Source organism: Dermacentor andersoni, chromosome 3 (assembly GCF_023375885.2).
Source record: "Dermacentor andersoni chromosome 3, qqDerAnde1_hic_scaffold, whole genome shotgun sequence".
NCBI lineage: Eukaryota > Metazoa > Arthropoda > Arachnida > Ixodida > Ixodidae > Dermacentor > Dermacentor andersoni.
In genome coordinates, this window is record NC_092816.1 from 99,790,220 (window position 1) to 99,934,398 (window position 144,179).

The 144,179-nt window shown below is 45.9% G+C and overlaps 3 protein-coding genes and 2 long non-coding RNA genes across 5 annotated transcripts; 4 read left to right on the top strand and 1 right to left on the bottom strand.

Annotated features, from left to right (window-relative positions):
• Nucleotides 1-7,843: 7,843 nt before the first annotated feature.
• On the bottom strand, nucleotides 7,844-12,137 carry LOC126541021 (uncharacterized). Its single transcript, XR_011893419.1, has 2 exons — nucleotides 11,820-12,137; nucleotides 7,844-8,556 (listed from the first exon to the last, which is right to left on the bottom strand). It is a non-coding gene; the product is annotated as an uncharacterized lncRNA (long non-coding RNA).
• Nucleotides 12,138-12,792: 655 nt separating this feature from the next.
• On the top strand, nucleotides 12,793-32,915 carry LOC129387024 (uncharacterized). Its single transcript, XR_011893420.1, has 5 exons — nucleotides 12,793-12,960; nucleotides 24,892-28,224; nucleotides 30,335-30,443; nucleotides 30,553-30,613; nucleotides 32,797-32,915. It is a non-coding gene; the product is annotated as an uncharacterized lncRNA (long non-coding RNA).
• A 13,602-nt stretch (nucleotides 32,916-46,517) lies between these two features.
• Nucleotides 46,518-85,670, top strand: LOC126541005 (uncharacterized). The gene is made up of 7 exons (XM_072286867.1): nucleotides 46,518-46,603; nucleotides 47,810-48,522; nucleotides 56,248-56,323; nucleotides 57,664-58,531; nucleotides 80,177-80,356; nucleotides 80,952-81,270; nucleotides 84,701-85,670. Exons 1-7 carry the CDS (start codon nucleotides 46,565-46,567, stop codon nucleotides 85,668-85,670), a joined length of 3,165 nt encoding a protein of 1,054 aa, XP_072142968.1. The 5' UTR covers nucleotides 46,518-46,564.
• A 14,242-nt stretch (nucleotides 85,671-99,912) lies between these two features.
• LOC140216521 (uncharacterized) lies at nucleotides 99,913-100,968 on the top strand. Its single transcript, XM_072286868.1, has one exon. It carries the CDS (start codon nucleotides 99,913-99,915, stop codon nucleotides 100,966-100,968), a length of 1,056 nt encoding a protein of 351 aa, XP_072142969.1.
• Nucleotides 100,969-118,755: 17,787 nt separating this feature from the next.
• LOC129387011 (uncharacterized) lies at nucleotides 118,756-137,525 on the top strand. Its single transcript, XM_072286869.1, has 4 exons — nucleotides 118,756-119,358; nucleotides 119,428-119,818; nucleotides 124,752-124,942; nucleotides 136,227-137,525. The coding sequence occupies exons 1-4, from the start codon at nucleotides 118,756-118,758 to the stop codon at nucleotides 137,403-137,405; spliced, it is 2,364 nt and encodes a 787-aa protein (XP_072142970.1). The 3' UTR covers nucleotides 137,406-137,525.
• Nucleotides 137,526-144,179: the final 6,654 nt, after the last annotated feature.

Consider the following 144,179-nt stretch of genomic DNA (forward strand, 5'->3'; position numbering starts at 1 on the left):
TCTAGCACAACTGGAACTTCTTGCGTGTCCCGTAGTGAGCCTTTTGCCGAAAGCAGTTTTCAAATTGGCTCATTAATAGCCGACATATAAATACTTCAGTACCGCGAACCCATGATTTCAGCAGGCGAACTCCACTGCCAAGCGAGACACTTTCTCTACTCACCCCGTCTGGCCTTCGCAAGCGAAATTCTTTCCCTGCGTTCTCCCATACCGGACCTCGAGGATCACGCAACGCATACGTCACGAACCCCACCTTCATTTTTTTCTCCTCGCTTTTTTTTTTTCGCGCTGCACACTTTTGCGACGGTGTTGCGCGTGAGCTGCTGTGATTGTCTCGTTTCGCGCAGCGCAAGATTTTGCTTGCTGTGCACAAGGACACATGGCTAGCGGTATATTTCAGTGCTACACGTGCACTGAGGCAGAACAAGCGGATCGCACAGCATGATCACGCGCTGGAACACGGTAGAAAATGCCGTGGTTTTGGTACGTGCGCGCGTTTCTGCACAACCGTGAGAACGAGCAGACGAAGCGGAAGTACAGAAGTACATCTTTCTTGTTTCGGTGCGAAGTAAAACAAAACACACGCAGACATTCCGTTTGTGTGTTTTATTATTTCTCTGAATTTTGATTCGTCAATTCAAGCAACATATCACACAAATAGCAGATGTTGCTTTGAAAATTGGTCGTGTCACCACAAGCGACGTCACACTGCGGACACGAGTACCTAGGCACTGGGACAGACCGTCCGGCTTGGAGCGCGGTCACCGCGAGGGAAAGACGAAACTGCGTTCGGATTGAAATTTCAGATCTCTCCGCGGCGCGTAGCGCTGTAATTCTTTCTAAGCACGATGGTTAGTGCGCGTTGTATGCTCCGCGCTTGTCAGCTCAAAATGGCCAGACCTGGTGACGGGCCCATTAACGAAAGCAATAGATCAAAATCAAGAGCCGTCCACAATCGTACCTCTCCTAGCCCGTGTTCTACGTTCGGACGCTAGGTCTTGTGAACAAATAGAGACTGCGTTACCTTCATGGCAATAAAAAAAAATCGTGGCTGCTTTTCAGGAAGCCTATGAAATGCCCGTAAGCCATTGTCGCTGTGTTTCACTGTCGTGACTAAACTCACCTCAGCATGATGAGTCATTTCCAGTCGGCGTGCGGCTACTCTTTATCGAGAATAGTGATAATGCCGGTGGCACAAGCTTTGCGGCGAAGTTCAGCGCACAGGAATAGCTTCTAATTCTTTTATTTTTCTTCAGTTCCCGTCGTCACTACACCGCTGCGGGAAGTTTGAAAGGATTAAAATCCCTACGCCAAGTGGTGGCGCACACGGGAGCTAAAAACCATGATGTTCCAAAAAGCTCGACATGTGGACTTTCATGGCGTAGCGTGCACCGCCATCATGTTCATTACGAGCAGACCGCAGCTTCCAAACTGCCAGACCAAAGTTTCTACACATACATCAAATTCTCAAATATTGTCCCGTAGTGTATGCGTTCGTGGCGAAAGTACACCGTGAAATGTACATGCCCGGCAGAATACCAGACACTACAAGAATGGACTCGCGAGTGAATTGGTTTTATTGCGCAGATGCTTATCCAGTATTCACGGGGCTATAGATACAGATACAAAGAAAATCTTATATGAGCAGCTCTTACACAGTATGTCAACATGTCAAGAGAATAACCAAGCAGCTCCTAATACATTAGTGTAGATCACAGAAGCTAATCTCGGTCTCGCAAATGATGAATAACGTTTGTCTCATGCGTGCGTATTTTATATATATATTTTTTTGCTGATGTGTGACGCGCTGTTATTCCATTCGCATGGGTGGTGTAGTTCGTTTGCAGCATGTGTGCACTTTTCTTGCCTTTCTCTTGATGCCCCAATGTGTATACGCACAATAAAATTATTTTCGATACAGCGGTTCTGGTGAGTGTTCTTTTGTTGCCTGCGCATATTTTACACCGTAACCTGTACCATGAATGCTTGCCAGCTAGCCTATAGCTTTCCATCTTCGCTCAGTCTGCAGTTCCAAGATTCCAATCGGGGCGTTGTTTCCTCAGAGCTAAGTTTTGACAATGTGGTAGGAGACAGTGATAAAAAAAAAACAGATGAACGAATGCTAATCCTCTGAGGAAAATCAGCGCCTTGCCTAACCGGTGTATGCAAGAAGTAAGGTGGCTCAGCCGCGATAAGAAATATGAATTTGGCACGTGTTCGAGAAAAATAATAATGAGGCAATCGTAGCGAAGGCGTGGTGTCTTCCGCAAGTGCAGTTCGAGGAATATGATACGCAGGAGCCTTCGCCATATTTATTTGCAGCGGCTTCGATTATTACGCGTGACGAAATGAATTGCGCAGGCAGGGAGAAATTCAATGTCGAGAGCTCCACTGAGTCCAGGGGGAAACTTTGATACTGTACGCACGAGCAACTATGAGGACAGCGCATGACACTAATGCGCTCCAGTTACATTTATTGTTTGTTTCGTTAGTTTCATCGCACCATTGCAGCGTGGGGACATTGAGAGACGCCATATCAAAGGACTCCGCAGAGTATCCGTCCACATGCGGCTCGTTAAAATGGACAGAATGCTGGGTGCACGAGCATTATACAGTAATATTGTCAGTGTGAAACGCAGAGCTCAGAAATGTTTTATGCCTTTTTTCGGGATTTAAGAACAACCTAGAGCTCTGTTGAAGTTTAGAATTTCAATGAAACGTGGGAAACATTAAGGGATGGTGAGCAGGCAAATTTTGATGCGTGTGGGTTGATTATGAGGCTAAATGATAATCACTCAACCCTCATGTCAAGCTGTTTAGAGTGGTTATCAGAAACGTTTACTAACTTATTACGTTGCCCCGGTTGGGAAGGGACAAAGATCTAGCGCAATTTCGCATTGAGAGAAAATTATGGTCATGGCTACGGACGACGCGTGCCATCCTTTTGAAGTGTTGTAGACTAATCAATGCGATTTTGAAACTAATTACTGAATGTTCACTTTCTCCCATATTTTATGCGCTGCATGAAAAGTTCAGTTGGTTTTCCTAACCTCCCCAGTGAACTATGCAAGTTACAGTGCTCAGCGTTTGACACGCAGTACTCGCGCCGCATGGAGGCCGGCGCTTGTTAAGCCACTGGTGAGTGCTGGGTGTCTGCTGAAGTTCCAAATGTATTAACAATGCACCAGAAAGGATCACGCTCTCACGTGACCAAAACAAATGCACCGGTACAACGTCCTCAGCATCCTTCGGTTGGCTCAAAATTTATCGGCATCTACACGCTCTGAGTAGCGAGTTTCAGCCGCTGAGCACTGTGTTTTTATACAAAGTAGGAAGCATGTTGCGTGACGCACAGTAGTTATTTGTTCTGTATAGGTGGACTACGCAATTCGGGGCAAATTATTTATTTCATCTTGCCACACTGACACACTGCCGCCATTTGCAACTGTTTCACAAATTGCTAAAAGAACTTTATATAAGACCGAATTTTTATTAAGTGAAAAATAAGGTGCATATTGGGTGAAATGTGTAGAGAAATATTGCCGTGTCTGGCTCATTTAGAAATGCTGCAAATATTTAATAATAATAGCTTTATTCCCACCTACTTGCAATTTAAGAGGTTCCGAGATTGTCTTGCTGCGTTCTTTGAGCGATGCACTTTGCTTATATTGGGTCGTAAATAAGGGGCATGATATCGGTGACTTGTAGGCAACAGTCTACCCGCCGTGTTAGCTTAGCGGCTATATTGTTGCGCTGCTAAGCACGTGGTCACGGGATCAAATACCAGCCTTAGCGGCCGCATTTCTATGGGGGCGAAATACAAAAAAGAAAAAACGCCCGTGTCTCGTACATCGGAGGCACGGTAATGATACCCAAGCGGCCAAAATTAATCCGGAGTCCCCCACTACGCATGCCTCATAACCAAATCTTGGTTTTGTCAAGTAATACCTTAGAATTTACTCCGGTCAAAGTATGTGATGATTGTGACCTTCCCAAGAAATTACTTATGAAAGTACTGTGAAGCATTGTCCCTTTATTGAGAAATGTTGCCTACAGGCAAAATACCATAATTTTTTTTCTGGCTGAATTTCAGTACGACGTTTCTGTCTAAATTTCTGCAGTCAGCACAGAATGACAAGCAGAAAGCATCATTTGTTGCTTTAGAGTAGGAACACAATACTCGGTAGAAGTAGTTCGGCGCGTGACTTGGTTTCTTTTCAATACACATTGAGGGGAGAGAGACCGAGGCACGATCTCCGACTACAGTGGCCACACGCGTGATGCAGGTCCAATAAATGTACACGTATTGTTCACATATGCCGAGAGCTGTTAGCACAAGTTCCAGATGAACCCAAAGGTGGCGTTTGATGAAGCCTACTTAGTTTTCTGCCAAGGGCTTTACCACCTACTGCTTATAAGAATTCCCGCAAAAACTAAACTTTTAATTTTCGATGATTTTGTTTATTCTAGATGTAGTTTGCTAGCTTAGATAGAAAGTAAACATGCTTTTCTTGGCGTATTTGAATGTGCCGTTCTTATTTAGCGATTAGTATGTTTCACGAACGGCAGTGACTTTTTCCCCGTTGCCCTATGGGTCTGTAAGGGCCGCTGAGATCAGATCTAGGGATAATGTGGAATATATTATCGTGTTTTACCAGAGTGTTATGTGTGTGAATGTGATCAAAATATGCTTGCGAAGTGTCCGAAAGCGTCATATGCGGGCCAGGTTTCAAACGGTCGAGTAATAAGCTGGTTTCCTGTTTAATTACGGGCGATTGAAATAAATATTTCCACTACCCGCAAAAAGCGGCTTCTCCAGAGATTGCGTTGCGATTCTGCAATGTCACACAAGTTTGCAGCATTTGCTTTTCTGTTGTTTTTTGCATTCCTATGATATTGTAGTGGGGCAACCAAAGTCGGTACATTATCGAGCCTGCGACCTCATGATGAAAAAGTTGACGATGAAAAAAGGTGATGAACAGCTGAAAATTGCCCCACTCACTGAACCACCAAGTAAATGACATCAAAGACGTTTATATATACATGCCAGATAAAGGAAACAGAGGCGGCTATAAAAACAGTCCTAACAAAGTGGCAAAATTCTCTTCTTCATCCTCATACGCTGTTCCATCGCTTACCGCGCAGCGCGTCAACAGCACAAAAAATAGTTGGCTCACGAGACTCGCAATCACGGCATATAATGCAATAAAAAAATCGTGTGTGAAATTTTACAGGACCCTTTGCCAGAATCTCACCGGCCTGCCCCCAGGAAAGCCCGGCCCGGAAAGATATGTGCAGTGATGAGAAAGCACAAGCCCTTGTAAAAGGCCGGTCTTCGTGTTTGCCTATATTGGCATTTCAGTGTCATACCTATCCTAGCTGTCCACCCTTTTTCTGTGTCTACATATCATACCACTAATTCACCGGGGAATGAACCTGTTTCCTCCGTGTTGTTTAGCCTAAGCGAAGCACATCTCCAAATTCCAGGGCTTGAAGAAAGAAGTCAAGAAAGTTGACATCAGAATACATTTAAGTAGCCTTTCTTAACGTTTCTTGTATAAAAACTACAGCGACCACAGGCACAGGTATAACGATTGCTCGACAACACTCACTAGCTTTTGTGGCGGCATAGTTTTACTATGGAAGCTTCGACGCTGAAATTTAAAACTTTCTCATGTCATTAGGCCTAGGACTACAATAATTACGGCTCTGCTTGGGGCACTCCTGCGAGAATTCGCCATCTTCAGAACTTCAAAGCCACCTATGCCGTCCTTATAGTAACATACTGTTTATTACGAGTAAATGCGGGAAACAGTGCAACTTTGGCGCCATAGGTTATCAGAAAGACAAGACATTTCTCTGCAGTGGTAAACCAGACACTTTGAACCAAATATAAACATTTAAGCTAATAAGGCTGCTTGAACATCACCTGCACAATATTATTGCGTTCAGTTTCCACTTTCTAGAGCCTACGCTGAAAGGTAGGCTCAGCTGCTGGCAGGCGCACTGTTTTGGTTACAATACTGATGTGCTCCAAATGTAATACGCCAGAGTACAGTAAATAAACCTTTAGGAGCAATTTGCACCAACCAACTGAAGTTCACCGACAAGAGGCATCTTTTCTGCGTCAGTTCGGGTTAGGATTTGTCTTATCGAAGGCTCACTGAAGGGTAACTTGAACCCGCCTCAGTGGCGTAGCCGCTATGGTGTTACGCTGCTAAGCCCCAGGTCGCGGGATCAAATCCCTGCCGTGGCAGCCGCATTTCGATGAGGGCGAGATACAAGAACGGCTGTGCTCCGCGTATTAGGGTCAGGTTAAAGATCCTCTGGAGGCCAAAAATTATTCTGGCGTGCGTCATAATCAAACCGTGGTTTTCGCACGTGAAACCCCAGAATACAATTCACCGGTAATCTGGATGGCGGAAATTGCGGCATGCGACAGCGCCGGCTGCGAAGAAACGTCGACCACATATTGGGCCCCTTTTTCGAACTGCTGCGCAAATAGAATCACTCTGCAACGCATTGGAATGACTGAACGATTGCTTGCTCTCCGCCCACAGGCAAGTGCAAGGATACCATCCACACTTTCCGCTGATTCACAAGACAGTGAAAGCACATTTCTGCACCCCCATTCACCGCTTGCTGCGAAATTGTTCTTCAGATAAAATTTGAGCGAGCGCTGGTGCTGGACATCTAAGTAAAGGCGGCCAGCCGGTGACGAAGAGTACTTACGAATGAAAAGGTTTGTTAATTTGGCGCCTGACTTCTTTAGGACAAGTGCTCTGCCTGAATCGCGCAACCAAGTCTGCTCATCAGCATGCGTGCATCGAGTTTTCCCTTCCTTTTATTTCCTTCTTCTCCACCTTGCGTGTTAAGGTCCCCAACCAGATGCACTTTAACAGCCGTTGCTCGGCCTTTTCTTTCGCCTTTCTTGTCAATACACGTGAGAATCAATATGCAGTTTCTTGGCATATGAAATGATACCATGCAATAATCGAGAACAATATGTGACTACTGCATAAGATGCTGAAATGAAGGTTAGCTTAGAATTATATGGCACGAGTGTAGTTCTTCCAGAAATTTGTACGGCACCCGCACGCCAGACATAGCGAACGAACGGCCACATGTTCAGGAAGTCACTTGCTACTCGAAAGTCTGTGCGACGCTCAAAATTCCAAGACCAACTTTGATCCATCCAGCGAGCCAAGGAAGCCGCACGGGAGCAGCAGCTCCCAGTGGCCATCTAGGCGGCCCCAGGCCCGGGCCTCCCAATCGCGGGATTCCAAATAAAGTTATCACATCAACTATACTAAGCTCTACGGTGTGGTTATCTAACTATTTTCTGAAACATTACTTTGCGACAGTGTAATCTCTATAGAAGCCAATCTGACTTTTTATCCTGGATACACACACACACACACACACACGCACACACACACACACACACACACACACACACACACACATATATATATATATATATATATATATATATATATATATATATATATATATATATATAGAGAGAGAGAGAGAGAGAGAGTCGTTTGAGTTGCTTTCAGTGGTATCACACGATTATACGCCAGTACTGAATATCTACATCATCAGGCATACCGTGCGTATTTCCCAGGCAATATGTGCATAAATACTACATTTATTCACTTTATAATGTTTTACCAGACTTTGCTTTTCAGTAACATTTGCCTTCGACGAAAATTTCCGTGTAGCTGCATCGTCATATGCAATAGTTTTATGGAGCAGCAAACCCATAAAATATTCGTGCCATACTTTTTTTTTCAGCGATGAGACCAAAGCACGAGGGATATAAACAGCTCCACTGCAATTCATCAACCGCAGTGACTCACTGCGCTTTTATTTTCCGTAAATGAGGTAGCTGCTGAACGAGGAGGGCTTGCGCGTTATAGGTCGGACGGCTTGGACGACTTGGGGGACAGTGCCAACTGCTGGAACGAGGATGCTGACTGGCTTGGGCTTGACCTTCGTCAGGGTGTCCGCTTCGCGGAAGAAGGCGGTCGACGAGCCCTCAACGCGCTGCACGCTGGTGGCCGAGACGCCGCCGGGGGCCCGGAACACCGTGGTCGTCACGCTCGGTCCCGATGAGAGCCTCGACGTAAGGGTGAGGTTCTCGGGTCGAGTGACTGTGCTCAGAAATGGAGTTGGTGCTGCTACGACGGACGTCGCTGGTATCACGGCCGGCGGATTCGCCGCTATGAAGGACGTCGTTGGTGGATTCGCCGCTATGAAGGACGTCGTTGGTGGATTCGCCGCTATGAATGACGTCGTCGGCGGTATCAGTGGCAACGGCAATGGTCCTGTGACAACGGGCGGTGGAAATGCTGGTGTCACGGGACCGACAGAGATTACCGGCATGAGAAAGGAAGTTTCCGGTTCGAGGTCAGATTTCGGAGCTGGCTTAGTGGTTGGTCGATTGCCCCGTGGAGGGACGCCTTTCGCTTTCAGGTACCGGAACCTAACAGGGGGGAATGCCTGAGAGACGGTGGCCAGGGCAAGAAGCATGAAGAGGCTTGCGCGGATCTGCACAAGGAAACGGTTTTTGCGTTGGTTTCATTACTGAATGCCAGAACCTGAAAGACGGGAATTATGACTGACGACATTCTTTATTTCGTGGCAAACGAGATAATCGAAACGTGCGTTCCTAAGAGGCCTCTGGTGCCGATAAGGGCGGTTTTTTGTGTTCTCTGGAAGTTCTGAGAAGACCAACGTAGCATGGGGTTCCTTATTCTAAAAACACGGATCCAGACAAATAAGCATTTTTTTCTTAGGTTTGGTGGAAAGAGACGTGTACGGAACAGTTTGCTTAAGTTCTATGCAAAAAAAAAAAGAAAAGAAACATTTTGATGAGGGAGAAAATTTCTCATTATCCTTTCTTTATTGTTTTTGTCGCTCCTGCAAGCGTGATTTGGACCCTTTTCTTTTTATTGCGATAGCAAATGTATAAACACCCCAGGTGCCATTCTTCCGTCGACGTCACCATTACCGTGAGGTTCCGTATAATGTCCACGGGAGATTTAAATCGCCGTTGCGCGTCTTAGGCTGTATGTGCGAGGGAAAGCGTGCGAGGGTGAGCCAGCGATCGTGCCTGTCTCGGGCGCGCAACGGCGGAAAGCGAGCAGGAAGCGCGCCGCCTTCCGTCGCACGCAAGGCTTCGGAGGGAACAAAAGGTTTTGAGGGGGGGAGGGCGCCTTCTACTCCGGGTGGCCCAGGCGGCCTCGCGCACCTGGCCGGACCGCTGTATCTTTAAAGTAATCTGCGATGGGTACAGTGTCCGCACTACGGTATGTTTTCAAGACGTAGTTAGCGTTGATGCGAGCGCCTGGTCGAAGGTCAAGTCGCTCGCTGCTGCTGCCACGTTTCTTCACTTCTGCGTTTTGATTGCGAGTTTCCGCGGTCTCTCTCTATTGACTCCAGCTCTTGCGTGTGTCAACTCATCAGCTGCAAACTCATTCAACCGCCCTTTCCCGCAGCTGCTTTGCTCTGGGAGCAACTGGGTTTTTGCGTGACCGCGACAACGTCACTTTTGAGAAAATACAAGCTTCGCTTGAAACAGTTTTTTAGGCTAGACGTCAAATGCAGGAGAATAAAAAATTAGAGTCATTCGAAAACAAAAAAAAATCTAGCTGAGGTATGTAATTTTTTTGCACTCAACATAAAATTGCACTGGGAATCACTCATGTCACGCCATAAAATGAGCCGGAATGCCACTGTTTCATACGTGCGTATAAATGAATATCGATGAACGTAGATGTCACTTTCCTTTTTTGAAGATTTCCCTAATCACCCCCAACTGCTAGGCAGCTTGTAATGCTTAGTAATGGCTAACCTCCTACCTAACTTTATATTTTTTTTATTTCAGGAATACTGCTAGCCTGGGAAGGCTGTGAGCAGGAGTCCGGTACAATATGCAAATACATAATTCAGACAGTACATATTTTGCATAACGTCGCTTGCATATAGTGTGTATATATGTATATGTATATATATATATATATGTATATATATATATATATATATATACAGTAATATCATAAGAAGCCAACAAACACTGACACCAAGGACAACATAGGGGAAATTACTTTTGCTTAATAAATGAAACAACAAACGATATCTTAATGGAAATGAAAGTGGATGAAAAAACAACTTTTGCATTTCCGTCCTTTGCATTTGCATTTCCCGTCCGATGCTCTACCAATGGAGCTACCGCAGCGCCGTTTCCCCATCCACTTTCTTGGGTATTTATGTTTCCTAGTAGAACCCTGGGAGTGCTAGCCAGCGCCACCACTCACAAACCTTGGTGGCAGATGTGGAACATCCTTTCTACCGCAGGCGTCACGAGAACGGAAGGATGTTCCACATCCGTACTTGCACTCGACTGGTTCTTGAGCTTGCGATAACGACTTTTTAAATACTCTACATAAGTACTTCGAACACCATTGAGCGTAGTTAAGCAAAATGCTGAGTGTACCGTCAACTCCCGGGGTTTTCTTTGAGTCCAAATTTGGCAATAGTGACAGCACCTTTGCTCAGATACGGAAAGGTCACTAATAGGTCGAACATCAATCATAGGAATGAAGTGCCGTTGGCTGCTCATGTCCTGAGTAAAGTTTGAGCAGAAAAATTGATTAAAAGCCGATGCAAGCTGGGTTTTGTCAGCTTCATGTTCACCATTAATAGAAAGGCTGTACTGCGACTTTCGCGTAGAAGGAATATGCTGCCGGAACTTAACCGGAGCTGTATAGAGAAAGTTTTTGATAGTTACATTGAAGTAGTGGTCTTTTGCTGTTGAAGTACTGTCTTTAAGATCCAGGCGTACGTCAAAAAGTTTAGATACGTTGGCTTGGGAAAGGTGTTGCCGGCAAGTTTTTCTTATCCTTTTTGCCTTGCGTTCAAGGCGAAGAACCTCCTTATTAAGCCACGCTGTTGTTATTTTTAATTCTTTTTGTCCTGTGATTCACGAAATCTTTGACCCACTTAAGCGCGAGACTTTTTGAAGAATTGCAAGAGCTTATCGGCACTACAATCGCTCGCTTGATATAATGAAAGAAAATCAGAAAACGAGTCGTCCAGCGCATCCAGAACGCCTACGTCATTCGCACGGCTGAAATTTGAATAATTCGCACTTCCTTTTTTTTCTTTTTCGGTATATGGCCCAGATTAAGCGTTCAGTTATTAGCTTGTGGTCTGATATATCGTCCAGAGTGGAAACTACGGGATCTTTCCCTAGTATACCTCTCCCAACACGACAAAGATCAAGGATGGCTTTAGCGGTTTTGCGAAGACGAGTGGGTGCTCTAAATAGCTGTGAGAGTTCATGGAAAGTAACTAAATTCATTAACTATTCAGCAATAGCCCTCTGAGGATCTGTAACATACCTCGCTTTTTTTTTACCTCTATCTCAATCCAGTTTTCCAGAAGGTAACAGGCCCTTAGTTGGTTCACTTGCTGATTCACGCTTCAGCCCCAGTGATTATATTCTCCCCGTTGGTATAATCGCTAGACCGTCCTTGGATGTACCACGTTGACATCTTTCACAACAGTAGGCCTTCCGTTTACAAATGTGCGAAGCCATTTTCTTTACTGAACAGGTTTTTCACTAGTTTGCCAGCACGTTCACTGTCCTCAACGCAAAGCATATTTTGCATGGAACCTTAACTCACAGGTACTGATCACAGAGTAAGCTCCAGAAATCGCCACTTCTTAGAAGAAAGCGATCGTTTTATACGCGGCGACCACTCGCTGCGGAGCAATATGTTACTTCACTAGAGAAGAACAACTCTCACCATGGTCTTGCTTCAGTTCCTCCGGAGACTCTCAAGAACGGGACTGCTCTGCTAGTGCCTGACGTTATTAAGAACGACAATTTATAGGAACTCGTCTACGGACGATTCATAGAAAGGAGGCACCTGTACCTAAGGGATGACAGCAAAATAAGAGTAAAAGAGAATAGCGTTTTCCATACACCCCAGCATTGTCTTAACGCCGGGTCAATCTTTCACTGTCAATCTCAAGGGGAGGTTGAAATTCAAAGCAGCGCACTACGCAGAGCGACAGAGCGCTCGTTCTAAAGAAAGAAAAGAACAAAGCAGCAGTGTCGAAGCAGTACCAAGAATGTAGGTATATTTTGTTTTTGTTTGCTTGTTTGTTTTTGCTTGTGTGTGTGATTTTTATAATTTACACTTGGTAAAGATCATGTAGAAATCTCATTGACACATTTTCTTCCTATAGCTTTAGCAGTAGCGCTACAGCTCTATAGAGATGTGACTTAACTTTATTGCATATCAGATCTTTTCTTTGTTGCTGTTACGCTTATGCAGCGCCTGAACACCGCTATTTTCGCATCTCTCCTCGTAGACAATTTCGGACACTTATAATCACGCGTTGTGTGTGAGCGGTGGCTCCGCCTTAATGTTGGTGATTTTCAGCGGATGACTTTCTACCAAAAGTAAATAACGAGGGGAAACTGTTCCCTACACCTTTCTCCCTGGCGAACTCATCAATCACGACATAAGTATATGCAAGAGCTTTGAAGTAGTGACGTTTTCGAGAAGGTGTGAACTATACACATCTCCTAATAGCGGCTCATGATTAACTATCGTTGTTTTATTGTGTTTTGCAGGTGGTAGACATCATCTGACAAAAAAAAAAAACAAGCTGAAAGTGCATTTTCGCACAAAACTATTTCTAGACTTCTAGTGAATGTGTGACAGGAACTCTACCACACAGCAAACAAAACAGGCATTCATTCTTGATGGCAAGATTTTTTTTTTCATGACTCATGACAGAAGCTTTCGTTACCATCTGTGGACATACAGCTTTAGGATGACAACCAGCGAAACGTAGATACGAATATAGAACGTCGCAAAGCAGTTCCGAGATTCCTGCTTCTATCGGCGACCTTAATGTCATATGACTTGCTTAATGGTAAGTTTTCTTTAGTGCCATCTCTAGTTTTCGGGGGGTGTCGCCTACTGTTGCAATTACTCGAGCAAACACGATTCACGTTTCGCCACACTGGTCACAAATGCTGGAAAAAGCTCGCCTCACTGCTGCGATGATTTTCAGGTTTCAGTTAACACCCAGGTCTTAAGTGGTAAAACACACACGACCGTAACGTGTCATGGAATTCAAAATTCAGTAATTTCCCACTGAAGGCGTTCATTATCGCCCGTGGTTATATTAAATTGATGTTTTCCCTGCAGTCATGCTTGCACCTTCTATAAGCATAAATTTCACCACCATACTCTATATTGAGATAGTTTTAACTCTAAAAGACCAAGATAGGTGACGTTGTCACAGAAAGTGGACAGCTGTGCGAGAAAAAAAAAAAACGAGAGGAAAAGTAAAGGTGCTTGCACAGTCTCAAATCTCGAAAGTTTCAAGAATAACGATTGTCGCAAAAACTTTCTTTCAAAGTTTTCAAAGGCTGCGGAAATCACTCAATACACTTTAGGAGACTATAATGTGACAGCCATATGAAGCAAATAGATAACGAAGCCTAGTTATCTGATGGCTTCAAACGATTTTGAATAACACAAATCAGACTCTTCGGTTACCCCTATTCTCTTATAATGCGACAAAGATGTAGAAATACGGTATATGATAGCGAATGCTCAGCAGCTCTTCCCTAGTGTAGCACTTAAGTTGCACTAATTTACTGCATGCACTTTATAGGCTTTTTCTTTATTACTCATAATTAAAGAAAACAAAAAAACTCGAAACATTATAGAGAAAAGAAAGCAGAACCGGATCTTCATCTTTTTTTATATTTTTTGATAGCCTGCGCTGTTTCTCATCCAAATTCGCGTGCAACAACAAGTCCGAGAAAAGGCACTCTTGCACTGAATTCGAATACCCCCCAGCTTGCCTTTCCAATTTTCTCCTGGTACCCAATTAAGCAAGTATGCCAGTAAGTACTCCAGTTAGTACTCCAAAGGCGTGAAACCCTTTCACTCTTAGTACATACTCCGTAGACGAAAAAAGAACTTCGCAAGAACAACTAAGCAACGTAGTTCTGCATCTCGACTACATTCAATATTATTTAAAGTTCCATAACAATGTATCGGCAAAACTTTTTCCTTCGCGGGATCAACTACATTAGCTGTAAAATTCCTTTATATTTAAAATCTTGCACATAAACGAAGACTATGATTAGTGTGATAAAAAACTGCTAATAGATTTGAATCGATAACGAGCCCACCGTACTTCACGGAAGGTTTTTGTTTCTTGTGTGGATTCGGCGATTCAATAGTCCAATGTGAGAACTGGCAGCAGCCGAGTATAACTTACCTCACAAAGTGCTCCGTTATATTACTTTGTTATTTACAAATTCGCACTCAGTTTTCACTAGACTGACCGAGTTCAAGCTTACGCCTATGACGCTTAGAGATATTTCGGAATCGGAGCACTTGAAGCCGAAAAGCTCACATACGCGATACATCTAACTGGGCTACGAAAACATATTTCAGTTTACTGTTGCCAAAAAAGGTGAAACATTTGCGGTGACCTGAATATGTTAGTGCTCACCATGAACATACTCTTTAAACAAGCAACAATAACTTGAAATGCGAAATAATAGTACATGAAGCAGCAATGAAAATTTGTTATATGTAATAAAAAACATGTAAAACCATGTATTGGAGAAAAATATTGCTGAATACTAACTTACAGTAACTTATAACTTAGAACTATTTGGATCGGTTTGTCTTCCGATCCACTCAGGTCAAATTTAAGTAACCACCGGCGAAAGCATCTGGCGGTAACCCACAGCGTTGCTTGAAAAGCCTAATCAAACGCACTCATGGTTTATAGGAGGTCACATTATTTTTTTGCTTTCAAGGCGAGTATCATTGCCTACATTGAGCAGTTCTTTAAGTCTAATAGGCTGACAAGAGGCGAGGAGCACGCCCAAGTGGAGAGGGTTTCGACGGGGCAGAGCCATAGCAGTGAAAGTAAATAACTGGCTGGGGACAGTGGTGCCTGCCACTGCGATTGGTCCGTTTCCCCTCACTTAGCTTGCAGTGGCGGGTCGTAAATCGCGGTGGCATGCAACGGAAGTTTAAGAATGCCGCTAATACAGATCCCCAGCAAAGAACGGTTAGCAGAGTGATGTCCTATACGTGATGAAAGACCACGATAACGTTATATGTAATGTTTATGATACGCAAATAAATCCATGCTCTCTGGCAGGTGCGAATAGTCAGTGACTCAGCCATCGGCAGGCCGCTACCTTCTTTTCCATTAGGAATGGGGCGGCCTCCGGCTATGCCGAAAAAAAAAAATCAGCTTTGCTCGGCACATTAATCTATCTTTAATGTCTTACTTTTATGCGGTCAGTTCTCGCGATATTGTGACGTCGCGTGACATACATACGAAGCGGGCGCAGCCGAAATTTTTGACCAATATCAGAGGGCGAATGTAGTAAAGGCGCCAGGTCACAAATAATTATCTTTTTTTTATTCGGTGCATTCAAGCATAATCAGTTTGTACACGTAATATCAAAAGGGGAGCTATCGCCGTTTTCGTGACGTCGCATGACAGAGGCGAAATAGGGGCGACCTGAATATTTTTGTCCAATCGTGGAGGACTGATTGCAGAATCGGAATAGAAAAGTATAGAATTACTTTACGTTATAGTCTCCTACATCTCGATTCTTCCATTGCTCTGTTCCCGTTTACTAGTGTGTAGAATATATTGCATAACATTAATCACAAAGTACGCTTGTCTGGGCTGTATCTGATGCGTGGTCCCATACAATGTGTTTATTTTTACTTAGTTTATCTCTTAGAGTATGCACATTTGGCTGCCTTGCTTTGGCCAGGGAGTTGAGCCTTCTTCCATTCTAAAGTGAAAATAAAGATCCCATATAAAAAGTTACTTGCTCTCCAAGATGACCTGGCGTCCTCGGCGTGACAGTTCGAGTAAATGCTCCTGCTAGTGTCATCTCTAAAGAACTCTTCTCAGGCCAACGTAATAAAACGCTTTTGTGAAAGTTTTGAAACTACATCGAGTGAACAACAGTTATCCTTCGCTAGAGCACGAACAGATGGTTGCTTTTATTAATGTCGAAATCACCTTGAATTCTAATGTATCCACGTTAAAGAAGTGGAAGGACAGCTTAGATTAAGCAAGTACGGTAAATTTCAAAAGCCCGTATTGAGAGCCTTACAGAAGAAAACCTTCGTAAATTCAGAGTCCTACTGACCTGCTTCAGATTAAGAGCTCATTGCACCTGGCACTTTTTAATTCCAGGAAAAATCAATTCCAAATTGTTTGTGCACACTTATCATGGTTCACAAAAAATTCACTGTCAATGTTCCATTCATACTGAATGACGTGCCCATCTTATTATGTCCCTGTTAATATACCATGAAAAGTTTGACACTATTGCATTATGCTTAGAAAACACAACCTGTCGCATCAGTTCCCTTAAAACAAAACTCTAGTGATTGCTTAGTACAGATAGATAGTACCCTGTTTATTCTAATTAGGCCAGCCTAGATTCTAGGCCAAGCCCGAAAATTCGCAAGGTCAAAAAAAAAAAAAGAAAAGACATTCACACTTTCGATCAAATGCTATGCACTGAAAGCGATAGGGGTACCATTGTCATCAAACTCCCCCTATTGCATTTTAACAATAAGCGGAGCCAACATTGCGCCATGCATCATCTTTGACAACTGCCGTTCCGCGCTAGGAGAGGTGCCCGGACGGGTGCAGAGAGACAGAGAGTGAAACAACTTTATTGAGCCGAGCTCGACATCTTCTTAAACGCCGTCGACGGAAGTGGTTCCCTGTTCACGGGACCCATATGCTTCCCTAGCCGCCTGGCCCCTGGAGACCAGGACGAGCTGGTCTTCCAGGGCGGTGCTGGTTAGCAAGGTCTGACGACAACGCTTGCGCAGTGATGAGCGTTGGCATCAAAATCGTTCCACTCTCAAGCGTCTTGAACCTGGCGGAGGAAAGTTTGTGAAATTGCTGTTGTTTGGCAAAAGGACAATCCAGTTCACTTTCTAGTGCTTTCAGGATCGCCAGCCATCGAGTCAGAAGTGGATGAGCACAGACCGGCAGAAATGTCAGACTGCGCATAAAGCACATAATGAAGCGAAGCTCTAGGAAATTCGCATTGAATTTCAGCATCAGTTAAAATTTTGGCTAGAAGCAATGCAAAATGCTATCTGGGTTTGCATTCGATCTCATAATGGCAACTCACCCTCAGAATTACCGTACGTTTCTCAAACATTTCTGCAAGGAACGCCAACATGCCGTGCGGTTCAATGAGGAGAAAGGAGTTTACCAGTCAGAGACTTGCATCCGCCAAAATGACAGAACACCTGTTGCATTGGTCTAATAAGCCAGTGGATGTAGTTCCCACGTTAGTCATAAAGGGAAGCTGGCCTCGGCCAAAGCTTTCGTTGACTGGCAAGACACCAACGGCTAACGTCTACCAGGGAGTGAAAGTAAACAATCGAATTGTCGGAAAGACACTCCAACACGAGTAGAAATGCTGGTATTGAGCTTGAGTCATTCTTACTTCTAAGGCTGACTGTCGACGTTCCAGATAGATTCCGTGCATGTTCAGAGGGTTCAGCAATACTCCAGCACTAAGTGTGCAGACCTTATCAGTTTTCGAAAGCAGCTTTCTCGTTCGCCTGACTTAAATTCACAAACATTTCTTTGTTGGCTGTGCTTGAGCGCATGGCCTGCGGTTCGCCCCCGAAATTTCCAATAACCTGCAGCTCGCTCATCGGAAGGCGTGGGACGAAATCAAGGACCAGTATCTGCGTTCCATAGTGCATGCATTTTCGCAGCGTCTGAAGGCTTGTAGAAAGGCAAAAACAAGAATTTTCAAACTCTGTCCACATTTTTTTGAATTGACAGTGTTTAATGAAATCGGTGGCTAAGTTTAGTGTCCACATCTCAATATTTTATCTTTTGACGTCAAGAAAAGGTGGCACAGGAAAATTGCACTACCCCGGTACATAGGCGATACACAGTAATGACAACGATAACAGACCTATGCGGCCTTGCAGAATCACCGTCCAAATTTCAGGCCGGCTGTTTGTTTCGAGTAGTTGTAGTAAGGCTTAAAGTCTCCTGTAACTAAACCACACAGTTTAAAATGTTGCCCGCATATGACTTGCAACGTTCTTTAAGTAGGAAGTGGTATCAAGAGCTTTCGACACTGGTTCAGTGTTGAAGGAAATAATTTATTTATATCCGTTCAAACTCTCTCACATTTAAAATAATACCCTTCCGCAGCAATACAGCCCTTCCAGCGTTCCTGACACTGAGAATATGTCCGGACGTCTTTCCGGGAAGAGTCGAGCAGCATCTGTAGTTCAAGCATGTTTTATGCAGGCGCGTGTTGAAGTGGTGACCTTTCAGCATGATTTTCCATTTCGGGAAGAGACCGAATTAAGGTCAAGCTTACTCTAAGGAATTGGCGAAATATGGTACCTGTTTGGAGAAAAGCGCCCGATGTGGGCCGCTCGGGGGGCTCAATGTAGCAGACGCAAATGCATCCTTTCACAGATCACTCGGCACACGCAAGTTTCTGGCCTTAAATAATATCATTTCCATCCTACTCGTCAGATTTGACTTCTGCTTATTTCCCTCTATTCCCGAAAGTAAAAACGCAGCTAAAAAGTCGTCCATTTGACACGATTTCCTTAATGAAGCTCGAGTCGGCTGAAGGGTGCTCAACTCCTTAAAGAAAGATGGCCCGGACATGTTCTCAAAATGATAGCAATGCTTGGAGCTCTGTACTGCTGCGCAAAAGGATGATTTCGAAGATCAGAACCTGTGAATGCAGACGAAGAGTTACTTTCTTCGAAACAGAACCAGTCTTAAATTATTTTGATACAATCTCGTATAACGTGTGTGTGTGTGAACTTTACTAATATCCTGAAAATTGATGGCCTGGGTTTAGGCCGCGCCGGGCGCTGCAGAGAGACTCTCGTAGCTTCCCGGGCTTGTGAGGTCGCCCAAAAGTTCGTCCTGGCGATCTGAGATAGTCAGCGCGGCTCTTCACCACGCCCCTAGTTCATCCGTGGGGACTGCATTCTCTTTTGAACTATCCCGCAGTCCCAGATTATATGCTCTAGGGTGGCTCCTCTATCATCACATAATGTACATTTCGCATCAGGGCATAATTCCGGAAACATGCCGTTAAGATGTACGAGGTTCGTGTAAGTTCTTGTATAAAGGCGCCTCCAGTCAAGCGCCTGAGACCTGTCCAACGTTGGGACCGGAGGTGGATATATACACACCAACTTTCTGTAGAATTCGGTAATGTCATTTATCGAGAAAAGTCTATCCATATTTCGTTCCATCTCCCGCATGGCCAGAGCCCCCATAATCGCGTGCGGTTACTGAGTCCACGCGCAAGAGGATGAGCAGACTCGATAAGGTTGGGGGTGGCGGTGGATTCGCACTCTGTGTGGACTGGGAAGCAGATGATTTTCTTGTCGTAAGATTGCTCAGATGATATGTGTTTGGTTTTACTGTTCAGAATTCGTGCAACTTCAATTGATATGTGTGCTCTGGCATAGTTTCGTATAGCCAATTGGGATTCATTAATATTACATATATATTTTGGAGAAGCGATAGCCCGAGCGATGGCAACCTCCCCAGCAAACTCAGATACCCTGGTTTTGATTAAGCACGTGTGTACGCTTTCTTGCTTTGTATTAGTTGTTACTGCTGTAAACGCTTGCTGAGTTGAATATTCCGCGGCGTCCACGAATAGCGCTTCATCGTCATTTCCATAGTGTTTGAGTGCAGCTTTGGCTCTGCTCGTTCTCCTGCCCTGATTGAATTCCGGGTGCATCTTTTTGGGTAAATTGGGGATTTGAATGCTGCTCTTGATCTATCTGGCCAGCGCAACATTGGATCCTTGCTGGTTATTGTAACTTATTCGTAATTTATCCAGTATACTTCTGCCAGTCCGGGTGCTGTCTAGTCTTTGCAACTGAGCTGTCTGCTGAGCTTCAATCCATTCTTCTAAGGTGTTATGCATGCCCAGCTGCATTCATCTCACTTTGCTGGTGCTTTCGGGGCAGCCTATGGCCTGCTCGCTACCTTTCCTTATGATCGTACTGGTTTTGTCCTTTTCTGCCTTATACCGATTAAGGTACGCAGCTACGTAGATGATGTGGCTTACAGCAAACGAGTGAATGAGCGTAACAGTGCAAGCCTCCTTCATTTCATGATACTCGTTCGTGATTCTCCTGATCAGCTTAATGGCGTTAGTAACCTTGGTCACGTGCTTTCTAAGAGTTTCGCCGCCATCCTTCGTACGAACGTGTATCTACGCCTTCTCTCTCTCCTTGATGTATCCCTTGGGCGGCCTGCCCTTGAGGGTGGGACTGTAAAGGTAAAGCTCTGATTTCTCGGGGGAGCGTCATGTCAGCAAGGTACTCGGCCACATTCTCTACCGTTTCTTCTAATTTTCGTTGTATGTCTCCATCACTGCGTTGTGAGGTCTATATGGGAATATCATCCACGTGTCAGCCATAACGTTCCCACTATTTTAAACAAATACGATCTCGGTGCCTTACACCGGACAGCGGGCTAAGTTGCGTGCCGTAGTCAAGCCAAAGCTTTTGAACTTTGCCTAGGCATCCTTAATGTGGCCCCTATTAAATACATAAAAGATGATTCATTTATTTCAGTATGCACATTGCGAGCGTTTTGTATAAGCTCGTGAGCGTAAACAAAATCGAGGGTACAGTAAATATTAAGAATGGTCCTGCTTAACTGCGAAACCGTAAACATTATGTCACACTTAACACTTAACCTGCCCTAAGTGTGACATCGAATATGTTCAAGACAACGGAAAATATACAGGACAACGACAGTATACCACTTAAGAGCACATTAATATTACATTTGGAATGCTCATTGGCTGTATTTGTCTTCACATGTTTATGAAAACTTCATCTATAAGGCATTAAAGCAGTCTCTCCGCAGTGGCTAAATTCTGCGCCATACGGTAAAACACACATATACCGCTCCGACGCATTTCACTGCGTTATTAACTGCAAGAAATATAATAAGTCCCTAAAAGAGCTTCCACTACGCATTATACATAAACTTCTACTTATACTGCTCAATTATAAATAAGGTGCCTTCATTATCTAACTGGAGAAAGCGGATAAGCCTACTGCGTTCCGCTTATAACCCGCGATGTTAGGGAATGAACCAGCAATTATTTGCAAATCTTATAATTAGGGCTGGAGGCTAAAGGTTTCGCTACGATTTATACTTCACGTATGTGGCATGTTTCTCAAATGCAAACTCGGTGCGACGTAGAGTGCTCTCTGGACATTGGGCTACACACCTGGTAAGGGCCGTAGAGCGCTTTCAGACATATGCGGAAAAAAGTTTTGTCAAAACAATATTTTCCGGAAGCTCCTAATACCTTGCCCACACATTACGCAGGGAAGGCCACATTACGCAGGGAAGGCCATTTTTATGAAAATGTCCACTTCGTGTCAATTTAAGTTGTTTAGGGTCACTAGGAAAGCTTCATGTGTGGTTCGTAAAATACGCTTGTGAAACACTTTATTATTGCTTCCGCGAAAGCTCTACGCACTCCCAGCTTTTCTTAAACGCAACCTATGTCATGTTCCCCTCTCTCACCAAATTTGTTGTTGCTACCAAGTTTGGTTCATTAAAGGCAGGGAAACATCTTGCAATTTAACTTCTTACAACAGCTGTGAAGAGTTGAAATACGAGTGTGTGCTCACTTTGATTTAGCGACAAATTATACATGAACCAAGGTAGCCACGCAACGTATTACCACTGTCGAAGCGAGTCATGTGTGAGGTGTGTTCTACAGTTGGACGCCTCCTCCGCGTATCCGTAAGAACACTCAGCGACATCTAGCGTAGTCGCGATGAAGCCTGGGCGTGGCCACCGAGATGCGAAATTCGCCGGTGCGTGTGAACACCGAGGGACGCGTCGTGCGGCAACGGGCGTCCTCTGACGCGCTTCTTTCGGGACACACAGCGCCATCTAGTGGCACTGCCCAGAAGTTAGCGTGAGGCCTCCTTGACGAGAAGCGTGGCGTGGTCGTGTCTGCGAACGCGGAGAACCATTCGCTCGCTATCGCACACTCAGTGGCGCATACTCAGCGATACAAGTTGGGGACATATTCATCGAGGAGCTTAATTCATGACGCATAGGTGAGAGGGTCGTTCATTGCGCACCACGCAAAGGCGTTGGTGTAAAAGGCGTTCATTGAGAAACAGGACACAACAAGTGAATTTGTGGCAAAAGCTGGCTATTGCGTCGTCTTACTGTCGTTGGTGAACCCTTCTGACGTAGATTCGATTCCGCTCGGCATAGGAGACATCTAAGGGACTCATGTATTTAATGTGCAGCGGTGCGTTTCTCCAGTGGCACATACCTAGTTATCCGAGTTGGCGTCAGAGACGTCCACTGAAGCGCAAGACACACCTACTGGAATGTACCGAGTCACCAAAGCATCAAAGATGTCCACTGAAAACCACGACAGAATGAGTGACACGTACTCACTGCGCCAAATCCGTGTCAAAAAGCTCTATTGAACCGTGCCAGCTACCCAGGCTTGCATTTACAGTGTCTCACGTCGGTGCCAAAGTTGTTCGTTGAAGAGTGGCACATGTGTACACGTTACCACATGCTCAGTGACCCAAGCTGGTCCTTTGGTTGGTTTCGAACCCAGTTACTTCAGCACAGCATCCCGATGCGCTACCCATTCGACCCCACATTTCGAAATTGTTCTGCTTGCTACGCTTGACATTCTCAACTTTCACTCGAAATATATTGCTACGAGCCAACGCCTTGGACTAACGAGGAGGACGAGGATCGTCGGGACGTTGCGCGTATTCAGCTACCTTGGCCATCTCTGTTAATAGTCTGTTCACATACCGCGCTTCGCTTTTATTCTATGTGATGCTTCGTCCCACATATTTAGCGAACTATTCAGCACACCTCAGGCATCGTGAAAGCTCGCATTTAACGCTTTCGAGTGCTTTAGGCCAGGCACCCTGATTTCCTGTAAAATACCTGTAATGCGAGGCTTGAGACAAATACGCATACTGGATCCACGCAATCTTTTATTAAAAATTTCGTCGTCGGCAGCAATAGATGACCTTGATTCCAAGTTTCTGAATAAATACCGAAGTGTACTCTTCTATAACTTTGTGCGACATCTTTCCGCAGTCTATTCTGTCGTGCGCATCAGCAAAGGATTTCAAAGTCGGCAAGGTGGCTCCAATATTTAAGTCTGGCGACATGCATTCACCTTTAAATTACAGGCAGATTTCTCTAACAAGTGCGCCATGCAAAATTCTAGAGCATATAATGTACCCTAATTTCATTAGCTTCCTAGAAGCAAATTCATTCTTTTCATCTTGTCAGCAGGGGTTGCGTTAATCGTTTTCCTGTGACACTCAACTTATTTCATTTATACATGATGTCTTTGCCGCGTCGGATAATGGATTTCACATTGACACCATCTTCTTAGACTTTTGTAAAGCATTTGATGTCGTCTCTCACTAATTATTTTATCTAAAATTAAATACACTCAATATTTACTGTAAAATTATCACATGGATTGAAAACTTCTTAATAAACATAACGCAATTTCTCTCTGCTAACAATTTTGACTCTTCGCTTTGTCCTGTCAATTCTGGGGTTCCGCAAGGTTCTGTAATCGGACCCTTGTTTTTCTCATTTATAATAACGATTTTCCTAACTTTGTAGCATCCTCCATAAGGTTATTTGCAGACGATTATGTAATTTACAAAGTAATATCAGCAAATTCTGACACTCTAATGTTACAGTCTGATCTAGACAACGTATTTAACTAGTGCGACACTTGGCAAATGCGACTTAACAGCCAAAAGTGCAAACTAATGAGGACTTCCCGCAATACTGCTTCCTGTAACCTATCCAATTATCTCGTGATCAACTCTGTACTCGAAGAAGTAACTTCCTATAAATACTTAGGTGTCCACATAACATCAAATTTTTCCTGGCAAACACACATAAACCACATCACTAACAATGCTAACTCCACGCTTGGTTTCCTACGTCACAATTTATCTATGGCCCCCGCTAACTTAAAGCTACTTCTGTACAAAATACTAATAGGTCCTAAGCATGAATATGCCTCTTTGGTCCTAGCCAACGTAACTTAACAAATGCAACATAAACTATACAACATTGTAACTCACGTTTCATTCTTACTAACTGTTCTCCAACATCAAGCATAACATCTATGTACAGTGCTTTAAACTTCCCTCTCCTCTTATCCAGAAGCAAGTTAGCACGCTTATCAATGCTGCACAAAATTTATTACTACAATCCGAAATTAAAAAGTTTTCTTCGAGCCTGCATACATATAATCTCGTACTGAGCATCCTCATAAATTGAGCTCTCCACATTGTCACACGAACCTATATTTTATTCATTTATTCCCAAAACTACCAATGATTGGAATCATCTGCCGCGCCTCGATTGTTAGCATAACCGATACCATCTGCTTTTAGAACTACTATTGAAGAATACTTTTGTTAATCTTCATTTTTCAATTTTTTTATTGTTATAACCTGTCTGTACATATTCTGTATTTCATTCCACTCCCTTCTGTGACGCCTTCGAGCCTTGAAGGTACAATAAATAAATAAATAAATAAATAAATAAATAAATAAATAGGCAAATAAATAAATGAATAAATAAATAAATAAATAAATCATGGTAGACTACTAGCTGTGTAAAGTATTCAGCACTGTGAACCCAGCATTTCATCGCCTCCGTGATCCTTTTCAGTAGGAATACAGGCACTTCTCTTTTCTATCTTTGCAGGGGTCACTTAACCTCTTCCTGGCCCTAGTCGCTGCTGTGTTCCCAGACTACATTTTCGGCGCTGGCATTTATGCCTATGTGCCCACGACCATTAGCGTACCTCCTGAGGAAGGCGAGGCTTCGCATTTTACTCCCGCAGTGCCGTTATCAAACACTAGGTTTCCTTGGTACCAGGTACCGTACTCTGCGGTTCAGCTAAGCAATCCTCAGCCTACTGCAGACACCTTAAGCGACGCTGAAACAAGAACGATACAGATAACAAAAATTGTACAAAAGCCTTCAGTGGTGACCACGACAACTTCCCTCTTTTTTGAAGCTCCGGCGGCTAGCAACCTCTCGGCAGATTCCCCTCCACCTGTGGCTCCGAATCCGCGTGCTACGAACAGAACGGCTCGACTTCCTTCAGGCGGAAGAAGCAAGAAAGCGACTCTTAATCCAACTAAGGTTCCTAACGTTACGTATGCATCGGCCAACACGGTATTTCACATTCCAGGACCGCCACGGTATGCGCTAAAACCACCCCCGCATGCTCCTCCTCCCACCTCTAGGAATGGTGGAGTGAACCCTCCCCCAATCGCTTTGAATCGAAATACTACGAAAACCACCTCTCAACTATCTTTAGGCGAGGGAAGCCAGGCAGCGACTATAATTACAAGCAACATTCCGCACATCACGTATACACCGACTAAGACAGTATTTTACATTCCAGACCCGCCACGGTATGCGCTAAAACCACCCCCGCATGCTCCTCCTCCCACCTCTAGGAATGGTGGAGTGAACCCTCCCCCAATCGCTTTGAATCGAAATACTACGAAAACCACCTCTCAACTATCTTTAGGCGAGGGAAGCCAGGCAGCGACTATAATTACAAGCAACATTCCGCACATCACGTATACACCGACTAAGACAGTATTTTACATTCCAGACCCGCCACGGTATGCGCTAAAACCACCCCCGCATGCTCCTTCTCCCACCTCTAGGAATGGTGGAGTGAACCCTCCCCCAATCGCTTTGAATCGAAATACTACGAAAACCACCTCTCAACTATCTTTAGGCGAGGGAAGCCAGGCAGCGACTATAATTACAAGCAACATTCCGCACATCACGTATACACCGACTAAGACAGTATTTTACATTCCAGACCCGCCACGGTATGCGCTAAAACCACCCCCGCATGCTCCTCCTCCCACCTCTAGGAATGGTGGAGTGAACCCTCCCCCAATCGCTTTGAAACGAAATACTACGAAAACCACCTCTCAACTATCTTTAGGCGAGGGAAGCCAGGCAGCGACTATAATTACAAGCAACATTCCGCACATCACGTATACACCGACTAAGACAGTATTTTACATTCCAGACCCGCCACGGTATGCGCTAAAACCACCCCCGCATGCTCCTCCTCCCACCTCTAGGAATGGTGGAGTGAATCCTCCCCCAACCGCTTTGAATCAAAATACTACGAAAACCACCTCTCAACTATCTTTAGGCGAGGGAAGCCAGGCAGCGACTATAATTACAAGCAACATTCCGCACATCACGTATACACCGACTAAGACAGTATTTTACATTCCAGACCCGCCACGGTATGCGCTAAAACCACCCCCGCATGCTCCTCCTCCCACCTCTAGGAATGGTGGAGTGAACCCTCCCCCAATCGCTTTGAATCGAAATACTACGAAAACCACCTCTCAACTATCTTTAGGCGAGGGAAGCCAGGCAGCGACTATAATTACAAGCAACATTCCGCACATCACGTATACACCGACTAAGACAGTATTTTACATTCCAGACCCGCCACGGTATGCGCTAAAACCACCCCCGCATGCTCCTCCTCCCACCTCTAGGAATGGTGGAGTGAACCCTCCCCCAATCGCTTTGAAACGAAATACTACGAAAACCACCTCTCAACTATCTTTAGGCGAGGGAAGCCAGGCAGCGACTATAATTACAAGCAACATTCCGCACATCACGTATACACCGACTAAGACAGTATTTCACATTCCAGACCCGCCACGGTATGCGCTAAAACCACCCCCGCATGCTCCTCCTCCTGCCTTTAGAAATACCGTGGAGGGTACCAGAATAAGTGAGAAACATACTTACCACACACAAACAGTTCTACTCGCAACTAGTCCCAGCGTGTTTCATATTGGATCACCTTCGGATATCGCGGATATACCCACACTGTCGCCGCCTTCGACGAAGCTTTCATTCAAAAGTGTTAAGTATCCTGCGAAGAACATGCACAACGCACATTCGGTTATCATTTCGCATAGCCCCGCCTTACTTCAAATCGCTGCACCTTCACCAGTTTCATTTAGCCAAGCTCGTTCACCAGATACGACTATGACCGCGACAGCGAAAGCGACAAGCATACCACACAGCTCAGTTCAGCAACCCGCCACAGTGGTGTTAAATGCCCCCACAATACTAAATGTGGTCGTTCCGACCCCAACAATGACCACAACAGCTCCTTCAAAACCTTCTACGTTGCCTTCCAAACAAATTTTCCAACATTATATTCCTTCGCCGCGTATGGTCACCCCAACAGCGCCCACCGTACTCGTAAAGTCTCCCGCCGCACAACCATTCATGGCACTGGTAACCTCGCGACCGACTACGGCGCGTCCAGCGAAACAAGTTGCGAAGAAGCAAATATCTAAGAGACTGCCCTTAACGGCAATCACAATCACCAGGCCTCCAAGTGTCCATCAAGCAGCACTATTCACAGCAAAAGGCAATGGAAGTTCTAGTATAAAAAATTTTACCCGAACTACGGTTACCAATTCGACAATGATTGTCTCTTACAATGGAACGTCTCATGGACATAATCGATACTCCGTCCCGACTAAGCTTCTTTCCACTACTCGCACTCCAACTTCACACAAAACACCGACGCGAGCCTCTTTGGCCTCTGGCTCGAAGATTCATTACAGACAAATTGAGAAGAAGATTGTTCAGGGGGCTCTTAGAGTGACTCAACATGCACCCAGCGTAAAAACTTCGTTGTCTGCTGGGGCACCTGTGAAACTGGCGAAATCGGCTGTCTCGATGCAGCCACCTCCAGTAATCATGAAGTTTTCTCCAGGCAACAAGACAATTTCTCCAACCGTCACGGTCGCTAAATCTTCCACGGTTGTTGGAGCCGTTCCTACTGCGCTGACGCAAAACACAGAGGCTCTAGAGATCGTGAAAACGAAGTCTTCTGCCAAACCTACAGCTCCTCCTCGTACTCCAGGAAGTAAATGGCCCAGAGCCGCTCTCGGAGTCCACAAGCACCATGTCGTCGTGGGAAAGACAAGTACCAGCACTGTGACCGAGTTGAAGAAACCGGTGTGTACATCCTAGCGTCTTTTGTTACGTTGTGTCCTAGCGTCTTGTGCCAAATCAATTCTGTGGAAGTCCGCAAGATTGAGGAAGGTTAATGAAAGGAAAAATTGATATCCACCCATATGTAACACGAAGCTACAAAGGAAACCCAGCCCACACGGGCTTCTCAGAAACAAAGCCGCGTAGTTGAAGAAAAATTCCTCCTGCTTCCGGATTCGAACCCCGGACCAATGCTTTTTCGGAGGTGGCCGCTCTACTATCCCAGCTAACCAGGAGTCTATGCGATCGTAGAGCGAGTGCGAATTCTTCGACAACTAGAAGCAGAAGGAAAATGAATATGCCAAATCACTTCTGCAGTATGACGCAAAGGGAGGGGGGAGGGGGAAAGGGCAGGTAGCACGAAGCTGAAAAGGAAACCCACTCGGGTTTCTGAGAGAGAAAGCTTCGTGGTTCAAAGAAAAATCCTCCCTGTTCGGAAATTTGAACCCAAGAACAACGCCTTTAAGGGCCGTTGGATTCCTTTGTAGTTTCGTGCTACGTGCGGGTGAATGTCAGTTTTTTCTCTTCACGAATGAGGCTGCGCTGTTAACAAGTGCAAAATTCACCCGTCTGCAACAAAGTCCCCGATGGATAGATATACAGGTATCCATGCAGCGGGAACTAGAAACTCGCACTGTTTTTCGTTGTTGCCATTCGTATTGATTAATGTTTGTAGACGAAGGGGAAGGTGGAATGGAATAAAGAGAAACTAAAGCGATGTGTTGAGCGAAGTTAGATACGTAAAATGTTCGTCTAGAAGTATCTCAATCGTTCTCACGCGATAGCTTTAAGGGCCCCACGACGCAGAATATCAAGTGACGGCGTATGCGGCGTTGTTTCTTACAGAAAAATCCTCCCGAACTACGCATCCCGAAGCACGCAGGCCTACCGTATGGCGCCGAGTCGTTACTAAACTAACTGAATTTATCAACGTAACATGCGTGAGAAAATTCTTCAAGTATGAGTTACACACAACCTACAGAGATGATAGCGTCGGACTGTAATTATGTTATACGGGAAAGCACAATTGCGTTGCGCGCAAAATCAGGCACAAACCCATTTTCCAGCAGCCGTTTTCAGTCTGTCTTAGTGGCCGGGGACGCTAGGTGTGGATATTAGTGAGTGCGTTTTTGTCTTTAACTTGATTAAATGTCTTAGATGCATTTATTGATATGTACATGACTAATGGCAAATATCCTAATTAGGAATGAGGTGGTTAAGCGAAATGTATGGCAAACGGGAGCAGATAACGCTATCTCGTTTCATTCTTAAAGGTGACGCTCAAGCGTCCTCTAATTTTTCTCCGTGCCAGTATAAGATTTTCTTATGCAGAAAACTTTCAACAATATTCCGGCTGCTGGAGTTCACTTTAAACCACACGCGCCGAACATTCGAGTTGACATAATCTCCATGTTACTTCCCGTTCTTCCGTTGTCTGTGAATGAGGCAGTGTTGATGCCACATGAGAGATACCAGAGCCCAAGATATCAGGTCCTACCCTGAGTTTTCATTTTTGACATTTTCTCGCTTTCTAAGCCTCCGTTTCCACACTAATGACGATTTCGCTAGTAATGAAGCCTAATTTTAAAATCTAAGTTAACGAAATATTTCCTTTTAGTGTTTCTTTGAAGAAGTTATGCTACAGAATAAATGCGCCTGCTTCAGTGTTCTTGTATTAAAGTGTTTGTAACAGGTTAAAGCAATGGAATATGCGCATCGCCGTGAGCTCTATAGGGCTCCTATTACAATATACAAAGCATTATAAACTCATAGCAATGGCCAGTTACTCTGCGCTAGATAACTTTCCTCTCGTATTGAAAGATTCATTAGATGCGTATGCACATACCTACACATGTAAGCATTTTCCTTTATTGCACCTTACGTCACTGCGTCACATCATTCCTTCAGGGTGGGCAAGCAGTTGTATTAGAGTTTGAAGTCGTTGCAGTTTTCGGTAAGTATGCAATGAATTGAAAGTTCACGCTGTTACCTGCAGCGCATAGAGCTACTACCTTGCTTGCAGCTAGCACAGCCGCAGGCTTCTCAATAACTCAATTGTTTTTACTCAATGCAGGGTATCTTCAAGTTAGCAGCAGCGTTGACATCATCGGCCGCAGCAAAAGCGATGAAACAAGCCGGACCAATTATCGGAAAACCACAGGACCCATTGGTTGGCGGAAGCGGTACGGAGATCATTGCGCAGCCGATCGTGGTGTTAGAGAATTCCACAATGCAGCGTCCGCCACCTGTCATACTTTTCTAATGCCTCTCAAAACTTTCTCTTCGCGCCAGGTACCGTGATCGCACGCAACCTTACCACCCAGCTGAGCACATTTCAAAAGCCTTAAAAATTGTGAGTACATTTTCGTGCACAATAATTTAACATGTGCCTGTTGATTACTGTAGCGAAGCTTTATTCTTGAAAAATATTACGTCTAAACTATGCGCCTTCACTTCCCGAAGGTAATAGCCAGCCGCTGAATCCTAAACATTATGTTATAACGTTTGTGTAGGTGGTTTGTGTATGAATTTGCCTTAACCTCCTCTTTATGGCTTCCAAATGGCTTTCTGACTTCTGAAGTGCTTATCCTAAAGTACCTATTGTCTTATTTTCGCATGACTTTAGCAATGGTTTGCCGCTGTGCCTGTGTGAAAGAAAAATGAGGTGCGAAGGGCAGGGAGGTTATCCCCAAGATAGGCACCCAGTGTGCTACTCTGCAATTCGGGAGGAGTAAGGGTAGTCAGAAAGAAGAGGTTAAAAGGGAGACGCACAAAAAGAAAAAAAAAAATATGCACATTCGCACATGGAAAAAAAAGCGCGTTAGTGTTTGAGCCATTCAACTATGTTCCTTGAATAGAGGAATTTCAGCAGCGCCTGCATTGGTCTTCTGGCGTGATAATTGCATAAGCCAACATTCCAAGATCGTCTGCTGCTTCGATTTCTTGGAAAGTTAGGACGATGAAATGCAACATATCTCATAAGAACGTCTAAAGCAAAAATCACAAACATTGCACATGGCCAAGTACTGCTCCTCAGTCCCATGGTATCTCAACGAACGCACCCTCGCTGTTTCTCTAGTAAAATTAGCAGGAAACTGTGCCTATGACACTGATGGAGGTGCGCTTTGCAAAGTTCCTGCATTGGCCCACCTTCGTTCACATTCCGCTGCACTTACTCTCAGCGAAATTTAGGTGATACCTCAAAATTAGAGTAAAAGAAAAAAAAAGAACACATGACCGGCCAAGCACTCCGTGCAGATGGGGGTAACCAGCAAAGCTGAAACGCGCGGCCCCATTGTTTATGATTGGGTGACTCCCAACGGATCATTAAACGGCGGCTTTGTAGGCTGCCAGATCCTCGGAACGCAGTTGCTGCTTGTGCTTGAATGCATAGGCCTGTTCTTATACCCAGGCTGCAGCATTGGCACGCCATGGACAAGCTCGTTTCCGGTTCTGCTTGTGGCGTTGTTGATGGCAAGCTGCCTGTTGCCCAGGATGACGTATGATGCGTGGCCTAGCCATTTCGGAGTCGGAGAGAAACTGCAGCGCATGCGCTCAGCTGCGGCGGAAAGCGACGACGTCCGTACGAGCGCAGCCAATCGCACGCCTCTCTTCTCCTCTTTTTGTTTTCGCGCATGTGGATGGAGTGGCGCCGGAGGTGTATCTGGCGTACAGGCGACCAAGAGACGGACGGACAAATCGGCTAGCCATACACAGCTTCGTAGTAAAGAATGCCTATGAGATAAAGTTTACGTCCTGGAGGGCTTCTTGAACAGGCGTATGTTTCCCTAAACAAGAGTACCTACATAAGCCTGCTGCTGCATTCATCTAGCGTGGTCCTTCAGATTGCGTTAATGTGTCCTATATTGCTGCCCTAGATTATCACGTGCTACTGTATTCCAGCACTATAGGCGTTTTTTTTTCTCATTATAACATTGAATTCTTTACATAGATGGGCGAATCGATTGCTAATCAATCATTACTACTTGCCAAAAGAATTTTCCTCAGGAAATAAACCGGCAACTCAGTCAGCATCACAATCAAAAACATTTATTTATCTCTGCAGGATCTTTTGTTGTAGTCCGTCAGGGTCTTCTGGAACACTCTTGACTGGGTATAGCATAAGTGGGGCCATTTGTCCAGAGCTCCAACGGCCTCAGCTGACCTGCGTGCTCGCCGCACGAGACCAATTGGGTCTTCGCAGCGGTCGATGGCCAGCAGTGCCTCCCATTGCTCGGCACTTTGATTTGTGATTTTGTGGACGGCTGTTATAAGTTTGCATTCTCATGTGATTTGATACAAGGTGTGCTTTCGACCCATTTAGTTGCGTATCTGGTTACGTACGTTTTCCTCAGTAGGTTTAGGTTTGGGAAAGTTCCTGTCTGGAGCTGTTTCCAATAAGTGGCCTCCGCCCTCGTGAGTGATTTATGCGGGGGAGGACATCGTATCCTGCTTCCCCTGTAGTGTGCAAATAAAGCATAGTATTCATTTGGAATATAATGCAGTCGATTATATATTTTTCCGTTCTCTTTTCAGAAGCAGAACTGCCTGAAGATATGCGTGTTCTTCAGTGCCACCAACAAAATAAAGATGCAACAAAACAAGGAGAACCTTTGTCCTTCCATGATTATCCTAAATAAAATGTTTGCTTCAAGTTTCTTGTGTTTGGATTGATGCTTTCCTGATACTGTGAATAACATTGTTTGCGATTTCCCTACTTTAGTATTACACCTTGCAAAATTTATCAAAGCACTATATGCTAATCTGAACAAAACTGACCAGTTATCCTTTTCAAGGAGGCAGAGTAGGTCCAGTCAAGAACGATAATTTTTGTCGTGCAGATTCTAGTCGGCGTTAGTAGGTGTCTTCCAGCGGGTCCGAATTTGAGGGCTTCATTCAAAGGAGTGGCGATAGGTCCATTCATGACAGAGAAGTTGGCCCCTGTGTCTACTAAAGCGGTCACAGCATGGCCGTCGAGAAGCACGTCGAGATTGGTGATTCTTTGTTTTGCGTTGCAATTTGGTCTTGGCGTCGGATCACGGCTGTGTTGCGTCGACCTGCGGCTGGTACATCGCGTCATCAGGCCTTCTTTTGTCCACGTATTTTCTGCTTTACTCTTCGTCTGGATTGCGGCATGTTGTTACTACGTAGTCGTGCTAGATCTTGTAAGTTTTGTCATCGTCGGCCGAGGATTTTTAGTCGTCGGCGGATGGTTGCTGTACACAGCACCTGCATCGGTTGCTGTTTTTAGTTTTCAGAATGGCACCTTGCAGACTGGCCCCGGGCTGAGCCAGTGCGCGGTCGCCACTGCGGTGACAGGCAGCGGCCTGGTGACGGTGAACAGGACGGTCGTCGAGATCTCCATCGTGTGGCGGTGAGATAGCCGGCGATGTCAAGAGGTCGCTCCCCAAGCTATGGACGCGGCGCGTATGATTGCGGTATGGGCGTGGTATCAAATCGCGGTATGGGCATCGGCAGTGCACATGGCCGGCTTTTCCGCATTGGTAGCAGAGCACGCGGTGGTCGGGGGCTCGCCAAATGCCTGTCTTTCTCGGTGCGTTTCGCTGGCTGATGGGTGGGCGGGGTTACCGCGGCGGCTGTGGTGGCGTCTGGCGAGGGAATCGCAGCGTCATAAGGCCCTGTGGCGGGAGACGGAGGCGCATGTCATCGCTTGCGACTGGGACTGTGGCTATGATGATTGCACTCAAGTAACCCCCAAGTGATCGCTGACCCTCTTCTTTGACGATGTTGGCGATTGAAGCAACTTTAGGCTGCGACTTTGCAAAGAGTTTCTGCAGTTCTTCGCGAAATACCGCTCTGATGGTCTCTCGCAGGTCTTCGCTGCCGAGTGCTTGAACATGGTGTAGTTTTTGGTCAGCGTTCAGCGGCTATATTGCCGTGTCGGTATATCGAGCGTCTGCTCAATGGTTTTGGCCCCGGAAACAAATCCAGCATCCATCTTGGGCCGGTTGCGTATGAATCCCGCGAATAACTCTTGCTTGACACCCCTCATCAAGAAGAGAACTTTCTTCGCCTCTGGCATATCGGGGTTTACGTGTCTGAGCAGGCGAGTCACGTCCTGCGTGAAAATAGTGATGCTCTCATTGGGCAATTGTACTCGGGCTTCTAGCATAGTTTCGGCGCTTTCGTTGCACACGACGCCCGTAAAAGTCCGCAGGAAGCCGTTACGGAACAGGTCGCATGTTCTCAAGGTCGACTCCCGGTTCTCAAACCATGTTCTGGGCGGTGAAGTATACACGAAGTTTGAGGCAAAGTATACACGCCGCAGCTTGTCATCGAAGTTCCTCTTCTTGAACGCCGCGATTCGTTCAATGGTCTGCAGTCAGGTTTCTGAGTCTCCAGCCGATTATCCACGGTAGGTTGGTGGCTCCCGACGTTGTTGCAGCAGGGTGGGAGACGCTGGAGAAGCCATTGGGGTTCTTGACTTGGCCTTGATTCTTGTGGTATTCTGGGAAAGAGGCCTGTACTACGGTGACGGTATTTTATTTGCAGTATACGGCTAGCTCGCTAGTCCTTCGTGGCATTCTTGTGGTCCCGGGTTTCGGACATGGATCGCCGCTTTGCGAGGGCGTACAGTACATGAACGCATTAGCACCTACAGCAGAAGTCACCTAGTAGTAACGCTGAGGAAAGCGGCAAAATTAGACCGTTTTGGAATAGCGTTTATGACCTAACGCACGTTAAGCGTAATCAGCTTTTCGGGACGTTACGGTGCGCTTCCTTTCAAGACTTATCTTACCTTACGGGAACGCAAACTCAAGGAATAGGTTATAAAAAAGGGCGCCATCTGGTGCCCCGTGCCAAACATATCGGAGCCAAGACAATCCATTAGCAATCATCCTGTTGTTGCTATTGCCGACGCGTCTCGTTAGGCCTATGAGCGCCGGAATTGCCGAACGACCAAAGAAATTGGACGCCCTATGCACTCACAACCAACGTTTCAGGTGAGTTTAGAGAAAGCGAAATCTCATTTCAATGGTTACTGGTGACCAACGCGAGTCAGAGCGCAGCCATCACGAAAATTCACACTGCAGTGGGAGCCATGGGTGCGGCCATGTTCGACAACGCTATTCTTTAGCGTACGTAAACATTTGAACGTTGAACTCACAAAATAACTGACGTCATCACCACGCACGTAAACCGCAGAAATCCAATAACGTTCACAGCATGCGCAGTGATGACAACGCTATTTCTTTACGTACGCAATGCGTTTACGTTTGCTTGAAAAGGCTAAACTAAATCTGTCTATTGGGAATAACGAAACTCTAGTTTTATTGGACGAACCGGTGTCCTGAAAACAGGCTACACTCAAGAACAACGACAGCGGCTAACATAGTCGGCGATCGTCGAAATCTGTGGGTCAAGTGCGTCGGCTTTGATACATGAGTCATAGAAAGTTCCAGAGTAATCAGTGGTGTGCGCGTGTCTTCCAGAAAGTACTACACAATTTCACGGTCAATCAGCAGACCGTAGTCGCCCTCGATGACGCCTTCAACGTCTGCGGGCGTTGCGGTGCCGACGGAAATGACAATGCTGCAGCGAGGAGGGATGCTGGCTTGATCTTGGAGCACAGTCAAGGCATGGTGACTACGACCATTCTCCGGTGGTATCGCTTGGTCTTCGTAGTGTAGCTGACTTCGAATTCAGGTTGATGATTGCGACTTGTTGGTTCAAGAAATCCATGCCGAGAATGACGTTTTGTGAACACTGTTGCAGGATAACGAAAGCGGCAGGGTAAGTCCGGTCACGAACGGTAACTCTTGCCGTGATGATCCAAATCGGCGTTATTAGGTGCCCTCCAGTGGCCTGAACTTGCACGCTTTATTCAACTGGGCGGCGATGGTTCCACTCACGACGGAGTAGACGGCTCCTGCGTCTACTAAAGCGGTGACTGCGTGGCCGTCGAGAAGCACCCGCAGAAGTAGAAGGCGTCATCGAGGGTGACCAACGTCTGCTACTGGACAGTTAAATTTACGTATCAAGCGAGATCGCTTTGCACGGAGTGAAAGCGAAAGTGGTGCTGACAAAGTTCAGCCAGGAGCACAAGCAGATCAATAAAGCCACAAGGATGCGTAATGTAGAAAATTCTGGAAACGAACAATGCGTTTGTACTCTCGCATTCGGATGCGCCTACCTCGACGACCACAGCTCCCGAACCAGAATTATACATAAATCTATGTCTTCCCGTTAGTAAGCGCCAACAGATCAAGTGTCTTCTCCGATGATACAAAGAATGCTTTTCGACGTCATCAAGGATTCTGCAAACACCTGTTGCAAAGCATGGCATAATAACCGAGGAGTGCACTCGACCACTCCGCTAGAGCCATTAGCGAGTTTTGACGTGAGAACGTGAAGCGATAAGGCAACAAGTCGATGGAATGCTGCGGCATGACATCATCCAGCCATCGGAAAGCCTGTGGCCATCTCTTACAATCTTGGTGAGGAAAAAGGACGGAACCGTACGTTTCTGCGTCTATGATCGTCGCCTATACAAGCTGAAGAAGAAGGTCGTATACTCCCTCCCACGGATAGACGACGCATGGGATAGGCTCTCCAAAGGCAAATAGTTTTCATCAATGTATCTCAAGACTTGGTACTGGCAAATAGAAATGGACAGAGAGGGATCGCGAAAAGGCTGCTTTCATTACACCAGACGGCCTCTATGAGTTCAAGGTCATGCCATTCGCACTGTGCTCGACGCCTGCAACCTCCCAGTGCGGGACAGACAGGGTGCTAACAGGATTGAGGTGGCAGACGTGTCTCGTCTACTTAGATGACGGCGTCGCCTTCGTCTAATATTTCGGTTATCACCCTTGGGCAATTTCGGACAATAATAAAGGCTATAAACTCATCAGGGTTCATTTTAAAGTTGGAAAAATGTCGCTCCGCTAACAACGAGCTTCTGTTCTTGGGCCGCGCCTTCAGCAAACACGGAGTACTCCCTGATCCGCAGAAGGCATCTGCCATCGCTAACTTCCTACGGCCCACAGACAAGAAGGGAGTGCGCAGATTCTGTGTCTTGGCGTGCCTATTACAGGCTCTTCGTCAAGAACTTTTCGCGCATCGTCATGCCATTAACCTTTGTCACAAAATCAGACGTCAATTACATGTGGCAAGCGTCCCAAGTATTTCAAGAGCAGCGCCTGCAGTCTACACCAGTACTCGCCCACTTCGAAGAAGTCACCGTAAACCAAAATCCACACTGACGCAAGTAACCTAGGCCTCGGCGCCGTCCTAGTCCAAAGGAAAGACGTATTTGAAAGGGTTATTGCTTACGCTAGCCGGTCGCTGTCGAAAGCGGAAGTTAATTGTTCGGCGACGGAAAAAGAATTCCTTGCCATCATTTGGTCTACCCCAAAACTCCACCCATACAAATACGACATGCCTTTCAAAGTCGCAAGCGACAAGCATGCCTTGCGTTCACTGGAAAATTTAAAGGCCCCTTCGGGACGCCTCGCGCGCTGGAGTCTCAGACTTCAGGTATTAGACATCACCTTCGTCTACAACTCGGGGCCGAAGCACTGTGACGCCAACTGCCTATCACGTGCCCTAATTCAGACCCCGGCGCAAGACGACGAGAACGACGACTCCTTCATTTGAATAATAACCGCAGAACACTTCGCTGAACAGCAACGAGCCGACCTGGAGCTAAAAAGACTCGTCGAGTATTTGGAAGGCAACACCGACGTTTTCCCTTGGGCATTTAGGCGACAATCGCCTTCGTTCGCGCTGCAAACCAACCTACTCGTAAAGAACTTATTACCAGTCCGTGCCAACTACCCTCTTGTTCCATCAGCACTACGTCCAATGGTACTGGACGCCCCACATGACGATCTAACCCCTGGGTTCCTCTTATTCTGCCGGACGTTATCGAGAATACAGGAAAGGTATTACTGCCTTTCCTGTATACCGCCGACGAGTCCCGTTACGTCAAGACATGCCGAGACTGTCAGCAACGCAAGACACCACCCACCAGGCCAGCGGGATTACTAAAGCCGATCAAGCCTCCTTGCCCATCATTTCGACAGATCGGGATGGATATGTTATGACCCTTTCCGACGTTAACATCCGGAAATAAGTGGATCGTCGTGGTGACGGACTACCTCACCAGCTTCGCTGAAGGGAAAGCTCTGCCAAAAGTAAGTGCAGCCGAAGTGGCGAAATTCTTCGTCGACAACATCGTGCTGACGTCCACATCACCGGCATAGGAACAGCCGTTACAGTAGAGCTCACCCAAGGCATTGTGCTATACAGCCAGACAGGCCAGGGGCGGACAACTGCCTACCATACGCAGACGAAAGGCCTTACGGAGCGGCTGAACAAGACCCTCGCCGAGATGCTAGCAATGTACGTAGACGTCGAGCGCAAGATGCCGTCCTACCGTACGTAACTTTCGCTTATAACACGGGAGTACAGGAAAGAACTTCAATGACGCCGTTGAGGTTCGTTCCCGGAAGGAACCAGACAGCGATTTTCGGCGCCACGGTGCCGCACGTCACCGACGAAGAGAATCTCCACGTCGCCGCCTAACTGCAGTGCCCCGAAAAAGCCCGACAGCTCGCCCGCCTTCGCATCAAGAATCAGCAGAGGGCCGCCAGCCGGCACTACAATGTTCGACGACGATACATGGAATACGAGCCTGGCCACCGTGCTTGAGGGTTTGGACCCCAGTAGGCCGACGAGGCCTTATTGAGGAGCTTTTACGCCACTATTTCGGACCCTGCAAGATGATCCAACGCATTGGCTCACTCGACTATGAGCTCGTGGCAGACGCCATTTCGCAATCAGAGGGGCGCCGTGCATGGCTCCGCTCAAGCCATTTTAGCAGTGATAACAAACTTTGGGACTTTGTATAGCTGAACTTCGGACTTTGTTTCCTTTGACTTTGTTTGATTGTCGTTTTGTTGCTTTTTATTTATTAAGAGCGCTTTTGCTTTTCGCTATCCTGTTGTATCTGTACCATCGGGCAATGCTTTATATGAGGGGGGCATTGTCAGGGGTACTTGTCTACATGTCTCGGGGACTGCATTTCACCCACTAACAACTTAAGGTTACCACTCAGATCAAGAAGATACTGCACGATGGGAACTTAATGGAATGCTATTGGCGGTTCTATGCGCTCTCTGTTGTAACTGGAGTTTGTCTAATCTAATTGCGTATGCGACGCCAATTGTGTAGTACATTCTGGAAGACACGCGGGCACCAGCGATTACTCTGGAACATTTGACGACTCATGTATAAAAGTCGACGCACTGGACCCGCAAATCAGATTGCGGTGATCGCCGTCTGTGTTCGCCGCTATCATTGTCCTCGAATTCAGCCTGTTATTGAGAAAACAGGCTGGCCCAATAAAACGCTAGTATCCGCATGCACAGTTTTTCTGAATATATATATATATATAAAGTGAGAGTCTATCATGACCCGGTAGTTCAACAGGTACTTCATAGTTGAGGACGCACGGACGAAACACAGCGACTCTTTATTCCTACATTTCGGCCGAGTTCCGGCCTTTGACGGGGCCGGACGCGTTATATATACATGCATATTTATATAGTTCAAAGAAAAGAAACACATAGGAAAAAATAACGCGACTTTCCTGACTTCCCGGCCGTGGACCTCCGACGAAGGCCGTTCTTGCGGCCGAAACGTCTCTAAATTCGCGTTCTTCTACGGTCTCCCATCACCCCTCTACCTCTTTCACGTGACTGGCTTCCCACACTTCAAACACATACATGTTTGCACTGTATAGGTGTAGCTGATCATGTTTATTGCTCACTGGTCATTGTTCGTCAGATATTCATATTCCTGTGACTGGAGGCTGACACCCTCGGTCATCGTCCATGTTTGCACCGGTCATGTACGGAAGTAATATTTTTACACCATGAAGTCAATCTTGGTTAATGACTTGGAGAACACGGCGGCTGCATTTCGATGGGGACCCGCAGTGGTTGCTTAGTGGCTATAGTGCTCGTCTGCTAAGCACGAGTTCGCGGGATCGAATCCCGCCCACGGCAGCCGCCTTCCGATGGGCCAAATGCGAAAACCCCCGTGTACTAGATTTAGGTTCACGTTAAAGAACCCCAGGTGGTAGAAATTTCCGCAGTCATGCACTACGGCGTGCGTCATAATAAGAAAGTGGTTTTGGCAAGTTAAACCCCATGATTTAATGTTTTTAGTGATTTGGAGACAGATTTTTTTTACACTTATGTGAACCATGAATCCAAGGCCTACCACTTTATGAAGGGCAGCGCATAAGACCAAGTATATATTGCCTTGCCTGAAGATGTCATTGCGCGGTTTACTTATGTCGGTGTTTTCTATACTCATCTGGACAGGTTTAGGCCCCCTCGTTAAGCGAAGTAGCACGTTAGCGGCCATACGCATCACGATAAAAATGTCAGCTTTGAATAAGGACCCTCCTTCCGCCTTTCTCAGTTTGAAATGCGTACAAAGGACTCTGATCAGGCTGTCAGGCAGTCCGCGCTAACAGAAGAACGATATATCCATACAGCACTATCGCGTCGGCCTTAAAGCGAGAGGTGTCAGGAGCCGCTTTCTCTAAAAGCGTATGATCTATTATTGGCGTCATTGTTTTAGCGAGAGGCCCCGCAGCTGCCGTCTCATGAATGCTAGCAGCAGACTTGCAGAAACACTCCGTGCACGCTCTCGGGCATAGGAGCATTTTCGTGTCTGACCACTTCTTTGAATTCGAATTTGTTCTTTCAAGCTACGATGACATGCGGCTCAGTGTACTTCGGTCAAAAAAAGCAAACGATAAAAAAAAGACACCTGAGGGAAAAACCGATACATTCAGTAAGACAGCTTTCCTTCTTTTTGCTTGAGCTTGCCTCGACTTGCAGTTGGCCCCGTTCGCTTGTTTTTTAACCAAAATAGGCACGCAAGATGATGACAGTAATGGCGGCATGAAGACAATGTTGACTACAATAACGTAGCGACGCCAGGGCGGCGCACGCATTGCGTAACCGGGATTGAATCCTGGATGAGCATTCATCTGAAGAGGTCCGTGACACCATGATCCTTTCTAACTTGGCGACATGATCGGGTCGGTTGCGTTAACAACTACGGATTAATTTGAGCCACGAAAGGCGCTGTAACAATTTCTGTGGTGGAAAAGTAAGGGTGGCACGCTACGCAACGCTGGCGTTGCGCCAAATTTAGCACCAACCAAGATTTCGTTACGCTACTCGATAGCACTGGACAGCACGCCATAAAGTACAGAGGCCCGCATCGTCTGCAAATACAGGAAAACGGAAATCCAACAATGACCGTACGCATTGCACCACTATATATGGCAGCGTATATATGTTAAACGTGACCAACATCGACGATTGATAAATACGCCTTCTGCACTTGCTGTACGTGTTCTTTGCCGTGCTAGTCGTTAAAGGGCGGCTCTTCCGTCTCGGTGCCGCTGGTGAGAGAACTCATTGTTGTCGCATGGCTCGATATATCCGCGTTACAAATAAATGAAGTCTCTCAAGTAATTCATATTTTATACCGATATTCTATTGCGTTTAAACTTCCTCTGAAGAATAATTATGGAGCGAATCGGCGCACAATGAAATCCTTAACAGATAGAAAGATTTACGGAAGGTGATTTTTTATGGTCGCTGATGCCTTGCAATGATGAGTACGTTTAATTCGATGTTGCATGATGAAACAAGGGGAGGAGCTTTGCTGTGCGGCACTGTAGATATTGAAAGCGACAGTTCAGAAAGACGAAGATTATTTGCGCTCCATTACAAGATCGCGCGGTTACAAACAGAAAAGTCACTGACGATGATGTTCGGCAAGAAAAAAAATAAAGAGGTTCTAGCCAGTCATGTCGGCAAGCCGGAGAAGGAGCAATAACGAGAGACGAATGCCGACGCCGCTTTGCACTTTCTGCAGCAGCTTGCCTCGACGTCGTACAGTTAGACCGGCTCCGCTTCACTCTAGTTAACAGGTTAATAAAAACTGGGTTTCATTTTAATATAACCTGTGGCTGAAATGAGGAAGTCATATTGTAGAGCCCCAACGCCCTATATATATATATATAAAAAAAAAAATTTGAAATCAGGACGTCACCTGACGTACGCTGGGGTTCGCAGAATGTAACCTTGACTATCGTTTCCATATGATTAACTAATATATCTCTGCAGCGTTAAACAAATTTGAGTTCCGGAAGTACAGTTCATCAGTATAAACTGATTAATTATTTGTCGATAGCGTCGCCGTAAAGATCCACGATCACATCAACGGTGATAAATAATCTGAAAATGCGAAGGCCGTCGCCAAGCAAAAGGAACGGTTACTTCCACCTTGACAACGTCTCGGCCTTCTTTAGAAATAGCAATGGCCTCCAAGCGAAGTTTCTGAGTCGACAAAAAGTACGTGGTTAAATCAGGATCTGTTAATGTTGTGATAAAGAGGCCCACACAGTCCCAGCTCAACAGACAGAGCGTTCACTAATAGCTTTGGCTCTTACATTGCTCACTGAGTTGCAATAATATTGCAATGTGTGGTAGATATGTTGCCTCAGCTGATGATGATGACGACGGCGACTTAGAAATCACGCCAACGTGATTGTTGGTATTTTCAAGATGGTATACTAGCGTATCTCCTAAATGTGCAAAATAAAGTTAAAACTTTCAGTTTCAGCGCATGAACAACTGGGAAAAACGAGGCACGCGAGTTTGCGATAAGCTAAAATTTTGGTTGAAAACTGTGAAAGTGGATAAGTGTGTGTCCTTTATGTGATGTAGGTTTCTATGTCCAGTCGCACGGATCCTTACCTTGTGCTTGGCCATGAGCGATGCCAAGCCTACGAATAAATTACTGTTTTTGTGTTCTAGAGCCTCCTAAGCCCGTCTGAGTCACGAAGCCGCGTAAAACTACACTAAACGTTGCAACATTAAAGCAAACCAGCTATAGACTAAAGTAGTTTGTTGTTGGGCTCGTTGGATGAAACTTGATGAAGACATTGCAGCGCAAATAAAACAAGACACAAAGTACACAAGACCACACACCACGCGTGCTTGCCGAACCGGTTTTGTCTGGTCTTATGTTTTTTGTGTCTTAACTTATTTACGTTCCCATTGCTTCATGAGTTGTGCCTTGAGAACACAGATAAAGATGAGTTCCAGAGTGCAATTTTCACAAAGAGAAGAAGCGTTCTTTTAATTTGACATCGAAGCGTGGCAAGAGAAACTACGTTCGAGCAGGCTACCGCGAAATTCAAAATTTGTGTACCCAAGAAACAAAGCCAAAGAAAAATAAAGAAGAAAACATATAAAATTTCCATGCGCACACAAACAGAAGAGTCGAATTATGGGCTCTACGTGCACAACCACCCAAGCACATTCCAATATATATAGGGCGGTCACCCATTACACAGGAGTGAAAAAGTCGTCACAAGTCTATACATACACACGTACAAAACGATCGCTAGTTGAACTTGTTAAAAAAGAAGCATAATGTTGTAAAGATGAAACACTAACGTTACTTATAAGCAGTCCGTAAGATTATTCTTCACTACAACGTCTCGAAGAGCCCAACCGCCGGTCCCTGCATTAAGGACATCACCACGGTTCTATCAGTTTGCTCACTGTGATAGGACGTCTGTACATATTGTTCTAATGGTCACGCATGTACACCAGCTGTTGGTCATATTGGGCACATTTTACGGTAATATCAACCAGTGGAGCGTCGGTATTATCGAAGTGACTACACAATCTGGGAACGTTCTTCTTTTGTTGCCAGACAAGAAGGGATGCGACACAAGCTGCGTCTAAGCGCAGACGATAGAGAACCATGTCGAACATGTGAAATTGAGCACTTCGAAGCAGAATGTGATATCTTCCATATGCACTACGCCAATAAAGTAAAAGCGTCACTGTAGTAGGAGCCATCCCTGTGATAGAAGCACCGAGAGGTCAGTTCAATTGCAGACAGTGCGTCAAACACGCCCCAGAAGTTGAGCTAAATGTAAAATAGTCTACGAATACGACCAGCACATTGTGAAGCACAGTTGACAGACCATTATAATCATAAGAACGGCGAAGACGGTAGCGGCGGTGATTGCGATGGGTGTGGTCATGATCTGAAAGGTGTCGCGCTGACGAAGTAAGCGCCGTTGGGCGAAAATCCAGCAGCGCGGGCAAAATGCCTAAATGAAGAGGCGGGCTTGGCAGCTCAATAAAGGGACGCAAGAAAGCAGGAAATGAAGTCGGTGTTGGAGCAGTAAGGCAGCAATTAAGTATTTTGTCGGTTTCATTTAGAACAAAGAACTTGCCAAAATGGGAGAGAATGAAACAACTGTATGAACACTAATTGAATTGGCAGTTGTCAATAATGACTATCTCTCTCTCTCTCTATTTTGTTACGCTACGGGACATCTGCGCGAATGGTTTCGCTAGCTCATCTTATTTTGATATGATTTACAGGCAGTTTTTAAATAAAACGATTTCCGCATACGATTATTTATAGACAGGCACTTTAGAGGCGCATATGGTACGCACACTTATTCTTTAGAAAGTAGCTGATAAATTTTACAGTTATAAACAACGCAGCCCGACCAAAACTTATCAAATAGAAGAAAACAGGTGATGCTATTTATTGGATATTTCATGCTAACCATTATTATTGGTTATTTTTTTTATGTTGGCCGCTATGATCTTAATATTGTTTCTTATATTTTGCTCGTACTCGCGAAATGTTTTTAATCTGAGAAAGGTTTATGGCATGCTATCAGTATATGCTGATAAAATTTTGCTGTAGAGCCTCACAAATCCAAATGAAATTATGCTGTTACCACCTAAATAGTCATGCACCGTAAAAAATATAAAAATTACTCGCGAGAACACAAAACACTAAACACTCCGGTTCGTTCATGTGTAGTCACGGCAATCGGTACATCATCATCGATATTTTTTTTTCGAATTATTAGTGTCTTTCCCATCATCTACTAAATTTTCAACCTTGCATTCGTTGGCTGGCTGGCTAAGGTAATAATGAGCTGTGAACACGTCGAGCAACATCATAGAAAATAATTTCAACTAGAATTTCAGTTCTCCATCCTTTTGCTTGTTTTTAGTCTCAGCGCTCATGCAGAGACCTTTTCAAGTGATATTATGTTACTCATTTCATCAAAGTGAAAAAGGTGCTTTAGTACTGAATTTGTTTCGCAAACACTATACAGCTTCCTAGCCTTGAATGCCCCAGTGTGCACACTGTCGATGTCAGGGGACGTTGGTGGAAGCGTTCCCGATAAGCGAAAAAAAAAAGTGGTTTTCAAGATCCTGCGCATAAAATTTCAATTATTTAGCTCATCAAAAAACTTACTTCAATCTTTTACTGTCTGAATATGAGAAAATTTTCTCCTGCACTACCAGGTGCATTTTAGTAGGTCCCCATGTAATGTCTTCTTCATTATTTCAATAAAATAGACAGCCAGCACTCAAGGTCACTCTGGCGACTCAAATAAAAAGTCTTGGTATATCTGCATGGGTCTCCGCTATTCTTTTTAAACAGCGCCATAAGTGAGCCTTGGCGACCGGTGTAACAGGAGTGCCCTGCAAGCGAATTACTGAAAAAGTCCCAGCAAGAAAAGAACTATAAGAAACCCGACTTTCCGCGGGCACCTTCACCTGGCTCGAGCCCAATCTGCGAATATGCAAAAGAAGTAAACTAAGTAGCCTTGTTATTTTCACTGCCTGGTTACTAGCTTTCTTGTACTCTCTGAAGCTTTCCCTTCAACGCATCAATAGCACAGATATTTCGATCTATCCTCATCACTATGTAAACAAGAGTATATTGATTTAAAGTTTGATGGTAAAGATGCAAGTGGTGTCGATTGGAACGCCAAAGAAGGCGTTCACGGGCTCATCCTAATTACCGGGCGCACTGTATCGCGATAGAAACTTACACTGCATCGGTAATTGACCACTGGCCGCGTCTTGGCTGTTGCTCCCTCCTCTTTAGCACAACATGTATGCAAACACGGGCACAGAAAAAAACAGAAGTACTAAAAAAATGCCCGCTGACCGCCGCCCTTCACGCCGTGCAACAGGGGGTGAGGACCGCCAAGAAAGCGCTTGCTGTTAGCAATCTAACTGGTTGCGAAAAAAGGCATGCTTCAATTTCTTTTGGCCCACGAGCAAAGATGAATATTAAGGGTGGGCGTTCCCTTTCTCCTCAACTTCCGGTGGGGAATGATTTGCTGCCGTTTCTTGCAGGCCCTGAGCGAGCTATAAAAGCTTAGCCTCGAGACAAGACCAAACAGATGCTTCTATTCCTCCATCGGATTAAGACCGACAGCATGGTGAGTACAGAGACCCAGGTCATTACGTGACGGCTGATGACTAAATTGAGAGGTTTCCGGAGATAGCCATTAAACTTACTTTAGTAGCTTTTGAAACTGTGTGACTTACCACTTGTAGGGCAAAAATGTTTTTACTGAAAAGCTTTCATTCAAAGCAGAACTGAGTAATTGATTTCTTTGCAGCTCCGGGAAAGAATGAACTATCTCGCATGGGCGTCAAAATATCAAATCAACAAATAAAGGTCGTGTTTATGTGAAACTTTGAGCGTGGTAATTTTAATTGCACCACAGTTAATGGAACAAACGAAACAATCTGAATAATTCTTCATAAACGATTTTCAATTTCAGCCTAACGGCTTTCTGACAAAACATAAAAAAAACAATATAGTGCACTGTGGCTCTCGAAGTATGCTACATAAGAATATTAATGTTAATAAGGAGGCGGTTTATGAAAACTGGATAATTAATAAATTACGAAAGTTACTCCTCGTATGTTTAAGTCCAAATTAGCTACGGTAATAGCACACATCTGCCATCCTAGCCCAAAGCAGAGGCAATAGTGGCCTGTATAAGTCGCAGAATAAGCCAGAGATCGTCTGCAGCCTTAGATAACTGAAATCTTAACGTGCAGTTTTATTTCTGTGTAGCTATGGTTTTAACGCTCCAATAAAAATTTTCATTTTTTTCTGTCTTGTTTGCATGTCTTCCTGGCAGAAAGAAACATATGTTATAGTTGATAGAAGTATAATTAACTGTCTTCGTACCCCAAAATACAATATAGCATAAATCGGTACCCACACAACTTAACTCTCAAATTTTGGGCAGTGCAAAGATAAATGGAAGCGTAATCATGACTTCGTCTTTAATTATTACCTCTTTGAGAGCATGCATGTTTAGTTCAAGCACTAATGCCTTGTGTTGCAGAAGTACGTGGAATAATATTGAGGCAACGTTTCGGCAGCTTTGCAAACCACGGAAATACATATTACCACGAAACGTTAACGTAAGAAACGCGCATTTCATGGTTACGAGGGTGTGGCAGAAAAATTCGTCTCTAAACGACAGCCCAGTTTGCCCCTTATATTCAATATAATTATTAATATAAATGCGGGATTTACGAAGTAATGCCATCTACCTTATTTACAGTCGACGGTTGGCAATCAACTGTTTGCAATGGCATTGTCTCTATAATAGTTTTCGTTTCAGCTTTGCGTCAGCCTCCTCCTCGCCTTGGCCACCAGTGCCTTCGCTGGACACGTTTCCGGTGGCTATCGCCTCGGCTACGGTCTCGGCTACACCGGCCTCGGCCTCTCCCACTATGGTCTCCAGCATGGAGTCGGCTACTCTGGCCTGACAGGATATGGCCTTGGCTACGCTTACGGTCCAGCTGCCAGCTACGCCGTCGCTGCTCCAGCTGTGGCCGCGTACGCTGTGCCAACCGTCGCCAGGGTTGCCACCACCTACGCTGCCCCAGCCGTCACCAGGGTAGCCACGACTTATGCCGCCCCAGCTGTGACCAGAGTCGAGCACGCCGCTCCAGTCATTGCCGCTGCACCAGCCGTCGCCTATGCCGCTGCTCCAGCTGTCGCTAAGGTTGCCACATACAGTGCTCCTGCTGTGACCAGTGTTTTCCGCACTGCTCCTGTGGTTGCTGCTGCCCCAGCCGTTGCAACTTACGCGGCGCCAGCTGTCGCTGCTGTCCACCACGCTCCAGCTCTTGCCGCCGTCACTCACTCTGCTCCACTTGTCGGTGCCCACCACGCCGTCGCCCCAGTATACGGCTATGGCGTCAGCGGCATCGGCTACGGCCTCGGTCACTACGGTTTCGGTCACGGTCTCCTAGGCTATGGTCTCAACTACGGCTATGGCCTCGGCTCCCCCTTCGAGTACGCCACTCTCCTGCGCAAGAAGAAGTGTAAGTGCTCTTTTGATCGCTGTTTATTTCTGCCTGTTTGCCTTTTGCAAGGGCACGTGACGTTATTTCTTCCTGAATTTTCTAATTTCAGAAACGTCTCCTTCTCGCAACGTGGAAATGGACAAAATGCACACAGAAAAGACAGAACAGTCTTCGACGGTTCGGTCATTTGTAATGACTGTAGCGGAACAATAAACTATTTGCACGTAAACTTCTGGTCTTGTCATTTAATTTACTATATCACTTAGTTGCATCACATTTATTCGAGTAGGATATACAGCAAGGTAATGTGTACGGAAAGTAGCACCTCTAGGTGACAATTGTAAGCTATTTTGTTTTAATTTAGACCAGCGTTTGAGATCTCGAAGCTACATAGATGCCCACGTACTCCTCACTTCTCGCCTTTCTAAGCCTGAACTTTTTGAGTGGCTTATATACAGGGTGTTCTTTTTTTTTTAGCTGCAGCAAATCTTTCATAATTTGCTGTGACAGATAGCTCAATTCAAACACTTCTTCTAAAATACTCGATGAGCCACGCCTGTTATATATACTATAAATCAAAAATTTTAATCGAGTAATTAAGATACTTACGCTGATTACCTTCTAACTTAAATATTTACAGCACATATTTTATTCTACGATTGCTAGCTAATAATTGTTGACGTACCCACCAGGAATGCATTCTGAGGCTGCATCAGTTTCGAGATAATAATTTCCGAAGTGGGGGAGTCCGAAACGCCTAGCGTTCGCGTTGTCCACTTCTCCACTCGTGTGTCCTGTCTGCACGCCTCACCTCAATTTTGCATAATGCCCGAAGAAACGCATTGGTGTTGCAGTCACTTTTGTGCATCAATGCACAAAAAAAAAAACGCTTTCTTAAAAAATTAAGGTAACAGGAACTCCAATTCATTCTGCGCATACTTTGAAAATTAATATCTCGAAACTGGCATAGTCCTGAGAATTCATTCCAAGTGGAGATGCCTTGAGAACTATCTGCAATTTGAAGATTATCATTTTTAGCGTAAAATAATTAATTAAAAGCTTAATTTCCATAATTATAGTAATATTCGTTTAAGCATTTGTATTTCTCGTATAAGTATTGGCCGCCTCATCAAGTAAATTAGATCTCGGTTTAGAATTGTGCTCTCTACCACAAACAATCTTTTTATGACTCCGTGCAGCTAAAAAATAAAGGCACCCGATCTGCTATAGCTTCAACGACAACTCGCTGACTCAGGTACAACAGCATCGCAGCACCGCATTCGCTCTCTATGTATGCTTGATCTTCGATGGATACATTCACACATTTATTGAGGCTTCATTTGCTCTCGTCCCTATTACTGTGGCGAAAACACAATGCAACGTTAAGTGCTGATGAAATTTGGATATACTTTGCAGAGAGAGAGAGAAAAAAAACAAGGGTAGGAAAGGCAGGGAGGTCAACCAGAACAGCATCCGGTTTGCTACCCTACACTGGGGGTGGGGGAAAGGGGAATAGAAAGAGGAAGAAAGGGAGACAGGAAGCACTGAGTACGTGTGGGAGCGACACCATACACAAGGACACTATAAACGGTCTGTTAAGCCCGTGACCTTCAAGTACCGCACTAGTGCACGAATCGCTTTTCGAGCTAGTGACGGGTGTGGCCACGGTCCGAGTATCTTTGACTCGGTGAAACATCTCGAGTCCAGTCTGCGTAAAGTTGCCCGCAGAGAGAGGCGTTGGACATCGTAGCGAGGGCAGGTACACAATAGGTGCTCGATGGTCTCCTCGCACCCACAGGAGTCGCACATCGGGCTCTCGGCCATTCCCATACGGTAGGAGTATGCGTTCGTGAACGCCACTCCCAGCCACAAGCGACACAACAAGGTTGCTTCGCCGCGGGGAAGGCTAGACTAACGGTTTAAACACAGGGGCTTTAAATAAGATATCGTGCTGAAACCATCGACGATGATTCGCAATATAGGCAATTAGCCTGAACGAACAGACGAAGAAACGAGCGCGCGGCAGTTAACGCAGAGACGGCGCGCTGCCCTGCGCTCGCCGTCACGACAGTTCTCCAAACGCTTAGACGTTTAAGGGACGAAGTGAATACCGTGGGCGGTGTTCCAGAATAAGAAGCGTTTTAGGTTTCGAGACGCTGAGAAAGTGTGCCGCCGCAGAAGAATACTAGCCAGAGGGGCACTACTTGCTTTGCGCCGAATTGTTAGTTGGCTACAAACATGCGAGCCACGGGTCAAAAAATATCACTCGTTTCGACGCCGCGAGAACCACAGCTTTCCGAGAAACGTCAGCTTGCACATTGCCGTTTCGATAATATGTTTCAACCGCATTAGTTGTGTGCGAGCGCCACTTCGAGGGGCATTTCATTAAGCGCATTGCGTAGATTCCGAGGGTTGATCTGCAGCTCATCAGTCGCACTGTTCCTTGCATGCTACCCGGGCTTACGTATCGGATAAAATTGCCGCAAGAAGAACAACGGGACCTCGGCGGGATGCCGGGCCCTAAAAGAATCCTGAAGACACAGCGAGCTAGCTTACACACGCTTCAAGCAAATAAAATGCAAACGAGGCGTGTGTCTAGCATGTCAAGAACAAGTGTTTGTGCACGAGTGGTGAAGGAAACCTGCTGAAAGACGTTCGTCTAAATGATTCTTCGTGAGAAGCTCGACAACATCTCGCCAAGTACTAAGACAAATATCAATAGCCCCATTGCAGCAGAAAGTGCCGCTTCAAGTGCAGCGGCCATGGTTATAAAGCAAACGATTGCTGGATGCATTATCTCTAGCAGATCTTTATTCATTTCTTCAGCTCAAGTCTTCTGGACGCTTGCGAGCAGCGCAAACTTGAACTTACCAAGAGCATCACCAACCCAGTCTATTACTCGCCAGCACTTCCATATGGAGAGCAACAACTTGGCTCCTGAGCGTACAGCAGCAAAAAACCACTTTGCGCTATGACACATTGAGAGTGCTGTGAAGCACTGCCACATTTCATTTAAAGCTATGGTATAGTGCCGAGAATAGGTACACAGGTACTTTGTTGTAAAAGCATGGTTTTCCTCTTTTACGTGTACGACTAAAACTTACCCTATTTCATTACACTATACCTACGTGAGCATCAAGAGTCCGAGCTATTATTTTGCATGCTACTAGCTACTTCTCTCATGGAGATAATCATAGATCATCGAACAAAGTAAGAACTTGTTGTTTTTTTCACAAGAACAAGTTAATTTATATTTATAATATTGCAAATTATTTAATTTATATTGCAAACATGTACAGCTCGGCGCACATTCTCGTGCATCTCATCTGTAATAGCACCCATGAGCGCAAGAAATCAAAGCCAAAGAGTTTATTTTTACGAATATCAATATTTATTCAGCGGTATTTTACAGTCTTCGAAACCAAGTCATCCCTATTACGGATTTCCTGGCATAAAAAGACTCCGACCCTGCGCGAAATTCGTTCGCGTACAGCACCTACATACTGCTTCGTAAAATAATTTTTGACTCACTTAGTAGCTGAGACTAACGCAACTGTGACAGTCAGCGACTCTCAGACGGCAATAAGAAACTTTGCCAACTGCCGAATCTCCCCGGAGGCACTACGCATTCTTCTTGCAGGAGGCCAAAATTACAAAAGAAAGATATACATGACCTGCACACCCGCTCACACCCTCGCGGAGGACGGCAACAACGAGGCGGCACACGACGCGGCTCGAGGGCTTACGGACCGAGCCGCAGTCGCAAGTGACGCCCCGACACCCTCCGGACGTGACGGTGCGGCAAATGAGTGGGAGTGGGTGGACAGAATGACAACATATAATGACATTACGAAACATTATAGGTTACAGGGGCGCATATTCCCGCGACCTCACGCAAGATTGACAAAAAAGCAGTCTGTCGCATGGCGGCAGTTACAAACTAGGACGTATCCGAATCCTGCGCTCTCGCACATCATATATACGGATGTATATCCTACGGACAAATGCAAAACATGTGAATTCAGAGCCACTCTGGAGCATATATTATGGGAATGCCGAGGGATAAATAACAATAAAGCCAACTCGGCCTCTAGCAGCAGCCTTCGCACGCGCTGGGAAGCCGCGCTGCTCAGCCCCGCCCTCGAGGATCAACTATGGGCCGTCCAGCGGGCCGAGGATGCCGCCAGGACCCACGAACTCCTGGCCGTCACATAGGCGGGGCCTTTGGCCCTCGCCACCAACTCGCAGGGCACACAATGAAGTTCTTTTCTCCTTCTCACTGTAGAAGAAATTATGAAGGACCACTTCAACCGTGCAGAATTTGTGCTCGTCTGCGTAGATTCAATTTTGACGTTTTTAGTGAACTAAACTGCGTTATGAGCTCCATATTTTTCCTCTCCAAGCTCTCCAAGCTCTCCAAGCTCCAAACCGGGAAGCAAACACCAGACGGACGACGAAATTATCTTCCTCTCGCAAGTGACAAGGCTTCGCCGCGTTCAAAAATTTATAAGTGTGTCTACGATGAGCTTGTGTTTACGGTTTACAGCTTAAATTCAGTAATAAACACGCTCCAGTTGCGCTATAATACGGCCGCAGTAGCACATGACGCGCACAGCTTGTGACAGGCCTTTGACCGAAGCGCTACGTTTGTCGTCTTGAGTGGAGAAGCGCTGAACTACGCTTCCCGCCTGGAAGACGGCACACCTACCCATCTGGCCACCGCAACGTCGTCTACGTTGGGCTGGCCAGTGTGAAAGAGAGATGTGACTGTAAAGCAGGAAATCCGTGGAAAGTGTTTGACACACTGGTGGACACCCCAAACGACGGAGCGACGTGCGACGATCGAGCCAGTGGCGGCCTCCCCTCCTCCTCTCACTGGCTGCCAAAGAGCGCTGGGAGCACGCGCCCACTCCCTCTTCTTGTCGCTCCGAATGAGTGGGCGATAGTGCGCCTCCCACCCCATTTTCACCCCTCCTCGCTGCGAGAGTGGGACGTGCCTCCTCCCCTGCACTCCACCCCCCCCCCTTTCAAGACTGCACTTACGCCCTCGCCCGAGATGAGGCACACTTTCTTTTCATCAACAGCATCATCAGCCTATTTTTGTCGTCTGCAGGACGAAGACCTCTCCCCGCAAAACTGCAATTACCCCTGTCCTGCGCCAACCCATTCCGCAACTGATACCTTCCTCTAGGCGCGTTTCAACGCTTTCCCTCCCAGAAATCTGACCTACCCAAAGAAGCTTCAATGGACCTACCGTCGTACCACGGATAATAGACTTTCCTACTATGATTACTACAGGGATCTCTCAAGCGACCATGGGAATGATGGGTAGTAATTGGATTTGCTTAATATTCGTACTTGTGAATTCTGATGCTCTTCCGCCTTCGTTTATAGGCTTTATATGCCTTCATTGACATAAATTTCAGAGCAATATACGCTTCTCTGAGTGCAGATGTCTGAGGAACACACATCATCGATTATATTTGCATGGGATTCAGCCTGTCGAGGTGGTTATATCAAAAGGCGCCAAGCGCCTCAATGCGCTGGCTTGCACGCGAGAAATTGATAAGGGTGTTCTATGCCGCTTGTCTAGGCATGCGTTCGTGCCGCAATGGTTTCAATGTCGGGCTTCTGTGTTAGAGGTCCTGTGGTCGAATGCTGTCGTTAGACAATTTCATTGTTTTGTCAATTACTTATTACACCGTACTTTGCTGAAAATGATGACTTTCCAAGGTCGAGAATACTTTCGAAGCAAAAACGACCAAGTTTGGGCGAATCCCGTAGACACTAGCTCCCATAGACACTAGCGTGAGCGTTCCCTCTAGTAATGATGGTACGAAAGGCTATGCCATGGACCTACCATGAAAACGGCTAAAAGGGCCATACAAAGTTATTCGCCTTTAAACACAACATTGGCCTTCTAAAGTAACGAATTGCGGACGCCAAACACACCACCACGTCACCTTTCCTTTACTGTGCGAGACGCTCGAGATTCTGTTAGAGAACACATTGCACAGATGTGTAACATGGAAATGAAATTTTTAGCTCACTCAAACATTAGGGACACTACAGGCAAACAAGGCAGTAATTTGGGCTCCATTGAATTAAAGAATCTCTGACCAAGTCTGGACATTGTAAACAGACAAACGCGGCACGTATATCACACGGTGACATTTGTGCTTGCTAAGGTATCTAGCAGCCCAGCGGCGCAATAGCAGCTCAAACTTCAAGTACAATCCCCCGTACCGCGGCTTTTAATGGAACGTGGACCCAGTTTGGAGGTGCTTGCGGGCGCGTTGTTTGAATGCGACTGTTGTAAGTCTGACCTGCATGAGGGAGTGATTGGTGGTAAGCGGTTCATGTACATTTACCCAGCTCGCCTTAGTGGTTCCTTTGATGAATGTGAGATCCGGAGTGGTGGCACGTTCCACCGAATTAGCATCGCGGTTGAATGATTCTGTATCATTGAGAAGGGAACATTGTGCCTGTTGTATAGCACGGAAGAGGGATGTTTCTTTGCGGTTGTTCTTCGCGTACCCACAGGATGTGATCTATGCATTGAAGTCCCCAGCAATCGAATGGGCAAAGTAACGTGCTGGTCGAAATTGGGCTACTTCTTGGGAGAAGTCGGCTTTCAGTGTTCGCTATTGTTTTGTTTTTTTGGGCAGGGAGGGGGGTTTGTATGCCTTTGTGATATATAGATGACAGGATTTACTAGAATTGCCATTGCCCGTTGAATATCCGCGAACTGTGAGGTATTGTTGCGTGTCATGTATAGGTGTGGCTACCAGGTTTTTTCGGACCAAGATGACAAGTATTGTTTGGGTGCAGTACCTTGCATAACCAGCGTCGCTGGGGACTAGAACATCAGGACGACGTCCCGTTCGGCAATGTACCACATGAGCAATCCGCGCTTACGAGAGTAACCCCTACAGCTTCACTACCACAATAAAAGGTCGGTTGCCATGATTGCCACCAGCATCACTTTAGATCACACGTACAATAATGGATAGAACACTTTCAAGGGATGCATTTTATGTATATATGCCACAAGACAAACTTTCGAATTAAGGAAAAAGTATGCACGTGCAAGTGTGGCCAATATCTAAAGCGCCCTCGCCGCAATCGTTGAAAGACCGATTTATCGGGTTTCGCATTACATTGGCGATTAGCGCCACCTCGCCATGCTCCGCTACTGGGGCTGTTAATCGGCACACAAAAACATCAAACAAATTAATTTTATTCTGAATTCAACCCGATCGTGCTAATTCAGTACGTTCTCAAAATCCGTTAACGTTATGCCAGACATACCTTCCTATAGACGAGGTCACGAAAAAAATAAGAACGATTACGCCAGTATTTTTTTCACGCAATGTTCGGTTAGGCGATGCTCGTGCAACTTCATTTGGGCTCATGGTCTTCGGTGCAAGGCGTTGGACTGAATGTGTAATCGCATACTGTTCAACCAGAGGCCCACGTCCTTTTCTTTTATTAATTTTTGCACTAAAAACGAGAGCGCAGCATGTGACCTGAAATGGAAATAAGAACCATTTCTCGGACATTCCAGTTTAAATGAAAGCTGAGGAAGGCGTACAGCAGGAAATATGTAAAACTATTACTTCTTTCTCGCGCACGTGCGCATTGGCTGTTAGCGGAGAGAAAATTATTATTCTTGAAGTGTGGGTTAACCTCGCTCTCAGCAGCGGTAAAGGCCGGTTTATGACTTGTTCTCTTAGCCAACTATCAGGTATAAAAGCTCCTATTTCGCGAGTCGAAAACAGAAGCACCTGCTCCTCCACCTGATTAGGACCACCACCAGTATGGTAAGTCTTTCGTTACCTCAGCCGTACCTACCGTTTGGCACCACAAATAGAACATTATTGACTAAATTTGACCTTGTTGGCTTTGATGAAGCATTTTTAGTGCCACTTTCGCCAAAATGTATAGGAGAGAAGTCTATATTTTTTTACCTCTGCGTACATGTTCGGCAAACTTCGCATGTCAACATGTTACACTAGAACGAAAGGTCAGTAGCTTGCTTGGCATCACTTGCGTTGACATAATATCTGCTAACTAAGCTCCACAAGTTTATTTGTAACATATAATGATCGAGAAACTTCGATCCAGAAGTCGGTGCTTTGCGGCTTAGAGAAGGCAGCATTGGCCTTATTTTTAAGGAGAAAAAGATGCTCGAAAAACACTCGACAGAAAAACAACAAGCTATGACTCGCCAGTCGGGTTCAAGTCACCTTTAGTATAGATTCTTTGAGGAGGTTCCAATAGTGCTCCTTTCTGCCTACTATACAGATTACAGAGCGCAGAACTACAGACAGACTGTTGAGTGGCCTCTAACTTTGCATAGGGTTTGCAGATTTGAAGATCCCATGAACGTGCAGAAATTAATAGACTTATTCAACGCTATTTTAATGTTCCCTGGATAGGACAAGTGCATACAAAGCAAAGTACAGATGAGCAGGCTATTATGTCTATTAACTGCCATTTTGTTAACGAACCTATTTTTTGTGAGCCCCACGGGAGTCCCGGACAAGGGATCCCCCCCCCCCCCCGTATACATTGTAACGGCTGACCCCTTAGGGTTCAGCTCACACCTCTCCTTTAAATAGGAGAGCTCAAGTTTATCGCCACTACCACCCAGATCATCACTCGCTTTTACGGTTTCCTAACATAAACGCTGATACAGTTGGATCAGTTCGCTGATTGTAGCGTTGTGCTGAAGCTATGTGTTTAAATAGTTGCTACTTGAAACGCAAAGCAGAACTACACATTTTGTTTTCGTAACCTAAGGAGCCTACAAGCGCAGATTACCCTCATCACCTGACTGCACGTACGTAATTAGGATTGCAATAGGCTGAAGTCCCATTATTCGATGTTTTTTCAGAGTCGACGGTATAACGTTAAGAGCCAGCGGTATTTCATGGGCATTAAAATATACTCAGTGCCCACAACCCACTTCTTCACCACTGTCTTACAACCCATTTCTAGCCCATGTTTCCCTACAATGAGCAAGATTGAATGAAAGGATTAGCTGTTCATCTGTGGATTGCCACACTGTTCGAGGCAACGTACAGAAACATTTATTACATCAGGACATGCTAAACCCTTCAGCGCAGATTCGTAACTACTAACGTTTCTCTATTTCAAGCTGCGTGCCTGCATTGTCCTCGCCTTGGCCACGTGTGCCTTTGGTCATCCAACTGGCACTTACACCCTCGCCAGTAACCTCGGTTACGGGCTCGGCTACGGCAACCTCGGCTATGGCGGCCTCGGCTACGGAGGCCTTGGTCTCTCTCACTATGGCCTTTCCCATGGAGTTGGCTACTCCGGCTTGACTGGCTATGGTGTTGGTTACGGATACGGCTATGCCCCATCCGCCAGCTACGCTGTCGCTGCGCCAGCCGTTACCCGTACCGTCTCCACCTACCACGCCGCTCCAGCTGTGACCGCTGTCCACGCTGCTCCAGCCGTGACCGCTGTCCATGCTGCTCCCGCTGTGACCGCTGTCCACGCCGCCCCAGCCGTCGCCACCTACGCCGCTGCCCCAGCTGTCACCAGGGTTGTCCAGTCCACTCCAGTTGTCGCCACCTACGCTGCTGCCCCAGCTGTAACCAGGGTGGTCCAGTCTGCTCCTCTTGTCCAGAGCTATGCTGCTGCCCCAGCCGTGACCACTGTTCACGCTGCTCCAGCTGTGGCTACCGTCCACGCTGCCCCAGCCGTGACCGCTGTTCACGCTGCTCCAGCTTTTGCTGCCGTCCACGCTGCCCCAGCTGTTGCCACCGTCGCCCACGCCGCTCCAGCCGTCGCCACCTACAGCGTCGCCCACGCGGCCCCAGCAGTCGCCACTTATGGTGTTGCTCACGCTGTCCCAGCTTACTACGGCTACGGCGTTGGCTCCCTCGGATACGGTGCCGGCAGCTACGGTTATGGCCACGGTCTCCTCGGATACGGCCTGAACTACGGTTACGGTCTTGGCTCCCCTCTCAGCTACTCCACCCTCCTCCGCAAGAAGAAGTGTAAGTTGTACTATCTAATCGGAAGTAGCTTTGTTCAGAGTTCTTGTGTTGTATTCAGATGCAGCAATAATGATTAATTCTTCTCTCTCCTTGCAGAAATTTACATGATCAAGACCTTCCAACTGCATGGAAATCACAAAGCAATGGAGCAGCTTATTTGGAGGTTTCAATCAAGTTTATTGATTCCTACTTCACAATAAACTGTTCTCTCAAAACTGTCCTCTCTCAACTATCCCATGCTGTGAACATTTATACACATGAAACCAGGCTACATAATTGGCCGTCAAGTTTGAATTTTCAAGAAGGCTGCCCTGAAGCTAAAGCTTTCTTGTATGAAAATGAGCGTGCATATATATGCGGCATTCGAAATGTTGCATTTAGTATTGTCCTTGTTATCACTCGCTAAAGAAGACTGTCTTCCCAATCCAGTATGCCATTAAATTGATTAAATGGTGTAATAACTGTAGTAGCTGCCAAGAGCCTTGCGACCTTGGTGACCACTCCGAACGTTATATACATGACATTTTCTGCCCAACGTGGCAAGAAAGATTAAAAAAATAAAGTAAGCACAGCAATAGTACAGCAGCCATGCAGAATGCGATGACATGAATAAATAGTATGATGACATGACAATGAATATAACAATTAAGAATCTCACCACAATATAAAAGCAACCTTCCAAGTTAAGTGCAAGCAAAAGCTTCTTGTTCAAAAACAATGAATCGTGTTCTCGCTATAGTCGTGTCCCTTGGAAAGGTGCGAGGACGCCGTGATAAAATTGACGCAGACACGTAGTAAGTTCACTTGATGGAACGAGAAAGAGCAAAAGCGTGAACAGCATGATGTAGTCAAGGTCACCTTGCACTATATGGCGTAAGAATATGTCACGATCAAGCCGTCCTTCACGCAGTCACAAGACCCTTTTGTGTAAATATCAGTTCACACCATGAAACATGCGCCAGCAAATGTGCATGACGTTCACGATGGACATACAAGTAGCTGTAAGAAAATGACTAATGGTACGAAACGACTGAGGCAAACTCTAGCCGTGAACAAAGCAGCCCACAGCAGAGAGTGCTCTTACATTGATATCTACGAGCAATTCTTAAACCGCGAAATTGCATCAACATATCGTAGGCCCCTCTTAACAACATTCGTCACAAGTAAAGAAACATGCGGCTGCTTGTCTAATTGAGCTTCGTGGTCCCTGACAAACGATAAACGTAGTATTCCTCCCCTTGAATGTCAATAACTCGATACTACTTTCTCGAACTGCCTAGGGAAAGATAATACTGAAGTTTTGTTCGGGTTCAAAGTGAGTCTATTGAGTAAGCACCATTTCCATGGAATAAGTTCAGAGTTCATTTGCGGAAATGTTTGTGTCTACTGAAGAAAGTCGCAGATTCACCAGAAATGCAAAGCATCGACTGCAATAGCCAATTAGTAGACAACTATCAGAATTAAGGCTAGTAATATTATCGGCCGTGTAAACGTGGAAACATTCGCTTATTAAGTGAATTACGAAGCATAGTGTCAGCGCGCGCAAGCAGACGTGAACACATCACACTCCATGAGCGCGGACAATCGCTGTCAAAATGCTCGCGTGAGCAAGCGGCAGCAGACGCGAACGAGGTGACTTTCGCGTGGTCTGTCACTTCAATGCAAGAGCAGCGAGAACACAGTGCGCAAAACGGTATGAGCTGTCTGCAGCTTCCTTTCAAGAAGCCGCGCGGGCGACAGTGCTAACTGCACACTGTCTGGCGAACTAAAAGCCCCCTCCTTCCCTCCCTCCCCCGCTGCTTTAGAGGATCTTATAGGTCACTATCTTCTAAGCTTTGGTGCTGGTTAAGGTGGTACGGGTGAAAGGCCGTCACTTAGAATCCTCCAAACTGATGACTTGGAAATTGGTACCTGGGCGGCCCGTTCCGCACCCTAGCATGAGGGTTTGAGGTCATAAATGCTAGAACATCCGTGCGTAAACTATATCTGAAAGATGGAGTCATCCACCGCTGTTTCTGGAAGCTGCCGGTCTGGCTCAGGTTTTCATAATTTCTGAAATAGCCGATGCGTTTGGTCTACCGCCATGATATATATATATATATTATAATACCGAGACCGATCAAGTTGTCCAGCGCTGTTTATTCCAAAAAAGGCAACGCCCGCAGCTCACGCGCGAAGAAGTCGAAGAAGAGTGAAGATGATGATGGCTATGTACAAATGAAAACGACGAAGTACGTTAATAGTGCTTACACTAACTTCCCCCCGTCATGGAAGCGGCCAGCCTGGCCGCAAATTAGAGATTATCTAAACGGGGAGTGAAGGGCTTCATCCGCGACACGTGAACAATTTCGGCATTCCGGCGGCGCCGGTCAGTGACGGAGTGTACTGGGCGGACGAGATAGTTCACTGCAGATGTTTGCTGCACAACGGTGTATGGACCAATGTAGCGTGGAAGGAACTTCTCACAGAGGCCTGGGGTGCGGACTGGAGTCCAAAGCAGGACTTGGTCTCCTGGGTGAAAACGTAGGTCACGGCGTTTGTTGTCGCAGTAACGCTTGCGCTCAGCTTGGGTAGCTTCTGTGCTTTGCCGGGCGATTTGACGGCAATGTGCAACTCGGGCAGCAAAATCTTCTGGAAGCGACGCGTCAGGCGAAGAAGGTGCGAAAAATAGTTCTCGGTCAAATATGGTGGAAGGAGATCGTCCATACACAAGGAAGAAAGGGCTGTAGCCGGTAGTCCGTTGAATAGCAGTATTATATGCGAATGTCACAAAAGGAAGAATTTTATCCCAGTCAGTGTGGTCAGGACGGATGTACATGGCAATCATGTCAGACAGCGTACGGTGGAAGCGCTCAGTAAGGCCATTGGTTTGCGGATGATAAGTAGAAGTAGATTTGTGGACGGTATTAGTGGCTCGAAGAACTTCCTCGAGAACTTGTGAAATGAACGCCTTGCCACGGTCACTGAGAAGAACGCGAGGAGCCCCGTGGCGCAAGACGATGGCGCGCAAGAAAAAGTCGGCGACCTCAGAAGCGGTGCCGGATCGCAGAGGGGCAGTCTCGGCATATCTTGTTAAATGGTCGACCGAAGTGACAATCCAACGGTGACCGGAGGGTGTCAACGGCAAGGGACCATATAAATCAATGCCAACAAATTCAAAAGGTGCGTCCGGGCAAGGGAGAGGTTGTAGTAAACCGGCAGGAGGGGATGTCGAGCGTTTGCGGTGCTGACATGACGCACAAGAGGCAATGTATTTGGCCACCGTTGTGGATAGGCCAGGCCAGAAGCAGCGGGTCTTTATGCGGTCGTAAGTCTTGTGGAAGCCTAAGTGGCCAGCCGATACATCGTCGTGAAGTGCCTCTAATACCCGCAAGCGAAGGCAGCGAGGTAGAACTGGGACCCACCGGTGACCTGTTGGGTGGTAAACGTAGCGGTGTAGCACGCCACCTTGAAGGCGGAATTGTCGAAGTTGGCGTCGCAAGCGGCTGTTGGGTGGTTCGGTGAACCCACTAAGGCGATCCATGAGAGCTCGACAGTAGGAGTCGGCCCGCTGAAGCGAGACGAAATCAGAGCGTGATGAAAGCGTAACTTGGTCCAGGGGCGTTATCGAGAGCTGGTGGGAGGCAAGCGTAGCATCGGAACGACGTGGTTGGGAAGACGACGGCGCGTTACCGGGAGAGAGTGAGAGTGGGCAGCGAGACAATGCGTCTGCATCATGATGGCGTTTTCCAGACTTGTATGTTATAGTGAAGTCATATTCCTGCAATCGCAGTATCCAGCGTCCTAAGCGTCCTGACATGTTTTTCATTGATGACAGCCAACACAGAGCATGATGGTCGGTGACGATGGTGAAGTGGCGGCCGTAAAGGTATGGGCGAAATTTCTGAATCGACCAAACGATAGCCAGGCACTCTTGCTCTGTAATGGTGTAGTTCCGCTCAGCTGGAGAAAGTGTTCGGCTGGCATATGCTATGACTTGCTCTTTAGATTCTGTATTACGTTGCAGAAGTACTGCGCCAATACCTTGTGCGCTTGCGTCAGTATGGAGTATGGTGGGGGCACGATTATCGAAGTGGCGAAGCACTGGTCCAGAAGTAAGATGCCGCTTAAGAGCTTGAAAAGCCGACTCGCAGTCGCTAGTCCACGTGAAAGAGGCACCGGTAACCAGTAGCTTGTGTAGAGGAGCTGCTATTGCTGCGAAGTTGCGTATAAATCTACGAAAATATGACGCCAAGCCGAGGAAACTACGTAGATCTTTCTGTTGCTGGGGGCGAGGAAACTGAAGAACGGCACTAATCTTTTCGGGGTCAGGCTGGATGCCAGCTTTTGAGACGACGTGACCCAATACTTTTATTGTTTTGCTTGCAAATTTGCATTTTTTTGTATTGATTTGGAGACCAGCATTCGCAAGGCACTTGAGAACTTCGTCTAATCGATGAAGATGTTGGCTGAAGTCAGACGAAAAGATGACAATATCGTCCAGATAACAGAGGCATGTCTTCCATTTTAGACCACGAAGTACGTTGTCTATCATGCGCTCAAATGTGGCAGGAGCATTACAAAGGCCAAAAGGCATCACGTTAAATTCATAAAGGCCATCCGGTGTAGCGAATGCGGTCTTTTCTTTGTCAGTCTCGTTCATCGGAATTTGCCAATATCCTGACCGAAGATCAAGGCTGGAGAAATACTCCGCCCCTTGTAGTGTGTCCAAAGCGTCGTCAATTCGAGGTATTGGATATACGTCCTTGCGTGTGATCTTATTGAGCGCTCGATAATCCACGCAAAAGCGAACTGAGCCATCTTTTTTCTTTACCAGGACCACGGGAGACGCCCATGGGCTAGATGAAGGTCGTATTATCTTCCGCGCAAGCATGTCAGCAACCTGTTGTTCAATGACCTTTCGTTCGGACGGCGATACACGATAGGGGCGTCGTCGTATAATAGCGGAACCATCGGTTTCGATGCGGTGTGTAGCCGCAGGAGTTTGGCTCAACACAGGGGAACAGCTATCGAAACAGGCTTTGTGTTTTACCAAGACCACCATTAGGGCTTCGGACTGCGCGGCTGTTAGGTCAGAACCAAGAACGGCTGGAGGAGGGAAAGAATCATCCAAACCTGAGGTTGGGGCTGGCGATGAAGAAGGGCAAAGCGCGACTAGACAGATAGGTTGAGTGTCGGCGAGGGTTGCCACAGTCATCCCTTTGGGCAGCATCACAGGATCTGGGGTCGTGTTGCAAGCAGACAGAAGGGCGCGGCCGCGTGAAAACCGGACGAGACAGGTGGCAATGAGAATTCCTCGAGAAGTACAGCGGGAAGAAGGGGCGACTAGGGCGTCTCCGTCGGCGATCTGACTGGATGTTACGGCTACAACGTCTTCGTGACCAGGACGCAGGACGTAGTCGGCAGCGATGGTCAAGTTCACGCATGAAAGTGAAGAGTCCGCAACAGGTTCAAGCTCTGTATCCGTGATGTGGACAACTTCCTCTCTACATGAAATGACGGCTGAAGCAGAATGTAGGAAGTCCCAACCCAGTATAAGTTCATGGATACACGTTGGAAGGATGATAAACTCGATGTGGTGGCGTATGCCGTCGATGAGAACACGAGCAGTACACTGTCCGTCAGGGTGAATGAATGCATTATTAGCACCACGCAAAATAGGTCCAAGATAAGGCGTTTTTACTTTACGGAGCCGCGAACACAGATCACTCCGAAGAACAGAAACGGCGGCACCGGTATCGATGAGAGCTGACGCGGGAACACCTTCGACAGTCACAGAAAGCATGTTGGCCGGGCGAACAGGAGGAATTTTTGAAGACCGATAAGAAGCAGTTTCCCCTCCAAAAACTGCAACAGTTAGTTTTCCGAGTGCTGGTCGACAAAATGGGAAGTGGGGCGAAGCGGTGATGTAGAGCGCCGGTAAGGGGATGGGGAACGACGTCTGGCCGAACGGGAACTATGAGGCAGATTGGGAGCAGCTGGTGGAGACGGAGAACGCTGTTGCGGGGACGAGTACGGTCCGGGATAGTAGTCGTCTGATCGGCGAGTGCGGTCTCTTTCGTGCTCAGCATAGCCTCGCCTTTCATCCTGCTGGCGCCGGCGACAGAAGCGAGATATATGGCCGCGTATACCGCAGTAAAAACAAACTGGACGAGGTGGACGCCACTGAGGGTACGATGGCGCAGCAAGTGCTCTGGTTCCCATCGAAGCCAAATGGTCATAGGAAGCGCCAGTAGGCACGGAAGGCACGGTAGGGGTGGGTAGCGAAACAACATCCGCGTAGGTAGGTGTGGAGCGCGCTACCGGAGCAAGATGCGTCATGGGTGTAGTCATCGCTGTCAACTCCTGCTTTACGACCTCGCGCAAGTCGAAGGCGGGGGTTGGGGCGCAGGCAGCAGGTGGACGCCTGAGGTCTTGTAGTTGAAGCTCTTCGCGGATGATGGTGCGGATAAGAGCACGTAGATCTGGAGAATGGGGAACCTGAGGATCGCTGCAGTCATGTGGAAGACGAATAGACTGCAGCTCGTCGAGGCGTTGACACGTTGAAGTGATGTCTTGGACAGAAGCCGGATTTTGCACGATTAAGGCGTTGAATGCGACAGGCCCAATGCCTTTTAAGATGTGGCGAACGCGTTCGGCTTCCGTCATGCTAGGATTCGCACGGCGGCACAGAGCCAAGACATCCTCTATGTATGAGGTGTAAGACTCTTGGGGAAGTTGGCGCCGCGTTCCCAGCTTCTGTTTGGCGACTTCTGCACGGCCAGACGAGGAAGCGAAGATTTGCCGCAGCTTCGAGGTAAACGTGGACCAATCCGCGATGTCGCATTCGTGGTTGAAATACCACGTCTTTGCAACACCGGTCAAGTAGAAGGCGACGTGCCTCAATTTCTGGGGGTCGTTCCACTTGTTGCAAGAACTCACGCGGTCGTAGTGGTCGATCCAATCGTCTACGTCATCACCGCGGAGTCCCGCGAAGACAGGGGGATCGCGCTGAGGGCTCGTCACAGTCCAAGAGGGCGCCGCAGGCGGGGTCGTCGATGTGGTAGGGTTAGAGGCGCCTGAAGGGCCGGGGTTGGAAGTGTCCATTGTTGTAGGGGTAGCTGGGTGCAGGCGGCGACCGGAACGGAGCTCCAGGGAGGACGGGAACGCGAGAGGACGTCGGGATCTTGACGTACCTCCACCACTTTATAGTACCGAGACCGATCAAGTTGTCCAGCGCTGTTTATTCCAAAAAAGGCAACGCCCGCAGCTCACGCGCGAAGAAGTCGAAGAAGAGTGAAGATGATGATGGCTATGTACAAATGAAAACGACGAAGTACGTTAATAGTGCTTACAATATATATATATATATATATATCGTGGCGGTAGACCAAACGCATCGGCTAGAAATTATATATATATTTATATATATTGGCGGCCTGCCTCTTGTCATTCGCAGACGCCAAGGCAAGGGTCATCTTTATCTTCTGCTCATTAGAGACAGACATGGGGACTGTGGCGATACAAAACGCACTGACGTTGTCAATTGTCAATTCGCTCTTGTGGTAATAGATTTTGTGGCAAAAACGGAAAGGTCCCTGCGCTTTAGCTACGCTAGGCCAAGAGCTATCACAGCTTGTTTGCAACTAACACCAAACACGACATGTTGCTTCGGCTGGAGCGCGGCAGATAAGGCACTAGATCGATCACGATGTTTTTCTTTCTTTCCTTTATTATGTACTGGATAACTCAGAGGAAGCCTGTTCGAAAGCGCTGCTTTATGACCCGGGTGGGAGCGCAGACACGCAGTGTTCTCCATATTTCGCAGGGTTAATTTATCAGACGGAAAAAATTTGTATGCAATTTGTACGTCGCTCAATATGCCGCAGTTAGATGTGTCTTGGCCGTGCCTTCAAATGCCTCATGGTCACTTCGATAATTAGGATAGTACGTGTCGAGTTAGGTAAGAGTTACAATTACCTAAATACGTTTCAGTATTGAAGAAATTACTCGCAGCTACTCCACTGTGCTGTAAACAATGTACGCCGGGCTTTCTTCGAGTAATGCATTGCTCTTTTTTTTTTTAAATCTTGGTGCATGGTGGGTATTTGGGACACCCTGTATATATTTATGATATTTGCATTCAACTGACGATGTTTCTATACCTACTAAATGTTTATATTATTAGAAATGTTTTTTTCATCAGTAATTAGCATTGCTTATTGGAAAAAGAAGCCGCACCGAGACACAGAACATTCGCGCGCATTTCACACCTCATTCATAAAAGACTCTGCCCAAGGAGTGAGTGAAGTCTACAGGGTCTCTTTTTTTCATGGTGAAGAAAGAACGCAACGCAATTTGAAGCATGGTGAACATGTAGCAACATATTCATTCTCTAGGGATAGGCTATTCATATCTTGAGAAATAATTTTTAATTGGCTACCTCCATCTCTTTGAAATATATAATAAACTGTTTATTGTGTGTATAACTATATATATTGTGTATGTGCATGGTGTTTACAGTGGAAATTTAAAACAATGTTGAAGTGAGAAAATACGGATGAGCCAGCCGCCGCTGAAACGCTTCTAATGCGCGCGTCCTCCTATTGTCGGGTTTTTGCAGAAATAAAGCGAAAATATGAAAGAAATGTCGTGCGCGCCCGCGCCAACAATGATGCAGTAAGCTATTCACCCCAGTAAAATTTAAAGTCAGAAGGTCGAGGAATGATAGAAGAAACATCAAATGATGGGGATGACAAAGCTCTGGTGATGGCACTTTAGGTGTGTGTCTGTGGGGGAGTGTTAAAATTTGGTTTGCTTAGATTAATGCGGGGTTGTTTGCCCGGTAGTGTATTCACACTCGGACGATTAGAATTGTTCTAGCCACCACTGAGAGGACTCCACAGTGGGAAAGAGAAACAACGAAGCCGATTGTTAACGAAACACGTATATAATTAAAATTAAGCATAACACAGACGAACGAACTAAACGAGATGCCATAAGTAACGAAGACGTTCATGTAGTTCTAGGTTTTTTCACACAACTAAACGGTTATTTAAAACAGTAGGGTCCGTGGCTGGTCCCAATTAGTTGACATCCGTTGTAGTGGAGCTGCAGGGCATCGGTCGCGTGAGTCGTCGGGGCACCGGTCGCGTCTTTAGGATAAGCCTCAGTTCGGCCAAGGAGCCACAGGAGGGGAGCGGGAGAAAGTTCTTGCCTTCCGCACCATGTCACCAGGACCGCGAACACAACCGGCTGGAGTTCTGAAGTAGTTAGGGCCCGCAGCCCGCCAGCTTCGCTTCTCCGCTCGGCGTTTCTGACGCCTTGAGGTTCGAACCCGTAGACCGACAGCCTCGCTTCCTCAGCCCGGCGCTTCTGAGTTTTTGAGGTTTGGACCCACAACCTGACAACCTCGCTTCCACAGCCTTGCGCACCGGGCTTCTTCTCGACATAAAAAAAAAAAAAAAGCTCCCGTATTCTTTCTTCTCTTCTTCTCTTCTCTCTGCCACAACACGTGGGCCTTCGCGATTGGCTGTTGGTCGAGGTGCCGCGTCCTGCGAGCTCGCGCCGAATCCAACTATTCTTTCTCTTATTTTAGCGTCACTGGCCATCCGCCGCCCAAGACGCGTGCACATTATTTTTTATACATGATAAGGCGGCTTCGGGGGCGGGGAGGGGGCAGACACCCCCCCCCCCCGCCTAGTCGGCGCCTATGGGGACAACTTTCCTTCTTGGAAGCGTGCAATCTGATGCAATGATTATGTTGGTCCCCTATACAGTTGAAAACGTTAATCCCATGCAATTTTAGTTGTTTCATTCGTGTTGATTGATTACGCCGTGCATTAGGTGTGCCGAAATAAAGGTACTATATGAGGAAGGTATAGTGTGAAATGTCTATGCAGAGATATCAGGGGGATGAAGTCTATGTATGACGTTTGTCGAAGGAAAAAAAGTTCGGCAGCATGTTACACTCCTGTACACATGAAGGCGAAAGCCTGCTGCACACTTGGTGATGCGCCATCTCGCATCGTGGCGTTGCGGCTTTCGCAGTTCTGCTTCTTCGGCTCACGTTCAATGCCTAGCTGCGGCTTCGCGCGCTCGTATAGCGGGGTCACACTTGCGCCGACGACGTTTCTCTTCGACATTACGTTGCGTCCTCGCAGCAGGGCACTGAAACGTATGCTTTTGTGTGTGTCGTAATGGTGACTTCAATGAATGTATGCACTTTTCGCTTCATTTTGCTAAGCGGTTGCAGCCTAAGCCTTACGGAAATATGAGCCGTGGCAGTTTTTGCTTGCTTACCGCTATGAGCCATTGAGAATGTCCCGGGATTTTTTTTTTTGTGTACCACTCGACAAACGCCGCGTTCCTGTATGTGGTATCCGTGATTCCAAAGAATCTGTGCACTCTACGCTTCACTTGGGTGAGTGTTTGTAGCATCCGTATTACGATGGATGAGCGATTGCATTTTTCGCTTAGGGGGTGCGAGCTATTGCTGATGGTTTTTGTACCTGTGGACCGGACGGCAAATTGTTTTCAAGGCCATCGGGGGTTTGAGCAACTTAAGGCTTTCACCTTAATAGTAATGATACGTTTATGCACAAAGGAGTGCGACGCAGATCTTGCTACATTTAGGAATCTTGTACCCTTTCTGCCACAGCATAATACATACCTCTTCTGGAGGATTGATCAAGAATCTACCATGGGCATAGACCGAATCATTAACTCAAGTATCAAGTAAATCAAAGAATCTGTTGAAAATAATGCATTCTTCGATAAGTAAATCGGTGTGTTCTAGAAATACTGCGAGTTGACATTATATGTTCAGGTTGTATGGAGGAACTAGGTAGTATGGAAATAGCATGACGCTCAAATTATGTCCCACTATAAACGACACTGCATGAAGTGCTGGCACCACATTCGCGCAACAATTGCCGGCCAGGTCTGCCAGGCTAACCCTGCCTGTGGCTACATCAACATCATCACCAACACCACCCGGGGCCACACGTATAACCATGTATGCAAGTGTACTTATACAAGTATGTTTGTCAAAAGGCAAACATTTGAATTAGAGAGGAAGTATGCATGTGTCAGTATAGGTAATATCAAAAGCGCTCTCTCAGTAATTGATGAATAGACCAATTTCTGGTGCTTCGAATTCCGAACTATAACTTGGGCGGTAAGCGACACCATCCAACTCACAGCTACTAGGGCTGTTAAGGTGCGCACTTGAAGAGCAGACATGCATGCTTTCTGCTTCGCCTTTTATCTATATACTATTACTACTATTACTATCCGATTATTTATTCGCCTGAGCTCTTATAGAAGGACCCTAATCTTATCGACTGGGTAGGCATTCTAAAATCATTCAAGTTGCGAAAATTTCATCGTCAGCTGGTACCGATGGTATTAACTACAAGTTTATGAAAGCATTTAAACCTATTCTTACATTAAACTGTCCTATATGTTATTGGAGTCATTGCAGAGTGCCACGTTGCCGGACGACTGGAAGGTGGGAAAGGTGGTTCCGGTGAATAAATATGCGGACGTTCATAGCTACCACAACTACAGAGCTATTACACTAACGTCAGTTCCATGAAAGTTGCTTGAGCACTTACTATATTCTAGCCTGATGTCACACCTCGAATCCAACTATTTCTTCCCACATAATCAACAAGGTTTTCACAAGTAACACTCACGCGAAACTGCTCACTTTTACTAATGATTTATTTTCCATCTTGGATTGTTCATCACTTGTAGACAGGATTTTTTTAGACTTTGCGAAGCCATGCGATACTGTGTCATATCAACTACTACATTTCAATCTTTGTAAACTAGATGGTAATACTAATCTGATGAAGTGGATCTTGTTTTTTCTGCAGGGCCGTGCCCGGTACATTACAATTAATAACTGTGACTCACCTGTGTGCCCCGTAAAATCCGGAGTACCCCAAGGCTCCGTACAGGGTCCTCTGCTTTTCCTGATTTATATTAACAACCATCCTTATTCTATTGACTCACAAATTACACTCTACGTTGATGATTGTGTATTATTTAGACGAATATGTACACCTTCTGATACAGTCACTCTTCAATGTGAACTCGATACCATCTCCACTTGATGCCACACCGGGTCTATGAAACAAAATATTGGTAAATTCAAAGCAAAGCGAATAACGCGAACGCCTAACCAGTCTTCATGCGCTTACTTGTTCAGCAGCTCTCCTTACTATGATTATAACTATCTTGGGCTATGAATTACCACATACCTATCACGGAAAACGCACCCTGAAAATATCACTAATAATGCTAACCGAACACTTGATTTCCTTTGCTCTAATTTTTCCCTGGCACCTGTGCCCCTAAAACTAATTCTATGCAAGACTCTTGTGCGTCCGAAAGTAGAGTACAGCTCTTCCGTTTGGAATCCCCACACCAAACCATTCATACAAAATCTCGAATCCATCGAAATTCGCTCTTTTTGTTTTATACATTCGAATTATTCTCATTTAGCCAGTGTAACGCTTATGAAGAAAACATTAGATCTTCCTAACCTTTCTTTACGCCGTCGTGTTTCTCGTCAAATCAAATCAAATCAAGATCACTTTATTTCAGGGTATTTCCCGCGGAGACAGAGACTAAAGGCTGAAATAGCCTGACTGGGCCCCTGACCCCGTTCAGTTCATACAGCATTTGCGCGCGTGCAATAACATATACAGTAAGGTGCACATTATATTAAAATTACAGTTGCACTCAATGTACAGCTGATGAAGGAAAGAAAGTGACTTCTAATACATCAGATAAGAAGTATGAAATGCACACATGTGTACATAGATCACGCAGATAGATATACATATAGAAAAGGTCACACAGGATTCATGTGTTAGATAGCTAGTAGACCCTTTATCCTGTTACAGATATGTAGATAACGATTATATACCAGTACATTGTGCTTACAAAACAGAAAAAAAAGAAAATCAGGAATGTCATGGTCATAGTAGAAAGTAATGTAAAACAGTCTACAATAAACCTGCTGTTCTGACAAGGAACGTTTTGTACATTCTTTTAAGTTTACCACGGCTGTCTGCCCAATTTATTATGTCTTTCTGTTTATTTAGAATCTGTATAGCTTGATATGTTACCGATTGTTTCCCGTAATTTGTCCTAATCTTCGGAAGCGTCCTCCTATGCTGCCTAAACCCGTACTTATGTTCAACTACCATATCACTGTCTTTGTATATGTTTGTGGTGTGCATATGTTGCACTAATTTATAGAGATAAATTTGATTGGCCATAAGCATGTTGTGTTTCAGAAATAACTCCCTGGTAGGTAAGTCACGCATATCTCCTGCATAATATTCAAATATACGTAGCACGCGCTTTTGTAGTACCGTCAATCTATTATAGTTGCGCTGAGTGGTGGTGCCCCATACTAGCGAACAGTAGGCAATCTTAGAATATACTAGAGTGTAATAAAGAGTTTTTTTTAGCTGAAGAGGTATTATGTAGAAATCTTTCTAATACATCCTATTCATAGAGCTATATCGACTACCAAATGGTCGACGTGACATGACCATACCAAAGACTCTTGGAACCAAACGCCTAGGAATTTTTGCTCAGGTGTTTGCTGAATAATCTCGGTTCTATACGTAATATGCATGTCATGTTGGTCGCATTTATTTGGAGGGGAAAAATGATGTATTTAGTTTTAGAGGCATTTAATTGTAGACAATTATCATTTAGCCATTTGGATAGGATTTGTAGATAATGATTAGTCTTTTCTTGAAGTTCACGTTTCGTCCGTGAAGTAAAAAATACGTTAGTATCGTCAGCAAACATTACTATATCAAGGGTGTTGTCAATCTGAGTTATGCCATTAATGTATAACAAAAACAGGGTAGGACCTAATACTGATCCTTGGGGTACTCCATTTGTTATATTTAACGACGTCGAGGAATAATTGTTAACATCTGTAAATTGGAAGTGTTTCTCAAGGTAAATAATTTCACCAATGAAGCGCTAAACCAATCACTTGTTACTACTCCTACTTACTTTTCATCCTGAATGGACGCCGGTTCAAAGTTGGCGTTCCAAGCTGCGGGACTTGTTTTGATGCATGTTTTCCGAAGATCAGCGGGGACTGGAGCCGCCTTCCCACTTCCTTCGTGTCTGTTACAGTACTCGAAGCCTGTATATGACCATCTTCATTAATCTGTCTTCCACACATGTATTCATGGCCATTAACCACTCCCCTCTGTAACTCCGAACGGCCATGAGAGTAAATAAATGAAATTACATGAAATGTGACGTACCCCAGCTATACGACGGAAAAAATTAAAGCGGTAAGCGCTGAGCAGTTCAAAATCATCGCCATTGCAGACCTACATCGTAGCAGCCAATTTGGTGCTTGAACGCCAGCATTAACCTAGCTATATATTCAGGACACGGAACTGTATTCGGTTGGACCTATACGCAGACAGAAACCACTTCCAACAAAAAACAAATGTGTATAGATCCTATGGCAACTATCCACGATCACTGCAAATTTGAAGGACAAATTTGCTGAATTATAATCAATTCGTTTACTCCGCGTGTATGTACTAGATTTAAATTCACCCGTTTGTGGCGTACATAATATAATAATCGCTTGAATAAATGCCATGTAAGAAACGAACAGATACCATTTCGTGGTGTAGTGGTTCGAGTGCCGGTCTACCACACAGTATCACTGCGTTCAAATCCTGTGTCACGTATGTTCTGTGGCACACCACTGTGTGTACATGTACGAAGCCTTGTATACATGCCATGGTGCAATTCCACAGTGTAAAAGAACACTTCGTCATCATCATCAGACTATTTTAGATCCGCTGCAGGGCGAAGGCCTCTCACTGCGGTCTCCAATTACCCCTCTCCTGCGCCAACTAATTCCAGCCAGCACCTGCGAATTTCTTAAATTTATCACCCCACCTAGCGTTCTGCGATTCTCGACTGCGCTTCCCTCGTCTTGGCACCCATTCTGCAACCCTAACGATCCACCGGTTATCTAACCTATGCATTACATGAACTGGCAATCTCCATTTCTTTGTCATAATGTCAATTTGAATATCGGCTATCCCCGTTTGCTCTCTGATTCACACAACTCTGTTTCTGTCTCCTAACGTTACACCTAACATTCTTCGTGCTATCGATCTTTGCGCAGTCCTTAACTTGTTTTCGAGCTTCTTTGTCAATCTCTAAGTTTCGGTCCCATATGTCAGCACCGGTAGAATGCCTTGATTGAACAGCTTTCTTTGTAATGATAATGGTAAACTTCCGGTCAGGATCTGGCAATATCTGCCGAATGCGCTCTAACCCATTTTTATTCTTCTGTAAATTTCTTTCTCATGACCAGGGTAACCTGTGAGTAATTGACCGAAGTAAACGTGCTCCTTCACAGACTCTAGAGGCTGACTGGCGATCCTTGACTCTTCTCGCCTTGCCCGCCTATTGATTATTATCGTATTATCTTTGTTGTCAGCATATTGATCTTCAACCACATTCTTATACTTTTTCAGAATCATTTGTTGTAACTGGTCCTGAGCGTTGCTGAAGAGAAAAATGCCACCTGCAAATCGAAGGTTGCTGAGATATTCACCGTTCATCCTTACTCCTCAGCCTTCCCAGTTTAATTGATTGGATACTTCTTCCAAGCATGCAACGAATAGCATTGGAGAGATTGTTTCTCCTTGTCTGACCCATTTCTTAATAAGTATCTTTCTAATTTTCTTATGGAAAATTGAGGTAGCTGTGGAATCTCTGTAGATAATTTCCAAGATATTTACGTAAACGTCCTCTACACCTTGATTACGTAATGCCTTTATGACTGCTCGTATCTCTACTGAATCAAATGTCTTTTCGTAATTTATGAATTCCATATAAAGAGGCTGATTGTACTCTACAGATTTCTCGATCACCTGATTGATTACATGGGTGCTATCCACTGTAGAGTATCCTTTCCTCAAAGTGCCTGTTCTCCTGGTTCACTAAAGTCCAGTGTTTGCCTTATTCTATTGTAGATTATCGTGGTAAATATTTGTGTAATACTGGAACTAAGCTAATGGGCTTATAATTTTCAACTCTTTAACGTCTCCCTTCTGGTTCATTAGTATAATGTTGCCATTCTTCCACTTCTCTGGGTTCCTTGAAGTCGATAGACAGTTCGTATAAAGGGCCGCTAGCTTTTCAAGCAGTATGTCTCCTCCCTTTTTGATTAAATTGACTGGTAGCGCATCTTCTCTTGCTGCGTTTCCCAGTTTGATGTCTTGTAAGGCCCTTTTAACTTCATCACTAGTTATAGAAGGAGCCTCTGTAACCAATTCATTACTACTTCGAATGGAGCCCCATGGCGAGATTCCTCATGGCGCAATTGCACATTGTAAAAGAACACTTGAAAAACTGTTAAAAATTCAGTCTTTAAAAGCCGCTTACACTACTGGCGGCATAGTAAGCGTCGCTATTTTGAACTTCCTAAACACATAAAAATGGGCCATTTATATGTCGGGCCAAATGGTAAGCATGGTTAGTCAGAACATTTGACCACATAACTATGTCCTTGTTAACGGATGTCCACTCGGCAAGAGCCATTTCTTTACTTTTGTCCGCATAAAAAAGTGGTGCGAATATTGCAGGCCACTTAATTAGGCTTTCTTTACACTGTGAGCCGCCTATACACGAGCCGCATACTAAGCGTGGCTACTTAAAACATTTGTCCAGGATAGCCGGTGCTGTTAAAGTGTGATTTGACTGATAGCGTAGACGATGTTCTGTGCTGCACTCACAGCACCGAATATTTTTATTGAATCGATCTTCGGCCAGGGTACAAGGAAATCGCCATCGATGATACAGGACCGTGAACAGACAGCTTTTGTTATTCGTAAAGGTGTTTATGAATTTAAAATCACACCCTTCAGATTAGGCCACGCCCCGGACCCATTTGGGCGCCTAATGAACCTCCTCTAACAAGGTTTATATGGTGCATCTGCGTATTATATTTTCACGTCTTTGCATTTCACCAATATTTGAAGCGCATCTTGGGTGCCTTTGCTTTAGCATTGTTGTTTTTCGCGAAGGCAGCCTGCCACATAATTCGTCCAAGTGCTACTTCAGACATGAAATGGTCGGCCATCTCGTCGTCTCAATCTATGTTCACCATGATCCTGACAAAGTTCAAGCAGTGCGGAAACTTCCCCCTTTCCAACTTGCACGAAAGAAATCGAGGCTTTCTGGAGCTGTGCTTTAAGGTCTGTCATCTTGTTAAAAATTCCCTGTAGATGGCACTCCCCCTCATAAGCTTATACAGAAGTGCGATTCCGGAAAACTCCACCCGTGCCATCGTCTCTCCATGCTTGAAAACGGCACATTAGACCCCCAGAACTTCCACTCAAACAGACGTGAGCTACCGCTTATCATCCCTTCTCGTTTACGCTTGAGTGTTCTCAGGCAGATCCTTGACGCCGCAGCCACTAGTCTCTTCTAAGTCTCCGGACCTACAACAATGTTCGGCTTCAGTTCTCCTAGCCCGATTATTACCGCTTTGGCCGTCGCTACAACTCTGATGATGATATTGCCTTGCTTAGTAACTCAGGGGACCAATTGCAATGCATGCTCACTGACCTGGAGAGGCAAAGCAGAAGAGTGGGTCTAAAAATTAATCTGCAGAAAACTAAAGTAATGTTTAACAGTCTCGGAAGAGAACAGCAATTTACAATAGGCAGTGAGACACTGGAAATCGTAAGGGAATACACCTACTTAGGGCAGGTTGTGACGGCGGATCCGGATCATCAGACGGAAATAATCAGAAGAATAAGACTGGGCTGGGGTGCGTTTGGCAGGCATTCTCAGATCATGAACAGCAGGTTGCCATTATCCCTCAAGAGAAAAGTATATAATAGCTGTGTCTTACCAGTAATCATCTACGGGGCAGAAACCTGGAGGCTTACGAAAAGAGTTCAACTCAAATTGAGGACGACGCAACGAGCTATGGAAAGAAGAATGATAGGTGTAACGTTAAGGGATAAGAAAAGAGCAGATTGGGTGAGGGAACAAACGCGAATTAATGACATCTTAGTTGAAATCAAGAAAAAGAAATGGGCATGGACAGGACATGTAATGAGGAGGGAAGATAACCGATGGTCATTAAGGGTTACGGACTGGATCCCAAGGGAAGGGAAGCGTAGCAGGGGGCGGCAGAAAGTTAGGTGGGCGGATGAGATTAAGAAGTTTGCAGGGACGGCATGGCCACAATTAGTACATGACCGGGGTTGTTGGAGAAGTATGGGAGAGGCCTTTGCCCTGCAGTGGGCGTAACCAGGCTGATGATGATGATGATGATGATGATGATGATGATGATGATGATGACAACTCTGCATGCGAACTGCGCCAACTTTGAAAGAAATCGCCTATGCTTCCTGCTGGCTTCCTCCAGCCCCTTGGCGCCACGTCTGACCCGTTTTTTTTTTTTCGAGTTGTTCTTGACCTTCTCAGTTTCTTGCCTGCCTCTGTTTTTGGAAATGAAAATGATTGCCACTTCTACATACGACCGTTCATGATACGCATTAATACTAGTTCTCCCAACTAGTTGTGCTACGGACGTCACCGATTTCTTGATACACGATGTCGCCGTTCAGTATGGCGCCCCTCGTCATGTTCTCACCAATCGTGGCCGTTACTTTCTTTTCAGAGTTATCGTTGACCTGCTTCACTCCTGGGCAACAAAACAAAAATTCACGACGCCTTACCAGCCGCAAACCGATGGCCTGACTGAACCATTCAACCGGACCCTAGCTGACAAGTTTTCTATGCATATGCCATCTGACCATCAGCACAGGGACGCTCCATTGTGCTTCGGTACACTTCCCTACAAATTCCTCCTTTCACAATACCGCTGGTTTTTTGTCGTTTTATCTCTCGTTCGACCGCCACAAAACGTTAGCTTTTAACGCTACTTTTCCTGATGCCAACCATTTGTTGAGTGAGTAAGCCCGTGACGTTATCACCAGAGTTTATGAAGCATACCAGATTGCCCGCGATCACCTTACTCTATCGTAAGGCTACTACAGGCAACGTTATGGCTCCTACCGTCGCACGGTCACGTGCACCCCGATTGCCCTTGTTCTTTTTATACATTCCGACTCGGAGCGTTAGACTCTGAAAAATTGTTTTACCTTTACACAGGACCCCACGACGCATAAAAGACTTTACTTATGAGATTGGCCTGCTCGAGCCCTCTTCTTTTTGTGCTTCGCCGCATACTGGCATCGTTCGCGTATCCTGCCTTTAGTTTTAGCACCCGTCAGCAACATAGCAAGTTCCGCGACGGTGCTTTAGCAGCCGAGAGTCATGCATCTAGAGCAGCGATAGCAGCGTCCATGAAGAAGACGCTTCTGGTCTGCAGCACGCTATAGTTGTGTGCTTTATAATCCTGTAAGGCGAGGTCTGCGTCACCAAAGAAAATATCGACCACCTGCTGTGCCCCTGTCCACTGTCCAATGCCCAAGAAAGACAAGAACTTGCTAACGCTCTCCAAAAACTGGACAATCGGCCGCTTTCTGTGCAGGTGTTGCGGGAACACCGCCCCCATCGCTCGTCGGCCCATAAAGCGGTGAAGGCGCTTTTGTGCTTCTTGAGGACAGCGGGCTTGTGTGAGCGTCTGTGACTATTAATGCAATTTCTATTGGACCACATGCGCCAGCAAACTCATCGCTAATTTCCTTCTTTCCTTCCCTCCTCTCTGTCCCTGTCAGCTTTGTTTTCCCCTTTCCGATTCCCCCGATGTAAGGTAGCCAACCAGACGTTATTCTGGTTAACTTCCCTGCCTTCTGCTTTTCTCTTTCCTCCTTATAACCCTCTAAATATAATGTAAATATATTTTCCTTTTGTGAAAGCCTTCACATACCATGATTTAATCATCACTGAGGATAGTAACACCATATAAAAGTCACCCGGAAATGGTTCCTTTTATTCAGGAGAATGTCAGTGGCGCAATGGATTGATGGCTTGTGTAGATGTGCATCCCAACGCCAAATACAATAGAACCACATTAATTTTGTGCTGATAGAATCAAGTAAGCCATTGTCGATAACTGCGCGCACTGCAAGCACAAGCTTCCTGCTTTAGTGAAGCGTAGCAGAATAAGAAAGAGATGCCCCAACTTTAAGCTGGATTAAGGCATGTCAATATTCAGTTTTCTCCTGCTTTCTTAATTACCAAGTTACATTATTTATTCAATCGAACACAGCAGTCGAAACACTGTGTCCATGCTCTTAAAGCCAACTTTACTTTTGAGTAATTTGTCTGAGCACAGACGAAGGTCATTTTCAGGATGAGAAGATGGTAGAGTACGCACATTCATTTGACAATAGCTTGAAATAATTAGAGCATGATTAACACGTGCTGCTCGGCTAGTTGTACAACAATTAAAGATTTAGCATAGACACATAAAAACACAGAGAACAAATACAGGACAAGTCGGCACCAGTCCACTCCTATAGATCTTGTTCCTGTCTTTATTGCACAATTTTTAAGCACACATTAGGATAAGCTTGAGCTAATTCTCCTCTGTATGCATTTCTCGCCTTTCCTCTATTCTGCTCCATCTATACGAGAACGTGAGGCTTGCGTTGCAGCGATTCAAACTTCAAAGTACGTAGGATTAAAAAAAGTAGAACGGACAAGAAATCGAACACGTCGAGGCAGATATTCTCACTGGCAACGTGTCTCGACAAAGCGTGTACATCCTCAACGTGTACAGTAGCTCGCGCAACCACAGACAACGGTTCAAACGCTTGTTCCAAAAAAGCCAACCACCTCACCAGATCCAACGCGCTAGAGATCACAGGCGACTTTAACCCCTCGCATCGCACCGAGCGCTACGCGTACTTCACCGCCAAGGGCAATGATTTCTGGCACAACGCGAATGACATGGACCTTATCTTCATTACGGACAAGGCTTTTTTCAACCGCACCGGCACGCCCACGCAGACGCACAGAAACGCGGATCTCTGCTTCGTCAAGAATATCGCTGACGCCAACTGACGCCGACTGGTCCAATCTAGCGGTAGCTCTTGGTAGCGACCACTCCTTACAGGCAGTACACTTCCCAACCGTCGGCAAGAAGAGCAAGTCGTACACGTGAGTTGATTGGGACCCCTTCCGTACGACTTGCCCTGAACCTCGAGACGGGGACGGCTAGGCTCAAAGCCAACGTCGCTAAGGTCACGAAAACCATAAGTACGGACCTGCCCACCGAGAAGATGGACAGTCGCCTCGCCCACCTACTTGAGGCCAAACAGTCACTCCTGGCCCGCTAGAAAGGCCAGCGCCTCAATTGCAGGCTCCGCAAACACCTATCAAACAAGAGCATAGCGGATCACTGGCACGCCCTTTCGGAACAGCAGTGGGACGAGACCTGTAACTTGATTGACGGGCAGGTCCGTAAAGGCAAGACGTGGAACCTCCTTAAGCACCTGCTCGGCGACACCAACACCCGTATTAACCAGCACCATTCGCTCGCGAAGATACTCCATCAAGCCAAACGGACTGCACCACCGGAAGACGTCACAAAGACCCTCGCGCGGAGATATCTTCCGCTTCCCACGGGCCAGTTGACTCCTCATCCTCAACGCACAGGTCCCGACAACACTCTCCTCGACGCCGATTTTTCTGCCGAAGAGGTACGCCGCGCACTCTACGAACTCAACCGCCGCTCCGTCCCCAATCACGATGGCATGACCAAAAAGCTCCTGCGCAACCTGAATGACCCTTCCGTCATTTACCTCACCGATACCATCAACGAAGTGTGGAAGAAAGGCGAATTATCGACGCCTGGAACCTCGGCCACGCGATCTTCATTGCCAAACTGGGCAAGGCGCCTAGCCTAGATCACCTCCGCCGCACCTCGCTCACATCGTGCGTCGGTAAGATGGCCGAATACGTTGTCCTCAACAGCATCGGTCGATACCTCCAGGACCACGAATGCCTCCCGCACCACATGATCGGTTTGCGACCCGGGTTATCTGTATAAGACACCATGTTACTACTAAAGCATCAGATTCTTGACGGAGCAAACACACAGGAAACCCGTGCCATACTCGGCCTCGATTTGAAAAAGGCAATTCATAACATCACGCTCTCGTCCATCCTGAAGGCGATCACAGACCTTGGGCTCTGGTGTGGGTTCTATGACTATGTCCGCTCCATGCTTACCCGGGGCAAGGCCGTTGTATGCCTGGAGACGTTGTGTCGGAAGCAGTCGAGCTCGGACAGTGGGGCGCCCCCTAGGGATCAGTCCTCTTGCCGACGCTTTTAAATCTCTTGATGATCAGGCTCTCCGAACGACTCTCGAAGATCGACGGGCTAAACCACACCTTTTACGAGGAAGACATAACCATCTGGTGCTCCGCAGGGTCGGATGGCTTCATCGAATCCGCCCTGGAGGAGGTCCTCGAAACCGTCGAGTTCTACCTTGAATACACTGGTCTGAAGCGCTCCCCAACAAAGTCGGAACTGTTGCTGATGTCAATCAAACGGCTGGGCGCCAAGCTCATACGGTGGAGACCTTCGGCCGAACGCAACATCACCCTTCGCACAAGGGATGGGCGTACCGTGCCCAAGGCAGGCTCCATCAGGGTCCTGTGCATGATCATCGAGTTCCGCAGAACAAACACCCAAACAGTGCAGATGCTCACGACCAAGACGGAGAACGCCATACGAACATGCGATTCGTATACAGAGTGGCTAACTGTTACAACGGCCTCAAAGAAGACAACCTGCTACGTCTGGTACACGCATTTGTTCTCTGTAATTTCCCCTACGTCGCTGCCATAAACAGTTCGTTACGCACTGAAAGCAATAAACGCAATGGCGTCATTCAAAAGATAGTGAAACGGGCCCTCGGCCTTCCGATCAGCAATTCTACACATAAACTCCTCTAGCTCAGCATGCACCACAAGCTAGAAGAGATCGCCAAGGCTCAGGAGTGAACGCAGGTGACCCGACTCACTACCACCAAAGTGGGCCGCCACATTCTGGCGAGCTCGGCCTCTTCTCCTCGATGCCCAGGGGATCCACTGAAGTTGATGCCTGTTACCCGCGAGATCTGAGACTTCATTACGATTGTACCCATTCCGCGAAACGTACATCCTGACCACAACACAGTCGGTCACCTTGCCCGGGCGACCACCCTTCTCATGTGCGGAGACATGAAAGCGAACGACGTCACGTTCGGGGATGCCGCCGCCTAGCACAAAAACCAAGCCTTCGCCGCGGTCGCTGTCTGATCCACGCAGTGGACCCTCAACTCTGCCACGTTCCTCAACTGAGACTCCGAGGTGGCGGAGCAAGTAACCAAAGCCCAGGCCGTGCTCGACGGCAAGCGGAAAGTGATCTACAGTGACTCCAGACCGGCCATCAAAGCCTTTCAACGTGGAGTCGTCTCCGACCAGGCTTTATGCTTCCTACGTAGCACGGATCCGAGCACCCTCAAGCACCACGGTGTCATCTGGTTTCATTCCCATCTCGGTCGGGTGCCGGGCGCCCCGCCCAACCTCAACGAGATCGCCCATGAGGCAGCGTGCGCGCTTACCAACCACGCCGTTTTCGGGCATCCCCATGTCGTCGAGCTAGTTGACAACCGGGATGCGCTCATTACGTAGACCGAAATTACAGCACACTTCTACCTGGGCCGACGAATCTTACCGCCACCACACCCCAAACTTAAAAGGGTGCAGGCGCTAACACTATGCAAATGAAGCCAAACGCTGCAAAATTACCAAATTACACGTTTTCTAACCAGACGCGTACCCGGCACGTGCCCCTCATGCGGAGACACAATGACACCAGCACACATGCTCTGGGAGTGTGGAAACGGTCTTCACGACTCTACTTCGAAGAAGTGGGAGAAGTCTCTGAGAAGTTCACTGCTCGCCAACCAGCAATGGGACGTCCAGCACGTCCAGACACCCGCTAAGCGCTAAGCCCATCCTGCAGGGCCATACTAAAGTTTTCGAGTCCAATCAATGCTAGTAGCGATTTGGGATTCAAGCCACATAACAGTAAAACTTTCGTCCCAGACGGGTACGTTCATATTGTGAATCTAAATTAAGAATTTTGTCAATACAATCTATTCAGCTAATTTAATTTCTTCTCAAAATGCCCTAACGTTATAACAGAAATATTATACTACAAGCGATCACACAAAATAAAATGGTGCCGGTATTTTTTTTTTTTCAGGCAGTGTTCGATTTCGCGATGCTCGTGCCCTGTGCACTGCAAGGTCATGGGTAACATTAAGATCAGTGTAAGGCGCTGGACTGAATGTGTAATTGAGAATTGTTCAGTCAGACGCCCACGTCCTTGTAATATTTCTTGCGTTAAAAACGAGAACACAGCATGTGACCTGAAATACAAATAAGCTATTTCTTGGGTGTTCTAGTTAAAATGAAAGGTGAAAAAGGCGGAGAATAGGAATATGTAAAACTATTACTCCTTCTACGCGCACGTGTGCTTCGGGATGCTGGCGGAGAGAAAATTATTATTCTTAAAGAGCGCGTTAACGTCGCTCTCGGCAACATTAAAATCCGGTTTGTGACTTGTTCCCTTAGCGAACTATCATGTATAAAAGCTCCCATTTTCAGAGTCGAAATCAGAAGCGCCTGCTCCTCCATCCGATTAGGACCACTGCCACCATGGTAAGTCCCTCGTTAACTCAGCCTTACCTACCGTGTGGTACCATGAAGAGAACATTATTGGATAAATTTGTCCTTCTTGCTTTTATTTAACTATTTTAGTGCTATTTTGGCTAAGACATATACGAGATCAACCTATGTTTTCTCTTCTACGTCCATCTCTAGCAAGCTTCCCTTGTCAACATGTTAAATTTGAAAGAAAGAACAGCAGCTTGCATCCCATTACTTGTGTTGAGATAATCACTGCGAGTTTAGCCCCACAAGCTTCTTTGTAGTATATGGGGAAAGAGAAACATTACTTCAAATCTCAGTGCTCTGATACTGAATGGAAGGAAAAGTGGCGGTGCTTTCAAAGCTAATAAACACCTCGAAACAACAATATATATATAAAGATATTTAAAAACAACAATCTTTGACTCCATTCGATTTGAAGTCAGCTTTTTTTTTTTTAGTTTCTTTGAGAGGGTTCCAAATCGCACAGCTTGTGATGCTAGCGCAATATAGTCCTCCTTTCAGCCTATTATTCAGATTACAGGGCACAGAATAAAAGAACCACTGCAACTATGTCGATGTTTAGCAGTTTTGCCGGTACGCGCAGTGGAAGCGTAGCGGCTTTTGTGTTACGCGGCTAAGCCCGACGTTCCGATATAGAAGCCCTGCCGCGGCGGCCGAATTTCGATTGGCGCGGAATGCAAAAACGCCCATGTATCGCACAATGGGTGCACGTTTAAGAACCCAATGTGGTCAACATTAGCACAAAGACACCCACTACGCTGTGCCTCATAGTAATTTCGTGGTTTTGGCTTGTGAAACCCCAGAATTACATTTTTTGAGTTTTGCAGATACCACATCGTATACATACACCAATTGATAGATTTATTCAACGCTACTTTAATTGTTCTCTGCATATGAAAATTGCGTACAATTGAAAATTCAGAAGAATAGGCTATCGAGTCTATTAACAGTTATTTTGCTAACGCAACCATTTCTTATGAGTGCACGCATCAGCAATTGATTTTAGGTTTTCCAAACATAGTCGCTGATATACTCGGGTCGGTCGGCTAATTCAAGCGAGTATTTGAAGCCATCTTGTTACACAGCCCCAACTTGAAACGCAGATTTGTTATGCAGTTTTGAGGTGCCTACAAGCGCAAGTTACGCTCATCGCCTGACATCACATAGGTCGTTAAGAATCAGTCGTGGTTTTTCTCGAACCTCACGGTATATTTACAGAGGCCCACTGGTTTTTAATGGGAATCATAAACATGCTCCATGCCCACAGTCTCACTTGCTCACCACAGTGTTACAACAGTTTGTACCATATAAATATTTCTTCTGAAGGTGTTTGCCTACAGTGAGTATGATTCAATAAAGGGCATAGGTGTACACCTATCCCACGGTTCGAGGCTACATGCTCAAACATTACATCAGCACTCTTTTGGTAATTAAGTGCATATTCATAACTACTAATGTTTCTCCTTTTCCAGCTCCGTGCCTGCGTTCTCCTCGCCTTGGCCACTTGTGCCTTTGGTCACCCAACCGGCACCTACACCCTCGCCAGTAACCTCGGCTACGGCGCCGGCTATGGCAGCCTTGGCTATTCCGGCCTCGGCTATGGTGGCCTTGGTCTTTCCCATTATGGCCTTTCCCACGGAGTGGGCTACTCCGGCCTGACTGGCTACGGTGTTGGTTACGGATACGGATATGCCCCATCCGCCAGCTACGCGGTCGCGGCCCCAGCCGTTACCCGTACCGTCTCCACCTACCACGCCGCTCCAGCTGTGACCGCTGTCCACGCTGCTCCAGCCGTGACCGCTGTCCACGCTGCTCCAGCTGTGACCGCTGTCCACGCCGCCCCAGCCGTCGCTACCTACGCCGCTGCCCCAGCTGTCACCAGGGTTGTCCAGTCCGCTCCAGTTGTCGCCACCTACGCCGCTGCCCCAGCTGTAACTAGGGTGGTCCAGTCCGCTCCTCTTGTCCAGAGCTTTGCTGCTGCCCCAGCCGTGACCACTGTGCACGCTGCTCCAGCTGTGGCTACCGTCCACGCTGCCCCAGCCGTGACCACTGTTCACGCTGCTCCAGCTGTGGCTACCGTCCACGCTGCCCCAGCCGTGACCGCTGTTCACGCTGCTCCAGCTTTTGCTGCCGTCCACGCTGCCCCAGCTGTTGCCACCGTCGCCCACGCCGCTCCAGCCGTCGCCACCTACAGCGTTGCCCACGCGGCCCCAGCCGTCGCCACTTATGGTGTTGCTCACGCTGTCCCAGCTTACTACGGCTACGGCGTTGGCTCCCTCGGATACGGTGCCGGCAGCTACGGTTATGGCCACGGTCTCCTCGGATACGGCCTGAACTATGGTTACGGTCTTGGCTCTCCTCTCAGCTACTCCACCCTCCTCCGCAAGAAGAAGTGTAAGTACTGCTTTCTATTCAGCACTTAGTGTTCTTATTTCAGATTACTTGTGGTGTATTGGTCTGAGCACTAATGTTTAATTTGTCCTTTTCTCTCCTTGCAGAAATTTACATAGTCATGACCCTCCGATCGCACGGAATCCACAACGCAATGGAGCAGGTTGCTTGGAGTTTTCAATCAGGTTTACTGATTGCCGCTTCATAATAAACTGTTCTGTCAAAAATGCCTGATTACTTATAACTGTCCCATGCTATGGACATTTATATGCTTAAAACACAGTAGAGAATAAGTTGCAAGGGTCAATTTTCAAGGAGGCTTCCCTGAACTTAAACCTTTCTTATGTTATAACGCGCGTGTATGTGTATGCGGCATTAGGCATCTTGCATTTATTATTGTGAACATTATCACTGCCCACAATGACACGAAGACTGTCTCCCCAATACAATGCTCCAATAAGTCGCTTGACTGGTGTATTAGGTTCTAGCAGCTGCCAACCGCCTTACGCCTTGGCGACAGCTCACAACGTTATACACATGATTTTTTGCGCAACATAAAGGGCATGATATTAAAAAAAATTATTTCAAGTGAGTTTTCTTTTGTTTTTTAGGATCGAGAGCTCTTTATTGTGCTAAATAATAAGCTTACGAATGGGGATTATACATACATACAGAGGGAGGTCCTATAGTCAAGAGAATCTACAGGGGACCTCCCATTAGAAATGAGTAGGATATGTAAATACAAAGCAGCTATATGCAAACAAGCAAGACAGCATGGGCGCTATAACGCAAAGCTATTCCAAACTTTTCTATTTTAATTCTATAATCAGCCCAGCGCTATTGCTCAAAAACGTTTTTGGACCACCCCCACTTCACCTGTCTGTCACTCGACGTCACGAAAACGTTGATAGCTCCCCATCTGATATTACGTGTACCCACTGATTATGCATAATTTGATCGAACAAAACAAAAATAGTTATTTCTGATTCGACGCCTTCTTGCCATTAGCCCTCGGCTATTGGTCAAAAGTTTACGGGCTGCACCCACTGCACCTGACCCTCACGCGACGTCACAGAACCGCAAAAACTTACCGTGTCAAAGTGACACGTACGCGTTAAAGATACATTTAATGTGCCGAACAAAACTGAATTTTCTTCGGAATAGCCACAGGCTGCCCCGTTCCGAAAGGAATAAAAGATGGCTGCTGCCGATCGCTCCTGCACTGGCTACTCGCCCCTGCCCGAGAGCATGGGTTTATTTCCGTGTAATAAAACCGTATGCGTGGCCGTGTAACGTTTTCTAGAACTTTCGGCACGTTTATGACCTCGTTCTGTCAACTTTTCTTTGCTGACGATCCATTTTAGCGCCATTCTTAAGCTTCCGTACTCCTTGCCGCGATTGTCGACGAGCGAACGCAAGCTAAGTAAGAGAAAGTGGACCAATCACAGACGCCGGCACCACCCTCTTCATCCGGTTATCAATATTCAGTGCAGTGGCTCGGCCCCATCGAACCCCTCTCCACTTGAGCGTTCTCCTCGCCTCTTGTGAGCCAATTAGATAAGACAAGTCGCTCAGTGCAGGCAGTGTTATTCGTTTTTCAAGCAAACAAAATTGACCTCCTGTGAACGTGGAGAGCGCTTGATTGGTTCGTTCAGATAACCCTGCGGGTGACCGCCCGATGCTTGCGCGGCGGTTACGCAAACTTGACCTCAGTAGATTGGAATAAAAACATATAGTAATATTTTTACGTTATACGGCGCCATATTAAGTTTGTCGCTAGCTCACGCTGTAAAATATTTAATGACTCAAAGCACTTATTAACGTAATGATAACGATGAAATTGTTATATTGAGTGCGAAAATTTACGAAGGTTAGATTTGAATGTGAAAAAATTATATGGTATCTTAATATGACGCGATAATGAGTTCCGAAGTAGTGTGGCCGAAAAATTAGTAGTAAATTTACCATAATTAGTTCTAGCTTTTGGTAGTAAACAGCTGTTGGTAGAAGCGAAACGGGTAGACGTGGAATATGGATACTGGCTGTTAGTAATTATAGGGAATGGGAGCTTTCCGTTAACAGATTTATAAAGAAGTATTCCAAGTGAGTATTTATTTGGTTTCTGTAACGACAAAATGCCGTTAGATCTGAGCAATGGAGATGCTTCCGATGTGTAGCTGCTACGTGAAATGATGCGAATTGCTTGATTTTGGTTATGCTGTGGTGGGGATAAATGTGTGGGATACGTGTTTCCCCATGGTGATATGCAATAATTAATATGCGTGTGAATAAAACCGTAGTAGAGGGAGATGAGTGTCTTCACAATAAAGAAATTGCGAACTTTAATTAATATTCTAATTCCAAATGCTGCCTTCTTTGTTAAGGATAAAACATGCTCGTCAAATTTTAGGTGTTTATCTAATATGACGCCAAGAAACAGTACACTATCAGTAGGATAAAGTGCACTGGAAGCAAAGGTTAGCGATGGATACACTCAGATATGCTTTTGTTTAGCTGAGAAGATGACGAAGTTAGATTTGGCAGTATCAATGCGTAGTCTGTTTAGTCGGCACCAGTTTACAACATTAGCCGCGTCGTGGGTAAGCTTACACATTAATAAATCAAGACTTTTGTGTGAGGAGAATATGGTAGTGTCGTCAGCGTAAAGGATACAGTCAGAGGACTCTAAGTAGTGTGGGAGGTCGTTAATGTATATTAAAAACAAGAGAGGTCCTAATATAGATCCTTGTGGTACACCATCGTTAGTTGTTTTAGGGTGCGAGTAAGTGGTGGATATTGATACAGTATATGCTCTATCTTTTAAATAGTTACGTAATAATCGCAGTGCCGGGCCGGTTATACCAATCGAGCCTAACTTACCAAAAAGGATGTTATGTACAATTGAATCGAAGGCTTTAGAAAGGTCAATAAATAATGCGCCAGCAAAATTTCCAGTCTCAGTGGCCTGGGGAGTCTTGTCTGTTAGAAATATTAATGCCAAATCAGTTGAGTAACCCTCCCTAAACCCAAATTGCTTTGGTGGGATACAAAATTTTGATAAACATCTTGATAAGCGTGTTACGATTACTCTTTCGATAATTTTAATAAAGAAGGAAAGTATAGCAATAGGGTGGTAGTTAGATGTTAGACGCTTATTTCCCTTCTTGAAAACAGGGATTATTCTGGCCTTCTTCAAAGAATTTGGATAGATTCCTGTTTTAAAGATAAGGTTCACTATGTGACAGAATATTTGAGATATTAGGTATGCTATCATTTTTATGAGAGGTGGGCTGAAGTTATCGGGACGAGGCCTTGTATTTTTTAGACTGGAAATGACTGTGACTATGTCTTCAGGTGTTGCGGGATGAAGGAAAAAGCGATGGGGCACACGGGGGTAAGTCTTGGTCGATGAATGATCGCACCCTTCATTATCTGCACAGAAGAAATTAAGGAAGTAGTTTGCAATGTCCAAGGAATTATCAAGGAGGAGATCCCCCGATTGTATCATAGTTATTTCGGAATTATGATTGGATCGACCTAAAAAAGTGTTTAATACTTTCCATTGCTTTTTGACATCATTACCTGCAGACTTAATTTCATTTTCATAATACTTTGTTTTAGCCAGTTTGAGTAGTTTTCCTTGTAAGTTAGAATATTTATTATACCTTTCGTGAAGTGCAGTGTTAAATGGCTCTTTTATTGTTTTTCTGTAAAAGTTATCTCTTTTCCTTAAGGAATTTAGCAAACTGGTGGACAACCATGGGTTACGGGGCGCTGAAAACATTTTTTGCAATTCAGTTGTACTGTGGAATGTGAAATAGTAGTAGAAATTATTTGTGAAAACGTGTTTTAGGCAGTTTCAGCGTTATCACATACCATTACTGGGGACCAGTCTGCAGCGGCAATTAATTCAATAAAAATTGACGATCTAATCTTTTCTTCTGGTGAAGCTTCCTTCGGTAGTGCCAGCAGTAGAAGTTAAGCGCACGAATGTTGGGTAATGATCGGTTATTGAAGCTTCGACAACACCACAGTCAGCGTTAATAAGAAGATTGGATACAATGTGGTTTATTCTGGGACAACGAGTTGGAAGAGTAATTAGGTTTTCATATCCGTGCCCATTTAGGCAGCTAATGTAATAATTAAGTAGTCGGTTGGATGTATCTAAAAGGTTAATATTAATATCGCCCAGATAATGACATTTTTCGGTTCGAATGATAAATTATGCATCAAATTACCTAGGGCTAAGCAAAACGCGCTTCCAGATGATGAGGGGGAACGATAGATGCAGCCAGCTTTTAGGTTTTTCGTATATTGCGAAAAGAATGTATCGTCAAATTTGTCCCAGACAGAGTACAACAATAGTGCAGCAGACAAGCAGAATGTAGTGACATGAATGAATAATATGATGTCATGACTGTCAATAATGCGAGTAAAAATAATTCAAGAACACATGCAAGCTTCTATGTGAAGTCAAAGCGAAGTCTCACTGTTAAGATACAAGGAATCGTGGGATTGATGCAATGATGTCATTTCTGAAGGCACGAGAACGCCAGGATCAAATGCATGCAGACGCTTATTACTTTTACTTGTTGGTGCGGGAAAGTGCAGGACGTGAGCAGCGTGATCCAGTCAAAGTCACCTCACACTACTTGGCACATAAATATCATTTTACGATCAAGCCAATTTTCAAACAGTTACAAGAGATTTCTCTGCCAATAGGTCTTGAGCATCTCGTAGGTCTTGAGCGTCATTGTACGCTCAAGACCTACGAGTCTTTGTTCTAGTGCGTTTGCGACTGTTTATGTTGACGCGTTGTACACTGTGGCAGAGCACTACACTTATGCGTTCAACATTCTCGGTTTGAATATCTGGTCATTTATGCTGAACTTGCCATCCTTTGACCTACGTCTCGTTCATGCGAATAGATGCTGAAAACCAGTCGCGCTATACTTGTTCAAGTGAAAACACATTACGAAAGTCCAGTGAGATTCAACATAAAGAACAAACAGATCCTCAATGGCAAACAGTTAATCACCTCTTTCGCCTGCTTATTCCCAACCGCCCCTCTCCAATATCGTCATCCGTCAGCCTACGCTACTGTGGAGACACTGAGCAAGACGGCCACTAAGGCCTCCTCTCCAAAAAAAAAATTATGCTAATGTCGGGATCCCTGGAAGAAACCACTAAATACTGCAGCGAAAAATATTCAACACTAGAGTTCATTTATGTGGAGATCGCATGGCTAAACTAATTATGGCACATGGCTCAGCGAGGTTAGGACGACTGCTGAGGAATACACGGTGGCATTCTAATCAAGAATTCGAAAAAAATGCATCTGATTCAGAGTTGGAGCCTATATACAGCGAAGCGTTGAGCGAGTATACGTATGAGTACGTACATGCACACAGACGCACGCACGCACGCACGCACGCACGCGCACACACACACAGACACACGTTTTGATCAACTCGGTTGAGTGGTGGAAGAACTGCGAGTGGAGGATCGTTTGAGAATACGGGCTAAGCTTTCTTTAAATAACATCGAGAACCTGTTACGAGAAGACATTTGAGATAGCACCCGAACTTAGCTATCGAAACGAAATGAAGGTAAGCGAAAGTTACATTATTCAGCTCTCGTTAGGCGAGCGAACAAGACTGGTGTTACCACGTGCTTGGCCAGAAGTTGGCAAGCTGAATGCTGCCATCTCGGACCATGACGTTATTTGCCCTTCATCTCTTTCTTGGGGCGGCCGAGATCCAAACCATTTTTCCTGTAAATTGTGCCGAGGATAAAGGCAATCTCGATGAATGCCATGTTGAGGTCTGCCTCGGAGGGACTTTGTCCAATGCACTGCTTTCAAGAGACACCGTTGCGTAAAGTGTGTGTCAACTGCAGCACGCAAGCTACATCCTTCGTCAGATTGTAGAGCAACCTGTAACGCGGCCCGCAAGTTCTCACAAGTTCTCGTTCATGGTCTGCTCTCACTTCCCTCTACTTTCACGGACTATAACGGTGCATTTTCTGATGACTACGGGAGGCTGAATAAAGAATTGAGCAGTCATGGGCTCAGAAGTGCACTTCGACGTTGTTAAGGAGTCATAGTGAGTGTGGGCTTTTCTTAGCTCTGTCAGCGTGTTCAGCCCTGCTAATAAAGAGCAGCTACAATCAGACAAACGGTTTAGTAGTCGGCGCGTCCCTGTAAGTTTTATTTCATTGTGCAGGCATACGTTATAAAGAGAATAAATGTCGGCCGACAAATCCATATAGAATAATTCGTTATGAACGATATATATGCACAAGAATATATTCATCCGTCAAACTAAGTTGTTCTGCCCGTAGCGCGAGCTTATTTTGAGACGGCATCCTTGCAAACATCTTGGTATGATCGAAAATTCAAGTGAAAGTAGAACCGAAGAATTTACTTCTACCGAAAGTGACGCTTAGCTCATGCAACAAAACATACTGTCTTCTGCATAGGCTGTATTACCTGGCGAACTTCTGTAAGGGCGTGCGATCAATAAACATTTGAGGCTCACAGACACGAACGTTCTTGTAACCGCTAGCTTTTTCACTGTGACTTTCGATAAAGGGGGAACTTGAGGTTATTTCGTGCAGTTGCTAGACGTTGAACTCGTTAAAGCGCCTATTTTTATTCAGTCCTAGTTGTGCTCCTGCATCGCTTTCATTTTCGCCCACGCGTCCAATTTTAACTCCCGACGAAAACAATTTCACGCAGACTTGCTACAAAAAGAGAAAGTTGTTTCAACAGCATACGCTCCTTGCTCTAAATGCGAAAGAATCAGAGAAAAACGAAGAGCACCATCGTATTTTTCAAAACGACCAAATTATGCAGGCTAGGCACAACCCCACTTCGCCTGTACGAATTGCACTGGCAGATTGAAAAGCTTAAGCAAAGAAAGGCATTCCAACGCAAAAGCATGTGTAATTGCCTGGGTAACAACCAGCTCATAAAGCGTAAGAAAATTCACCAATGCAAGTCACGACAGGCCTAAAACTCTTATAGTGGTCAGCGCAATAACAGTTCATGTGTTGCAACTGATGCGCGATCTCGCTCTAGACCACTGATGAAAGGGTTGCATTTTCGTTTAGCATTCCTTCGGTTCACGAAAAACGGTGGAGGAATTGAAAGACCCTAACGCACCGCTGGATCGCCTGCGTTCATTCAGTGTTTCATGTCAAGAATGGCATGTTATCAGACCAAAAGACAAAGTAAAGTAAATTCTGCTAGCGCATTCGCAGGGGAGATGTTTTTCATAAAGTTATTCACCAGGTGATTACTTATACACATGCATATAAGTCCTAGAGTTCCAAATTCAAGCAGGAGAGTGGGCTGAAACGAGCAGAAAATGTTCGCATTCATAGGCTTGACCCGCTCAACGAATCAGACCATTCTATGCATCAATAGTGTGACCCACGTGAGAGTTTGTCTTTCCTAAATCCATTCTCATTCATTGCTGCGATACATGTGAAAGCGCTCCAGGTTAGGAACACGGGATGTTGTAAAGTATATAACAAACGTGTAAATGTAACTCCAGTTGTCTCTGGTTCATCGTGAAAGAATGTGAGCAATGCCTTTGGTAATTGCGTACCAGGTGAAGTGTTCCACGTTTATATCAAAGCGAGTCGTTCTGTTACTGCTTTACTGTAGTAAAATTGCCTTATTTTGGGTACCAGCTGTTCATAAGAATTGTGACGTAAAGTTGACTGGAGAGTTTGAGGGAGCCAATCGAAGGCAAAAATAGGGCCCACCAATAAATTGGCTGTAAAAGTTGCGAAGAGCATTCCCATGAGCGTCGAATATTCGGATTCCGTCGATGCAGTGCTAAAATCGTATTTGTCGAACAGAACACAATACGCAGACTTTGAAAATTCATTGTCTTCAATACGAAACATTAGTGCACGAGTCCCCTAAGGGAGCATTTTGGGGCCGCTCTTACTCTTAATTGATATAAATGATATTGTGCAATGTGTAATTGATGATTGTATCCTACGCCGATGACACTTCGGTGTTCATATCCGGGAGATCAAAAAGTGACATTGAAGAGCAAGCAATCAGAACACTAATGTAATAAATACATGCGCAACAGCTGTTTGAAGAATAATTCTCAAAAGACAAAAATAATACTATACTTTACAAATGGAAGGTAATTTCTAGGACGTTAGACGTGTTTGTAATCTCTGGTACTGTAGAAATAGTAGATTCTGCTAAAGTTCTCGGTGGTATATTGTCTAAGTATTTGACTTGGAATGATCACATTGACTATATTAGATCAAAAGTGTCCTCAGCTATCCGTGTAAAGTTGCGCTTGCGTGGTATTGTTCCTGTCAATGTTAGGCTGTTGCTATATAACTCAATATTTCTCACTCTCTTGCAATATTGTTGTATCGGCTGGGGCACTACGGGTGTCACAAATCTATCCAAGCTTCACCTTCTTCGAAAAAGAGCTGTAAGATGCATTGCTGGTCTGTCTTACTGCTCCCCCAGGCATGACTTGTTTTTTAAATATGAAATCCTGCCACTCTATACTTTATACAATGTTAGCGTTTTAATGATCCATAAATGCTCCTCACGAAGTGATGAAAATTATACTCGTTATCGGGCAAAACTTGAGAAAACCACGCATATCCCGCAAACCAGACAAAGAAATTTGGTTAGTGCCTACACCTCGAGCACATTATAACGAGCAGTCTCTTTCTTATACTCTTCCAGTATTATTAAATAAATTAAGCAAGGAATTACTTGACCCTTTCGAGCATTCAAATGGTGCGGTTACGCGATTTTTCTTAGCAAAATTACGTGATGATATTGCACTGAGTTTAAAGCTATACAGCTTTTTCTTTTCCCCATAACAGGTTATTTGTTTTTCTAATGCCTATTGTTCTTCTGCATTGAATAGCGCTGCTTTTTACAAAGTGCTTTTGTTATCTGATTTCAGGGTTTATTTGGAAAAAAGAAAATCTCTCCGTGCGTACTGTACTGCCAAGTTGGTAAAGGGGGCAGGATCTGTGTCAAGCTCTCGAACTTTTTGTCCTGTCTCCTTCTCTGTCTAATAGAACATAAAGACTGAATAGATTTGAATTTATTATTTATGCTGCATGGCAAACTGGCGCTTTAAAAATACGAATGAAACTGTCAGGCGATCAGATATTAGTGGGCCAACGAAAGTTGGTAATAACGAAGGCAATTATTCGTCCATCCGGTGGTGCAACAGAGCACCAGGACAGTGGCGGGGTATCATGCATGCAGATTTGTGTGCACTTTGGTCCGGCGGACGGGGATGTAAGCAACCAGGGCGTTGGGTGGGTCTCCAGGCCTTTGGAAGCATTGGCAAGACATCGCCACATCGGTCCGCCAGCTGGATCTGGCGGGCAATAAAGTGGCTCGTCTGTGTGCGCACAGCTGGGTGCTTCTGGACGCGACATGTTGGCCTGCAACGGACCATGCGCTGTTGGACGAGACAGAGGGCCATAAGAGCCCCAGTTATTACCGTAGAATTTCACGCGGTGACGCGGGAAGCCAGGCAGAGCCCCTGCAAGACGAAAAGTTGTCGCAGGTGAGCATTCGTCAGTATGACTTTAGTACTGCCGCTGTTTAAAAAAAAATTGCGCATCGAAGTCTACTTCGCTCGTGTACCCTACATAGGTAAAGACAGCTAGCAAGGAATAAACCAGGGGGATGTAGGTACGCCGATAATTTTTAAAAAGATGTCTGTAACAGTTAGAATAAGTGTTTCCCTGAAACAAACTACTCGAACAGGCGGGTATTCAACAAAAAATTGAGATTTTTAAGTACATTACAGTCTACTTAACCATCTCACTCCAATTATCATTCAGCTAATCATTTTGCGACAAATTTGAACTAATTATAGTACAGGGCATATCTACTTAGACAGAATTCGGATGATAACACAGGTTTCAATACAGAAATGAACATAGCGTGTAAAGAAACATATTGTTAGAAATTTTATTGTGGCGTTTTACATTCCAAAACGATGATTTAGTGATGAGTCATGACGTAGCGTGGGACTCCGTGTTAGGTTTGCCCACCTGCGGTTCTTTAGCGCGCACTCAATGCAGGGCACACGGTCCTTGTTGCTTTCGCCCCCATCCAAATGCAGCAGCCGCGGCCGGGATTTAATCCCGCCACCTCATGTTTACCAGCGCATTGCCATAGCCACTAAGTAACAACGGTGGGTAAACAAATTAGTCCAGTAGCTATTTTTGTGCTTGAATGAATGAGTCGGCGTTTGTTAAAAATGTAAGTAAAAAAAAAACCTGCCTCCTTACAGCAAGCTTGCCAGCCCCTATCTCTAAACTTGTGTCATCTCAAGATTTCGTTTGAATTAGATGTGCCGCGCAACCTCTACGGTTTCTATTTTGTATATTGAAATATCCTAAAATACATCATTATAAGCTCAATTAGTGAAACTCTGGTAAGTAGTTGCATATGCCTTTCTAATTCTCGTAGAAATATCGTCGAGTTCATCGAGCAATTCTGTTCAAGGGTAAGAATTGGGCTGCCTGCCCGGGCAATTTATTTATTTTTTTACTTGTCTGTCCAAGAAACAACAACAAGAAATACACCTGGTAAAAGCGCTTTTGTGGGTTTTCAGGTTTGCTCAACGAAGTTGTTAACGTTACTCAAATGTACCGATTCTTTACCAGCACTATACGGAGCACACAAAAAGGCCACACGGAAAGTGCGGGTTATGCATTGATGCCGATATTCTTTTCACTTCGTAATCCCGGCCGCGGCGGCCGCATTTCAATGGGGGCTAAATGCGAAAACAACCCTGTACTTAGATTTAGGTTCGCGTTAAAGAACCCCCGGTGGTCGAAATTTCCAGAGTTCTCCACTACGGCGTGCCTCATAATCAGAAAGTGCTTTTGGAACGTTAAACCCCATAATTATGGAATTTTCACTTCTTAAGTGGCATTAGGTAAGTACATTTGAATTTTATCTTGTTTGAAAATGGTGTTCATCTCCTGAGAGTAATTCGCATGTTTAGCCTCTAATAGATGACTTCCATAAAGAGAAATTAAAGAATTAAAAAGGATTCATTTGTTGTTCCCAATATTTGCATTACTCCTTAGAAGAAAGAAGTTACGCAAATGAACAGTACCAAAGTATATAAACAGCACTATATAATGCAGGTGAGCAGAGACAAACCCTTTATCTTGGGCAAAAGGTGGGATGCATGACCACTATATGTTATAGTAGAACAGAGAACGTTCCTGTAACTAACTAACTATCATATTGCTACGTAGCACTGGCGGTGAAGAAGGCAGCAGATCTGTGATTAACGAGACCATCGTTTTATGGGGCGAACTTGTGCCCTCAAAAGCAGGATACACTCAAAGAACAACGATAGCGGGGATAGCCGCGTCCCAAGCCTTGTGCTCGACGTCGACGTACATTGCTAGCATGTCGGCGAGGGTCTTAGGCGCTCCGTAAGACCATTCGTCTGTGGCTGGTAGGCAGTCGTCCTCCTGTGCCTTGGCTGACTCTAATGCAGTGGCTTGGGTCAGCTCCGCTGTAAAGGCCGTTCCTATGTCGGTGATGCGGACTTCTGGGGCGCCATGTCGCAGCAGAATGTCGTCAACGAAGAATTTCGCAACTTCGGCTGCGCTACCTTTCGGCCGAGCTTTAGTTTCAGCGAAGCGGATGAGATAGTCCGTCGCCATGACGATCCACGTATTTCCCGATGTTGACGTCGGAAACGGTCCGAACAAATCCATTCCGATCTGCTGAAATGGTCCGCAAGGATGTTCAACAGGCTGCAGTAGTCCTGCTGGCCTTGTCGATGGTGTCTTGCGTCGCTGACAGTCTCGGCAAGTATTGACGTAACGGGCTACATCGGCGGTCAGACGCGGTGAGCGGTCAGACACAATTAACGAAACTAGCGTTTTATTGGGTGAACTTGTGCCCTCAAAAGCAGGTTACACTCGAACAACGACTATAGTGGCGGACACACTCGGCGATCGTCGAAAATTTGATCAGTGGGTCAAGCGCGTCGGCTTTTATACATCAATCATCCAACGTTCCAGAGTAATCGCTGGGAGCAGCGTGTCTTCCACAATGACCTACGCAACTCGCGTCGCGCATGCACGCAATCAGATTACACAAGGTTCAGTGGATAGAACCATCGATAACATTCCAGAAACTTCAGATACATGCAGGCGCGTCCTGCCCTGTGCGATAACATTTGTTAGGTGGTGAAACGCGGTCGCCCGATAAAAAAGTACGCGTGTCAATATCCTTATTCCATTTCACCTTTCGCGCGTTTGCTTGTAGTTTACGAATCGATATGTTACTTTTGGTCATGGTTCATTCATAGACTTATATAAAAATCCCTCTGACTGACATGAGAGAAAGTCTCGTTCCACAAACAGTTTTTTTTTTCGCGACCACTTTTGTATCTGATTTCTGCTGAAGTGTCTCACTGTGAGCGGTTAGGCTGTGAGCTGCTGATCGCCGCACGAGGCCGGTAATGTTCAGTGCTTGCTTCGATAGAATGTCTTTGGAAGTGCCAGAAAAATCAAGTGAACCAAGGAGCTCCTTTTTTTAATTAACAAACGTATGAAGCTAATAGGCAGTGACGCAAAGATCAAATTACTTGTTGTTTTACTTAAACGTGGAAGTAATTTTATAAAACCTCAAGTGAAATCTGCTGACATTCAAATTTACCTGTTTACAATGATTAAATCGAGATGTTGAAAAAATGGAAGATTTCATGTGGGCTTCCCGCGGTTTCATGGCATTGCCCCTCGATGTGGTTGACTTCAGATGCGGTCGAACACCTACTGTGCATATCAGCGTACAAAAGCCTTAGTTGTAGGACGGCTTCAATTCCGTTTGCCTACTTTATATCTCTTCAATGTCGCTTCAATAATAGCTTTGTCCATCTTGCTATTTCTTTGATTGATCAATAATACTGTGGTGGATTAAAAAGCACCACTCATCAATGCAGGTCCTGTCATTTGCCACCAACAACAATAAACAACTTTGTTTGGTTTTTCCTCAAAATCAAAAAAGGAGATGGTTGAAACTTTTGGTTTCATTCCAATGAGTCTCGCGTTGCAGCTCGAGCCAACACGCATGCCAGTGCTTCTTTCTTTTAACTTCAAATGATTATGAAGCTCGGGGCTTGACTCAATATGCACGCAGCAGAGGATATAATAAATGTCTTAGATATTCCTGGTCTCGACAAGTTTTTACTGAAAGAACAAATGATGATCCCGCTCCACCATATATTTTCGACTGAATTACCAGGGGTGCCTGAAGTAACTTGTCCAATACTATGTTATCGCGGTGTCTGCAAAAATAGGCAAGCATTTATAAAATAATAAGCTGCGACGTAACGCATGATATTGCAGGGCCACAATTTAAAAGACATCCAGTTATTCTGTGCTTGCGAAGGCGCCTCCACCGTTCGTCTGGTTTGCTCTTTACGGTATTCCCAGTAGAACAAGAACTGAATGTTTAATCGAGTATTTCGGGCGATTGGAGGACTTTTTATATGGCGTCTTGCGCGAGCACGTAAAAGCAGCATTTCAATAAAAGAAAAAATATCGCGTTTTCCACCGGTGGTAGAGTATACAAATAAAATATAATGAGGGACGTGAACGATACCACAGCTTTTACTTACAAAGTAAACGCATGTACTTTTCCTGCAGATTACTCACGTGCCAAAGCAAGCATCACATCTCCCTCGCCCCTTGTATAGGCCGGTTCTACCTGCTCGAAGCCGACTATCTAGTATAAAAGCCCACTCGACAGTGACCCATACCAGAAGCTTCTGCTCCTCCATCGCTCTAGGACCACCACCATGGTAAGTTACCGTTGAACTGTTCAATGCCATGTGACCACCTCGACCAATTTCCCTACATCAGACAGGACCTCCGGCTACACAGAAACCTTTGCGCCTAACATTATAAAGCTCTGATGCTGGAAAAGCATGTAGCAAACAAAAACATTTTCGTGCTCACATACAACGGCTAAGCCCCTAATTCACTCGTCTTGCTACGGTGTCACCATTAAGCAAGTATTTAACGTCAGTTCAGTAGCGCGAACTTACTACCCGTGTCTTCTCAATTGATTGGTTACCTAATGTTTTTTTTTAATTGAACGCCAAAAAAAAGGACCAAGAAATGAAAGCGGAGTACCGGAAGTATCTCAAGCAATACAGTTTTCCCATGTTCCGACGATTCAAATATACATGTACACGGAGAAGTGGTTAGCTTCAGTCAATGTTGAAATACAGAAACTATGAATTTGTTTTTCCCTATCAGCTGCGTACCTGCATTCTCCTCGCCTTGGCCACCTGTGCCTTTGGTCATCCTACCACTAGCTACACTCTCGCCAGTAACCTTGGTTACGGACTCGGCTATGGCAACCTCGGCTATGCCGGCCTTGGCTACGGTGGTCTTGGGCTCTCCCATTACGGCCTTTCCCATGGAGTTGGGTACTCCGGCGTGACTGGTTATGGCGTTGGTCACGGATACGGATACGCCCCAGCCGCTAGCTACGCCGTCGCTGCCCCAGCTGTTACCCGCACCGTTTCCACCTACCACGCTGCTCCAGCTGTGACTGCCGTCCACGCTGCTCCAGCGGTGACCGCTGTCCACGCCGCCCCAGCTGTCGCCACCTATGCTGCCGCCCCAGCTGTGACCAGCGTTGTCCGCTCTGCTCAAGTCGTTGCTGCTGCCCCAGCTGTCACCAGCTACGCTGCTGCCCCAGCTGTCACCAGGGTGGTCCAGTCCGCTCCAGCTGTCACCTACGCTGCCGCCCCAGCTGTCACCAGGGTGGTCCAGTCTGCTCCCCTTGTCCAGACCTATGCTGCCGCCCCAGCCGTAACTCGTGTCGCCACCTATGCTGCCCCCGCTGTGACCAAGGTTGTCCAGTCCGCTCCTCTTGTCCAGAGCTACGCTGCTGCCCCAGCCGTCACCGCTGTCCACGCTGCTCCGGCTTTCGCTGCCGTCCACGCTGCCCCGGCTGTTACCACCGTTGCCCACGCTGCCCAAGCGGTTGCTACTTACGGAGTCGCCCACGCTGCCCCAGCGGTCGCTACCTACAGCGTTGCTCACGCTGCCCCAGCCCTCGCTACCTACGGTGTTGCCCACGCTGCACCAGTCCACTACGGCTACGGCATTGGTTCCCTGGGATACGGTACCGGTCACTACGGTTACGGCCACGGTCTGCTCGGCTACGGCCTGAACTACGGCTACGGTCTTGGCTCCCCTCTGAGCTACGCCACCCTCCTCCGCAAGAAGAAGTGTAAGTTGTACTTTCCAGTCGGTAGTTAATTTTGCTATAGCATTGGCTTAACATATCTGTGTGCAGCACTAATAGTACGTTTTTTTTCTTTCTATGCAGAAATTTGCATCTTCCTAATCCTCGGATCCCATTGACGGCAAAAATCAACGGAGCAGTTTGTTTAGAGATTTCAATCAAGCATATTTACTGTCGTGAGAATAAACAGTTTCGTTCCAATTGGTTGCTTCATCAGTCTCTCGAGCATCAACTTCCTTTAACCTGAAAGTGTACAAGTAAATCGGCTTTCAAATGTGACTTATAAGGAAGGCCTCACTGTATCAATAGTCTGTATATTTAAAACGGGAGTGTATGCATATGTGGCCTTTAAAACCGTACACGTGGCGAGTCATCACAGTCACACGTAAGAGAATACTATTTTGCCTAATGCAAGATACCTATTATACGAAACTAGTGATAGCAGGAAACTGGCATGAAGTTACCCTTGTCTATGTCGCCTAGTCCAAGACAGTAGGAGCTTTTTGCAATCTTAGGATGTGAAAGTACCATTTCTGACGTCATATTATGCTTTTTTAGGTTGCGACGCCATGGACAAGCGGTACAGCTTTGCACTAGTTAGTATTATGCGGATGTGGTATAGGTGCTGTATTGCTGTATAGGAGTACTGCTTTTTCATTTCACTGCTTTTGTTGCTAAACTAGCAAGGGTTTTAAATTACTTCTTTATTATCCTTTTAAATATATACGGCCTAACGCAGGAGCCGAAGTGCAAATGGGCTAAATTTCACCAAAGAGATGCCAGGAGATGGTCGCTTACAATTCCCAGATATCCGTCCGGATGCGCCATACCAATATATGTATCGGACTATGTCTCTAGCGTTCAAGAAACATATCTGTAAACGTAATTCGGCAGATTCGAAGATAGTCAATCGAGGGTAGCTGTCAGCTGCCTCAGAGCCGCTCTCGTAAAATTTTGTGAGCACCACGTAATCTGCAGCGTGGAGCAAGAGGTGAAACGTTTGCGTAGCGCTCGCTGTCTAGAACACGCTTGAGTGCCTGTCACTGAAAGCCTCGTAAAAGAGGTAAAAGCAGACTCGGCGTCTACTAGATGCAAAAAACATCTCCCAATAGACGCCCTATGGCTCTGCTGTACATAGGTAAGGTGCTCCACCACTTACAGAAGGCAGAGAGCAAGTGAGGTGTTCATGTCTTTTTCCGCACTGCAAAATATCTCACTCATGCGCTACTTAGGAAATAGTTCTGCAAAAAACGACCCTTGCACATAACATACCTCCTGCTTTGTGATGTGCAAGGTTGCGGTGGCTCACTAGATATAATTTGCCTGTGGCAAATCTGATACAGTCCAGGCGCGGACATGCCTCAACGACGGTCCGGGATAGCACAAGAGCGTTGTCAGTTGTATATCCGCAGCTGGTTACCTGGCTGACCATTGCGAAAATGTAAAAGCTGCCCGTGTTTTCGTAATGAACATGTGCCCAGACGGCTCAGCAGGCCGATTGATGAGGAAGTAAATAAACCATTTTGCCTTTGAAGTGTTTCATATATGCATCGTTACCCCTTTGATTCAGTAGTTTAGAGGGACATTTTGTACGTGGTGCTTCTGCTCATTATCCTTTGGGCCCTTAAGCCCAAGGGAAAATGCGGATGCCCTTTGGAATTGGCTAACGCGGTTGATTAGGAATTTGTCCTTCATTTCTAAAACTTCGTCAGTGGAAGTCTAGCTCTGTGTTCTGTCCGCTATATTTACACGTAATTTTTTTCTCGAAACAATGTCGCAGCGTAAAGAAGAAGGACGTCCCGCCCGGAAGTAACAATATTGAGCCACATGGCCCATATTTTCTTTTTTCAGTGTCCGGCCCTTTCAGCGCTACGCGACACCTATATAATTCTCTAATCTTGCTGGTCTTCCCTGCTTAAACGCAAGTGCGTCCTTATATATGCTTTGCTACGTTGCTTGATAGTGTGATGGGATACATACATAGATCAATGACAGCGCCACGGATGGTTGGAAAGCCAGTTCGCTTTCATTCCCCTAATGTTCCTAATTTACGCAATTGAAATATTTGTTCGCTTCGATGGATGAAAACTAATGTGCCGAACACATGGTCCCTGTATCATAGTCTGTGAGTATGCAGCAAAATCTGCTCACAGAACCTTCGCCAACAAACCGGGTAGGCAACCAAGATTGGGTCACGGCTGATTCCTGAGACTGGGGATATTCACTAGTGGAGGCCTACTGTAAAGTGCTTCAAGAAGATAAGCAAAAAGTGCAGAGAAAGAGTTTACCTTGTTCGCAGGATTGCGCAGTGGTGTGGTGGGGCTCGCAGTGACGGGGCTCGCAGAGCCTCGAATTATATAGATGAAAATTGCCAGAGCCTGTAGGTGGCTGCCATGTTTTTTCTTATGAATGAGGTCACGATTATGGAGGGAAGGAATGGACGGTGCAGGTGTCAGAGGGGTACATCGCGGTCGCGATTGTCCGTCGCTTCCAGGAACTGTTGGCGATAGCGCTGCATCACTCCTGTCGTCTCTGAATGCTCGTGTGCCTTCTTTATTGAGAAATATATGCTCGCGTGTCTTTTATAATGCGATATATATATATATATATATATATATATATATATATATATATATATATATATATATATATATATATATATATATATTGTCACGTGGTGGTGACGTTGAAGAACACTGTAGCAATACTGTGAACGACAGAAGTAACCTTTATTGGGCGTACTTGTGCCCTCATAAACAGGCTACACTTATAGCACAACGATAGCGGCGAGCACGGTCGCCGATCGTCGAAAATCTGATCAACGGGTCACGCGCGTCGGCTTTTATACATCAATCGTCGAATGTTCCAGACTAATCGTTGGGACCCGCGTGCCTTCCACAAAGTTCTACACCATTCGCGTCAGGTGATGACATCAGATAACACAAGGTTCGGCGACAACAGACAGCGGATAGAAGCATCGATAACTTTCCAGAAACTTCGGATACATGCAGGCGCGTCCCGCGCAGTGCGATAACATTTGTTAGGCGGCGAAACGTGGTCGCCCGATAAAGATAAGTACACGAGTCAATATACAGGGTGCTTTTGCTACCTGCACCCAATCTTTAGAATTAGAAACAATATATATAAAGGTAACGTTATGTTTACCATTCGAGTGTACGGATTGGCAGCCTCTAGATATGGAGCAATCTCAGCAATTACGTGCGTAATTAGCGAAGTTACCGTAATTAACTTTTTAATCATCAACAATATATGGCTACAGCAAATGAGGACATATTGAGGTCGCAGAATGAGCGTATCATGGTCTCTGCCAGTTTTAGAATTATACATATTGTGAAGACTTCTGCCGTAATTTATTCGTTCTTTCTTGCAGCAGCTCCCATCCCAGTGTCTGCTTTGTCACCAGACAGCAAAGCTGTCGGATGTAACTATCTAAAACATATAGGACTCCAAGATATTGTACTTCCTCAATTTTCTTCTTGTCAATATTTGTTCAAGGATCCCACACTGTACAGCCATATTGTAGGATAGACCTTACATAGGATAGACCTTACACAGATCACGAGCTTGTGTCAAAAAGAGTTTCCTTGGTGTTCCGCCGAAATAAACCCAACATTTAGGATGCTTTTGCCGTGATATGGCCAACGTGATTCTGCCAAGACATGCACCGTGTGAGATATATTCCAAAATGCTTGAATTCTGCAACGCTGCCCCAGCAAGAGTCACTGATGTTGCAGATCGTGCTCTCTACCATTCTTTTTTCCTTTGTGAGGCTCATATGAACCGTTTTTTGCGGGTTTAGTTGCAGGTTCCATTTGTTGCACAATGTATATTTGTAGTATCCCGTATTGAAAATTCCGATTACAAAAGTAAAGAAAAAGAAATTGCCTTGCCAAGTCAGCTTGAATTTCGTGACTGTCAGCGAGAACGTGATTAATTACTGCGCAAAAAAGCCATATAATTGTGCAAAGCCCGAAGCAGATCTTAACGCAGGTGTCGGCATAGCCTCCTGCTCAATTGAGAGCTACAAAACACCGGCTGACTGCGCGAACAGTTGGTTCTGCGTGCCTCGAATGCGTCCTTGCAGACGTCGCGACGGCTGAAATTTTTTTTCAGCTGCGTGCGCTGCATAAAGCCATAAGGCCCGGCGAGCCGCGATCGCTAGTGCAGCCCTGTCAGAGGGAACACCCCAGGGGTAAACCGCGCCACGGTTTCTGCAATAATAAAGTTCCATCCTCCTCCTCCTCCTCCTCCCCCTCCACGAAGTGTGGCAATTTAAGCCACCAAAATCTCAAGCGACAAACTTACATTGCGTCAATTCAAAAACTTTCCAGGAGGTAACAACTTACTCGTATATAGGGGACAGCAAGTTACGTCCCATAAGTTTGTATAATTGCCCCTTTCCTGAAACCTGACGACAAAAATAATATGCCACGTTATCGCGTGAGAGATATAACTCTTGCAGTTACCGGGTAACTCAGGAACGCTATGCCGACGAGCTGCCATGCAAGACTCAATCTACAGTTTACCGAAGCGGGGCAAGTCTGAACTATCCACCTGAAGTCACTACCCTACTGATCAGCATGGACGTAACAAGAAAGTGCGTCCTTCAAATTAAGCCCACCTAAGCCCACATACACCTGGTGCTGTCGGCGTTGCAATGGAGAAGCCTCTTGATTGTGGTTCATCCAGATGTAGAACCACATTTACATATAGCGAAGAATAACGCGAGCCGCCCAAAGAAATACCAATCGCGTTACACGGTAATTTTGGCAGCAGAACACATGGGCCATTTCGATGGTAGCGGGGACAGCATGGATTTCATTAGCCCAGATATACAAGTGAAAAGGACGGAACGAGAGGCAGAAAAAATATACAAAGCCGGTACAGCGCACCAGGGATAGAAAAGCAGCGCTGGATACTAAGGCAGCACAGAACGTGCCTGCTGGGCTTTAAAAGAAGTACAAGTGGTTACAACCTACAGAATAGGAGCCAATTGACACAACTAAGTTTGTACCAGAAAAAGCACCAAGTTCGAATTGGCCACACTAATTGGCCACAGATGCTTGAGAAACACTAGCCCAACGGCTGGCAAGAACAAGCCCGTACTAATCGCGCTTAATCTTATGGACAAAAACGACACCTGTCGGTGTACTAAAACGAATTGTGCGCGGTTGCGTGAAAAACCAAGGATACGATTATTAAGCACACCCTGGCGGAGCAGTTTGGTCGCCTGGGTTTCTTTAGGGTGTGCCCAATGCACGGTATGCTACCGGTTTACATTTGGCCTCCATTTGAAGCTGGCTTACTCATAATGGTAAAGCTCTTAACCCAATTCAAAAAGACAGAAACGTAACAGAGACACAGGACAGCGCGAAGATGGCTAGAATTAAAGCCTATCACGTCCCTGTCTTTTGGAATTGCCCTAGATGCTTTGCCATTATGAGTAAACCCTACCAACTAGCCCAAGAATCAGCCTTGTTGAATGTGACTGTCGCGGTCAGGAATCGAGCTCGGAAGCTCGTTCTTGGAAACGCAACGCCATAGAGTCTAGGCCACCAGGGCGCGTTGCCTGTCCGTGCAGACGGTATCGAAGGAATACAGTGTTTCCTACTGCGCGATGTCTCTCATTTAGTATCAGCTCTCATTTTACGGCTATAGAAGTTAAACGCTCCAAATGGGGCTTATTTTGTACGTCCATTGGTCCTATTGGTTACGCCTTCATCGTCGCCAGGTCATCGTCTGGTGTGGAACTTCTTCCTAACCACTTGGCGAAGAAAGAGAAAACTTGGACTTCATGACCACTTGGCACTGAACTCGGGCCATCATGGTTGAGTGCAGTTTGGCGGATTCGGCAATGGCCTAGCTTTCGCGCATAATTGAAGCCTGGCAGTTTGTGCGGAGTTTTCTTGCGTACAGCAGACGATGACAGTTGCGACTTCTGTGCAATAAGTTCGGGGTCCACGGTAAGCAATGCAGTAGCAGACGAAGAGAATGGCGGATGCATCGTAAATGCATTCTCGAAAAGCCAATTACGTCCACAGTGGAAAACCGCTTCAGTCACGCCAAATGAGCACAGGGTGAGAGGAATCATCCAAATATGCCGAAAAATTTGTGGTGGCTTCAACAAATGTTATTCTTTTTTGACTAACTAGTAAAAGAACGATACTTTGTGCATTGGGTGGCGAACACCTCAGGCAGCATTACTATTAGCTCTTTCTTGAAGTATTCAGGAACCTGAAGCATTGCCATATTTTTCTCAAGTTTTGTCTTCTTTTTGATCGTATTTGATTAACTTCTTCATCAGCTTTTTTTTTATGTCGACTGGAATACGAAGGCTATTACAAACAGTTTTTGATGTCCGTTTTATTTCAGCTTAGCGGCACTTGTCTCCATCATATGCGTCGAAATTTGATCAGAGAAAGTACTCCACTGACACCCTTGACAGTTTTCCACTTGACACCAGGGATTTTACTTTATTAGACCACCGTTTTACATACTAAGATTTAAGATGTGTGCCCAACCCTATTTTTCCAGATAATTCACATCGAGAATACCACAGCACAATGCATGACCAATACTCTTTTCGTTGGAAGGCTCGTTGATAACCTTATTGCAGTCACCGATAACGGCTTACATATAAGATTCAGCGGTGCAGCGGTGGCGTAGAGTTAAACACCCGCCTCGCGTCCAAAGAGGTCCATGGTTCGAATCCCGGTGCCACGCAATTTTCCACCGGTATAAAAAAAAATCCGCGTGTTGATAAACTTGCATCAACAGGCGTGGAGTGTGGCCTGATCCCGGTGACCAGAACCGGTAACGCACTCCCTCTCCAGAGTAGGATTGGCCACCCTGGTGAAGTACTTGGCCACAACCTCCTATATGAACAAAATAATCAAACCCCGGCCCTCAGTCCCCAGCAGCTGCGAAGCAACTGACCACGGTGGCGGTCAGACCTGCGACGCAGCAGAGGGTGCGAAGAATCCCTGGCTCCGGACAGGCCGCCATTGGAATATGAGCCTGGCCACGTTTAACGCTAGAACTTTATCTAGTGAGGTGAATCTAGCAGTGCTATTAGATGAATTAGAGGGCAGCAAATATTTATTCAAATATTATTCTGTTTGCAGAACAGAATATTATGCGGATAATGATTACCTTCTTCCACAAGCGGGATAGCCGAAAGTGGACGTGGAGGAGCCCGAACGGCGAGACTAGAAATGAAGTAGACCTCATACTCTGTGCTAACCCTGGCATCATACAAGATGTGGACGTGCTCAGCAAGGTGCGCTTCAGTGACCATAGGATGGTAAGAACTCGAATTACCCTACACTTGAGGAGCGAACGGAAGAAACTGGTACGTAAGAAGCCGATCAATGAGTTAGCGGTAAGAGGGAAAATAGAAGAATTCTGACTGAAGCTACAGAACAGGTATTCGGCTTCAACTCAGGAAGAAGACCTTAGTGTTGAAGCAATGAACGATAACCTTATGGACATCATTAAGGAGTGTGTAATAGAAATCGGGGGTAACTTCGTTAGACAGGATACCAGTAAGCTATCGCAGGAGGTGAAAGATCTGAATAAGAAGCGACAATGTATTAAAGCCTCTAACCCTACAGCTAGAATAGAACTGGAAGACATTTCCAAGTTTATCAACAAGCGCAAGACAGCTGACATAAAGAAGTATAATATCGATAGAATTGAACATGGTCTGAGGAACGGAGGAAGCCTGAAAGTAGTGAAGGAGAAACTAGGAATACGCAAGAATCAGAGGTATGCGTTAAGAGAAAAAAGCCGGCAATATTACTACTAATATGGATGAGTTAGTTCAAGTGGCTGAGAAGTTCTATAGAACTTTATACCACACCAGTGGCACCAACGACTCTAATGACAGAGAGAATAATCTAGAGGAATTTTACATCACACAAGTAACGCAGGAAAAAGTAAACAAAGCCTAGGGAGCTATGCAAAGGGGGAAGGCAGCTGGGAAGGACCAGGTAACAGCAGATTCGTTGAAAGATGGTGGGCAGATTGTTCCTGAGAAAGGGGCCACCTCTATACGCAATGCCTCATGACATCGAGCGTACCGGAGTTTCGGAAGAACGCCAACATAATCTTAATCCATAAGAAAGGGGACCCCGAAAAGTTGAATAATTATAGGCCGATCAGTATACGTTGCCTACAAAGTATTTACTAAGGTAATCGCAAATAGCATCAGGAACACCTTAGATTTCTGTCAACCAAAGGACCAGGCAGGATTACGTAAACGCGACTCAACAATAGACCATATTCACACAATCAATCAGGTGATAGAGAAATGTGTAGAACATAACCAACCCTTTAGCGACCTATAGCTTGCATGAGTACGAGAAAGCGTTTGATTCAGTCGACACCTCAACAGTCATGCAGGCATTAGGGATTCAGGGTGTAGACGAGCCGTATGTAAAAATACTGAAAGATATCTATAGCGGCTCCACACCCACCGTAGTCCTCCATAAAGAAAGCAACAAAATCCCAATAAACAAGGGCGTCAGGCAGAAAATACGATCTCTCCAATGCTATTCCCAGCGTGTTTATAGGAGGTATTCAGAAACCTGGATTAGGAAGAATTAGGGATGAGAGTAAATGGTGAATACCCTAGTAACTTGCAATTCGCTGATAATATTGCCTTGCTTAGTAAATCAAGGGACCGATTGCAATGCATGTTCACTGACCCGGAGAGGCAAAGCAGAAGGGTGGGTCTAAAAGTCAATATGCAGAAAACTAAAGTAATGTGTAACAGTCTCTTAAGAGCACAGCAGTGTACGATAGGTAGCGAGGCACTGGAAGTGATCAGGGAATACATCTACTTAGGGCAGGTATTGACCGCGGATCCGGATCATGAGACTGAAATAATCGGAAGAGTAAGAATGGGCTGGGGTGCGTTTGGCAGCCATTCTCAGATCATGAACAGCAGGTTACCATTATCCCTGAAAAGAAAAGTGTATAACAGCTGTGTCTTACCAGTACTCACCTACGGGGCAGAAACCTGGAGGCTTACGAAAAGGGCTCTACTTAAAGAGATGACGACGCAACGAGCTATGGAAAGAAGAATGATGGGTGTAACGTTGAGGGATAAGAAAAGAGCAGATTGGGTGAGTGAGCAAACGCGAGTTAATGACATCTTAGTTGAAATCAAGAAAACGAAATGGACATGGGCAGGACTTGTAATGAGGAGGGAAGATAACCGATTTTCATTAAGGGTTACGGACTGGATTCCAAGGGAAGAGAAGCGTAGCAGGGGGTGGCAGAAAGTTATGTGGGCGGATGAGATTAAGACGTTTGCTGGGACAACATGGCCACAATTAGCCGGGGTACTTGGAGAAGTATGGGGAGAGGCCTTTGCCCTGCAGCGGGCGTAGGCAGGATGCTGATGATGATGACTGGCAGATGTTTCCGACACTTCGTATGAGCTCCAACATTATTTTAACTTATTTCGGAAGTTATTGGGCACGCTAGCCGCACCCGGCTTTGTGACGCAGTTAGGGAAAAGCAGCGCGACCGTGGTGGCGGTTTCGCGTGTAATGAATTGTATTGCAACAAGTTCGTGACGCTTTCGCTCACCTCCCACGTTATTGTAATTATTTCGCAGCTTTTGCGGATACTACTGAGGTACACGCGCCACGTCTGGCGTTGTGCCCCAGTTACCTAAAAACAACTGAGCCCTGGTGAGGCAATTGGTTTGGCGTGTGCTGAATATCAGTGGGACAAGCTTATGAAGCTTTTTGTTGCCTGCAACAACATATACCTTCTTTTAGTACTCGCGCTTGTCGAAAACGCGACGAGCGATTGCAAAGAGTGATAACACGGGTGTGTGTTGCTTGTACCAGAAGGACGCGCAGAAAATAACGCAGAGGAGTTCAAAAACCAAGAACTTGCATATTCTTTCTTCTGAGCGCGTAACATTGTCTAGCTGAGAGCCTGTGCCGTGGCCACCCCTGTTTACTTGGAGTACCACCGCGCCGTCTGAGGCTAAGTTGTTTGGGAAACACGTGGTCACCCGTGTATTTGTTCTCTTAAAGTGCAGGAAATAATGCCCGCAAAGGGAAATGCTTGAAAATCAGTTTTTTTATATTTTACGGCATATTGTTTGGTAGGTGTCTATTTTCTACGTAATGTATGAAAGAGTAAATTTATTTCGAATGCCACTCATTGACCACTTACTCACATTTCGTCTCTGCACGCCGTATTCCTGTCAGGTCCATATGCCGAAATGATACATGCTTGTAATTTACGTTTTTTTCGGCTGATGGCGTCCGGTGGAGCTTCCTACTGCAACTACTGCCGCTTACCTGCTGCCACAACTTTGGATGAATGCACGAAAAGCCCGGAATGAGCATGCATATAGAGCAAAATAAAGATTTCATCATTTGAGAAGATGTCTTGCGTATACATTATGAAATTGCACGTGGTATAGATTCCATGGAGACTTGTAAACATCGCTCGGAATCACTTTTACTAAATAATAATACTATTCTACACCAAGGCCGCGCGTGGTTCAGCAAAAGAAGTGAAAAAAAAATGCCTTGCTGATCAGCGGAGCCGGCGAGGCGTCAACTCCCTGGCGTTCAAAACGCGCGCTCCGAAACCGAAACCGGAAGGTGTTAATCCCATCCGCTTGGTGCGCTACAGTCAACTGGGTCGCTGGGCTCTATGGGAGTGTCCGCTCTTGTTGAATTTCATTCTCGACGCTTCTCTATTCTCTACCGAAAGGTAAGCGAGGGCGGAGAGGGACAGAAGGACGAAGGAGGCGCGCGCATGCGTAGACTGACAGCGCCTGCGCAGTGGTGACCAGCAGTTTATGGCAGGACCTTGCTAACTCCCGCATTCAGTGCTTGTCTCTTAGGATGCACAGATTCTTAATCACCCTCCGCTGCATATAAAATGTGCCTCCGCATTCCTTTTGGTTTGGGCAGCCGCTGCTGATTTTAAGGCCAGTAAATGGTTTTCACAGTTCTTTGTGGAACTTAGCGAAATATAGTTCAAAGCATGTGGTCAAACATCGAGTTTGGCGAGCATATATGCGTTTTGTTTCTAAACCCAGTAGGCGCTTGCAGTATCGTCCTACTTAGGCGGCTGCCCTACTACTGTCTCTGTATGGTTCCGCTTTGTTTTGCAGGAATTCGGTGCAATAATATTTTCAGAGATACAGTGATGCTGACGGCGATTCGAGCCGATGACATTGAGCACAGCTGAGCGACACTGCTTCTTCTAGTCCACCATAGCATAGCCGACCCTGCTTAAGTGAGGGCACAAACAAAAGAATAACGAAGCTACAACGTCATGACTTTCTCTTGGTGTACCTTATGTCTTGCATTGGTCAGGAAAAATAAAAACTCGCTTCCAGTTATTTTTCAGTGGCACGCTATAGCTCTCCCGTCCAGCGGTGTCGACTTGAAGAAAATTTGTGATTACCGAATAATAGCGACAACAGCTGTACACGAAAGATATGAAATGCTGTATCGGATTACGATCCCGGCAGAAATGTTGAAGATATCATAAAAGCAAAAGAGGATTGATAAATCAAACAACTGCTGATACTAGCTTTATATTTTTGTTGTATATTCTTCAACACAGAGGTAATGAGACAGTAATAAATTTTAGTCAGCTTTGACGGAGGCAGTTTGTTCTGCGGCGACAATGAATACAATGGATCGAAACCTCGCAATACGTTGCTTCATAGCTTCATCGCTTCGCCTGTTCAGTCAGATCCAGGAACTAAGAAGACTGTAATTTCTGAAAATACATGAAAATTACATCGTTAGTGCTGCGAATTGGTCGAGAACAAAACCAAAATAATATATTTACTGCCAGAAAAGCATAACCTACACTCCTTGCGCAGAAGGGTAACGTACGTTGCTCAGAGATGAGACAAAACCGTAGTCGTAGTTCAGGCCGTAGCCGAGAAGACGATAGCCGTAACGCTAGCTCTCTACAACGTAGGCGAGGGAGCCAACACAGGGGCCCTAATAGACAAGGGACGAGTAGCCAACACTATAGGTAGTAACAGTAGGGGCTGCGGGGACGGAAGCACCAACTGGAGCGGCGTGGGTCATTGACACGTTTGGGGCAGCGTGTACGGCGGTCACCGTTGGTGCAGCGTCATTGGTGGAAATGATTCCGGTAACAGCTGGAGAGCGATGGCGTAGCTAGCGGCTGGGTCGTATCCATGTCCGTAACCGACACCGTAGCCAGTGAGGCCGAGATAGCCAGCTTCAGGATAAGGGCTGTAATGGGAGAGACCACAAAGCCGCCGTAGCTGAGGCTGCTGTAGCCAGGTCATAGTCGAGTTCACTGGCAACAATGCAGCCACTGGAAACGTGACAAGTGAACGCGCTGGTATACCCAGAATGAGGCTGATTCAGACATGCAGCAGAAAAACAGAAAAGTAATAATGTTGTGACAATCAGGGGTCTATGCGGCCAGAAAGGCTCCATAGATGGTGCCGTTGCAGGTACCGGGAAAAGAAGGGTTCCTAGCGAAGTTTAAGAGATAAAAAAAGGATTATATTGAAAAAAGGTACATAATTCAGCGCTACAAACACGGCTCCAACTATTGGAGCAAACTACATGCTAGAATCTTTGCATGTCCGAGTACCCCTCTCTCAGCCGTGGGGATCCGCTTTTTATGCCGTCTATTTCCTTTTATTCCTCATCGAGGGAATTCGCCGGCCAATCACAAACGCCTACTAGTTCACCACCTACCATTCCCCAACGTCCCATATCAGTCTCTGAGTCTCCTTGCATGTATTTGCCCTGTAAGCTCCCGTATTGGAGAAGGGTTCTTCTCGCTCCATAAGCGTTTACTCCGACTTATTCGAAAAGCCAGAGTTGACTTGCTCTTGCAGGCTGTCACATATACGGCTTCAACAGCTGCAACTTGTTATCGGAGTCCTCAATTATGGCAAAAATCAACCGCCTCTCACAGCTCCTGGCCATGTGGCCTTCTTCTTCGCAGTTGTAACACGAAATTCTTTTTCGCGCCTCGAACGCTCGTGCACAGTCAGCGAGCGCTTTTGTTTCTTGAGCTAGTTTAAGGGCGTCACCCTCTTTCTCCTGAGGCATCCCTGGGGAATTTGAAGTCTCCGGTTTAGAATTCTGATGGAAAGTCTTGTTACCTTTTGCCTTCACAGAAACAACTACCGCTTTGTCGCTTCTCTTCGGAACGTGCAGGGTTTCTCGGCGAGTTCTGCCGCTTTCTCTTTTTGGCCTTTGAAGGCGGCGTGAAATGCTGGATAAAAGTGCCTGAGCAATAGGGCTATCCTAGTCTCGCGTTTTCTCCTCGGAGAAGCAATTCATAAAGCACTTAGCCATACTAAACGCGATTAGCACGGGTCATTTCCCGGTCCACAAGTCCCGGCTGACACTCTGTTTCTCACACATTAGTTCAAATCCGGCGAGGAAATTAACCATGTCCTCGTCTGCAATGAAAGTGTGGAGCTTGCACCGCGCGATCTGCCACCTCAGTCTCTGACTTCTCCGTTCAAGTACGGCCATTATAAGAGCATGCCGTTGCGCTCTCGTACTCATAAGCGCTCGCGCCTCTTGCACTAATATGCTTCACGCTTGCGCCTTCCTGCTTTACGCTGACGGATTTCGCGCTCCTCTGCATTTTGCTTCCGTTCAACAATAGTTCCGAAACCGCGTCAGCTTCCTCGACAGTCACTTCTGGCTTCATGACGTCGAGAAGTGCTGCTTTCGCTTTCGCAGAGCCCGCTGAAATGGCTAACTCCTTGCACATTAAAAGGGGCTGCTGCGCTTCAACTTTCTGCATAGCGATCGCGTTGGCCTTGAAAATTCACCCTACTTTAATTACGAAACAGTGCCCACCAGGAAACACAAACATACTCTCCTAGCATCTCCTTGCATTTACTAGAGAGAGCACTGGCGACATGTAGAGCAAACATCACGCGCTAACTAGCCCGTCCTTATCGCTATCATTAGGAAACTGCAGAGTTTCTCGTTTCTCGCTCTCATTCCTTACAAAATAATTTTCCTGGCCTCATCAGCCTCTTCCCAGCTCCTCTCTTAATTGTGCAAAGGCTCCAATTGTTGCCTTTTGCCTTTCGTGAGGCCAACCGAAATGCACATCGGCCCGCGACTCTCGAGGAGTACTTCGATTTGTAAATTCTCCATGCTCACAGTGCACATTGTTCTTTTTCCCACTGGTAATTTAGCACGCGAGACAGTCAATTCTTGTTTACAAGACAAGATCACTTTGGTAAAATAAAATGGTAGAGCGGCTGCCCCTTTTCGGGGCAGCCGCTCTACCATCTGAGCCAACCAGGCGGCTAGCAGATGGCAGGGGGAAGTCGAATTTATCAATTGGAACAAATCGACGAATGTGAAGAATTTTTAAAAATGTGCATACAAAATTGCTTTGTTAAGTTTTCACAGACGCTGGCCAGAGCACTTGGGCAGTAGATGTTACATGAAGGTTGTCCATTTATCGGGCGTAGGATCACCTCGGCCACCTTTTAGACAGTCGGCCCCACTCCTGATGACTGAGATTGGTGAAGGATATGACATATTGTTTCGCTAGCCACCTGCTTTGTGTTTTTAGCAATTTCGGATTGGTGAAGTCGTATGCCAAATGAAGATCACAATTTTATTAAAAAATTGATTATATTTGTTATGACGTAAGGGTTGCACGTTTTGTCAGAATGGCTGGCTGATTATGATATAAAAATTATGGAAGATTGCTATGTGTTTCTCTTTTTGGTAAAAATAGAAGAAAAGTCATGATTAACCGCTTTGGCAGTTTTACAGTCGTGGATAAGGTGATTCTGATCGTTATGAAAGATTGAGGGTTGCGAACTATTCGGTTTTAAAATTTTACAGAACTGCTTACGATTAGTTCGCATGACATTTGGAAGGGTTGTTGAAAAGAAGCAGCGTTTTGGTTGACTCGCGAAAGTTTCCAAGATTATTTCAACACTGCGATATTTTCGCCAGGAGCATTCAGTGTTAGCACGTTTAGCAACGCGTAAAATGTTTTCTTTTTACTGGTGAGACGCTTTAATTTTGTACGAAACTAAGAGGATGACTGAGTTTCAGCAAATGACATAGTAGGTACGTAAAAACGAGAAGAAAGGGGTTTAACCGAGGGGCCCGACTTTTATTAGTCATATCATACAAAGCCAACAAACACTGACATCAAGCACAACAGAGGGGAAATTACTTGGAAATTAAAGTGGATGAAAAAAGAACTTGACGTAGGTGGTGAACGATCCAACACTATCCCACATATTTCACGATCCCGCGAAATGCGAAGGTTGTGGGATCGTTCCCCACCTGCGGCAAGTTGTTTTTGCATTCACTTTCAATTCCATTATTTATCATTTCTTTATTTCATTTATTAAGCACAAGCAATTTCTCCTGCGTTGTCCTTGGTGTCAGTGTTTGTTGGCTTTATATGATATGACTAATAAAAATCGGGGACCTCAGTTAATCCCCTTCTTCTCGTTTAATACATAACGAGGGACTTCAATCCGGCCACATTAATGCCTTCAGGTAGCATGTGTAGGTTTATTGACCGGTCGTCTTCATCCAAAAAGATCACGTTCACGTTACGCCTGCGGTAGAAAGGATGTTCTACATCCGTCGCCAAGGCCCAGTAGTGGTGGCGCTGGCTAACACTCCCAGGGTTCGACTTGGAAACATAAAAACCCAAGAAAGTGGTTGGGGAACTGGCACCGCGATAGCTCAATTGGTAGATCATCGCACCCGAAGTACGAAAGTTGTCGGATCGTTCGCCACCTGCGGCAAGTTGTTTTTTCAACTACCACATTCATTTCCATTAATTTATCAATGACAAATTATGCGAGTTTGCCGCTCATACCTAAGTATTTGTCTTTATCGTGCAGCATGATAGTCTTTATTATTTTAATCAAAGTAGAGATATCACAATAAAACGAACGTAAAGCTGAATGTAAACGAAGGCCGATTAGATATGTAAGTCATCAGAAGTTATCAGAGCTCTGAGGTGCTGATGGCTGCACGAGGCCAGTAATGCCCAGTGCGTACTTCAATAGACTGTGTTTGGAAGTGGCAGAAGAATCAAGTTAAGCAAGGGGCTCCTTTCTTTAATTAACAAGTGTATGAGGCTCTGTGACGCATAGATGAAATTACTTGTTTTACTTAAATGTAGAAGTATTTCTATGAAACCTCAAGTAAAATCTGCTCATATTCAAATTTACGTGTCTATCATAATAAAATCTAGACGTTAAAAATGATATCGTGTGGATTTTCCACAATTCCATGACATTGTCACAAAATGTGGTTGACTTCAGATGCGGTCTAAAGCCTGCTGCGTATCTGAGCGTAGAAAAGCCTTAGCTGTAGGAGGGCTTCTGTTTTGTTTACCTACTTTATATCTCCTCAATGTCGCTTCCATAATAGTCACGTCCATCTTGCTATTTCTTTGGCTGATCTGTAATATTATAAAGCACCAATCTTTCAATGCAGGTTCTGTTATTTGCTAATAACACCAATAAACAACTTTGTTTAAATTTTTCTCAAAGTCAGAAAAGGAGATGGTTGAAACTTTTGGTTTCATTTCACTGAGTCTCACGTAGCAGCTAGAGCAAACACGCATGCCAGTGCTTCTTTCTACTAACTTCAATTGATGTTGAAGACCGATGCTTGACTCAATACGCACACTGGAGAGGATAAAATAAATGTCTTAAATATTCAGGGCCACGTCTGTTTTTAACGGGAGCTACAAGTGATGATCCTGTTCTACCATATATTTTCGACAGAGGTACCAGGGATGCCTGAAGTTGCATGTCCAATACTAAGTTCTCTCTGTGTGTGAAGAAATGGTCAAGCATTCATAAAATAATAAGGTACGAAGGAATGCACAATTTTGTACGGCCACAATTTAGAAACATCCGGTTATTCTGTGCTCGCGAAGGCGCCTCCAACGTTCGTCTGCATTGCTCTTTACGGTATTCGCAGTAGAACTAGAACTGAATCTTTAATTGAGTATTTCGCGATTGGAGGATTTTTTATAAGGCGCCTCTTGCGAGCACGTATAAGCATGCAGTATTTCAATAAAAGCGAAAAGACAGCTTTTCCCACTGGTGGAAGAGTATACGAATAAAAAATAATGAGGGACGTGAATGATACCATACCTTTTACTTACAAAGCAAGCGCATGTACTTTTCCTGTATATTGCTCAAGTATCAAAGCAAGCATCACATTTCCCTTGCCACTTGTATAGGCTGGTTCTAGCTGCTCGAAGCCGACAATTTAGTATAAAAGCCCATTCAACAGTGACCCATGCCAGAAGCTTCTGCTCCTCCATCGCTCTAGGACCACCACCATGGTAAGTTACGATTTTACTGTTCAAATGTCATGTGTCAACCTCGATCAATTTCCCTGCGTAACACAGAGCCTCCGGCTACACAGAAACCTTTGCGCATCCCATTATAAAGCTGTGGTGCTACAAAACCATGTAGCACCGAAAAAAAAAATTCGCACTCACATGCAGCCGCTAAGCCACTAATTCACTCGTCTTGCTACGGTGTAACCATTAGGCAAGTGCAAAACGTCAGTTCAGCAGCGCGAACTTACTGCCCCATGTCTTCTCAATGGATTGGTTACCTAATGTTTTTTTTAATTGAACAGGAAAAAAACGACTAAGAAATGAAATTAGAGTACCAGAAGTACCTCTAGCAATATAATTCTGCAATGCTCCGACGATTCAAATTTACATGCACACGGTGATTTGGTTAGCATCAGTCAATGTGGAGGTACAGAAACTATGTATTTGCTTTTCACTATCAGCTGCGTACCTGCATTCTCCTCGCCTTGGCCACCTGTGCCTTTGGTCATCCTACCACCAGCTACACTCTCGCCAGTAACCTCGGTTACGGACTCGGCTATGGCAACCTCGGCTATGCCGGCCTTGGCTACGGTGGCCTTGGGCTCTCCCATTATGGCCTTTCCCATGGAGTTGGCTACTCAGGCCTGACTGGCTATGGCGTTGGTTACGGACACGGATACGCCCCAGCCGCTAGCTACGCCGTCGCCGCCCCAGCTGTTGCCCGCACCGTTTCCACCTACCACGCTACTCCAGCTGTGACCGCTTTCCACGCCGCCCCAGCTGTCGCCACCTACGCTGCCGCCCCAGCTGTAACCAGCGTTGTCCGCTCCGCTCAAGTTGTTGCTGCTGCCCCAGCTGTCACCAGGGTGGTCCATTCCGCTCCAGCTGTCACCTACGCTGCCGCTCCAGCTGTCACCAGGGTGGTCCAGTCCGCTCCAGCTGTCACCTACGCTGCCTCCCCAGCTGTCACCAGGGTGGTTCAGTCCGCTCCACTTGTCCAGACCTATGCTGCCGCCCCAGCCGTAACTCGTGTCGCCACCTATGCTGCCCCCGCTGTGACCAAGGTTGTCCAGTCCGCTCCTCTTGTCCAGAGCTACGCTGCTGCCCCAGCCGTGACCGCTGTCCACGCTGCTCCAGCTTTCGCTGCCGTCCACGCTGCCCCAGCTGTTACCACCGTTGCCCACGCTGCTCCAGCGGTTGCTACTTACGGAGTCGCCCACGCTGCCCCAGCGGTTGCTACTTACGGAGTCGCCCACGCTGCCCCAGCGGTCGCTACCTACAGCGTTGCCCACGCTGCCCCAGCCCTCGCTACCTACGGTGTTGCCCATGCCGCACCAGTCCACTACGGCTACGGCGTTGGCTCCCTGGGCTACGGTACCGGTCACTACGGTTACGGCCACGGTCTCCTCGGTTACGGCCTGAACTATGGCTACGGTCTTGGCTCCCCGCTGAGCTACGCCACCCTCCTCCGCAAGAAGAAGTGTAAGATGTACTTTGTAGTCGGCAGTTAATTTTGCTATAGCATTGGCCTGACAAATCTATGTGCAGCACTAATAGTACCTTTTTTTCCCTCTTTGCAGAAATTTACGTCTTCCTTACCATCGGATCGTACTGACGGCACACATCAACGGAGAAATTTGTGTCGAGATTTCAATCAAGTGTATTGATTGTCGTCAGAATAAACAGTTTCGTCCAAATTGGTTGGCTCTTTGACATAAGTAGTTCAGCGAAAACCCGCATGGGTGAGAGAAGTAATTTACAGAGAGAAAGTAAGACATCCAACCGCTCGTAGCTATTGCTACAAAGGAAACTCATATGGGTTCCTCGAAAGAAAAGCCGCACAGTTGAAGGAAAATTATATATATATATATATATATATATATATATATATATATATATATGGCGCTTATGTTAGCTGCACCAAATGTTTCGATTTAGACAAACATTAATCTTTGTAAAGTTCTTATTACCATTAGAGTGTACGGATTGGCAGCCTCTAACCGTGGGGCAATTTCCTCGTTTACGTACGTGTTACTGAACTTGCAGTAATTAACTTTCTATTCATCAAAAATACATGGCTACAATGTACCTATCACAGTCTATGCCAGTTCTAGAGTTATAGATGTTGTGAAATAAGTTATGCAGTAATTTTTTCTTTCTTTCTTGGACAGCTCCCATCCCTATGTCTGCTTTGCCGCAGTCATTCTAAACGGTCTAATGTAACTATCTAAAAAATATGGGGCTCCAAGATTTTTCACTTTCTCAATTTTGTCCTTGTCAATGTTTGTTGAAGGATCCCACACTGTACAGCCATATTGTAGGATAGACCTTACATAGGATAGACCTTACACAGATCACGAGCTTGTGTCAAAAAGAGTTTGCTTGGTGTTCCGCCGAAATAAACCAAACATTTAGGATGCTTTTGCCGTGATATGGCCAACGTGATTGTGCCAATACATGCACCGTGTAAGATATATTCTAAAATACTTGAATTCTTCAACGATGCCCGAGCTAGAATGACTGATGTTGAAGGTCGTGCTCAGTAGCGTTCTTTTTCCCTTGGGAGGTGCAGATGAACCCGTTCTTGAGTGTTTAGTTGCATGTTCCATTTTTAGCACCATGTATATTTGTAGTTTGCATATTGAAAATTCCGATTACAAAAATTGAAAAAAAAAAACAAAATTCGTTGCCAGGTCAGCTTGAATTTCGCCACTGTCAGCGAAATAGGCATATGGGTCTAAGAAAGAAAGCAAGGCGAGAACTTGAATAATTACAGCGCAACAAAGTAATCTAGTTGTGCAAAGCACGAACCAGATCTTAACGCAGGTGATCAGCATAGCTGCCTGCTCATTTGAGAGGTAGAAAACTCCGGCTGACGGCGCGAACAGCTAGTTCTACGTGCCTCGAATGCGTCCTCGCAGGCGTCGCGTCAGCCTAAATATGAGTCTAGCTGCGTGCGCTGCATAAAGTTGCTCGAAGTGCGGCAATTTAACGCCACCAAAATCTCAAGCGACAAGCTTACATTGCGCCTATTCAAGAAATTTGCAGGAGGTAATAACTTACCCGCGTATAGGGGACGGCAAAATATATCACATAAGTTTCCATAATTGCCCCATTCGTTAAACTTGACGACAAAAATAATATGCCGGGTTATCGCATGAGATATAGAAACGCGACAGTTACCAGATAACTTAGGAACGCTCTGGCGACGAGCTGCCATGCAACACTATCTAGCTACAGTTTACCGAAGCGGCGCAAGTCTGAACTATCCATCTGAAGTCACTCTGCCACAGGTTAGAATGGATGTGACAAGAAGCCGCGTCCTCCAATTTAAACCCACCTAAGCCCACATGCACCTGGTGCTGTCGGCGTTGCAATGGAGGAGGCACTTGATGGTGGTTCACCCAGATGTGCAGCCAAAGTTACATAGTACGTAGAATAACGCGAGCCGTCTAAATAAATACGAAGGGCGATACGCGGTAACTTTGGCAGCAGAACATTTTGGCCGTTTCGATGGTAGCGGTGACAGCATGGATTTCATTACCCCAGGAATACAAGTGAAAAGGACGGAACGCGAGGCAGAAAAAATATACAAAGCCAGTGCAGCGCACTAGGGATAAAAAAGCGGCGCTGGATACTAAGGCAGCACAGAACGGGCCTGCTGGGCTTCAGAAGAAGTACAAGCGCTTACGACCTACAGAACAGGAGGGAATTGATACAAGCAAGTTTGTACAAGAAAAAGCACCAAGGAGGTACGTTCGAATGGAAGAAAATTGGCCACGGATGCTAGACAAACACTAGCCTAAGTGTTGGCAAGAACGTGCCCCTACTAATCGCGCTTAATCCATACGAAAAAAACGACACCTCTCGGTGTACTAAAATAAACTGTGCGCTTTTGCGTGAAAAAGCAAGGACACGATTATTAAGCACACCCTGGTCGAGCAATGTGGTCGCCTGGGTTTCTTTAGGGTGTGGCCAATGCACGTTATGCGAGCCTTTTACCATTCGCTTCCTTCTGAAGGTGGCTTACTCATAATGGCAAAGCCCTTAGCGCAATTCAAGAAGACAGGGACGTGACAGAGACGCAGGAATGCGCTAAGGTGGCTAGAATTAAAGCCTGTCACCTCTAACTCTTTTGGAATTGAGCTAAAGGCTTTGCCATCATGAATAAACCGTACAACCTAGCCCGAGGTTCAGTTTAGTTGAATGTGGCTGACGCGGTCGGGAATCTAGTTCGCAAGCTCGTGCTTGGAAACGCAACGCCATGGAATCTAGGCCACCAGGGCGCGTTGCCTGTCCGTGTAGACGGTATCGAAGGAATACAGTGTTTCCTACCTGCGTGATGTCTCTCATATTATATTAGCTCGCATTTTAAGGCGATAGAAGTTAAGCGCTCCAAATGGGGCTTCTTTTGTATGTCCATTGGTCCTATTGGTTACGCCTTCATCGTCACCAGGTCATCGTCTGGTGTGGAACTTCTTCCTAAGCACTTGGCGAAGAAAGAGAAAACGTGGACTTCATGACCACTTGGCGTTGAACTCGTGCCATCATGGCTGAGTGTAGTTGCTTGCCGGATTGTGCAGTGGGCTAGCTGTCACGCACAATTAAAGCCTGTCAATTTGTGCGATGTTTTAGTGCGTATCGCAGACGATGACTGTTAGCGGGTTCTGTGCAATAACTTCGACGTCTACGGGATGCAATGCATTAGCAGACGAAGAAGATGGCGGATGCGTCGTAAATATATTCTTGACAAGCCAATTACGTCAACAGTGGAAAACTGCTGCAGTCACGCCAAATGAGTACAGGGTGAGAGGAATCATCAAAATTTGCCGGCTAATTTCTGGTGGCTTGAAGAAATGTTATTCCTTTTTGACTAACTAGTAAAAGAGCGACATTTTGTACCACAAGTTGCGAATCCCTCAAGGAGCATTGATATTAGCTCTTTCTTACAGTATTCAGGAACCTGAAGCATTAACAAAATTCTTCGTTAGGTTTTTCTTCTTTTTCATCGTATTTGGTTAACTTCTTCATAAGCTTTTCTTTAAGTCGACTGGAATACGAAGGCCATTACGCGCTGTTTTTAGTGTCCTTTTTAATACAGCTTAGCCGCACTTGTCTGCATCATATGCGTCAAAATGTTGTCCGAGAAAGTACTCCACTGACACCCTTCACAGCGTTTTCCCCTTGACACCAGTAATTTTGCTTTATTAGACAACCGGTTTACATACCAACTTTTAAAATGTGTGCCCAACCCTATTTTTTTTTTATTCTCATCCAGAAAGCCACCGCACAATGCCTGACCTACCTTCGTTTCGTTGACAAGCCCGTTACTGAGCTCATTGCAGTTACAGATAACTGCTTACATATAAGATTCAAGAGATTTAGTTCATGTCAGAAAGCTGCTACAACCCGCCCCGCGGCTGAGCCGCGCCCGGTAGTACACGTACAACGTGGCCATGACACAAAGTCAGCGTTTATTGTCCGGCTTGGACTTTTATCTGAATGAAAGGTAAGCGAAAGGGAGTGCGAGAGAAGGACGAAGCAGGCGCGCGCATGCGTAAACTGACGTCACCTGTGCAGCGTTGAACAACAGTTTGTGGCATTCCTCCTTCCTTAGGTTCCTTAACGCTCCACTGTCTCCTTGATACGTCTGGGACGTCGTAGCTCGGGAGGCGGGCGGTCATGTAGGCTGGTGGAAGTGCCCATTGGAGTTTCGCGGTCTTGAACTGGTGGGTCCGGGATTATCTGGGGGCTATAGGGGGGCTCTGAAGCCAAGGTTTCTTCGATGCTCCTCCTCCTGAGATGGTCCGTGTGGCGGTGAACAAGCCCATTCTCCGTGTCTACAGACACGAGGCGTATCGCCATGGTTGTCCGGACCTTGCCAGAGGTCCATTTGTCTCCGCGGCCTTAACTCTGAAGTAACACAGCATGTCCGCGAGCGAAGCTCCAGCTGACGTTGTTAGCAGACTGGTACTCTCGTGTTGACCGGCTCCAAGGAGGTCAAGGCATGTTTAATAGGGTGCGTAGTCTGTATCCCAACAACATTTCCGATGGGAAGCGTCCTGACCGGGCCGGTGTGTTACTGCAGCGACACAGGGTCCCAGCCAGCGCCTTTCACTTTAAGCCACCAAACCACCACATTTCACTTTAAGAACTCACTAAACTCCCACCGAGTGAACGGCGTGCCTTTATCCGACACTACTGTGTATGATAGACCGAAACTACTGCACAGCGTTCGCATTGTGTCAAATGGGCTGCCGGAGGTCGCGCGAGACAACGGCATGGCCTCGATCCATTTACTGTGAGAGTCCACGACGACAAGCACCATCTTGTTTTGGATTGGACCCCGGAAAGTCGACATGCAGTCGCGACCATCTTTCCTGCGTCTCAGGGCAACTGATGGGTGCCTGCGCAGGTGGCATGGGCAACGCCTGCATGGCATTCTGGCACACAGCGGCTACGAGCTCAATATCGTGTTCAACTGACACTGACAGGAACCTGTCAGTTCGTGTTCAACGCCAGACCACCAAAATTGTGACCTTGCGACTGCCTTCATTGCCGAAACGCCTTGGCAAGCCCCGCCGGAACAACAACACGATGGCCCCAGTGCAGCAAGCTCTGTTGTACGGACAGCTCGTGCCACCTTTTTTGATACTCCCGCATCTCTGTGCCTTCTTCAGCAGTGCGTTGTGGCCAACCGTCGATGACATACCTGCACACACTTGAGAGTACGACGTCTGACTTTGTAAGGGCTTGGAGTTCTTCCACTGGCACCACAAGCTCGTCCCACTGGTCCATGACAAGGACGTAATCGGCCCTATCCTCGGCGTCCTGCAGCCCCTATACAGAAGATTGTGCTATTCGGCTTAATGCATTTGCGTTGAGCATAAATGCAGCGCGCTTGTACTGCAGTTTAAAATTATATGCACCAAGTAGTAAAAGCCGTCTCTAGATTCTGACTGCCACCGTGACCGGTGCCTGACGATCGTGCCTAAACAGACCCAGCAACGGCTGGTGTTCCGAAACAAGAGTGAACTCTAGCACCAAAAGGCAGCCCTGAAACTGAGTGACACAAAATATTAACTCAAACGCTTCGCTCTCAATGTGGGAGTATGTTCTTTGGCCAGTTGTCAGTGTTCTCGATCGAAACTCCACTGGGCGCTCCTCGCCTTCTAAGTCGTGAAAAGGGGCAGCCCCAACTCTGTAGGTTGACACGTCACAATCTAAGTAAACCTCACTGTTCGGATCGAAATCCGTCAGGACCAGTGCCGTGCATGACGCATTCTTCACCAGGATGAAGGCTTTATTTTCTTCGGTCGCGACTGGTCACGACCGAAAGGTCGCAACCGCATGTCGACTTCGCGGGACCAATCCAAAACAAGGTGGTGCGTTTGTGGTCGTGGACTCTCACAGTAAATGGACTGAGACCATTCCGGTGTCTCACGCGACCTCCCGTAGCACAGTTGACACCCTGCTAACACTGTTCAGTAGGCTCGCTCTACCATAAACAATAGTGTCGGATAATGGCGCGCTGTTCACCAGGTGGTAGTTTAATGCGTTCTTAAACGAAATGGGGCGGTTCACTTTCGCCCCCCCCCTGGCACCCGCAGGGTAATAGACTGGCGGAACGTGCTGTCCGAACCATTTTTCTTTAAAACTGGAACAGTAGGTGTGGCCAACTCCGAGGGGATCACTGCGGATGTAATGCCAGCTGCCACGAATCGATCTATTGCCTCTGAAACCTTATAAAAAAGAGCCTGTGGTAATTTTCTTCCCTTGAAGAAATTTGTCGTGGCTCCTGGCCCAATGTGAAGGCTCATGGTGCGATGGGCCTTTCATGAGTCCTACGCCCTCCGTGGACAGGTAGGCGTAGTTATCCATCGCCGCATGCACTGACGGAGACCCCGGGCATGACTCTAGTGGTTACATCACTACGTATAGTACCGCTGCACACTCCTCTTCTAGTTTCTGCAGCACATTACGACCGCGCAAGAGAGGACCTTCGCAGTCCAAGGCAATCAGCTTACAATCAGCCTCTACTGACTTGCGACAGATACGCATGGGCACTACTCTGCGCACTGGCAGCGGCTCCAAATAGCACGCCAGCTTTACCTTCGGTTCCTGCAGCTTGGGCCATTGATGACGGTAGGCTTTGTAGGTTGTTCTAAGAAGGACGCATACGGGTGAGCCGCTTTCTATATCCATCTTCAACTTTACACTGTTACACGTGAACGTTTTCTGAATCCATGGCACCAATGAATCCCTTCAAGTGAAGGACCGAATTTGCGACGAGCTGCTATCACTGTCGGCGGCTTGTGCTGTCACATTCAGTGCGTTGTCAGACTTTGGGCACATTCTTGGTCAAGTGCACTTGTTTTCCATATATATAACAGTGCCTCCCGCTCATTCAAAAGGCTGAGCATTCATGATTACGCTTTCCACAGCACTCGCATAGCTTTCCCCCGTCCTGTTTATTCTATCATCGTGGCACCCAATGTTGCTCCTTCACTTCGAACACTTTCGCTGGGCCCTTTTCTTGATTTATGTGCTGCGCATCTGACTGTATACTTTCTGCTCACAACGCGAATGCCTCCGATTCTTGCAATGTCAAATCAGGTTTTGCCAACAGCTGCTTTTGCATATTTCTTGAACGTACTCCTCAGACGATTTCGAACGTACTACCCGTAAGAGTTCACGCGAGCATACGAAAAAAGGACGTGAAAGCAGCTTACAGACAACGCATTATGTTTTTTTCCCGCTAGAACTAAAAAGCTTTCCGTATAAATAAACACGCACTTCGCGACTTAAATTTAGTGCGTTGCCTAGCAACAAGCTAGTGGCACGCCAGACGCGCCATATGTATGTGTCATGCGCCAGACACCCTACCGAAGCTAGCGATGCCAGCTTCGCATGTGAAGTTCGCCTGTTCGGCGACCCCTCTCTTTTCGATGTAGCCTGTTTATTGAGCTTCCGGCGTTTTCTTGGATGCTTTCTGCATTTCGAGATGGCATCACTGTACTATTGGACTACAGCAAGGTCAGAAGTTTTGCTTGACAGTCTGCGACGCATTTCACGCAAATGTAGGCTTACGGTACAAAACCGAGACTGTAGTGACGCTGTCAGCGAAAACAGCTTGGCTTTTCTGGCGCACTTTAATATCAGGTAATTACTCGTACTTGGAAATGTTTCCGACGCTTTGTATGAGCTTCACCATTACTGTAACTTATTCTGGAAGTTTTTGGCTACGCTCACCGCACCCGGCTTGGTGGCGCAGTTAGCGAAATGAAGCTCGACCGTGGTGACGGTTTCGCGTGTAGGGAATCTTATCGCAACAAGTCCGTGACGCTTTGGCTGACCTCCCACGTTATTGTAATTATTTCGCAGGTTTTGAGATACTCCTGAAGTACACGCGCCCCGTCTGGCCTTGCGCCCCAGTTAGCTAACAGCAACTCTACCCTGGTGAGGCAGTTAGTTTGGCGTGTACTGAATTTTGGTGGCACAAGTTTTTGTGGCCCTGCAATAACATATACCTTGTTTCAGTACTCGCGCTTGTCAAAAACGCGACGAGCGATTGCCAAGGGTGATAACACGGGCGTGTGTTGCTTGTGCCGGCAGGATGCGCAGAAAATAACGCCAAGGAGCTCAAACACCAAGAACTTGAATATTCTGTCTTCTGAGCGACTGAAAACAGACTTTGCACTCACGCATTTGTCTAGAATCCGAGTAGAAGGCATTCTGCGAGCGTGTAACATGGTCTAGCTGAGAGCGTGTGGCGTGGCCACCCATGTTTACTTCGCGTACCACCGCGTCGTCTGAGGCCAAGTTGTTTGGGAAACACGCGGTCACCCGTGTATTTGTGTTCTTAAAGTGCAGGAAATATAGCCCGCATAGGGGAATTCTTGAAAATCAGATGTTTTCTTCGTATATTATGGTATATATCTTTTGGTAGGTGTATATCTCCTATGAAATGTATCAAAAAGTAAGTCTAATTGTAAAGCCACCCATTCAACACGTACGCACGTTTCGCCTCTGCACGCAGTATTCCTTTTAGGTCAATATACCAAAATGATGCATACTTGTAATTTACTTTGTTTTTAGCTGATGGAATCCAGTGGAGCTTCCTACGGCAACTACTGCCGCTTACCTGCTGCCACAATTTGGGATGAATGCAAAAAAAGCCCGGAATGAGCATTTATATAGAGCAAAATAAACATTTCATCATTTCAGAAGACTCCTTGCCTATACTTTAGGAAATTGCACGTGACACAGGTACGATGGAGGCTTGTAAATATCGTTCGCAATCATTTTTACTAAATAATAAAAGTATTCCACGCCAAGGCCGCGCGTGGTTCAGCAGTAGAAGCAAAATAAAAATGCCGTGCCGATCAGCGGAGCCAGCGGGGTGTCAACTAGCTGGCGTTCAAAACGCTGTCGTCAAGACCGATACCGGAAGGTGTTAATCCCATTCACTTGGTGCACTACATCCAATACGGCCGCTAGGCTCTATGGGAGTGTCCGCTCTTGTTGAATTTCTTTCTCTACGCTTCTCTATTCTCTAACGAAAGTAAGCGAGGGGGGGGACAGGGACAGAAAGACGAAGTAGGTGCGCGCATGCGTTGACTGACAGCACCTGCGCATTCGTGACCAGCAGTTGTGGCAGAACCTTGCTAAGTGCCGCATTCAGTGCTTGTCTGAAAGAATGCACATATTCTTAATCACCCTCCGCTGCATAGGAAACGTGCCTCTGTATTCCTTTTGGTGTCGGCAGCCGCTGCTGATTTTAAGGCCAGTGAATCGTTTTGGCAGTTCTTTCTTAGCGAAATATAGTTCCGTGCAGGCCATCAAACACCTACTTGGCGAGCATTTATGCGTGTTTTTTTTCTAAACTCAGTGGGCGCTTGCAATATCGCCTTACTTAGCCGGCTGCCCTACGACGGGATTTGTATTGTTCCTTTTTATTTTGCAGGGACTGGGTGCAATAAAATTTTCAGAGATGGCGTGATGCGGACGGCGATTCGAGTCGATGACATTGAGCACAGCAGAGCGACACTGCTTCTTCTAGTCCAGCACACCATAACCGACCCTGCCTAGTTAAGGCCGCAAATAAAAGAATAGCTACACCTACAACGTCATGACTTTCTCTTGATGCACCTTATCTCTTGCATCGGTCAGGAAAAATAAGAACTGGCTTCACGTTAGTCTTCAGTGGCACACTATAGCTCTCCCGTTCAGCCATGTCGACTTGTATAAAACGTTTCGTTACCGAATAATAGAGACAACAGCTGTACACGAAAGATATGAAATGCTGTATCGAATTACGATGCCGTCAGAAATGTCGAAGATAACATGAAAGCAAAAGGGGATTGATAAATCAAACTGCTGATACTGGTTTTATATTTTTGTTGTATATTCTTCAAAACAGAGGTAAGGAGGCAGTAATAAATTTTAGTCAGCTTTTACGGAGGCAGTTTATTCTGCGGCGACAATCGATACACTGGATCGAATTCTCGCAATACGTTGTTTCATTGCTTCATCGTCTCGCCTCTTCTGTCTGACCAAGGAACGAAGAAGACGGTAATTTCTGAAAATACATGAAAATGATATCACAGGTGGTGTGAATCGGTTGAGAACAAAATCAAAATAAATAAATTTACTGCCAGAAAAGCAGAACCTACACATTTTGCGCAGGAGTCTAGGTGTTGGTAGGAGTGAGCGCGTTGCTGGAGAGCGATGGAGAGCGATGCGAGAGCGACAGAGCGATGGAGAGCGACAGCTCGAGAGCGATGGCGTAGCCAGCGGCTGGGACGTATCCGTGTCCGTAACCGACACCGTAGCGAGTGAGGCCGAGATAGCCAGCTTCATGATAAGGGCTGTAATGGAACAGACCACAAAGCCGGCGTAGCTGAGGCTGCTATAGCCAGGTCATAGTCGAGTTCAATGGCAACAGTGCAGCCACTGGACACTTGACAAGTGAAGGCGCTGGCAGCCAAAATGAGGGTGATGCAGACATGCAGCAGAAAAACAGAAAAGTAATAACTGTTGTGACAATCGGGGGTCTGTGCGGCCAGAAAGGCTCCATGGATGGTACCGTGACAGGTACCAGGAGAAAGAAGGGTTCCCAGGGATGTTTAAGAGATAAAAAAGGATTATATTGAAAAAAGGTATATGATTCAGCTTTGCAAACACGGCTCCAACTATTGGAGCACACTATATGCTAAAATCTTTGCATGTCCGATCATCCCTCTCTCAGCCAGTCGGATGGGCTTTTTATGCCGTTTATTTCCTTTTATTCCTCGTCGAGGCAATTCGCCGGCCAATCACAAACGCCTAATAGTTTACCACCTACCATTCCCCAACGTGCCATATTAGTCTCCGAGTCTCCTCGCGTGTCTTTTCCCTGTAAGTTCCCGTATTGGAGAAGGGTTCTTTTCTCGCTCCGTAAGCGTTTACTCCGACCCATTCGAAAAGCCATAGTTGACTTTCTCTTGCATGCTGTCCCATATACGGCTTCAACAGCTGCAGGTTGTTATCGGAGTCCTGAATTATGGCAAATATCACCTGCTTCTCACAGCTCCTGGCCATGTGGCCTTCTTCTTCGCAGTTGTATCACAAAATCCTGTTCCGCACCTCGAACGCGCGTGCAGTCAATGAGCGCCTTTGTTTCTAGAGCTACTTTAGGTGCGTCACCCTCTTTCTCCTGAGGCGTGCCTGGGGAATTTGAAGTCTCCGGTTTAAACTTCTGATGGAAATGTGTCGGGAGAAAGAAGGGTTCCGAGCGATACTTAAGAGATGAGAAAAATGATTATATTCGATATGGGTACATGATTCAATTTTACAAATACGGCTCCAATTATCGGAGCACACTAGATGCTAGACCCTTTGTGTTCTGAGAAACAACTACCGCTTTGTCGCTTCTCTTTGATCGTCGCGGCGTACTGCGGAAACTTCGGCACGTGGAGGGTTTCTCGGCGAGTTCTACCGCTCTCTCTTTTGGCCTTTGAAGGCGGCGTGAAATGCTGGATCAAAGTGCCTGAGCAATGTATTCTTAGGGCCATCGTAGTCTCGCGTTTTCTCCTCGGACAAGCAATTCATGAAGCACTTAGGCATACTATACGCGATTAGCACGGATCATTTCCCGGTTCACAAGACACGGCTGACATCCTTTTCTCACACACTCCTTTTAATCCTGCGTGGAAATTAACTATATCCTCTTCTGCCATGAAAGTGTGGAGCTTGCGTCGCGCTATCTGCCACCTATGCCTCTAACTTGTCCGTTCAAGTACAGTCCTTTTAAAACCATGCCATTGCGCTCTCGTACTCATATGCGCTGGCGCCTCTCGTATTCATATGCTTCACGCTTGCGCCTTTCTGCCTCTTTACGCTCACGGATTTTGCACTCCTCTGCCCTTTGCTTCCGTCCAACAATACTTTCCGAAGCCTCGTCAGCTTCTTCGACAGTCACTCTTCTGGCTTCATGACGTCGAGAACTGCTGCTTTCGCTTTCGCAGAGCCAGCGGAAATGGCTAACTCCTCTCATATTAAAATGAGGTCCTGCGCGTTAACTTTCTACATAGCGATCACGTTGGCCTTCAAAATTCACGCTTCCTTAAGACTGAATTTCGCTGTTTAAAGAAGGCAACTTTGCCCACACATTGCCCACCAGGAAACACTAACATACTCTCCTATAATATTCGTTCTTTTACTAGAGAGAGCACGGGAGACATGAAGAGCAAACATCACGCGCTAGCTAGCCCGTCCTTATTGCTATCATCAGGAGACTGCAGTATTTCTCGTTCGTCGCGCTCTTACCTCATAAAATAATTTTTCTGGCCTCACTAGCCTCCTCCCAGCTCCTCTCCTCATTGTGCAAAAGCTCTAATTGCTACCTTTTGCCTTTTCTAGGGACAACCGAAATGCCCTTCTGCTCATTTCTTTCGAGGAGGTCATGAGCTTGCAACTTCTTTATGCGCATATCGCACCCTCTGTTTCTTCCCCACTAGCAATTTAGTCCGCGAGACACTCATTTCCTGCTCTAAAAGAAAAAATCATTAATAACACCGAACACCATTATTGACTGCCTGCGCTAATTAGTCTGGCGAAAAGAGAAGCAAACACGTAGCGCTCACCACACCGATGTAGCCAAGGCCAACCGATCTCATAAGCTGCCAGCTACTGTTGTGAAAGTCCGGGGTCCGTGCGGTCACAAAGGTTTCATGGATGGTACCCTGCCTTATGCCGGGAGAAAGAGCGGTTCCGGGTGATACTTATTAGATGAGAAAGATGATTATATTCAAAATAGATACACGATTCAGTTTTACAAACACGGCTCCAATTATCGGAGCACACTAGATGCTAGAGCCTTTGCTTGTCCAAGCGTCCCTCTCTCAGCCGTCCGGATCCACATTTTATGCCGCTGATTTCCCTCTTTTCCCCGTCGAGGGAATGCACTGGCCAATCACAAACGCATAATCGTTCACCACCTCCCATTCCCCGACGTCCCATGTGTCTCCAACGTTGCACAATACGAGGCAACCACGTAGCAAACTGTGAACCTGCCGCCGACGCTTTCTCTGGGAGTTCTCGACAACGACCCTGTCATCGATCAACGGCCCCTTTGTGGCGGTCAGGAGGGGCGACGTTGTTGTCTTGAAGCGACCTGTCGTTTCTGCTCGCTCGAAAAGCCGAATATTTGGCTTCATCTCCACAAGACTCAGGAGAAGCTGATTGAGCTGCCTTGAGTGGTCGACGAGGCCTGATCAGCACCCGTGACAGTCGCACGTACGTCTGCCGGTGAAGCATGCTTTGTTCTGAGGGATCGTCAGGCACAAGATAACACAGTTTCTCCAAATCAAAAAGAATTAAGCAAGGACGCCAAATTTTACCTATCACATGTAATTTGAGGCTACTCAGAAAATCGTTGCGCAGACCCGCCATAATCTTTGACTTCACTTAATATGGCATATCTGTAGCCTCCATCTAAATAAAATCAGGGATATATTAAACTGAGAAGTCGTTGAGTAGTGAATCTTCAATGGAAATAAACTTCAGAGACCTCGTACAGTCTTTCTGAATATCAAATTATTTTAATATGATACGCAGCAGTTGAGTAAATTTTTGTAATGTACGCAAAAATGTATACGCACAAGGTGCAGATACGAGGTGTAGGCTTTGCGTACACAATGGTTACAGAAACTTTTTGTGAGTGATACGTACAATGGCCGATGAAGCAATTGTTCCCTAACTATGTGATCGAAGTAAAATATTTTTCGATGAAGTACAGTCGAGTACACCTTTCGTGCGGAGGGAGGTCATGTAGATGAAGAGTAAGTTTCATTTAGAAAACACTAGAACACTAACTATAGTCAGAAAGAAACCAGGCGCTGAGATTCTGGACGAGCTCTAAAAGGTTTGTTAGTGTTACCTGGCCAATAGCCCAAATTTAGAAGGCATCCTCAAACTTTGGTCGGACCAAGGTTTTGTGAAGGTGGAGTTTTACGGTGATAGTGGCGCATCAGAACTGAGACTGCGTGCTCTCACTAACCGGCTGAAGATATTGTAAGTTGAATACCATACGAGAGATACAAGAATTCATGGAAAGCGTTGGATGTAGGTCTTGGTACAATGCATATTTTGGAATACGCAATGAAAAAGAGGAAAGGTAACCGACAGCCCGATTTTCAATACTCATATCATAAGAAGCCAAGAAGGACACCAAGGACAGCACAGGGGAAATTAGTTGTACCTTAATTGGACAAGTTGGCCAAGTAGCACTGGCGCCGTATAGTGAATACCTCCTTGTGTTAAAAGAATTTGTAAGAGACACGAACGTTCCATCCAATTCAATCTAATCCAATTCAATGATCGGATAATTTTAGGCCGAATATTCTTACAGTCAAGTTCCCCTTCCCACTTCCTTGCGACATCAGTTCCTTTAGTTTTCGTTAATTTACTGACATCCACCTCCGTGCACAGTTGCACGAGCTAGTCTAACGAATTGATTACGTAATGTATCACTATTCCCTCTCGAAAGGAAAAGAGGGCATTGACGTCATAAGGGCTTCCGAAACTACATATTGCGTGCTTTAAAGCACTGCACCCTTGCAGTGTAGTTGATAAACTGGAAAGTAAACAATCAGTGGACCTAACATACTCCTATGCAACGATGGCTTGATTCCGCGAATGCATGCCTATTCGTATTGACATTATTTATAAAAAATGGCAGTTTTCGCAAATGCGCGATGCAGTGACTGCGATAGCAAGTTTTAGCGTGGGACTTGAACTTCAAGGATGGTGCTCTAAATGCATGCGGGTCTGAGTATCCCGGACGCGTCGTAGGCGGCTACGCCAAAAATTCTTAGCTCCCTAAAATGCTTTAGCGGGCCATGTGGGTCCTATGATTACATCAGAGAAGCACCACTAAGCTGTAGGTAAAGAACCACACCAGTAAATTGTATCACTTTCTAAATTGAGTACTAATATTGTTTTGCCCTTTTCACATTTATTAAATTTAAAGATATATGATGAAATGCATGAGCTATGGATGGTTTGTTTATGGATCTATATGTTTTAGTTTTCCTTGTAGGCTCTCATTCTCAAAGTACTGAGGAATAACGTAGTCACAAACGTAGCACCTGGTACGAGCAACTTTGTTGATTCAATGCGTAGAAATATAGCCCGCGAATACGGCATGCGTAAGTATGTAGCATACGTATACCTCAATGTATGCGGATCCCGACGGCGCAGATGAAAATTCGATTGGAGTGTCAATATAATTGTTATCGTAATAGTATACGGTTTGAGATTTTCCTTTGTCCCACTGTCCTGCTTTGCAGGGTGATCACCATGCGTGAGTCGTTAATTCTTCGTACTTAATTCCGCTCATTAGAAATTGCGACGCTTGAACCATGCCGCATGGGGCTGAAAATGCAGTGGATGCCTAGCTTATTCTGAGTGGCTGTTTTGCTTCGCTAAACAGCAAAAGATCCAACTTTCCATCACCCATTTCTTGTTCACGCAAAAATCCTGCATTTGCCTCAAAGTGACGGTAGAAATACTAATTTCTTGCCCTACCTGTCGAAACAAGTATATTATTGACAAAAAAAAAAAGCATCGCACGTGTACGTCGGCCGCAATTCAAGAGGCATCTGGTTATGCAATGCGCATGAAAGCATCCTGCTATAGCGCGTCGCGGCTGTACACGGTATTCAAGGTAGAATTTCACTAAATGTTTCAGTACTGACCCATTGGAAAGAATTTTTTCAATCAAGCCTTGCGGGCGAATGCAAAACCAGCGTGGAAGAAAAACAAGAGTATAGCGTTTGCCCTTGTGCCCTTGTGTTTGCCTTGTACGTAAGAAAGGTTAACGACCATAAAAAATAGCATACCCTTTCCTTCATGCGAGAGCACCACGTTTTCTTGCTGCATATTATTGAGGAATTAAAATACGATTCCCTCGCCACTCGAAAAGTCCGGCTTCTGACTTTTTGTCGAAGGGAACACTCGGGTATAAAAGGCCACTCCTCTGAGACCGAAATCAGAAGTTTCTTCTCCTCCATCGGACTAGGACCACCACCATGGTAAGTCAGCAATGAAATGTTCAGTCTCGTGTGGAAAGTGCAAACACTTCAAAATAGTCTGAAGTAAAAATGATGTCAAGCGTAGAATTACTTTTTGCAAGAATAACCGAAAATGGTTATGGCAGTTACAACGTTTCGGTCTATTGTCGAGACTCTCACCTCCGTATAATATTAGTGCATTCTTTGCAAGCAGTTCATAAAATGAAGACCACAAATAGACCTACCCGTTCAATTAGGAAGCATGAATTAAAATTAAAATAATGCGTGAGGCAACGAGTAAAAACAAAAGAAATATGTGCACTGCTTTGGTGCAGTTATCTGCACTATTTTACATGCCGATACTGTTTTTCATCTCTCAGCTGCGTGCCTGCATCGTCCTCGCCTTGGCCACCAGTGCCTTTGCTGGTCACGTTGCTGGAGGTTACACCCTCGCCAGCAACCTCGGTTACGGCCTAGGCTACGGAAGTCTCGGCTATGGCGGTCTCGGCTATGGTGGCCTGGGTCTCTCCCATTACGGCCTGTCCCATGGAGTCGGCTACTCCGGCCTCACTGGCTATGGTGTTGGTTACGGATACGGATACGCCCCTGCCGCTAGCTACGCCGTCGCTGCCCCAGCTGTTACCCGGACCGTTTCCACCTACCACGCTGCTCCAGCTGTGACCGCTGTCCACGCTGCCCCAGCCGTTACCGCTGTCCACGCCGCTCCAGCTGTCGCCACCTACGCTGCTGCCCCAGCCGTGACCAGCGTTGTCCGTTCTGCTCAAGTCGTTGCTGCCGCCCCAGCTGTCACCTACGCTGCCGCACCAGCTGTCACCAGGGTGGTCCAGGCCGCGCCAGTTGTCCAGACCTACGCCGCCGCCCCAGCCGTCACTCGTGTCGCCACTTACGCTGCCCCAGCTGTCACCAAGGTTGTCCAGTCGGCTCCTCTTGTCCACAGCTACGCCGCTGCTCCAGCCGTTACCGCTGTCCACGCTGCTCCAGCTTTCGCTGCTGTCCACGCTGCCCCAGCTGTTACCACTGTCGCCCACGCTGCCCCAGCCGTCGCTACTTACGGCGTTGCTCATGTTGCCCACGCTGCCCCAGCCGTCGCTACCTACGGTGTTGCTCACGCTGCGCCAGCCTACTACGGTTACGGTGTTGGCTCCCTCGGCTACGGTGCCGGCAGCTATGGTTACGGCCACGGACTCCTCGGCTACGGCCTGAACTACGGCTACGGCCTTGGCTCTCCTCTCAGCTACGCCACCCTCCTCCGCAAGAAGAAGTGTAAGTTCTGCTTTCTTTTCACTTTTTTTTTTATTTTTGAACTCTCCTTTCTCACTAACTTCCATGTTTTGTTGTTCTTCCAGAAATTTTCTTGTTCGACGCCCTCTGAAAGAATACAATGTACAGAGCAACGGAGAAGCAGTTTTCAAGGCATCAATCATGTGTACGGATTGTTACCGGAAAATAAACTACTTCTGCCAACTAAGCTTTGTCGTCTGTATTTTCGCTGACTCGGCTCCTTTTAGCAAATACACAAGAAAAGCATAATGTTTGTACCATTGCCATGCAAGCCTTCCCAGCAGAGCAAACGTTCAAGATGGCATTGCAATGACGAAGCACTGACGACGTTCAACCGCATGTTCACTTGTTCTACACTTTGTATCTTCATTAGCAGAACAGCAAACTTTGTAAGATCTCGTTAGTGCTGCGCTTTTGTGTAAGCGGCGCGCTAACGTATTCAGCAATGATCTAATTTTCTCCAGGATATCGCTGTTCATATTATTGTTCTTATAGCTCGCACATTTCTTGGATGATAATAGCTCACCCTAATTTAGATTGTCACGCAGTATCCGCATCGATGGAGCCTTTACATTTACATTGATAGCATTTTCTACAAGCTACAAGCTTCTACAAGCTACAAGCTACAAGCATTTTCTACAAGCGGGCTAGTTGGCGGTCGTTATTGGAATGAATCATGTAACCGCACAAAAACGAGGGACAAAGAAGGAACACACGAGACAACAGTTCCGCGCTTGTCTTGTGTATTCCTTCTTTGTCCCTTGTTTTTGTGCGGTTACATGATGCATTCCAGTAACATTGTCTTCATGATATAAGTGGAAGGCTTTTATTTTAAATCATGCAAACAATACGAGGCGACAAGTGCTGCCTAAGTGGTTGCCGAAGGTAACAAATTATTTTAAATACAGGACATTTGCTTGCCCCCAAAATATTGTCCTATCATCCCACCCTAACTCTATCGCTTTTAGTAGAGCAACTAGAGGAAGCGTCAGTTATAAACATGGCAAGGTACCTACCAAAGTTACACATTTTATGGCCCAGTCAATTTGTTTTCACGAGAGGCTTTTACACACAATTAGGTTTAGGTTCCTAAAAGATGAATAAGAATTGTTACTGGCAGCATTAACCTAGTTGATCTGTTATTTGTAGATCCTTCTAAAGTTTAAAAGAATATTTCATGTTTCAGATATAAAAGATGAATGTTATTGGTATCACTATTTCCGCTTTACAACTAATACGCACCTACCTTCTTGGTAGAGAGCAAGCTTTCGGTATTTCCAGAATTACATCGCGACCGTAAACAATATAATACCGGTGACCCACAAAGGTCAGTCCTTGGTTCTCTTTTATTCGTTATATATATATATAACTGACCTATCGCAGTGCCTTGAATACTCACAATGCTTGCTTTGTTCTGATGACACAAATGTTTCCTGTTCTGCCAAAGACATGGACTATTTATTTTTCTAAATCTAACAGCGTTGTTACCAGCGTTCAAGGCCGATGAGAAAGAAATTCCGTAGAATCATTATCGCTAAAACAATTTTTGCCTTGCCACAAACGTTTCGGAATGGATCGAGGCAACGCAATTACCCCTAGAACTGATCAATCTACGTTCATTGGTGTAGAAGTGGGTAAGGTTTTTAGATTTGACAAACGTGTAAATTAGTCAAAGAAGAGTGGCCAATGATAAACGGATTTTAAAAAATAGTTGGTACGCATTTAATAGTGATGACCCCATTCCCATTTATTAAAGCAAAAGATTGTTTGCCTTTTCCTTCCGATTTGCCGCTGCTGCTTCTGTTGCTGCTGCTGGTTGGTTGGTGTTGTCTTGCAGATAAGCTCTAGCCAAATACCTGTGTCATATTGAGTGTCACGTCGTCATCATGCTCTCGTCGTCGTACTATTGTCAAAGTTCTTGGCTCTTTGACAGACATTGAAGATTGGCCGAGAACGGTCATACTCTAAACAAACACCGGAAATAGTGTGAATCGAAGGTGCTCTTACCAAATGCATGTGGCATACTGAAAGTAATGTATTCACCGCGCCATCATCGTCGTATCGTTGTCATCGCTGCTCGGGGCTGGCTACAGTTTGCACGATTGAACGGTACCGGAAATAGGGCAAATACCTGATATAGCGCAAATTAGCACTACCCAGTTACCAAGTACCTGACAAAGTGCAGACAACCACCAGACATTATGCGAATTAAGGCGGCCCACGGTACCTGACATGCAAACAAATGCCGGTTGTAGTGCGAAATAAGATGGCCGGATTGGCCAGTACCGGGCATAGTACAAACAAACACTACATATACGGCAAATTATGGCCTCCCGAACTGCCATTACCATAAACAGCGTAAACAAAGGAAGTATATAGAGCGACTGAAGTAGGCCATAAGATGCCAGATGTAGTGTAAAAAAACTCCGGATTTAATGCAAATTAAATCGGCCCGGTTGGCCGTTACCGGATATAGTGAAAACACGCACCGGATATAGCATAAATTAAGGTTGCTCATGGTGAGAAGCGATGCATATGAGCGCCGATGGGAGCTTAGGTATCAACACGTGGTCATTGCCATGCCGTCGTCGCAAGTCATGCCATCATGCGTTCATACCATCGCGATCAATTTTTCTTTCTCAAGTCATAGGGCGCTATAATGTAAAACTATTACAAATGTTTCTATTCCAATTCTGCAATCAGTAAACCGTGATTGGTCAAAAAACCTTTGGGCCACTCCCACTTCACCTGTCTGTCACGCGTCGGCACGAAAACCGCGATAGCTCCCCATGTGATATGACGTGTACACACTGATTATGCATAATTTGACCAAACAAAACAAAAATAGTTATTTCTGGTTCGACGCCTCTTTGTCATTAGCCCTCGGCTATTGGTCAAAAGTTTTCGGGCTGCACCCACTTCACCTGCCTCTCACACGACGTCGCAAAATAGCAAAAACTTACCGCGTCATAGTGACGCGTACGCGTTAAAGATGCAGTATTATACCGAAGAAAACTGAATTTTCTTCGGAATAGCCGCAGGATGCCCCGTTCCGAAAGGAATAAAAGATGGCTGCCGCTGATCGCTCCGGCACTGGCTACTCGCCCCTGCCGGAGAGCATGGGTTTATTTGCGTGTAATAAACTTTTTGCGTGGCGGTGTAACACTTTCGAGAACTTTCGGCACATTTACGACCTCGTTCTGCCAACTCTTCTTTACTAAGGAACCGTTTTAGCGTAATTCTTAAGCTTCCGTTGCATGCCGCCGCAATTGTCGATTAGCCACCACAAGCTAAGAAGAAAAAGTGGACCAATCGCAGACGCCAGCACCATCCTCTTCATCCAGTTATCGATATTCAGTACAGCGGTTCGACCCCGTCGAATCCCTGTCCACTTGAGAAGGCTCCTCGCCTCTTGTGAGCCAATTAGGTAAGACAAGCCGCTCAGTGCAGGCAATATTATTCGGTTTTCAAGCAAACAAAAGTGACCTCCTATGAACGAGGGGAGCATTCGATTGGTTTGTTCAGACAACCTTGCGGATGACCGTCCGATGCTTGCGTCGGCGGTTACGCAGATTTGACGTTAGCAGATTGGAATAAAAACATATTTGAATAGTTTTACGTTATAAGGCCCATGTTTTCTTTTCGAACTTGCCAATATTTCGCTGTCACTGCGTTGTCATATCCTCATTACGTCGCCATCTTTGAGCCATCATGATCATTCTTTCGGGCACATTACATTGTAGTCAGGTCGTAGACGTCATCGTATCGCCATCACAGGGTTGCCGTTATGCCGTCCTGGTCTTACCATCGTTGTCATTTTTTTTCAATGCAATTCCGTTGTCGTCATGCAATTGTCGTCATGCATTAGTAACCACGCCGTCACCATTCCATCTCAGAGACTCCCTTCGTCGCAACCACGTCGCCATGGCGGCATTGTCGTTCTATTAGCTTGATTTTAGCATCGGCATCGCGTTGTGGTGGGTCCGTTGTCGTCACAACAGCGTCGCCATCCCATGGTAAGCACAGTATTGTCGTCACATCAATGTTTTGAAACCACTGTTGCAGCTCCAGCGTAGCTACCCCATGGTCGCGTTGCAGTCGCCGTCACACTAACGTAGTCAAACCATCATCGCCATACCAGCGCCGTTAACCCATGGTGGGCGCGCCTTCGTCGTTGTACCATCGCCTTGACTCGAGCGTCTCCATCTCATGATGTTCACAGAGTTGTCGTCACGCCATCGTGATCACACCATTGTCGCCATTCCACTGTTGTCAAGTCAACGTCGTTGCGTCACCGTCATCGTCGTCATGTCATCGTCGTAATACAGTCGCCATCAAGCCGTTGCAGTCGTTCCGTCGTGGTCATGTTTGTGGTAGTGATTTTAGTGTCGCGAAGCCGTTGCCCTCACGTCTTAGTCATAATTTTGTCGTCGCTGTAGCGACGTCATCATACCGTGATCACCCTTGAAAGGCAGCACCCGCCGTGGTGGCTTAGCAACTGTGTTGTGCTGCTAAGGACCAGGTCGCGAGGAGAAATCCCGGCTGCGGCGGCCGCATTTCGTTATTGGCGGAATGCAAAAACCCCATGTCCCATGCCCTAACGGAAAGTTTGTTATTGATGTCCTTACTAACAACTACATAGTCGACACCCGATAGCATATCAATATGAACCGGAAAGGCGTTCTTTTTCCCAAATCTATACTCTATCATTAGTCACGTGTTGCGCTCCTAAACTGATGACATCCTTATGTATAACGCGCATTGCGAACAAGGAAACCTGTCAGACTTTGAAACGTCGAAGCACTTTCTACTTGGACAGTGACCAGAAGAATTTCCGTTTTTAATATCGCAAAAAAGAGGCAGTATAAAAAAAAATTTGGGTACATTATTCGTTAATTAAAATTCAATGAAACTAGCACCACTTCTGCTCAAGTTAGCGCCGCTTTCATATTTTAGAATGAGCTTATGTTCACTACCATCAGTTCTACGTATATGGCAATCGTTGCTTTAGTAACCACCTAGTATTGTATAAAATATTCACCAAGATAGTTGCCAATATTATAAGGGCAACACTTCAGTCAACCACGGGAAAAGGTTGGCTTCAGGAGAGGTACGCCACAATGGACCGCATCCATGTGGCCAATCAGGTAATCAAGAAAGTTGCCGGGTACAATCAACCTCTCTTTAAGGGTTTCATAGAGTATGAAAAGGCATTGGACTAAGTAGAGATACCAGTAGTCATAGAGGCATAACGTTGTCGAGGAATACAGGAGGGATACGTCAATATCTTCAAAAATATCTGCAAAGGTTCAACAGCTACCTTGATTCTCCACAAGAAAAGTAAAAAAAAAATTATTCTCAAGAAAAGGGTGAGGCAAGGAGATACAATCTCTCGAATACTTTTCGCTGCATACTTGGATGAAGTATTCGAGCTGTTAAACTGGGAAGGCTTAGGAGTGAGGATCAACGGTTAATATCTCAGCGACCTTCGGTTTGCAGATGACGTTGTCCTGTTCACCAAGACTGGGGACAAATTGCAACAGATGATTGAGGACCTTAAGAGTGAAAGAATTAGAGTGGGCTTGAAGACTAATATTGAGAAAATAAAAAATAATGTGCCATAGCCTGGCCAGGGAACACGAGTTAAGATCACGAGTCAGCCTCAAGAACCTTCTAAGGAGCACGTTTACCTAGGTCAAGTACTCACAGTGGATCCGGACCATGAGAATAATTTTAGAGAAGAATATAGATCGTTTCTAGTGCAGACGGTACACATTGCCAGATCCTGACTAGAATTTTACCACTGTCATTGGAAAGGAAGGCGTACAATCAGTGAATTTTACCGGTGTTGACATACGGGGCAGGAACTTGGAGACTCACAAAAAAGCACGAGAACAAGGACCATGCAAAGAGCGATGGAACGAAGAATGCTAGGCAGCTAGGCATAACATTAGGACACGGAAAGTGAGCGGTGTGGATCAGAGTGCAAACGGGGATAGCCGATATTTTATTTGACATCAAGAGAAAAATAATGAGCTGGGCAGGCCATGTAATGTGTAGGATAGATAAGTGGTGAACCACTAATGTTACAGAATGGGTGCCAAGAAAAGGAACGCGCAGTCGAGGACGGCAGACAAATAGTTGGGGTTATCAAATGAGGAAATTCACAGGCGCAAGTTGGAATCAATTGGCGCAGGATAGCGGTAATTGGAGATCACTGGGAGAAGCCTTCGTCCTCCGGAGACTTAAAATAGGCTGATGATGATGACGAGAGACTGTCGAAAGGAATTTCTTTTTTCTATGACGGTTTTTATTGTACTCTCATGTATGATTTTTAACAATGGCATAACTTTCATATGACTTTGGAAAAAATTATATTTATTTGTCTAGGGAAAAAATGTAAACATTTTTATATTAATTTGTGCCGTGAGGGTCATATAGGCAAAACGCAGACTGTACTGAGCTTCCAATCTTACACATGTTGCTCTAAGCAGTTAAAATTGTCATTAGCAAAGAATTCTAAACTGTCCAGGAGAAGTAGTTTCCAATTATCTGGAATAAATGCGGGCACAATTTCTATGCAACAATAAAATTGCACGTTGCAAAGCTTTACCATTTCCTTGGATGGTATGAGCCAGATACGCACCATTTTCAACGTGAAATTTTGCTGCAATTTACGCAAGGACTAATGCGTTAAGCTCTTTAAATATTCTTTGCTTGGCGTGAACTGCACAGACAACTTACACGTTCTGCGCGGGTTATGAACCTTTTAATCCGACCTGCATGCATGCATGAAAAGCAGCGGAATGTGTTTTTCGATGTCAAGCTCACGTATCGTGCTCAGTAATGGTTGCTCTCAAGAAAAGAGCGTCTATGAGGTTTCAGGTTTCACAATCGCTTATAGCGCATGCAGTTAGCGAAAGTATGGCCTTCGGGCATACCTCACGTTACCGAAAGAGAGAAATTGTTTGGCTTGAAATTTGAAC

What these genes read in the sequence shown, in the direction of transcription:
- LOC140216521 (XM_072286868.1), top strand. Translation starts at nt 99,913, where the DNA reads ATGTTGAAATACAGAAACTATGAATTTGTTTTTCCCTATCAGCTGCGT.
- LOC126541005 (XM_072286867.1), top strand. Translation starts at nt 46,565, where the DNA reads ATGCTTCTATTCCTCCATCGGATTAAGACCGACAGCATG. An exon ending in GGATTAAGACCGACAGCATG is followed by an intron (nt 46,604 to 47,809) that starts GTGAGTACAGAG and finishes TTTTCGTTTCAG; the next exon opens with CTTTGCGTCAGCCTCCTCCT. An exon ending in CTGCGCAAGAAGAAGTGTAA is followed by an intron (nt 48,523 to 56,247) that starts GTGCTCTTTTGA and finishes GCCAACTATCAG; the next exon opens with GTATAAAAGCTCCTATTTCG.
- LOC129387011 (XM_072286869.1), top strand. Translation starts at nt 118,756, where the DNA reads ATGTGGAGGTACAGAAACTATGTATTTGCTTTTCACTATCAGCTGCGT. An exon ending in CCTCCTCCGCAAGAAGAAGT is followed by an intron (nt 119,819 to 124,751) that starts GTAAGATGTACT and finishes GTGCCTGCGCAG; the next exon opens with GTGGCATGGGCAACGCCTGC. An exon ending in ACAACAACACGATGGCCCCA is followed by an intron (nt 124,943 to 136,226) that starts GTGCAGCAAGCT and finishes GCTTTGGTGCAG; the next exon opens with TTATCTGCACTATTTTACAT.